A 144,179-nucleotide genomic window follows, 5' to 3' on the forward strand; every position below is an offset into this window, starting at 1 on the left:
ACTAAGTCTACATTTATGCTAATGAAATAAGCCAGTCAATTAAAAGACAAATACTGTATGATTCCACTTATGAGGTATCTAGAGTCATTAAGTTCATAGAGGTAGAAAGTAGAATGGTGGCTACCAGGGGATAAGGGGAGGGAAGAATGGGGAGTTATTGTTTAGGTTTTAGTTTGGGAAAATAAAAAAATTTCTGGAGCTGGAAGATGGTGATGGTTGCACAACAATGTGAATGTATGTAATGTCACTGAATTGTACATTGGTTAAAAATGGTTAAAATGGGCCAGGTGTGGTGGCTCATGCCTGTTAACCCAGCACTTTGGGAGGCTGAGGTGGGCAGATTACCTGAGGTCAAGAGTTTGAGACCAGTCTAACCAACATGGTGAAACCTAGTCTCTGCTAAAAAAAAAATAAAAAAAAAAAAAAAAAAAAAATATATATATATATATATATATAAAAATAAATAAATAAATTAGCCAGGAGTGGTGGTGGGCGCTGGTAATCCCAGCTACTCAGGAGATTGAGACAGGAGAATTGCTTGAAGCTGGGAGGCGGAAGTTGCAGTGAGCTGAGATTGCGTCACTGCACTCCAGCCTGGGCGACAGAATGAGACTCCATCTCAAAAAAGAAAAAAAAAGTTAAAATGGTAATTTTTATGTTACGTCTATTATGCGACAATAAAAAACAGCAACAGTAATCAAGACAGTGTGGAACTAACATAAAGATTGATCAGTGGAATTGAAAAAAGTCTAGAAACAGAGCATATGTATAAAGTTATTTGGTTTTCAACAAAGGGATCAATGAATTAAGTGGAAAAATATACATCTTTTCTACAAATACTGAAACAACCAGATACTATGGTTTCAAAATGTCCCTGCAAAGTTCATGTGTTGGAAACTTAATCCCTCTGCCTTCAGGAATGGATTAATGTCAACTCTGCCCTCATGAACAGATTAGTCCATTAATTATTATTAATTACCTTTTAATCTATTAATATTGCTATGGTGGGAGTGATTTTGTTTAAAAGTAAGGTCTCTCTGGCTCTTTTGCTCTTGCCCTCTAGTCACGTGATGCCCTTCGCCACGTTATAACACACTGAGAAGACCCTCACCAGATGCCAGCACCATACTCTTAGACTTCCCAGCCTCCAAAACTGTGAGCTAACTAAACATTGTTTCTTTATACATTACCCAACCTGTGGTATTGTTATAGCAACAGAAGACAGACTAGGACACCAAACAAACCTATGTCATAAAAGGAAAATGCTCTTTTATCCTTACTTTACACCATGTACTCAAAATAATTTCAGATAAATCACAGTTCTATGCATAAAACCTACATTATAGAGCATCAACAAGAAAACACAGGAGACTATATTTGCAACCTTGGAACAGAAAAGATTTCTTCAACAAAAAAATCACTATCAATAGAAGAAAAACTGATAGACTAAAGTTAAAATTAAAAACATAAACTCATCAAAAGATTACATAATGAAAATGAAAAGGCAAATCAAATACTGAGAAAATATTTGTAAATCATGTATCTGATGAAGGACTTATATCTTGAATAGATGAAGAACTCATGAAACTGAGTAAGAAAAGGACCTAATATTTTAAAGTGGGGAATTATACAAATGTTAACTCCATACATGAAAAGATGCTCAGTATCAATTTTTAAGAAAAAGCAAATAAAAACTGTAATGAGATACTACACACATATTTTAATGTCCAAAATTAAAAAGAATGCCCATGCAAAGTGTGGTGAGAATGTGCAGCAACTGAACTCGCACATGTTGCTGGTAGGAATGTAAAACAGACCAACCACTTTAGAAAAAGCTTGGGGATTTCTTCTATTATTATTATACTTTTAAGTTCTGGGCTACATGTGCAGAACAGGCAGGTTTGTTACATAGGTATACACATGCCATGGTGGTTTGCTGCACTCATCAACCCATCATCTACATTAGGTATTTTTCCTAATGCTATCCTTCCCCTAGCCCCCAACCCCCAACAGGCCCCAGTGTGTGATGTTACCCTCACTGTGTCCATGTGTTCTCATTGTTAAGCTCCCACTTATGAGTGAGAACATGAGGTGTTTGGTTTTCTGTTCTGTGTTAGTTTGCTGAGAATAATGGTTTCCAGCTTCGTCCATGTCCCTGCAAAGGACATGAACTCATTCTTTCTTATGGCTGCATAATATTCCATGGTGCATATGTGCCATATTTTCTTCATTCAGTCTATCACTGATGGGCATCTGGGTTGGTTCCAAGTCTTTGCTATTGTGAATAGTGCTGCAATAAACCTATGTGTGCATATGTCTGTAGGGGGGAGATCCTCTAAGTGCCGAAACGGAAGCCAACAGCCTCAGTTTATTTCCATATAAATAATGAAGAAGAAAGTAACTAGAAATATAACTGTAGTAGTTATTAGTTATTCATAGGTAATCTTAGTTATTCATAAGTGATCTTAATTCTTTTACTAATGCCTCTCAGGTCAGAAGTGTGAATCTGGGTCAACATTATGAAATGAATGACCCTAAGGCAAGATGCTTTAAGCCCTCTGTCGTGCCTGCATAAGGGCTGCTAGAGGGCACCTTGGCTGAGTGGCAGTGGCAGCACCAACGCCTGGGAAAGAGCCCACTGTCTAGCCAGCTAGGGAAGGAGACGTCCAAAATAGCTGAGATGTTTCCGACCTCGGAGGATTTAGGAGAAAACTCTGCTTCTCCAGGCTCTTGCAGTAGGCCTGACGCTGTCAGGTAGGCTGGTAGACATCCGGGGGCTTAATTGCCTCTATGTGATGCTGTGCTTCAGTGGTCACGTTCCATGTCAACCTCATGATCTGCTCCTGTGCCTGGTTCCTTTTTTCTTGTAAGAATTAATCAGTAAAAGTAATGTAGATCCTAATGTCTTTGTGACGAGTATGGAAAAAGTGCTGACACATTATGCCCCTTACCTCATCTTGGCTACAGAAAATTCCTGAGCTCTTACCTGCATGACACGTGATGTACTTGGGCCTATCCCTGCCATACTCTCTTTTACCCTGCCCCCAGTTGTGGACCACCAAAGCCACGCCCTACTTACGCCCTACCTTCCCTGCCCCCAGCTTTTGTACTCAATAAAAGTCAGAGTGTGCGGACACTCAAGGCCACTGCTGGTCTCTGCAATTTGGTTAGCAGTGGACCCCTGGGCCCAAACTCTTTTCTCCATCTCCGTTTCTTGTGTCTTTTACTTCTACAATTTCTTGTCTCTGCATCAGCAGGGAGGGGCTCATAGAACCCTGTAGGGCTGGACACTACATGTGTCTTTATAGTAGAATGATTTATAATCCTTTGGGTACATAACCAGTAATGGGATTGCTGGGTCAAATGCTATTTCTGGTTCTATACCCTTGAGGAATCACCACACTGTCTTCCACAATGGTTGAACTAATTTACACTCCCATCAACAGTGTAAAAGCGTTCCTATTTCTCTACATCCTCTCTAGCATCTGTTGTTTCCTTTTTTTAAAATTGCATTTTAGGTTTTGGGGTACATGTGAAGAACATGCAAGATTGTTGCATAGGTACACACATGGCAGTGTGATTTGCTGCCTTCCTCCCCTTCACCTATATCTGGCATTTCTCCCCATGCTATCTCTCCCTAACTCCCCAACCCCCCATCCCTCCCCTAGTTCCCCGCAACAGACCCCAGTGTGTGATGCTCCCCTCCCTGTGTCCATGTGTTCTCATTGTTCAACACTCGCCTATGAGTGAGAACATGTGGTGTTTGATTTTCTGTTCTTGTGTCAGTTTGCTGAGAATGATGGTTTCCAGGTTCATCCATGTCCCTACAAAGGACACGAACTCATCGTTTTTTTATGGCTGCATAGCATTCCAGGTGTATATGTGCCACATTTTCCCTGTCCAGTCTATCATCGATGGGCATTTGGTTTGGTTCCAAGTCTTCTCCCTGACTTTTTAATGACTGCCATTCTAACTGGCATGAGATAGTATCTCACTGTGGTTTTGATTTGCATTTCTCTAATGACCAGTGATGATGATTTTTTTTTCATGTATTTGTTGGCTGCATACATGTCTTCTTTTGAAAAATATCTGTTCATATCCTTTGCTTACTTTTTGATGACTTTCTTTTTCTTGTAAATTTGTTTAAGGTCCTTGTAGATTCTGGATATTAGCCCTTTGTCAGATGGATAGATTGCAAAACTTTTCTCCCATTCTGTAGGTTGCCTGTTCACTCTAATGATAGCTTTTTTTTGCTGTGCAGAAGCCCTTGAGTTCAATTAGATCCCATTTGTCAATTTTGGCTTTTGTTGCCATTGCTTTTGATGTTTTAGTCATGAAGTCTTTGCCCATGCCTATGTCCTGAATGGTACTGCCTAGGTTTTCTTCTAGGGTTTTTACAGTGTTAGGTCTTACATTTAAGTCTTTAATCCACCTTGAGTTAATTTTTTGTATAAGGTGTAAGCATGGGGTCCAGTTTCAGTTTTCTGCATATGGCTAGCCAGTTTTCCCAGCACCATTTATTAAATATGGATTCCTTTCCCCATTGCTTGTTTTTTGCAGGTTTGTCAAAGATCAGATGCTGTAGATGTGTGGCATTATTTCTGAGGCCTCTGTTCTGTTGCATTGGTCTATATATCTGTTTCGGTATCAGTATCATGCTGTTTTGGTTACTGTTGCCTTGTAGTATAGTTTGAAGGCAATTTCTTAAACATACACCTACCATATGACAAATCACTCCACTCCTAGATATCTGCCCAAGAGAAACAAAAGCATTTGTCCATACACTGACTTGTACATAAATGTTCGTAGCAGCTTTGTTACAGCTCAATACTGGAACAGCCCAAATTTCCACCAGCCCAAACTTCCATGTATCCAAGTGAATAAAACACATGAGTTGTGTTATATTCATATAATGGAACACTACTCAGCAATAAAAATAAGCCATTGATACACAAAATGACACCGATTAATCTCAAAATAATTATGCTGAGTGGAAGAACCCAGACCCTCAAAAAAGTACATTCTGTATGATTCCATTTATATAAAGTGTTTTAAAATATAAACTACCTGATAGTGACAGAAAGCAGACCAGTGGTTGCCTAAAGATGAGGAGGGTAAAGGGATTCCACCAAGGGGCACAAGTAGACTTTTGAGGGTGATAGGTATGTCCATTATCGTGATTGTAGTAATAATTTCACTGGTACATAAATATGCCAAACTTTTCAAATTATGTAATTTAAACACATGCAGTTTATTGTGTGTCATTTATACATCAGTAATGGTTGTGACAGAATTCTAGAGCATGAGAAGCTGTGGTCTCACACGAAGTCTACAGAAAAGGAACTGAGGAAGTCTATCACTCCTGTGCACTTTCTTCAAGGGAAATAAATTACCATGAAGACAGACTCTGACCACTGAAATTACTCATATAAAGACTCACAAATGAGGAGCCTGTCTTGTGAAAAATAAGCAGATACTCGATGCAAAGGAACTGTGGAAATAAGGTTAGAAAAGCAGAAAATAAATGTTGTTTTGGAAGTATAAGCCACAAAAGAAAACAATAACCACTTAACTGTAATAAGAATAAATATCTCAGAACATGCCAAGACAACCTTAAATGTTGAGAAAATAAGGAAGATCACAATAGACACTATTTTGTTTCTGAAGTAATTTGAGAAATAAAGGCTTAAACATATTTTACAAGTGTATCTGAAAATTGAGCCCCTATATCAAGAGATTAAAAACAAAACAAAAACTAATATTAATGCATAAAAAGTGAATGAAAAACATTAAACACATCTACAGTGAGAATAAGATAAACTCAACAGTTTAAATAAAAGACAATAAGATTGCATTAAACAACTGAAACCCAACTATAACGACTTCATACAAAATGCAGAAATGTCAAAAATGCAGAAATGTCAAAGGTCAAAGAATAAGCAAAAATAAACACTGAATAAGGATAAAAACGAGCAAATAACGGTTACAATATTAATAACTTCACAATATAAAGATATGATACGTAAAAATTGTTGTAAATCAACAGTGAAAAGGAAAAAAGGAAATGGGAAAACCAATGTTGTGACTGAAACGTAAGCAAAGGGCAAGAAGACAATTCACTAAAGAAAAATAAATGGCCAATAACCATATGAAAAAGATGACAACCTCACTGGACACTAAAGCAATCTCCAGAAGACAGGGAAATTCCATAGTTTGCCATTTGACTGGCAGGGACTTTTGAACTTCATTAATTCACATCCAGAGATAAGGATCTACTAAGAGTACTCGGAGCCCTAGAAAATGCCCATGTTGTACATTTTTTAACCTTCTATCAAACATGAGTCACTCCTACAATGTTTCAAAGGAAATTTCACTGAATCACAGAAACTTTACTAATTCTTAACTTGCTGCAAATTCTCTTCACATTTCTTTAGAACAGACAACCAGATATGAAAACAGGGGTGTTGTTTCACCTCAGGTGTGAAGGAAAATATGTTCATGCATGTGAATTTGGAGACACCTTTCCTATCTCCCCACCCTCAAATTCTTTGGTCTTTTAGTATCTTCCTATCCACAATTCAGACTCCATGCTTCTGTCATACTTCAGGACTTCGGTTTCAACCTCACTCCTCACTAGGCTGCAGATACCAGATAATCTGAGCACAGCTTCTCTCAGAATGTACTCTCAACTTCAAGTAGGATATGTGGGAGGAAAATGGACTCTTCTTCCAATCAAATACACCAGCCTTGGCAAAAATATAAGTGATATGCTTTCAAATATTGTTAAATTCTTTTATAAAAAGAACACATCTGATCATTTTACCCCTATAACTCAGTGGTTCTCAACTGAGGGCAATTTTGTTTCCCTGGAGGCATCTGGCAACATTCAGAGGCATTTTTCTGTGTGTGGGTTTTTATTAAGACGCAAAAACATGTTAGACAAATTCTGAAAGAGCTAAAAAACTTAGAGGCATTTTTGGTTGTCACAAATCAGAGGGCCACTAACATTAAGTGTGTAGAGTCAGGCCTGTTGCTAAATACCCGGTAATGCACAGGACACTCAATCTTCTACCCCACAACCAATTATCTGGTCCAAAATGTAAACTGGCCAAGATCGAACATTATATTTTAACCTCAATTTTACAGAAATATCAATAATTTAGATTTCCATTTGTAATAACATCTCCTTGCACTTTAATTCAAAGTGCATTACTGTCTTAACAACTGTGTTTGTATTTCCAGTGGTCCTTGTAGTTTTTAACACACTGGAGACAAATACAGAATTCATTTTACAGATAAAGAAACTAAGCCTCTAGATGGTTTCAATTAGCAGTCCAGGAGCAAATGGAAAGAGTTAGAATTCAAATCCTCTGATCTGGTCTAGTATCGCATTCATATTGTAACACATCCTTGACATGATTGTATATGCCTAAAACCAACTTTTAGCTTACATTAGCTGAAGGTGGCTATATTACTGCTAACAATTTTTAAGGTGGCCATACCTTTGTATGGCATTATTGTTAAACAGAAGATTTAACCTTGCTAGGAAAAAAATCAACTAAATGAAATTTACTTCAGAATTAGGTATGTGGCACTTGTGTACACAGCATGAATGCTTAGAAATAAGACAAGGTCTGCACCACCCTAGAATTTAAGCCTCTTGATGGTACAGGCAGCGCACACACACAAACCCGTGGCTCCAGGAAGCCACACCAGGTGCCATGCGAGCATTACTTACATACTGGGCAGCTTTCCCCAGGGATATGCCTGAGAACCAGTTTTCTTGTCAGTGATCCTACTATGTTTCTCTGTCACCTTTAGAGATAAAATTATATACTTCCTTCAGGACTGGGTTGGGGGAAGGTAGAGGATGAGGTCTGCTTTTGATTATGAAGATCTCAACATGTAATCCTACTTTTCATCAACCCAATCTCCCCCACAAAGTTCTCTGCAAATAATCTCAGTAACAATGGATATCTGTGAGGCAGTTTTAATAATTTGTAACTCACAAAAGGAGTCTTTCCTGACTTAATTGTTTTGCTTCCTGTATGTATTTTTAACATGAATTTTCACTGAGATAACTGTAGATTCATATGCAGTTGTAGCAAATAGTACAAAGAGCTATATTTTAACTCAATTTCCCCATTGTATCATTCTGCAAACATTATGGCATAATATCACAACCAGCACAACGACACTGGTACGATCCATCTGTCTTCTTCAGAAGTTCTCATTTTGCATGTCGTCATTTGTGTTTGTTCATGTATTTAGTTCTACACAATTTTCCACACTGTGTAGGTTCATGACTACCACAGTCACAACACAGAACAGTGTTAGCACTCTGAGGATCCAGTGTGTCGCTTTTATCCTCACACTCATTTTCCTCCTATCTTCCCCCCAGCCCTGGCGACCACTACTCTATTATTCATGACTAAAATTTTTTCATTTTAAAAATAAAATCATGTACACGTAACCTTTTGGAGTTGGGCTTTTTCACTCAGCCTAATTTTCCGGAGAATTATCCAGGTTGTTGAGTGCGCCAACACTTCATTCCTCTTTATTGCTGAGTTGTATTCCATGGTATGGGCATATCACCATTTGTTTAACAGTACATCTACTGAAATATATCTGGGTTGTTTCCAGTTTGGGGCTATTATAAACAGAGCTGCTATGAACATTTATATACGGGTTTTAGTGAAAATATAAATTTTCATTTCTCTGGGAGAACCCCCAAGAGTGCAGTTAGTAGGTCAATTATAGTAACCACAAGTTTAGATTTATAAGAAACTGCCAAACTGTTTTTCCAGCGTGGTTGTACCACTCATATACCCACTAGCAATGCATGAGTGATCCAGTTTCTCCACATCCTTGCTAGTATTTCGTGTTGTCACTGTTTTGTGTTTTAATTCGTATTTTCTGGTAGCTAATGATGTTGAACAGCTTTTCGTGTCCTTTTTACCATCTGTATTTCCCCTTCAAGGAAATGTGTGTTCATGTCTTTTGCCTGTTTCCTAAATGGATTTTTAAATTTTTACGCTATTGAGTTACAAGAGTTCTATATTCCAGGAACTAGGTCCATTGTCAGATATGTGGCTTGCAAATATTTTCCCCTAGTCTATGTTTATCTTTATGTCTTCACATGGTCTTTTGCAGAGAAAGGTTTTGTTTGTTTCTGAGAGACGGTCTGGCTCTGTCGCCCAGGCTGGAGAGCAGTGGTGTAATCACAGCTCACTGCAGCCTTGACATCCCACGCTCAAGCGATCCTCTGCTTCTGACTCCTGAGTAGCTCGGACTACAGGTGCACACCATCACACCTGGCCAATTATTTATTTATTTACTTTTTATTTTAGTATCGATGAGGTCTATGTTGCCTAAGCTAGTCTTAAACTCCTGGGCTCAAGCTATCCTCTTTCCTTGGCCTCCCAAAGTGCTGGAATTACAGGCATGAGCCACTGCGTCTGGCCCAGAGCAAGTTTTAAATTCATCTATCTTTCCTTTATGCATTGTACATCTGGTATCAATTCTCTGGTGTCAGGAACTCTTTGTCTAACTCTGTAAGCTGAAGGTTCTCTCCTAGTTTTTCCTCCGTAATGGTTTTATTATAGTTTTACATTAAGTCTATGATCCATTTTGAGTTTTTGTTTAATGTGTGAGGTCTGTCTATAGCAAGACTCTTTTTTTTTTTTTGAGATGGAGTCTTACTCTGTCATCTAGGCTGGAGTGCAGCGGCACAATCTCAGCTCACTGCAACCTCTACCTCCCAGGTTCAAGCAATTCTCCTGTCTCAGCCTCCCGAGTAGCTGGGATTACAGGCATGCATCACCACGCCCAGTTAATTTTTGTATTTTTTGTAGAGACGGGGTTTTACCATGTTGGCCAGGCTGGTCTCAAACTCCTGATCTCAGGTGATCCACCCAACTCGGCCTCCGAAAGTGCTGGGATTACAGGCATAAGCCACCATACCCAGCCTAGACAGACTTTCAATACCATTTTAAGTATTTTGTGGTGTTCTTTGTTCCTAGTTTTTAAAGCTGTTTCTTATTTTATTTTGAAATGGATTCTAGCTCTGTTGCTCAGGCTGGAATGCAATGGCACGATCTTGACTCAATGCAACCTCCGCCTCCCAGGTTCAAGCAATTCTCTTGCCTCAGCCTCCCTAGTAGCTAGGACTACAGGTATGTGCCAACATGCCCAGCTAATTTTTTTTTAAGTTTTAGTAGAGATAGGGTTTCACCATGTTGGTCAGGCTGGTCATGAACTCCTGACCTCAAATGATCTGCCCGCCTCGACCTCCCAAAGTGCTGGTATTACAGGCATGAGCCACTGAGCCCAGTCTTAAGGCTGTTTCTGAGCCCGCTGTTTATTCTTCTTTTGTGCCACTTACTGTACCACAACAGAGGGCAGGAAATAGTAGTGAACAGAGAATCAAAACAGGGATGAAATGGGGAGCAGATATTTCTGAGAAGACTCAAAATTTAAAGTAAAAAATAAAAACCTGTGTTCAAAGACCAGGTCTCCACTCACTAGCCAAATACCCTAGGGGCAAGTCATGTAGAAAGCAGCTTTCTGTCAACTACAAAGAACTGCAGAGCTGCTGGTCTCTGACGATGGCTTTCTCGTGTCCCACCCACTTCTCCCCTCAGCCACAAGTAATCAACTTGGCATGACAAGAAGTGCCTGTTTTGAGTATAAAATTAGTTGTCATTAGTAAAACTGATTATGTAGAATGAGAAAACCTAGCTTTGTTTGCAGAGAGAAAAATCACTGGAAAAAAAAAAAAAGTACTACCTTGTAGTACATTTGGGTAGTGGGATACAAGGGTATGACCTCTGCCCCTATGCTATTGCAGACCAGTTAAGAACTTAGGCTTTACAGTCAAATGCTTGGTTTTGAATTCTAGCTTTATCACTTACTAGTTATTTATTTGGTTAGGTTAAACTTTCTGCACTTTAAAATGCTCACTTGTAAAATGTTCATAAAGTTAATAACTTAAATATATAATAACATGTCATGTAGTTAAGAATTTAGGGCCAGGTACGGTGGCTCACGCCTGTAATCCCAGCACTGTAGGAGGCCAAAGTGGGCGGATCATGAGGTTGAGATCAAGACCATCCTTTGCCAACATGGTGAAACCCTGTCCCTACTAAAATACAAAAAATTATCTAGGCATGGTGGCCTGCACCTGTAGTCCCAGCTACTTGGGAGGCTGAGACAGGGGAATTGCTTGAACTGGAGAGGCGGAGGCTGCAGTGAGCCGAGATCAGGCTACCGCATTTCAGCCTGGTAACAGAGAAAGACTCCATCTCAAAAAAAAAAAAAGAATTTAGAGGAGTGCCTGGCACTTGGCAATACCCAACAAATACTACTTATATTAATTATTTTTTCACATTTTTCAAATTTTCTACAAGCATATATTTCTTTTGTAATACAAATCCTTTAATTTAATACAAAGGTGAGTACTTCTAGGCCTCCGTACAAGTCAAAATCACAGCTCCTTCTCCATTTCCCTTTCTCTTAGGAGAACATTAAAGCCCATTCCCAAGACAATTTAGAAAAGAAGCTGATAATCTATAGCCCATAAACCAAATCTAGTCTTCTACCAGCTTTTGCAAGCAAATAAAGTTTTATTTGCAAAAGAAAACATTTCTCCCATAATGTTATGGCAGCTTTCACACTATGATGACAAAAGTTGAATAGCTGTGATAAAGACCATTTGGCACACAAACCCTAAAAGTAGTTAATATCTGGCCCTTTACCAAAAAAGTTTGCCAACATTTGGCTTACATCAACAGAAATAATGCCACAATATCTTATTTCCAGAACCATTAAATCTCTACATAGGAAAACCTGTGACCTAAAAATCTAAGACAACCTGGCATAATGTCACCTCATCAAAAAACACAATCTACAGTTCCACTAGTGAACTGCAGTACAATTCTGATGCTAACCATCTGCATTAGTCTGGTCTCACACTAATAAAGATAGATCCAACTAGGTAATTCATAAAGAAAAGAGGTTTAATTGACTCACAGTTCTGCAGGGCTGGGGAAGCCTCAGAAAACTTACAATCATGGCAGAAGGGGAAGCAAACATGTCCTTCTTCACATGGCGGCAGCATGAAGTGCTGAGTAAAGGGGGAAAAGTCCCTTATAAAACCACCAGATCTCATGAAAACTCACTATCACGAGAACAGCAACATGGGAGTAATAAAACCACCAGATCTCATGAGAACTCACTATCACGAGAACAGCAACATGGGAGTAACTGCCCCCATGATTCAATTACCTCCCAGTGGGTCCCCTCCACAGCATGTGGAGATTATGAGAACTACAGTTCAAGATGAGATTTGGGTGTGGACACAGCCAAAACCCCTATTCAAATTTCAGATAAACAAGAGAGTCATGATTTAGTAGAAGTGCACCCTGAATACTGCATGGGCCATACTTATAGTAAACATGTATTATCCTTTACCTGCAATTCAAATGTAACTGGGCTGCTGTATTTTTGTGAGCTCCATCTGGCTGCCTCACACAGAATGGGCCTGCACTCTGACAGGGGCATCCCAGGGCAATGTGCTTCCCCCCGACCCCCTTTCCTGGGGCAGGCAGAGGCTGGCCCTAGCTGGGAAGCCCAGGCAGTGGGTCACAGGGGCTTGCCTCTGGGCCCTGCCCCTTGGCTGGATTTCTGAGGCACACAGGTTTGTCAAGGTGGGGCCTCATGTAGGATGCTGACAGCAGTTCCAGGGGCTGGGGTTGGGGCTCAGGCTCTCGGGGGATGGGGGAGGGAACTCACCGCTGTCCTGGGCCACTGTAGGTGGAGGAGCTGGCTGGGCAGGCACAGCCCCCCGGACAGAGCAGGGGCACCCCCGTCTGAGGCCCGCAGTAGGAGCTGGGTCTGCATGGGACCTCAGTCACAGCACCTGAGGAGACAGGGCCGGGATGCGGGAGAGCAGGCCACAATGTGGGCGTGGTTGGGAAAACACACCGAGCCCCCTCTTCACTCATCAGCAGCACTTGGAAGCCAGGGGAGGTCCAGAGCTGAAGGAGAACCCAAGAGGGTCCCTGGGCTCCCCAGGTGGGGCCTGGGCAGGGAGGACAGCAGTGGTGTAAGGCCTCTGAGGTGCTGGGGAGCAGTGTGGGAAGCAGGAAGGAGTGGGAAGTTGTGGGTGAAAGGAGTCTCATGTGGTCAGGGAAGGCAACGCCTGCGGGTGGTGACGTCACAAACAGTAATCAATGGCAGGCAGTTCCTACACCTGGTCCTTGTTGAGCCAGTGGCCGGGGCAGGAAGGAGGATATATTTCATGAGGTGGGGGTGGGAGCTCTGGTGAGGACGCATAGGGCAGGTGGCACTGAGGCCACAGCTCCCCTGAAGGCAGCCAACAGGAGGGTGACTTTGGTTGTGCCTTGAGTTGTGGCAGGCACTGGACACTCTGTACTGGGCATGCTATTTCTAGTTAAACCTCTGGCCAGCCTCCTCCTTGACTCAAATGAGGAGCAAGAGGGGGCTTGAAGGCACCTTGGTCTGGGGACATCCAGGTGATGTGGATGCCACCAGAGACTGTGTGGGCCTTGTGGGGGTTGGTCCATATCTGTGGCCTGAGCTCAATCAGGGCTTCTTGCTGAGCCCAGGCCTGAGTCTCAGGGATGAGGGGAGTGATGGCAAGGGGCTGGGGTCATCCTGCAGCCTCACCTGCTGGACACTCAGATCCGGCTCGGCAGGGGATGGAAAACACATTTGCATGGCCCTGAAGCTCAGGGTCTGGGCAGTGGTAGCCTGGAGGGCAGAGCTCACAGTCTTCCTGTGCTGATGCCCCTGGCTCTGACTGAAAGGTGCCAGGTGGGCAGAGAAGGGCACCCTGGTCACCTAGACACCAGTGGCCCAGAGGACCTGGGTGGTCTTCAAAGGAAGAGAGACCTGGGAGCAAAAGCATCAGGCTAAGAAGGCTGCCTGATGGGGCCCCCAATAGGCTCTTCCCTCTCCTCCCCAAGGCCCCCACACATCCAGCCTGCAGACAGGCTCTCACCTGGCCATGGGCAGTGGTACCCGGCAGGGCAGGGGAGGCACTCCGCCTGACTCTGGCCTCCTTCTCCTGCCAGGTAGGTATGCTCAGGGCAGGCCTGGGGGGCTCCTGGGTGGGTCTCACTCCCTCCAGGGCAGTAGTGGCCAGAGGGGCAGGCCTGAGTGGCTGGGGTACCTGCAGAGCAAGGGCTGCCCTCACTTCCCTCCCCAGATGTGGCTTCCCCAGGCTCCCCTCAGGAAGCAGCACATTCCAGGCTGTGACACAGGTCCCACTGCCCTCCGCCTCACCTGCTTTGCACCAGCGCCCAGGGGGGCAAGGCCCACAGTATTCTTTCTGCTTGGCTCCAGGGTCAGCCACTGGTGTGTGAGGTGGACAAGGAATGGGCTCTTCACTGCCCTCAGGGCAGTAAAATCCTAGAGAACAAAGGGGACATGCTGGTGCCTGTGAAGGCAGGCAGGGCACAGTGCCAGGACTGTGGGGGACCCTGTCCAGGGGCGGCCTGGAGCCGAGAGGGTTGGGCATTAGTCCTGCCCCAACTTGCTTTGTATGTTTGTCAAATCAGCCACCATCCAAATTGCATTGGGAGCAGATTTATGTTACGTGCACACACGTGTGCACACACGTTAAATGTAGGAAGACTGGGGTCACCTGCTTTTAGTCTGTCAGTGACAATTAAAGAACTCCCTGCACAGGTGGTCCTGGGCTTCTTTCACACCCACAGGTGAGATGCGAGGGTGGTCACCTGTCGGACACAGCTCTGTGCACCACTGTCTCTGGGGACACAGCATCTGGGGCTGCCTGGGTCCTGGCATCCTCACCTTAGAGGTCCCAGGTGGACAGAAGTAACCAGCAGGACATTTCCCCAACACCTGTCCAACTCTAATAGACCAGGAGAGGGCGAAGAGTGAGAAGCCAGGAAGGAGGGCCCCCTATGAGTCCTGGAGCCCGGGCCCTGGGCTGGGGGGAGCCTGCCCCGGGTCTTAGTTTTCTCCGTGCCCACAGGGTGACGTGCTTTTGCCTGTGCCCTAAGAGAACTTTGAATGGGCCCTGAGAAAAGAAAAGAATTTTATCTGAGGAATGTGAGTCCTTTTAGGTGATCAGGCCCAGAAAGGCATTAAAATGAGGCAGCAATCCCGTCCGCCCCCTCTGAGCTGTGTATTCATCTCTTGAAACTGTTTGCTATTGCCACAAGCAGCTGTAAATTAACCTATTAAAGTCTCACCGGATTTGGTAACCCATGCTCTATGGCTTAACAATGTCTAGCCAATCACTAATCAGTGTTTTTTTCTGTGAACCAGTGAGAATTCCTGACAAACAACTTTGTACCTGCCCTCTCCCAGCCTCCCCTTTTTTGCCTTAAACGCCTCCTTGTTACAAAGGCCAAATAGAGCTCAGATCCAAGGCTACTTGGGGCTGAGTCTTCTCGGCAGCTGTCCTCACTTTGGCTTAAGTAAACTCTTTATATTTTGTGGCTCGGCCTCTTTCCTTAGACGGATGGCCTGAATATACAACAGAGACAAGGTGATGTGTGCGCAGCACAGTGGGGCGGGAGGCTGACCCCTGGTCAGGCCCAGCACGAGGCTCACAGCCCCACTGTGTGCTTCCACCAGCAAGCAGTAGCTTCCTGCGCATTTTTCCTCTCTGGAGTATATGGAGCTCCATGGACCGGGAGCAGGACTCAGGGCTGCCAGCAGCGGACAGTGGCCTTGCTAGACCTGCGGTAAAAATGGGGACAGAGGGCACTGGCAGGCATTGCACCTGCATCCTGCATTGTTCCTGGAATGTCTGGGGCCTGCTGGGTCCCCAAGGGCTTAATCCTAGGCTTCAAGGCAACCTGAGTCTGATCTCCAGCTCTGCAGCAGGAGAGAGCAGGCTAGACCTAGGGACAGACTTCCTGAGCCGAGGGAGACCAACCTCCAGACAGAGCCTGAGGAATCCTCTGCGATCAGCTTTTAAGCAGAAAAAAATATGCTTTGCAGCAGGTCCACTTCTGCATGAAATATCAAGCAACTCTTCTGTGGATGAGCCCTACACCATCTATGGAGTTGCAGGTGTTTGCCTTCAGCCAGTGCTGGGGACTTTCCTAGACCAAGACCCCCGTGCTGTGGCTCCCTCTGGGTGTGAGCCCAGTGTCATTTTGAGAGTCAGGGAACTGCCCTGCCCCATCCATCCAGCCCTAGAGGCTGTCAGTTTCTGACCCAGGTCTAGAGTTCTCCAGTGACTTCTACTCCATGAGAATGTCCCTACCATCCAGATGCAGAAGCCAGGCCACACTGAGTGGGCATAGGGTGTTCAGGTGGAATTTGGGTGCCCTCAGGTCTAATGTCTGATCATCCTGTTTAAAGGTACCATTTATTGTTTCTCCCTGGCCAAGTAACCACAAGTGCTTTGCATATGGAAGAAAATTTGGAAGCAGGAGAAGGAAGAACTGTCCATCTGTCCCCTGAATGTGCATACAGTACACTGGTGTCCCCTGGAGGCCCAGACTTCTGCCTGCAAGGAGCTTCCCCATGTTAAGGCAGAAACTGGGCAGAGCTTTTCCACCTTATGCGGATCCTTTCTCAGTTTGAATGCATTTGTCTTTTTTTTTTCCCTGTGGTTTTTTTTTTTCAAACTTGTCCTGTGCTAATTGTCCTGTCTCTCTTTTACCTAATGGTCAGGTTTTCTCTCCCCACTCAGGCCTGGGTGGCCAGGCAGGGCTGTGGTCTCAACCCCCACCCCCTACACCTGAACTAGAGCATCGAGCCTGCTCTCCCACCCACACTCTAGTCTGACCCGGTGGCAGGAGGTGAATGGCTCTGGGCAGTGACTAACCTGCAGTAGTGACCCTGGGGACAGATGGAACAGTCACCCTCTTCCCAGAGACCTGATGCATCCTGGAGAGTGAAGGTCCCTGGAGGACACTGTGGTGGAGACCACGTCCCTGGAGAAGAGGGGGGACATTGAGTGAAGATGGCCTCCAGGGGTTCAGGTCACATCAGCGTGTGTGGACTGGCCACCTACACGCACAGTCTGACCCACGACGGGCCCCCACCGTCCCCAGCATCTCACTGCACCAGGAGGTGCTAGGTTTTTGTGCTGCTTTCTCAGGGCAAATGATATGAATGAAATCACTGCCAGGGGACTTCGATCTCTCCCCCTAGGATGACTGTCCTTTACAAGTGGAAGAGGACAAAACTGTGCCTGTCACAGAGAGGTAACTCTAGTGGAGGATTTTTAAACAGCAGCAAAACTGCTTTGGGGTGAGGGGCCCTGTATCTAGCCAGGCTCAGTGAGGAGCTCACTGTGCACTGGACCCCTGCGGGCTCTCTGGGACTGGGTGGAGCCTTGCTGGTAGGTCCTCAAGTAAGTGGGTCTCACTTGGGAGTTGCCTTTAGCCCTCCTCCCTCCTCCTTCGGGTCTGCCAAGGGACTTGGAGGGAGGGATGTGCCTGTGCTGCCCCTGCTCCTCCTGTCACATCTGTGGCTCTGCTCCCTGGGAGTGGGGCTTTGACAGCCTCAGCGTTGTCTCGGTGCCAGTGGATGGCTATGCACACTAACTACACATTGCCAGGAAAAGAAAGCCCCTGACAGGGAAAAAGTTTTAAAGGGCACAGCTCAATCTACTAAAAAAAAAAGTCTGACCAGGAAAGGAGGTAAGAAACTGGAAGGGGAATGTGGGGTTAGGGGAGGCTGAGAATGAGGAGTCCCCACTTCTTCAACAGGGCCACCCTCTTTTCCCAGCTGTTCATGGTGTCAGTAGTGGGGCCAACTAGTAAAACAGGGACTCCTGGGGACAATGAACCAGCTTCCTTGAACTTGGGATGTTCTAAGCATTCTGGGGTAAAAGCCCACTCCCTTGAAAGGGGCACACACACCTCTAACACCATGGTCATGGGGGGAGCACGCATGTACATCTCCCACAGATCAAATGCTCACAAAGGCTATGTACAACCAACAGGAGAATTTCCTCCTAGGTTTACCTAAGATGTGACAAGCATTATGAATTCTTGTGGACACCTATTTGTCTGTTCCGCTGCCTGGGGACAGCATCTGTGTGCATGAATGTGTGCATGTGCATAAAAATGTGTGTGGGTGCACATGTGCATGTGTGTGTGTGAGCGTGTGTGTCTGAGCATGTGTGTGTGAGCGTGTGTGTGTGAGTGTGGCTCATGCACAGTGTCCAAGTCCATGCAGGGCACTTGGACTCAAAGTCAGACGAAGAGAAGAAGAGAAACAGGGTTGGGGGAGTGGGAGACTTGGGCCAAAAGGAGGCTGGAGGCTGGTGTGCTTTACCTCTGATAGTCCTGGTGTGAGCTCAGTGTCTGACACACAGTAGGCAGTCCATAGGGTGTAAGTAAATGAATGAAAGGCAGGCAGGCAGGGGTGTTGGGAGGAGGAAGAGGGCCTGGGACATGTGTGGAGTTGAGGGCTCCTGACATACCAGCTGGGCAATAGGCATGTGCTGGGCAGAGTCTGGGCGTGCTGGTGCCGGGATGTAGGCAGTAAAAGCCTGGTGGACGTGGGAGGCAGGCATCCGAGCCCAGGGAGGGCTGGTAGTGCCCTCGGTGGCACAGGGCAGGCCAAGCAGCCCCTTGCTGGCAGAAGTGACCCTAAGCATTGGACACAAAGTGGCATCTCTGAGGTCCAAGATGGGTATGGTCAGGGTGCCTAGCCGCTGGGAGGGTCAATGCAGCATCCTTCCTTTCTGCTGGTTCAGGTCTTGGGGAACCGAGGGGCAGGTGGCCTGGAGGTACAGTGGGGCAGTGGGGAAAGGATGGGGAATGGGGGTTGGGGGCGTTGGAGTCCCTCCCTCAAGGCACTGAGGACTGGCCTGATGTCCACAGTTGAAATGCTGAGCTCCAGCCTCAAATCTGGGGTTGCTCCCAGCCTCTTAGGGCCCTGGGGACTGAGCTCCATCCTGAAGTTCCTGGGAGGTACCTGAGGGCAGGGGAGAGCCGTGGGGCTGTAGGTCCCGGGGTCCACGGGGCAGTCGGAGTCAGACTTGCAGGACCGCCGCCGCCGCCGCCGCCGCCGCCGCCGCCGCCTGCGCCGCCGCCACCGCCGCCGCCTGCGCCGCCGCCGCCGCCGCCTCCGCCGCCACCGCCGCCTCCGCCGCCGCCTCCGCCGCCGGCGCCGCCGCCTGAGCCGCCGGCGCCGCCGCCTGAGCCGCCGCCTGCGCCGCCGCCGCCGCCGCCTGCGCCGCCGCCGCCTGCGCCGCCTCCGCCGCCAGGGCCGCCGCCGCCGCCGCCGCCAGGGCCGCCGCCGCCGCCGCCAGGGCCGCCGCCGCCAGGGCCGCCAGGGCCGCCAGAGCCTGCGCCGCCGCGCCGCCGCGCCTGCGCCGCCGCGCCGCCGCGCCTGCGCCGCCGCGCCGCCGCGCCTGCGCCGCCGCGCCGCCGCGCCGCCGCGCCGCCGCGCCGCCGCGCCGCCGCGCCTGCGCCGCCGCGCCTGCGCCGCCGCGCCGCCGCGCCGCCGCGCCGCCGCGCCGCCGCGCCGCCGCGCCGCCGCGCCGCCGCGCCGCCGCGCCTGCGCCGCCGCCAGAGCCTGCACCGCCGCGCCGCCGCCGCCGCCGCCGCCGCCAGAGCCTGCGCCGCCGCGCCGCCGCGCCGCCGCCGCCGCCGCCAGAGCCTGCGCCGCCGCGCCGCCGCGCCGCCGCCGCCGCCAGAGCCGCCAGAGCCTGCGCCGCCGCGCCGCCGCCGCCGCCAGAGCCTGCAGAGGGCCCAGCCGCCACCAGCACATGGACCAGCGGTCGCCGCGGATTGGGAATCCCCCACCAGGACTGCGTGGACCCCGGAGCCAGCTGGGCAGCGAGCGGCATGTCAGGCAGTCAGCGGCAGGAGCGCAGGGCCTGGACTTCAGCCCCTGGTGCAGGAGGCAAACACCCTCGGCCGGGTGGGCCGCACGCTCAGCGACCAGGAGCCCCGCCGGCCCGCGACGGAGCCGGAGCTGCAGCCGCCACCTGCAAGTGGGGTGCAGGCTGCAGCGGTGGCAACCCCGGATCCCGCCCTCCAGCCGAGCGCCCATCAGCACGGACCCCGGGACAACGCAGCACAAAGTCGGGCTGTGGCCTGGGCGGCTGCACCACGCAAAAGCCACTCAGCCCCATCTCTGGGCTGCAGAGGGCCCAGCGAAGGGGGGTCCGCGTGTCGGGAGCCGGTGGAGGAAGGTAAGGGGGCGCGGGCGACAGTCAGACGGGCCCTGGGGCAGCGAGGAGCCTCGCGCTCCAAGGAGCCCAGCCAGCCTGAGGCGCCTCGGCAGCAACCGCCGCCTGCACGTGGCCCGCTAGAGAGCGGTTTTCACCGTTTCTCTGCCTCGGGCCTGTGACGCGGGACGCTGAGGTGCGCGCGCACGCTGGTCCTAACGGTTCTGTTGGGCCGTTTCAGTGGAGACGCGGAAGGCGCTGAGCGTCTGTGCGAAGGTCCGTGGTCCGAGAGCGTTGTTGTTGCGCTTTGGAGGCGGCGATCGAAGACATGGCTAAAGACAGACACTTTAACATAGGCGGTTTCATCATCCACAACTTGCTGCCGAGGAACCGCCTACAGACTGGTAATGACTGTTCTATCTGGCAGCGGAAGAACCATCCCTTGCGGCACTTGTGGGGCGACGGCCTCTCATGTGCTGAGTACAATGTTAAACGACGTGATCTGAAAAGGATCCACAGAGCTGCCGTCTATGGTAAGCTAGAGAAACTGGATACCCTTCTGATCACGGAAGATTGCATAGATATAAAAGACAAGAAGAACAGGTAAGGGGGCTGGGAGCTGGGGCTGCGGGAGGAGGCCTTCGGATGTGGGCCAAGTGCCCCTTCCAGGCTGAGGGCTGCGGGATGGATGATCTGGGGCTCGAGGTATGGATTTGGGGGAGAGGGGGTGCCTGACAGGGGTGGGAATGAGTGGAGTGGGACCTGGGGAGTGGGGGTAAATTGGGTGGCGGGGTGGGGAGTGAGTTGGGGAATGAGAGTGGGGAGTAGGGGATGAGATGGGGGGTTGAATGGACTTAGATGGATGGAATGAAGGCTTGGGGGTAGGGGCAAGGACGGTGTGGGGTGGGGAGATGGGGTGAGGGTTCATTGGGGTAGAGGACTGGGGCTGGGGGTGAAGGGTGGGGGTGGATGGGTTGGGGGGGTGTAGGGGTGAGGGTGGTGGCGAGTCCTCTCACCAAAGGGGCTGGACTTTCTTCCCTGGCCGGCTCAGCTGCACCTGGGATGTGGAAACCTCGGCAGGGGTGAGCACCCAGGCTCAAAGACTGTGTATATGTATAATCAAAAAAAATTGGTTTGATTATACATATACACAGTCTATGGTGTTTGTAAGCCAAGTATGTGTACAAAATATAACATTTTTTCTTTTCTGGCAGGTATATTGTGATTTTTTCTTGTTATGATGTATAAATGATGACCATGTATAAAACTTCTAGTAAATGTTTTTTTATTAAGGAAATTATCCTTGGGAAGAGAAGAAATATAAATCTTGCACAGAAGAAAATAATTCTCACTTTCTATTTTATTTTATTTTTATTTATTTATTTGTTTATTTACTTACTTTGAGGTGGAGTCTTGCCCTGTCACCCAGCCTGGAGTGCAGTGGCATGATCTCAGCTCACTACAACCTCCACCTCCCAGGTTCAAGCAATTTTCCCAGCTCTGCCTCCTGAGTAGTTGGGATTATAGGTGTGCACCCCCATGCCTGGCTAATTTTTGTATATTTTAGTAGAGACGGGGTTTCACCATGTTGGCCAGGCTGGTCTCAAACTCCTGACCTCAAGTGATTCCCCCCGCCTTGGCCTCCCAGAGGGCTGGGATTACAGGGGTGAGCCACCGTGCCTGGCCTCATTTTTATTTTTGTTTATTGGTATCTTTTGTGAACTTTTAGCCTCTTCAGAGGTAGAGAGAATATTTTTATTTGTGCTCATTTATTATGCATAGATTTTAGTATATAAATGTTTTTATTATAGTTTTATTACATATATGCAAACAATTTTAAGTTCATTTACCAGTGTCCTCATGAAAATGAGCAAATATAAGTGATTATTACTATTCCATAACCACTGCTTTAATTTATAGTTTTCTTTCATAATAAACTCCCCAACTGATGTGTGCATTCTTTCAATCCAGTTATTCATCAAACATAATCTGATACCTATTGTGTAGCAGACTCATTCTACTGTCTCTCAGGACTGTTCAACTTCTTGTTGAACAACTTCATGTTTACCTTCCCAGCCTGAGCAAGCTGAGAGATTTAAAATGGAAGTATTAGGACTGAATCCCAGCTGAATCTTTTATTCCTTTTTTTTTTTTTGAAACAAAAGCACTTCTGAAGTTAGAAAATAGTAAAAGGTAACTAACTGCCTTTTCAAAAACTATGACAGTCTCAACTATTAATCATTGCAAATACCTAATTTACGTAACAGTCTATAAATCTAAGTATTGAAAAAAATGAGCCACACCTATTCATTTGAATCCTGAGTTTTCTTTGGGTTAATTTTTTTTTTGAAAATTGAAGTAAGAATTACTTCGTTTTAAGAATTTGTTGTTTTGATTACATATCTAAGATGTGTTAATTTGTTGTTTTTATTTTGGTCTTCTTTTTCCATAGTACTTTATTGAGGTGCTAATTACATGAGTAGAACTGCCTGTTCTATGTACTGTATCCCATTTAATGTAAGGCACTATGAATTGGGTGATACCACATTATTTTATATATCATTAAGAGAATGTTTAAAATGTTGCCAGTTATAATTGTAATAAATAATGAATTGTAAATGGTATTCCAGTTTCAGGAGATGTTAATATATAAGAGAATAGTAGCTTATATAAGAGAATAATGAGAACATGAACATCTGAAAATGATTGAAATGCAGTGATACTTCTAATCTTTAATATGTACCTCAATGTAGTTATGATTGTATCATCTTACCTAAATAAAATGTCTTTGTAAGTAGTAATATCTAAAAATTATTGAGCTGTCATTTGTGTGAGGAACTGTTCTAAATGCCATACATAGATTCTCATGTAAGCATCACAGTGTTGTTCTGTGGGATAACTACTATTCTCTTATATATTTTCTTGATGAGGAAATTGAAGCAAAGAAAGGCTAAATTTTAGCTAAAATAAAGTAAAATTTATTAAAAAGAGCTTAAAGTAAAATTCAGGCCCCCAATTAAACTGAATCCAAAGGCCAAGCTTTTTGTGTTAAATAGCCTGCTCTTTTATTAATATGGTGAGTATTAAGGGCTAACAAAGACTGTACTTTCTTTACAAGAAAATTAAATATATTTTTTTGAAGACAGAGAAATAACACGTGAATTAAGTTCTGGGATACATGTGCAGGACATGCAGGCTTGTTACATAGGTATACACATGCAATGGTGGTTGGCTGCATCCATCACCCTGTCAATTACATGTTTTAAAAAGTCCTTTCATTCTCACAGGACTGCTCTACATTTGGCCTGTGCCACTGGCCAATATGAAGTGGTAGAACTCCTGGTGACCAACAATTGCCAGCTTAACCTCCTCGACAGTGAATGCAGGACACCTCTGATCAAGGTATATAGAAGCTAACTCTGAGCATGAGATGGATTTGGTTTAAGTACATAGAATAAAATGAATTTGTCTCATTGTAATACCACTATGTAACTAGTTGGTAAATCCTGTGGAGTGTTTATTTTTATTTTCCAGTATTTACAATCATTTTCTTGGTCTAATATTGACAGGCTATACAACTTAAGCAGGTGTTTTGTGCAACTATTCTGCTGGAAAAAGGCGCCAATCCAAATATTACAGATTACTATGGCAGGACTGCTCTACACTACGCTGTGTACAATGAAGATACAGACATGATAGAAAGACTACTTTCACATGGTACAGATATTGAAAGAAGCAGCAAGGTATAGATCAACCAATGTTATTTTCAGACTACCTGAAATGCATTTATTTTAGCATATAAGGGTCATTTTTTTCATATTTGGAATCTCAAATATTCCTTGAATGAAAATATTTTTGAATGCCTTAACTGTCTAAGATTTTACTTTAAATATTGGAACTTTTAAAGAAGCATTACAGGGTACAGCTTTCTTTCATGCACTTATGGTAAATAATTATAACAAAAAATGAATGGCAATAAATTTGTAATTCATGGTAACTGAATTTGGGAAAGGTAATAGTTAAGTTTTTTTCCACTAAATTACTCTTTTTTTCTGATTAGTGTGAAGTGACACAGGAAAGTAAAATTTACCCTTGTAAATATGCTTTATTTTAAATTTCAAAGAAAATTAAAGCATTTCACAATAAATGTAAATCTTGCTGCTGTTGACAAGTAAGGTATGTGAAGGTGATTTCATTTGAAAGTGCACTTTGAGGGGCCAAGGTGGGCAGATCACGAGGTCAGGAGTTCGAGACCAGCCTGACCAACATGGTGAAACCCCATCTCTACTAAAAATACAAAAATTAGCTGGGCGTGGTGCTGCATGCCTGTAATCCCAGCTACTCAGGAGGCTGAGGCAGGAGAATCACTTGAACCCAGGAGGCAGAGGTTGTAATGAGCCAAGATCACGCTACTGCACTCCAGCCTGGGTGACAGAGCAAGACTCCGTCTCAAAAAAAAAAAAAAAAAAGTGATTCCCCTGTGGAAAGGCAGCTTAAGAGGGAAAAATGAAAAGGAGAGCAATCAGAAATACACAAGCTAATTTGGAAATTAGGTGATGAGGGAAAATACTGAGAAGAGGTTTTTTGTGTGTTGTTTTCAATTTATATGTTTAGACAAGTTTCTTACTTTGGGAAAGAGTTTGTAAGTTGTAAAATTGCCTATGGATCAATTTTGGTAGGACTCTGAGGAAACCAGATTGGCAGTGAATAGTGGGGATGAAGTGGGACACAGTTCAGCAAAGAGAAGAACACATAAATAATGGACATTATTCAATTCTGGCAGAAACAGCCACCTAGATAAGCATCTAAACTGTACTCTCAAGTTCAGAATGTCTTTATGGGCCAATGGGAGATAAGGAGCTTATATATAGTAAAATCAAGTTGGATTTTGAGTTTACTATTCTCTTCTCTATCCCTACCCAGGAAAAGTAAATGGAGTTTTCAGTGAATGGCTCTATCTTTTGCTTTTTACTCTTTTTGGCCAAATCCCAAATGATAAAGGGGATTTGCTATGTGGATGAGAGATGAGACTGAAGTGATTATCAACTGCGCTAGTTCGAAGCTAGAATTGTGCATGACAGTAACCTGAGGAAATTAAAAGCAAATCTATAAGTCTAGAATATCCCCTGAAGATTTTAATATAGCAAATCTAATATAGCCAGGGCATGTATGTTTTAAAATATTTCCTTGAAGCTGGGCATGGAGGTACAACTAGCTAGAGCAACAGAATAAGAACCTGTCTCTAACAACAAAAACAACAAGTTTCTTGAGATACTGATACACTACTGGTTAAGAACCACTGTATAGATAAGTATAATATAAATTCCCCTATCTCAAAAACTTAAGAAATCTCCAGAAGAGTTGGAGTTTGATAAGTGCTGCTTCCTTTAAATCTCTCCTTCCTAATAATATTAGCCTAACTTTTATCTGTCTCTACCTCTGTGGTTGGGAAGTTAAAAGGACTATTATTTGCAGTATCTATCAGCTTAAGACTAACATCTTTTCTAACATCTTGCTATTGAGAAGTCTTTTAATAAGTAGAGACTGACTCAGGATTTTGAGTCTCTTTGTAATCATTCTGGTGATTAGGTCAATACATCATCATTAAAAGCAAGGTTCTCTCAATTATAATAGTAATAAATTCTAAACCTTTTTTTTTAAAGCTGAAGCTCTATTATGGACTGTCTCAGTATGTCAAGTACATAGAACAATGCATAATCAGGATAGCAGTTTTAAACACTGAAAACCATGAAGTTAGTAAGAATACGGAGAGGTATCCTTTTAATGATTTAGTTTCAGCAGTCTTATAAACTAATTATCCATTTGGTGAACAGTCTGGGTTTTTTTGTTTTTGTGGTAGAAGGAGTCTCGCTCTGTCTCACCCAGGCTGGAGTGCAGTGGCATGATCTCAGCTCACTGCAACCTCTGCTTCCCCAGGTTCGAGCAATTCTCTGCCTCAGCCTCCCAAGTAGCTGGGATTTTAGGCATCCACCACCATGCCTGGCTAATTTTTGTATTTTTAGTAGAGATGGGGTTTCACTGTGTTGCCCAGGCTGGTCTTGAACTCCTGACCTCGTGATCCACCCGCCTTGGCCTCTCAAAGTGCTGGGATTATAGGCGTGAGCCATCGCACCTGGCTAATCTGGGAAAAGTAAACATAAATTATAGATGAATGAATGTTGTAAAAGTGCTTGAAGTGGGTACTATGACTCTTAATAATAATTTTTATTGCATTTTTGAGCCTGTTTTAGAAAAAAAAAATCTGAAACAAAAGAAGTATTTTGCATGAAAATACTTGCTTTATGCACAACTGCTTAGAGATATATCCATAGCAAATATAAAAATACAAGGTCTATAGTCTAAATGTGGCCCATAGATGTGTTTGGTTTGCCTCTATAAATTGTGTCAACATGTAAGGTTTGGGAGACTGTACACAGATCTGGATTCCAGGCTTCTTTTAAAGGATCTAGTCTGGTGTCCCTTGAGCCCATCTCACTGTTAAGGATGCTGTCCAGAGGTTGCGCCTTTCTATGAGGCATGTGGTCTTCATTTTGCTATTGTACCTACTTAGGTACTTCACTTCCTCAGGTCATCTCCCTTGCCTCTGTAAGGATGATTTTACAAGCCCTGTTTTATAGTATATTTTAGTAAATATTTCAAGGTTTTCAAGATATTTTATATTTATTCAAATATGTAGTCTATATTTTATATAAATCCTTTAGTGATGGGGTTGAACTTTTGAATTTAGACAGTGTTTTATAAACTGTTTTTCTTTATATATACTATAAAGAATCATCTTCCTATTAGAATGCAGGTAAGCTTTTTCAGGTTTATCAGTTGGTATAGTTGCATAGGTTATGCATATTGCCAACAATATTATATCTTTCTCTTCAGCATTGTCTCCTAAAAATGCAGGTAATTTAGTGGCTTTTATTATGCTATAAATAATTCATATAGGTAATTATTAGAGCTTTAATTGATAAGCCATTGTATTTTTATTTCTGATTTATATTTTATCTAAAATAAAAAAATTTTAAGTAACAATATGAAAACTAGAATACAAATAAATTTTAAAACGAGTTATGTATCGGGGTCCTATGATTATAATTACATAATTATTTGCACCAGGGTCCTAGGATTGTAGTTGAGAATAACATTTCATATAGAGCTTTCTCACAGCTAAGATAAAAATGCTACTAGAGAAAACCCATGGACTATTTAATAATAAGGAGTGAAAGTTTATTTGAAGCCTATCTCTTTTAATTCAGAGCCCAGCTCTCCGAATTAAAAAGAGATAGGCTTCAAATGAACTGTCAATCATGTCAGAATCTCAGATGACAATGTCAGGTGCTCCCCAGGAGATTCTGACACCGTTGATAGAAACAAGCAAATGTGTATCACCCAGAGGAAACCTCCACCTTTACTGGTAAGCTCTCACAACTGTATCCCTGAAACTCTAATTCCTCAAATGTTAATGTTCTACATGAAAAGTATTGACAAATAGGGATTAGGTGAAGTTCAAAATATTTCTCAAATACTAGTTACATACTGCACAGTTTTGTAACATTTTTCAAACTTGGGTGATCATAGAGTCTTTCGTTTGGAGTCTTTCTTCAACTTCTGGTAAAGTAAATATTCTTTGGAATGTATTAATAGTTTAAGAAACACTGCTCATAGATAATAATTTAGATCATTAATAAAAATACCTGAAACGTTTATTACTGTGTCTTAGGGTTTGAGGACATAGAGAAAAAAATACAGCTCTTGCTCTGAAGAAGCTCTTGGTTCAGGTGGGAAACAATAAAATCCTTACAAAATACCATGCTAAATGCGGTGACAGAAGCAAAGATTCTTGGAACTGGTAGATGTTTGAAATGACTTTTGGAGATGACCAGAGTTCTTACAGTGAGGCAGAGTAGGGTTGTTTCCAGGGGAAGGAGCAGCACGTAGAAAAGCACCGAGGAGTAAAAAGAAAGAGACACCTCTTATGTTATTTCAATTGTATATATTTAAGCTTATAGGATCTTGTATAAGGTTTTCAATTCAGTTGATAAATATGTGATTTTGTGAATTATAAATTGTTGCTGTTGTTTTACAGGAAGAACCTCCACCACTTTTATTTGCTGTGAGTCAAGGAAAACTAGAGATGGTGGAATTTTTATTAAAGAAAAATGCAAATATAAATGCACTTGATTCTCTTAAAAGGTACAGACCTTAGTTCTTGTTGTGTTGTTTTAAAACCTGAGTTTCATTTTAGAGTGATAGCAGCCACTCAAGTCAGAAATATTACATTAATAAGAAGACTAACTTTTAATTATTGGGATATAGTGAGAAATATCAACACAGATTATAATTTAGGTAGAAAAACAATTATTTGGATGAGTAACATAAGAGTGTTGGTAGGATTTGTCTCTATATATAGACATTATACACATAGAAGGCTTCTATATATAGAAGTCTCTGTATATTGACAGATGTTTGTTATTTGTAATATGATGTGTTATTTATAATGTAATAATGTGATGTTTTTGATTGTATGATTTTATATTAGCTAAAGGAGTTTCATGTTTTTCATTTCTACTGTATTTTGATGTTGTTTTTAATTGATATGGGGAGACGGAGAAAAGATAGCTTTAAATGAGTAAAACTTTAATGAAGAAATGCTTTAGGTTCACACAGGACTGGGTTTAATCCCAAGCTTTCCCACTTGCTAGATGTGTGACCTTGGGAATATTACTTATCACCAAGTATGTTTTCTTACGTGAAAAGGAGGATAATAATATATTCTTCAAGGGTGGTTTTGTATAAGTCATTATATATATATAATGTTAGAATGTCCAGCTAACACAGCAAGGTGCTGGTGTTTTGGAAACAATGGCTAAGCATGTAAGTATGTGCTCATATATATGTGTGTGTGTGTGTGTGTGTGTGTGTGTGTGTATGGTTACACCCTTAAAGGATATATTATCCTCCATATATATGTGACATTTAATTAAATGCCTAGCACATGCTTATCAGTGTCATTAACTGAAGCTAAGGCTTTATTGTTTTAAGCCTACAGATAGCTCTTATCTGACCCCTTAGTTGATTTTGCATTATAATATATCAGACTAGGGAAGAAATGAATAATTCTTCACTTAAAATTGCCTACTTTAGATAGGTGGCCAGAGCATAGTTTCTTGCCCATCAAAGGACTTTAAGTCAACAACTTTAACTGTGTCATACCACAGTGGGACAAGAGGCTTCCTTTTTGTTCATTGCTTTTAACCTTTGTCATAATTTACAAAGATAAACCCTTGAGCACCCAAGATGCTTGTTTATTAGTACATGTAATTGTGTTAATTCTACATGGACAAGCAAGATATTAAGTTGATAAAGTATATATATTTAGCTTTTAAAAACATTATTAAAGTTCTTAATTATCTCTCTGTTATTTTAGATCAGCCCTCACACTTGCTGTTCGTCTTGAAAAAAGAGATATAGTCATTCTTCTTCTGCAGCACAATATTGATGTGTTTTCTCAAGATGTATATGGGGAGACCGCAGAAAACTATGCTGCTGCTGCTAAAAATGAAATGTAAGTCTTTACATAAAAAGGCTAGTGAACACTAAATTGAAGTTTAAAATAATTGTAACAATTGCATCTTATGTATCAGGTGAGACTTCATAGTTTGGTTCAGGTAGTTTTCAAGTGGCAAATTTTTAAGTTTTCAAGAGTTATGGAACTTCATCAGCCAGAAATCAAGCAAAAGGCCAGATAAGTGGTAGTAGGTACAGGATTCTTGATATTGAAACTTTTAAGACTTTTCTCATTAGGGATTCCAATGTTCTTTTTATTTCAAGTATAACCCCTATGCATAGGATAAAGTAGTTTCACATCTTTGATTTTTCTAATTAGTTATTTGGATCTTGAAATGTCCAGTTTATCAAAAAAATCTTGTGCTGTTTACTGGGGACCATCTACTATAGCCTGATCCTTGAATTCTTCAAGAACCTAAGGGGTTCCATAAGTTCAAGGAAGACAAATAGTTTCTATAAGTCAGAAAGGGAGGGGGAAAGGACATGTTAATCATTGTTTTGTTTTCATTGATTCTGTTGCTGCTTTCTTGCCATTGAAAGTGCTCCTACAGTCTGCTAATGATTAACCTTTGCCACCCAGGTTGCCCTGATGCCCTTTCTGTTTGAGATCACTCAATCTTCACATTGATCCATTAAAAAACTTCAAAGTTACAACTATTTTTTATTTCACATGCACATACTTATATGTTCAGCCATTGTTTCCAAAACACCAGAACCTTGCTCTGTTAGCTGAAATTCTAACTTTATGAATACACATAGTGAGCAAATTGACACTTTCACCCACACTCAAAACCTGATGTAGAGCCCACATTTTAAGCTGGACTTCAAGACCTTTGTGGTGAGTTATTTTTTGAGTCCCTTGGTTTTTTTGTTGTTTTCTTTTTCTCTTTAAAGCAAATATTAGTTGGGATAGTTCTAAACTGTCAGAGATATTCAAATAATGTTGTAGAAAGAAATTGCAGGTTTTTTTATTGCTACCAGATATGTACCCTGAGACTTTTAAAATAAACAGTGTGAGAGCTTTTCTCAGGTAGTGGAAGCTTCTGTGCCATCCTTCCTTAGAGCAGTAGGCATCAACTTGTGGTTGGCCCCTCAAGTGGTCTGTTTTCTATAATAATGAAGATCTCTCAAGCTGCTTGCATCGCTATCTCAAGTTTTTAAAATATTTTTAAATTCTGCTTTATAGGAAGTCATTCATCAGAATTATCTGAGTCTCAAGTTGGTTAGTTAGATTTAACAGAACTAAGTCTCATCCATGGCTCATCAGCGTTTATATGTAAAAGGTTTTGTGCTTGCTTTGGCAGCACAAATACTAAAATTGGAACAATACAAAGAAAATTAGCATGATGAAGCATTTCATATTTTGCAGTCACAGGAAGGTCATTTGGCTGCTGGCCAGCTAAGTAATAGTTTGAGTCAAAACAAAATGGGTGGCACCTTATATTAGAATTGTGATTTTCGTTACAAAGGTGATCTATAAACTGAGAATGGAGCTAATAACACATGGGGTGTTGTGTAAATATTTTGTTAGTATGTATCTTGGAAATGAGAAAATGTCAACTTTCATCTATTTTATGGAACTTAAAATAAATGAAAGTAGGGCTTTGTCTTCCATGTCAGTTGGAGATAACATGGAGATTAACTGTCACTCTAGCAAACATCTGCTGGTTCAGTTAGAATCTGTAGAGAAGTGATAGTGGTAGCCCAAGCCAGATCTTGACATCTGTTAGTTTTCTCTCCTTGGAATTGATGAGCTCAGTAATAGTGGACAATCATGTTACCTATTTTAATGAAATAATGTATTCATAAATAAATTGATTTACAAATTATGAAATAATTGAGATGCCCTGAATTATAAGCCACAAATAATAGAACAATAAACAAAATTAGGACAACATTTTTCTTAAACTGAAGCATTTGAATATTAGAACCTATGAAAAAACACACATTGGGTTTGATTTGGGATTTCAAAATAGTTCCAGCAATAAAATTTAAGAACAGATTCCACTACTTTACTATTTCTCTGTGAATGTTAAAAATGCTACTTCATTAAACCTGTAAAACAACCTCATGAAAGAAGGCAGTACAATCTAGAAGAAGACATTGCGCCTAAGAGAAGCAACCTGTTTAACAGGAAATACCTGTAGGCTATAGAGCCAGGACTTATCAGTAAGAGCCAGGAAGGTGACTTTCTATTATGTCAAGGTGATGTGAGTTAGTTTATGAGCTATACTGCCTTCACTTCATGAGTACTTCACCTGTCGTTATTATTTAATTAGAAAGGTACGAAGAAGTTTGTAGAGCTTACAGAAGAGAAGTGTATAGGATAATTAACATCCTGATACTGTTTAAAATACTCTAGTAATTTAGTATGTTTGGTAAATTTTTTTAATAATAGTATTAACATGTAAATTTCCTTTATTAATTTTATGCATAGCATTCTCAAACTAATTTCTGAATACAAAGAAGAAAAGAAATCTAAAGCGCTTTCTATAAATAGCAATCCAGGTAAGATTTCTAACAGTGAATTACTCTCGATGGTATTACCATAGATAAAAAAGAATAAGGATGTTTTGATTACAAAAAAGCACTGTTTAAATGAGCTGGGATGTGGAACTGTGGCGGTTGGAGAGGTGTGAATAAACCGTCTGTGTCACGTGAAGGAAAAAAAAAATCTCATGTAATGCAATTGTGTCAGGGTTTCCCAAGACTGCCTCTATGTTTGGTGATTCACTTAGAAGGATTCAGCAAACAGTCATACTCAGGGCTTTGATTTGTTACAGTGAAATAATACAAAATAAAATTAGCTCAGGGCAAAGGGACATGTGGCATATCTGGGGGAAGCCAGGCACAAGCTTCCAGGAGCCCTCCTGTGGAGTTACCAGGATGTGCTTAATTCCTGTAGCCTTGAATTTTGACAGCATATGTGCAATGTTGTTTATCACTATGAGTCTCATAGAGACTTACACAGTATCCAAAGATTTTATGGAAGCTAGTTACATAGGCATCCTCTCTCACACGTGCAAAAGTTCCAGACTTCCAGAAGAAAAGCAGCTGTTCAGAGTCAACTACATTGTTTATGCAAACAGTTTAGGTACAGTGATCTACTTTTCTCAGTTAGAAAATGGTGAGAAGCCTTTAAAATATAAATTTCCAAACACCAGTGAAGGGCCAGTTTTGCATGTAGGTCTTTCTAAAATGACAGTCTTATGACTGTCATGTGAATTATTTTCTTTACAGCAGTTATAGCCCCAACTTAATTTTAGGTATTGTCTTAAAAATTCTATTTTAATAGTGAATAGTATAGTGATATAGCATGCTGCTTATTTCATTTGCATGAGTTGCAATTTAATATGAAATATTAAGTTTCTGTGCTGTTAGATTTTTGACTTTTGGTGAATATTTAACAGATTTCTATACAGAAGTTACTATGGCAATATTGGGTAATTATAATCTGTTCTTATTTGATTAACCTTTCAGCAAAATTGTTAAACTAAGTAATAATTTCTGATTTAAAATTAAAATAAAAAATTTATTTCATTTTAATTATATAGCTGGTTCAGTTTTGTTTTATATTTTGTTAAATTTCTGTTTATAATTATGAAATTTAAAAAATCAATCATGTATTAGTTATTTTCTTGCCTACTAATACAATTAAGTTATTTCCTTTATGTATTTTTATATACTATAATTCTGCAGCAAATATTCCTATTCTGTTTCAAATTGAGTGTATCTTGCTATAATATATGGCAGTAGAAGATTTAGTGACAATCTTCTTTTTTTAAGTTATACTTTAAGTTGTGGGGTTCATGTGTAGAATGTGCAGGTTTGTTTCATAGCGTAATGGTGGTTTGCTGCATCCATCATCCTGTCATCTGCATTAGGTATTTCTCCCAATGCTATCCCTCTCCAGCCCTCCACCCACTGACAGGCTCTGGTGTGTAATATTCCCCTCCCTATGTCCACGTAACTCCCACTTATGAGTGAGAACATGCGGCATGTGGTTTTTTGTTCTCATGTTAGTTTGCTGAGAATGATCGTTTTCAGCTTCATCCATGTCTCTGCGGAGAACAAGAACACATTCTTTTTGATGGCTGCATAGTATTCCATGGTGTATATGTGCCACATTTTCTTTATCCAGTCTATCATTGATGGGCATTTGGGTTGCTTCCAAGTCTTTGCTATGTGAACAGTGCTTAGATAATCATATGTGTGCATGTGTCTTTGCAATAGAACAGTTTATAAATTTTGGGTATATACCCAGTAATGGGATTGCCAGGTCAAATAGTATTTCTGGTTCTAGATCCTTGAGGAATCACCACACTGTCTTCCACAATGGTTGAACTGATTGATACTCCCACCAACAGTGTAAAAGCATTCCTATTTCTCCACATGCTCTCCAGCATCTGTTGTATCCTGATTTTTTAATGATTGCCATTCTAACTGACGTGGGATGGTATCTCATTGTGGTTTTGTTTGCATTTCTCTAATGACCACTGATGATAAGCTTTTTTTCATATGTTTGTTGGCTGCATAAATGTCTTCCTTTGAGAATTGTCTGTTCATTTCCTTCACCCATTCTTTTGATGAGGTTGTTTGTTTTTTTCTTGTAAATTTAAGTTCTCCATAGATTCTGGATATTAGCCCTTTGTCAGATGGGTAGATTGCAAAACTTTTTTCCCATTCTGTTGGTCGCCGGTTCACTCTATTGATAGTTTTGCTGTGCAGAAGCTCTTAAGTTTAATTAGTTCCCATTTGTCTATTTTGGCTTTTGTTGCTATTGCTTTTAGTGTTTCAGTCATGAAGTCCTTGCCCATGCCTATGTCCCGAATGATATTGCCTAAGTTTTCTTCAAGAGTTTTTATGGTGTTAGGCCTCATGTTTAAATTTTTATATCCATTTGAAGTTAATTTGTGTATAAGGTGTGGGGAAGGGATCTAGTTTTGTCTTTCTGCACATGGCTAGCCAGTTTTCCCAATACCATTTATTAAATAGGGAATCCTTTCCCCATTGCTTTTCTCTGGTTTGTCAAAGATCAGATGGTTATAGTTGTGTGGTGTTCTTTCAGAGGCCTCTATTTATTCCATTGGTCTATATCTCTGTTTTGGTACCAGTACCATGCTGTTTTGAGTACAGTAGCCTTGTGATATAGTTTGAAGTCAGTAACATGATGACTCCAGCTTTGTTTTGTTGTTGTTGTTGTTGTTTTGCTTCAGATTCTCTTGGCTATGCAAGCTCTTTTTTGGTTCCATATGAAGTTTAAGGTGTTTTTTTCAAATTCTGTGAAGAGGGTCACAGGTAGCTTGATGGAGATAGCATTGAATCTATAAATTCTTTTGGGCAGTATGGCCATTTTCACAATATTGATTCTTCCTAACCATGAGCATGGAATGATTTTTCATCTGTTTGTGTCCTCTCTTATTTCCTTGAGCAGTGGATTGTAGTTCTTCTTGAAGAGGTCCTTCACATCCATTGTTAGTTGTATTCCTAGGAAACATTATTTGTTGACGTGTATGTTTTTGCAAAACTGGACAAACAGATGGCAAGAGTGCTGAACTGCTGAACTCAGAAAATGTAGGTATATCAGGAGACTTGAGGAGTATAAAGAAAATGATTTTTAAAATTATGACTCAAGTATAAATGAACTCACTTCAGATGTATTTAGAATATTTGCATAAAAGGTGATTTGACTTTGGCTGCTCCAGGAACTACTGGAAGCAGTAAAGAGTGCTAGAATTAGGATAAACCACAGTAACTGATTACTACTCTTATTTACTATTGGGCATCAGAGATACATGTTTTGTTGATATTAGTTATTCAAATGAGATAAACATGAATATATATACATTAACTTTGTTTCTCCAGAAGCTAACTTTTGGATGAAATAGCAATTTAATAAAAATTTTTAAGAGAATAGTATACTTCAAGCTAGACTATTTTGGAAACAAAAATAATGTTGAATTCATTAATTGACTCCTAAAAGGTTTGTTTTCAATGAATATTAGAGTGAGTTTCAAATGTAAAAGCTTATTCATATCTATCCTTGTAGCAACTTTATTTTGTATAAGTATGTTAAATTTGATCATTTATTATACTTTTTGAAGAGGTTTATATATTGTATATTCTTGCCATGAGTGAAATGAAGAAAGTTTCTGAAGATTAAACTAGAGGATACAAGAAATGTAGGCACATTGTTATACCACATGTAAGGTTTGTTCTTCAGTTCTTGCCAAGTTTAAAAAGAAGAAACTGAGGCCAACACAAGAAGATCCAATATGAAGGAATTTATTCAGGCTCCCGGGTGAGGTTCTGTGGTCCAACAGGAGGGGCCAGAGAAGTCGCACGGACTCCTCTCAGATGTGGGATTTTATAGGGAGTGAAGGAGCTCGATTGGTTGTGGGACAGCAGGACTGCTATTGGTTAAGGTTACAAGCCTTTGTTTGCATACAGGACTTGGCTGCTATTGGTTAGAATTACTCGGCTGCTATTGCTAGAAAGACTCAGCTGCTATTGGCTAGAAAGACTCGGCTGCTATTGGCTAGAAAGACTTGACTGCTGTTGGCTAGAATCACAAGACTCTGCTTGCATACTGGGTTCTTTAACGGAAGGCCAGGCTGTGTGAGAAAGGGAGAAGGGAACATGCCTGAGCAGGTCCAAGCTTTCAGACAAAAGGGGGAGGCGTGTGCGTCTGAGCTCGTGGCGAGGCAACCGACCTTACACCACATGGGTATGAGGAATAAAGAATATTATATACTAGGATTCACCAAACCTATATCCAAGCTGATCATTCTGGGACACGTCCACTGAGGAGTTGTGAAGTGTACATTCAACTAAAGCATCATACTCATTGCGCACCTGCTCAATTATCAGGCAAGTAGAAGAGCGCAATGAATATTTGTAGTATAATGGTACAAATCCTTCTGATGTCTTGCATGAAAGACATGACATGCAGGAGCATTTACCACCTGCTTTGACATTGATTCCCAGATGTATAAGTTGCTCCTCTGATTTTAGATCACATTTATTCCTAATCACTCAGCATATCCACATGCACAATGACACTATTTTATTGTGGTAATAGACATATAAAGAGTAATATCACATTTGAAATTATAAGTGTGTGTTTCATGACACCTGTATTTCTGTTCTCTTCGGTGTATTTCTGTCATGTTCCTGTTCCAAGACACAAAGTATGAAACATCAAAGCCTATGCTAATACAGGCAGGGGGATAAAGCTTGATGCTAACACTACATGAATGTATGGTTAACTTTATCATATTTACATATGATTGATTATGTATCCCTTTTTCTTTTCAGTATCTTCTCTGAAACAACTAGCCTTCAGGGTAATTACACTCTCATTTATATTTCTAATTATTAACTCCATAGTCTATGAAATATACTTAATGTATTGATTATTTTGTTTCAAATCCCATTCAGGCTCCAAGTGACAAGAAAACATCTGTTTCAGTTATAGCCAGAGAAATAAAGGATGGAGACCAATCTGGGACAGGTAATTTTGCAATACACATTTAATGTCATGTTCCCTCAAGATTGAAGAGAACTTCTATTTTTTGAATAAATCAGTGGAAGGCTCAGTGAAGCTGCACATTCTGATTGAACAGGCCTGGGCTTCTGCATTAATAATAATTTCTTGGTTGACACTGGTACTGCTAGTCCTTGGCCTTGATCTGAGTAGTAAGATTATAGACTTCCCTACATTGAAATTGGGAAGAAGAAGCATTAAAGAGCAGTTGAAGACATACCAGACTCAGGGACAGCATAATTTTGCTTTAGTTCTACAGCATGTTTTCATCAAGGGGGAAAGAGAAGGAGATGAAGTAATAGAAATTATAGGCCTCAGACGATATTGCCAAAACCAGAAGGAAGAAGTGATCGTAATAACCCGTAAACACTGTAGAACAACAACTAAGGACACCACTGATGGAGTAATTACTTTCCTTAAGGAAGAGAGATTGTGAGGCAGGAAGGAGGGAAAAGAAGAAGTTAGTCATGTAATTTTGGGGATTCTGCTGAGGAAACCTGAGTGAACTCCCTTCAGATGCATTTAGAATATTTGCATAAAAGAAGATTTGACTGTGGCTGCTCCAGGAATTACTGGAAGCAGAAAGAGTGCTGTAATTGAGATAAACCACACTGACTCATTGCTCCTCTTTGTTACTGTTAGGCCACAGAGATACCTTTTTTTTCTTTTTTGTTATCAAAATGAGATAAACTTGAATATGAATACATTGTCTTTATTGTTTAAGGAGCTAACTCTTCGATAAAATAGCTATTTAATGAAAATTCTTTAGAAAATAATATGGTACTTCAAACAAGACTTTTAGAAATAAAAGTATTGTTGAATTCATTAATATACTCTAAAATGAGTTTTTCAATGCATTTTGGAGTAATTTTTGAATGTAAAAGCATATTAATATCTAATGTGGTTTTGTTTTGTAGAAGTATGTCAAAATTGATAATTGATGATACTTTTTATTGAGGTTTTTATATAATATCTTGTTGTCATGAGTGGATCATGAAACTTTCGGAAAGCTAAACAACAGGATATGAGAAACGTGGGCTAATTATTACACCACATGGACGTGAGAAATAATGAATGCTATTTACTGGGATTCACCAAACATATCCAAGCTGATCAATTAGGGACACTTCCACTGAAGAGATGTGAAGTGTACATTCAACTGAAGTGTCCTTGTAATTGTGTACCTTCTCAGTTATTGGGCAAGTGAAAGAGCATGATGAATGTTTGTAGTATAATGGTATAAATCCTTCTGATGTCTTGCATGAAAGACATGCGGGAATAGTACCACCTGCTTTGACATTGATTCCCAGGTTTATGAGTTGCTCCTCTGATTTTAGATCACATTGGTTCTCATCACTAAGGATATCCACATTGCTATTGAAACTCTCTTATTTTAGGAGTAGATATATGACAAATTATATTATGTTGGAATTTGTGAAGCCTATATTCCTGTTTTCTTCAGTGTGTTTCTGTCATGTTGCTGTCCCAAGACACAAAGTATAAAACATCAAAGCCTACACTAATACAGGCAGGAAAATACAGGTTGATGCTAACACTGCATCAATGTATGGATGTCTTTATCATATTTACATATGATTTATTATGTATCCCTTTCTCTTTTCAGTGTCTTCTCAGAAAGAACGGGCCCCAAAGGTAATTACACTCTCATTTTTATTTTGAACTATTAACTGTATAGTCTGTGTAATATACTTTATGTGCTGATTATTTTTCTTCAAATCCCATTCAGGCTACACATGATGAGAAAGATCCTGTTTCAAATACAGCCACAGAAAAAAAGGATGAATCAAAATCTGGGACAGGTAATTCTGCAAAACGCATTTAATGTCAAGTTCACTCAGGATAAAAGGGAACTTCCCTTCCCAAATAAATCAGCAGGGGGCTCATTGAAAGAGTACGTTGTGATTCAGGAAGCCTGAGATTCTGCATTTGTAATAAGTTATTTAGCACCAGTGATGCTGCTGGTCCTTGTCCGTGATCTGAGTAGTACGATTATAAACTTTTCTACATTGAAATTAAATAGAAGAACCTCTGAAGAGCAATTCAAGACATAGCAAGCTCAAGGGACAGCGTAATTTTGCTTTAATTCTACAGCATGTTTTCTTCAGGAAGGAAAGGAAAAAGAGATGTAGTAATAGGGATGATAGACACTAGCTTGTTTTGCTGAAACCAGAGGGAAGAAGTGATTGTAATAAACCATAAACACTGTAGAATGAGAGAACTAATGAGACCATTGATGTAGTAATTATTTTCTCCAAGGAAGAGGGATTGTGAGGCAGCAAGGAGGGAAAAGAAGAGGTTATGTATGTAATTTAGGGGTTTCTGCTGCGGAAACGCGAGTGAACTCACTTTGGATTTATTTAGAATATTTGCGTAAAACAAGATTTGATTTTGGCTGCTCCAGAAACTACCAGAAACAGGAAAGAGTGCTAGAACTGGGATAAACCACGGTGACTCATTACTCTTCTTTGTTGCTATTAGGCATCAGAGATAGATGTTTTGTTGATTTTAATTATTAAAAGTAAGATAAACTAGAATATGAATACATTGGCCCCCTTGGTCAAGGAGCTAACTCTTGGATAAAATAACTATTTAATGAAATTTCTTTAGAGGATAACATGATACCTCAAAGAAGACTATTTTAGAAACAAAAATTATGTTGAATTCATTTACTGCCTCAAAAATGGTTATTTTCAATGAATATTGGAGTGATATCTGAATGTAAAAGCTTATTAATATCCAATGCTTGTAGTAGTTTTTTTTAGTAGAAGTATGTCAAAACCGATAAAGGCTGATACTGTTTATTGAGGCTTATGTGTCATATCGTGTTGCATGAGTGTGTGAAGAAACTTCCAGAAAGCTAAACTAGGGGATACCAGAAATGTTGAAAATTATTACACCACATGGGTGTGAGTAATAATGAATATTATGTACGAGTATTCAGCAAACATATATCCAAGCTGATCTATTCAGGACCTTTCCCCTGCAGAGACATGAAGTATACATTCAACTGAAGTGTCATTGTAATTGTGTACCTTCTCAGTTGTCGGGCAAGTTACAGAGCCTGATGAATATTTGTAGTACAATGGTATAAATTCTTCTGATGTGTTGCATGAAAGACATGCGGGAATAGTACCACCTGCTTTGACATTGATTCCCAGGTGTATGAGTTGCTCCTCTGATTTTAGATCGGTGAGTGTATGTTTCATGAAGCCTGTATTTCTGTTCTCCTCAGTGTATTTCTGTCATGTTCCTGTTCCAAAACACAAAGTATGAAACATCAAAGCCTACGCTAATACAGGCAGGGGGATAAAGCTTGATGCTAACACTGCATGAAGGTATGGTTAACTTTATCGTATTTACATATGATTGATTATATATCCCTTTTTCTTTTCAGTGTCTTCTGTGAAACAACCAGCCTCAAAGGTAATTACACTCTTATTTATATTTTTAATTATTAACTCTATATATAGTCTATGAAATATACTTAATGTATCGATTATTTTGTTTCAAATCCCATTCAGGCTCCAAGTGACAAGAAAACATCTGTTGCAGTTATAGCCAGCGAAGTAAAGGATGGAGACCAATCTGGGACAGGTAGTTTTGCAATACACATTTAATGTCGTGTTCCCTCAAGACTGAGGAGAACTTCTATTTTTTGAACAAATCAGCGGAAGGCTCAGTGAAGCCGCACATTCTGATTGAGGAGGCCTGGGATTCTGCATTAGTAATAATTCCTTGGTTGACGCTGATGCTGCTGGTCCTTGGCCTTGATCTGAGTAGTAAGATTATAGTCTTACCTACATTGAAATTGGGAAGAAGAACCATTAAAGAGCAGTTGAAGACATACCAGACTCAGGGGACAGCATAATTTTGCTTTAGTTCTACAGCATGTTTTCATCAAGAGGGGAAAGAGAAGGAGACGAAATAATAGAAATTATAGGCCTCAGACGATATTGCCAAAACAGAGGGAAGAAGTGATCGTAATAACCCATAAACAGTGTAGAACAACAACTAAGGACACTACTGATTTAGTAATTACTTTCCTTATGGAAGAGAGATTGTGAGGCAGGAAAGAGTGAAACGGAGAAGTTATTCATGTAATTTTGAGGATTCTGCTGAGGAAACCTGAGTGAACTCCCTTCAGATGCATTTAGAATATTTGCATTAAAGAAGATTGGATTTTGGCTTCTCTGGGAACTACTGGAGGCAGGAAAGTGTGTTAGAAATGAGATAAACCACCCTGACTCATTACTTTTCTACGTTACTATTAGGCATCAGAGATATATGTTTTGTTGATATTATTCAAATGGGATAAACATGAATATGCATACTTAGTCTTCTTTTTTCAAAGAGCTAACTTTTGGATAAAAAAGTAATTTATGAAAATGCTTTAGAGAACAACATTATACTTCAAACCAGAACTTTTTAGAAATAATAATGTTGAATTCATTAATTGACTCTTAAAGTAGTTATTTCAATGAATATGGGAGTGATTTCTAAATGTAAAGCTTCCTCACATCTAATGCTTGTAGTAACTTTATTTTGTATATGTATGTCAAATTTAATAATTTATCATACTTTTTTGTGAGGTTTATGTATTATGTCTTCTTGCCACGAGTGGATTAAGAAACTTTCTGAAGGCTATACTAGAGGATGCCAGAAATGTAGTCACATTATTACACCACATGGATATGAGAAATAAAGAATATTATATAGTAGAATTCACCAAACATATATGTAAGTTGATCAATTCAGGATACTTCCACTGAGAAGTTATGAAGTGTACATTCAACTAAAGTGTCATTGTCATTTTGTACCTGCTTAATTATCAGGCAGGTCAAAAAGCATGATGAATATTTGTTGTATAATGGTATAAATCCTTCCAATGTCTTGCATGAAAAACATACGAGAGCCTTTATCATCTGCTTTGACATTGACTCCCAGGTGTATGAGTTGCCTCTCTGATATTACATCACATTGGTCCTCATTACTCAGCATATCCACATTGATAATAACAAGTTTTTATTGTAGTAATAGACATATGAAAATATTATTACTTTTGAAATTGGAAGTTTATATTTTGTGAAACCTTTATATCTATTTTCTTCTATGTATTTCTGTCATGATCCTGTTTCAACACACAAAGTGTAAAACATCTAAGCATCCAGTAATACAGGCAGGAGGATACAGCTTGGTGCTAATACTACATGAATACATGGACACCTTTATTATATTTACATATGATTGATTACATATCCCTTTTGATTTCAATGTATTCTCAGAAACAGCTGGACTTAAAGGTAATTACACTCTCATTTATATTTTGAATTATTAACTGTATAGTCTATGAAATATATTTTATGTATTGATTATTTTGTTTTACATCCCATTCAGGCTACAATTGACAAGAAAGATTCTGTTTTGAATATAGCCACAGAAATAAAGGATGGGCAAAAATCTGAGACAGGTAATTTTGCAATTCACAATTAATGTCATGTTTACTCAAGATAGAAGAGAATGCCTTTTCCCCAAAATAAATGAGTGGGTGGCTCGTTGAAGCTGTACATTCTGATTCAGCAGGGCTGAGATTCTTGGGAGATGTTGGTGCTGCTGTTCCTTGGCCATGATCTAAATAGTAAGATTATAGACCTTTCTTCATTGTAATTGGAAAGAAGAGCCATCAGAGAGCAGTTCAAGATGTAACAGTCTCAGTGGCAGCATAATTTGCTTTACATCTACAGCTATGTTTTCATAAACAGAAAAAGGAGAAAGAGATGAAGTAAAAGAAATTGTAGGCACCAGAAAGTATTGCTAGAATTAGAGGGAAGAAGTGATCATAATGACACATGAACATTGTGAATGAGAACTAAGGAAATCACTGATGTAGTAATTATTTTCCTCAAGAAAGAGGAAATGTGAGTCAGGAAGGAGGGAAAAAAAGAAGTTATTTATTTAATTTTGGGATATCTGCTGAGGAAACCTGAATGAACTCATTTCACATTCATTTTGAGTATTTACATATAAGAAGATTTGATTTTGGCTGCTCCAGGAATGACTTGAAGCAAGAAAAAGTGCTATAATTGGCATTAACCACCCTGACTTATTACTCTTCTATATTACTCTTAGGCATCAGAAATACATGTTTTGTTGATTTTAGTTATACAAATTAGATAAATTTGAATATGAATATATTGTCTTCGTTGTTCAGGGAGCTAACTCTTGGATAAAATAGCTATTTAATGAAAATTCCTTAGAGAATAACATGATACTTTAAACAAGACTATTTTAGAAACAACAATAATGTTGAATTTATTAATTGACTTTTAAAATTTTTTTTTCAATGAATATTAGAATGATTTTCGAATGTAAAAGCTTGTTAATAACTAATCTGTGTAGGAGTTTTATTTTGTAGAAATATGTCAAAATCGTTAATTAACGATACTTTTTCTTGAGGCTTTTATATTATACCTGGTTGTCATGAGTGGATGAAGAAACTTTCAGAAAGGCTAAACTACAGGATATAAGAAATGTAGGCACATTATTACACCACATGGGTATGAAAAATAATGAATATTATCTGCTAAGATTCACTAAACATATATCCAGGCTGATCAATTGAGGACATTTCCACTGAAGAGTCATGAAATGTACATTCAATCGAAGTGTCATTGTGATTGTGTATCTTTTCAGTTATCAGGCAAGTTAAAGAGCATGATGAATGTTTGTAGCATAATGGTATAAATTCTTCTGATATCTTTCATGAAAGACATTCGGGAGTATGTACCACCTGCTTTGACATTGATTCCCAGGTGTATGAGTTGCTCCTCTGATTTTAGATCACATTAGTCCTCATCACTCAGCATATCCACATTGATATTGATACTTTTTATTTTGGTAATATACATATGATGCATATCTCTTTGTAATTTTATAACTGTATATTTTGTGGAAGCCTGTATTCCTATTTTCTTCAGTATATTTCCTCATGTTCCTGTCCCAAAGACATAATCTATAAAACATCAAATTCTACACTAGTACTGTTACGGGAATCAGGAGACCAGAGAGACCAATTGGTGGAACAGGAGGATTTCATTAAGGTGTGCACCAGTTCAACAGATTTGCATTCAAAGGCTGAGCTCTGAACAAAGACAAGGCTTGACTTTTTTTTTTTTTTTTTTTGAGTTGGAGTTTCACTCTTGTTACCCAGGTTGGAGTGCAATGGCTTGATCTCGGCTCACCGCAACCTCTGCCTCCTGGGTTCAGGCAATTCTCCCTGCCTCAGCCTCCTGAGTAGCTGGGATTACAGGCACGTGCCACCATGCCCAGCTAATTTTTTGTATTTTTAGTAGAGACGGGGTTTCACCATGTTGACTAGGATGGTCTCGATCTCTTGACCTCGTGATCCACCTGCCTCGGCCTTCCAAAGTGCTGGGATTACAGGCGTGAGCCACCACGCCTGGCCCAGGGCTTGACTTTTATACACAAAATACAAGAGCAGAACAAAGGCAGTTTATCAAGCAATGACGGGCCTATAACTCAGGCTTACATACGACTTTTGCTATGTGACCTAGATGGCCGTTATCTAGGTTGCTGAAGAGCCTCACACAAGCTTATCTTGCATCCTTTGCTATGGCACCTAGATGGTTGCAATCCAGACTTGCTCAGACGTATCTCATGACCTTCACTGTGCTGCTTAGATGAAAAACAAAACTTGCAGTTATTAGCTATAGAGAACAAGAATACAAGAATCTATAAACTCATAAAACTTGCAGAGCAGGGTACAGTTCCACAGGAGGGGGAAGGACTCAGGGAAGTTTGCTTATACCAAAGGCAAGGAGGAAAATTTGTTTTTCTGCCCTCATCTCCTGCTTCAGTACAGGCAGGAGGATACAGCTTGATGCTAACACTGCATTAATGTATGGTTGGCTTTATCATAGTTACATATGATTGATTATATATCCATTTTGCTTTTCAGTGTCTTCTCAGAAACAACCGGCCTGGAAGGTAATGACTCATTTATATGTTGAATTACTAATTATATAATCTATGAAGTATATATTATTTATTGATTATTTTGTTTCTCATTCCATTCAGGCTATAAGTAAAAAGAAAGTTTCTCTTTCAAATATTGCCACAGGAATAACGGTTGTTGAAAAATCTGGAGCAGGTAATTTAGCAATAGATATTTAATGTCATGTGCACTAAAGATAGAAGAGGGCTTCCCACCCCTGAATAAATCAGCACGGGGCTCTTTGAAAATGCACATTCTGATTCAGCAGACCTGAGATTCTGCATTTCTAGTACGCTCTCAGGTGATGCTGATGCTGCTGGTCCTTGGCCATGATCTGAATAGCCAGGTTATAGACTTCTGTACATTGAAATCAGGAAGAAGAACTATTGGAAAGCAGTTCAAGACATAAAAGGATCAGGGGACAGCATAATTTTGCTCTTATTTCATAGCATGTTTCATTGGAGAGGGGAAGGAGAAAGAGACGAAGTAATAGAAATTATAGATGTCTGATGGTACTGCTAAAACCAGAGGGAAGAAGTTGTCATAATAATCCATAAACTCTGTAGAATGAGAAGCAATGTGACCACTGATGTAATTATTTTCATCAAGAAAGAGGGATTACAAGGCAGGAAAGAGGGGAAGGAATAAGTTTTTTAGGTAATTTTGGGGCTTCTGCTGAGGAAACCTGGGTGAACTCACTTCAGATGTATTTAGAATATTTGCCTACCAGATTTGATTTCTGGCTTCTCCAATGACTACTGGAATCTGGAAGGAGTGTAGAATTGGGATAAACCACAGTGACTCATTATTCCTGTTTATTAGTATCAGACATCAGAGATATATTTTTTATTAGTTATTCAGATGAGTTAAAATTTAATATGAAAGCATTAGGTTTTTTGCTAGCTTTTTTATTAGAATAGCTATTTAATGAAAATTCTTTATAGATTAAAGTGATACTCCAAACTAGACTAATTTTAGAAAAAAGTAATGTTGAATGCATTAACTGAATCCTAACATGGTTACTTTCAATGAATATTGTACTGATTTCCAAATATAAAAGGTTATTAATATCTAATGCCTATAGCAATTCCATTTTGTATAAGTATGTATAATTTATTGTACTTTTTGATGGGGTTTATATATTTTATCTTCTTGCCATGAGTGGATGAAGAAACTTTCAGAAGGCTAAACTAGAGGATACAAGAAATGTAGGCACATTATTACACCACATGGTTATGATAAATAAGGAATATTATCTACTAGGATTCACCAAACATATATCCAAACGGCTCAATTCAGGACACTTCCACTGAAGAGATGTGAAGTATACACTCAACTGAAGTGTCATTGTTATTGTGTATCTTCTTAGTTATTGGGCAAGTGGAAGAGCATGATGAATGTTTGTAGCATAATGGTATAAATCCTTCTGATGTCTTGCATGAAAGATGTGCAGGAGTATGTACCACCTGCTTTGACATTGATTTCCAGGTGTATGAGTTGCTCCTCTGATTTTAGATCACATTTCTCTTATTAGCTTATCCACATTGATAGCAATACTTTCTTTTATTGATAGACATGGTGCATAATCTCACTTTTTAACTTGTAAGTATATGTTTTTTGAAGGCGGTATTCTCATTTTCTTCAGTGTATTTCTGTCATGTTACTGTCTCAAAGAAATAAACTAGAAAAACATGAAATCCTACACTAACACAAGCAAGAGTATTTAGTTTGATGCTAACACTCCATGAATGTATGGTTGGCCTTACCGTATTCACATATGATTGATTATATATATATTTTTTTGCTTGTTAGAATATCCTGAAAATCTTCCCACCTTGAAGGTAATTACTCTTATATTTATATATTTAATTATTAACATCATATCCTATACAACATACATCATGTGCTAATCATTTTATTTTAAAACCATTCAGGTTACAACTGAAAATAACGATTCTGTTCTGAATATAGCCATCAAAATGAAGGATGTACAAACATCCTTGCCAGGTAAACTTTGCAATGCAAATTTAACTCTGGAAAGGAGTACATTAATCTATTTGTAATGCTCATAGTCTTTTCATTCTCAATTATTTTTTTTTTATGTTTTATTTCAGGATTTCTTATAAATAATATAGCTGTTATCTTTTTTATGTTTTTAAAAATCAGATTTACACACATAAGGAAAGTATATTTTTAAAATATAAGGTTTTGTGTTGTTTTTTGAAAGGGAATTTCGCTCTTGTTTTCCAGGCTGGAGTGCAATGGCATAATTTGCAACCTCTGCCTCCTGGGTTCAAGGGATTCTCCTGCCTCAGCCTCCTGAGTAGCTGGGATTAGAGGCATGCACAACCATGCCTGGCTAATTTTGTATTTTTAGTAAAGATGGGGTTTCTCCATGTTGGTCAGGCTGGTCTTGAACTCCTGACCTCAGGCGATCCGTCTGCCTTGGCTTCCCAAAGTGCTGGGATTACAGGAGTTAGCCACCACACATGACCTGAAAAATAAGGGTGTATTCAGATGTTTCTACTTTTACATTTGGATACTCTGAAGTTTTTGATTTGGAATTTCAATAGTTTTTAGCAATTTAAAGAGATCAATTTTGATACTCTAAAATATTTGTTTTGCTTTAAAAGTCAATTCGAAGTATAGTTTTTATCTAATGAAATATTTTACTTGGTAACATATTTAACTTTTATAGGTTCTGGTCTGTTTTGTTACCCTTATTATATTAAGCCAATCAGATGTTTTGATTAGCACAGTGTGTGTCTGTGTATGTGTGTGTGTTACTTTATATATATATTTTTGTTTTTAATTTTAATGTGTAAATTGTATGTGCTTATGTTTATGGAATAAATGGGATATTTTGATAGAGGCATACAATGTGTAATAATCACATCATGGTTAATGGGTTATCCATCACCTCAAGCATTCACAATTTCTTTGTGCTGTCTTTTAATTTTTACTCCCTCAGTAATGCTAAAATGTACAAGTTATTGCTGACTGTAGTCATGTTTTTGTACTATAAAATGCTACATTTTATTTATTGTATCTAACTATAGTTCATACTTATTATGCATCCTCATTTCCTACCACCCTCAAACCCTTCCTATACTGTGGTAACATTGATTTTATTCTCCATCTCCATGAGTTCTTTTTTTTTTTTTTTAAATGTTGCAAATTCCTTTACTGTTATCTTCCCCACCACTAGGATCACGTAGGGTCCAGTCTTTTTACTCCCTAACCCCTTTCCTGAAAAAGGTGCTACCTCCTTCCCAGATAGATGAGAGAGGGCAGGACTTCAGGCTGGATTCACCATTAGGCTCTCCCTCCCGCAGCCTGGAGCAAGGGAGGGAGGGGAGGTGATGGCCAGAGACGGATGGATGGGTGGTGGGCTGAGAAGAGGAAACTAGGAAGGGCAATTCCAGGCTCAGCCCTGTCCCTCCAGCTTTGCCTCTGGGTGTAGGGAAACAGACATGACTGACCGGGGCGAGGGCTGTGCCCAGGTGGGCCATGGCCACGCATCAGGTAGTCCAATAAACACCGTGGACTCCCAGCAAGGCTGCTGCCTGCTGTTTTGAGGCTGCTGTGGTTGCAGACTCCCCACTAGCCTTGGCTCCCTGTCAACAAGCCGAGGGTGGGAGCAGGAGGGAGGAGCAGCCCCTGCCTTAGAGGCCTCACAGGCTGCACCAAGAGAGCAGTCAGCCTGGGGCTGGGGCTGCCAGGGCTGGATCAGCCAGGGTGGCTGATCCAAACGTCATAGATGCTTTTATTGGGTGGCACCCCCTGGAAGAGGGTATCTAGATCCCAGAGCAGCCCTGGGGGCCCTCGGGTTTCAGAGATCACACCTCAGTAGGCAGGGCTGGTTGACGGTGGACACGGGACAGGAGGTGGGCGGTGGTGCCAAGGGCATTACATTGGGAGTGTAGATAGGCAAATAGGAGGTAGGCAGCTGCCCCCAGAGGGAGGCCCTGTGTCCCCCCCTGGACAGCCCCCCAGGAACTGAGGTGCCCTGTAGTAAGTGGAGAGGCCAGGCCCTAGGCTCTGGGGAGACGGTGGAGGGCCCGATGGCTCCCCCCTGGGAAGCCTCCCCCTCCACTCTTGTGGGGCCCGGAAGGGGGCAGAGGGGCCACAGAGGCCTCTCAGAGGAGGGCAGGAGTGGGGTGGGCACGGCCTCTTCCCCACTATTCTCCATGCCTGTAGGAACTGGGCTGCTCTGTGGATCTAGCCCCGGCCAGGGTGCCCCCTCCCGGGAGACCCCTAGCGGGGACTTGATGCTGAAGCCCTCGCTGGGTGGCGGCAGGGGACTGGGAGGCTGATAGGGCCGGCCGTGCAGCACGTAGGGGCCCAGGTCCTTGGCGAAGGCTCCTCTCGCACCCCCGTTCTGCCAGCGCCTGCACAGGGCCGTGTTCTGCAGCCGTAGTGCCTCGGCTGGGATCAGACACGTCGACTACCCAAAAGTTGCCCTTGGCCTGGGGCTTTGCAGGGTCCTTGGGCACCTTGCGGAAGCATCGGTTGGAGGAAAGGTTGTGGCGAATGGAGTCTTTCCAGCCCTCGTATTCTTCCCTGAACAGAGGGAACACCGCCTGGACCTGACGGATGATGTGGGCCAGCTTCAGCCTGCGGGAGGGTGCGGCCTGACTCACCAAGGCAATCACGGCCAAGTAGGTGTAGGGGGCTTGTCATGTCGCAGTTACCTCTTCTTCCTCCTCTTAGGGGGCTGGGAGGGCGACTCTGCCTCTGGGGGCCGCAGACGGGAGCCGCTGCAGGGCCCCACACAGGACCGTAGACAGGGTGGGCAGGGGCCTGGCCCCACTCGGTCAGCAAGGCGTCGTTCTTTCCCACAAGTCTTTGTTGTTGTTTTGAGACAAGGTCTCGCTCTGTTGCCCAGGCTGGAGTACAGTAGTGTCATCTGGGCTCAGTGCAGCCTCCACCTCCTGGGCTCAAGCAATCCTCCCGCCTAAGCGTCTCGGAACTACAGGTGTGCTCCATAGCGCCCGGCTAATTTCTCACTTTTTGGTAGGGACAAGGCCTCTCTATGTTGCCCAGGTTGGTCTCCTGGGCTCAAGCGACCCACCGGCCTCAGCCTTCTCCCAAAGTGCTGGGATCACAGACGTGAGCCACCACGCTGGGCCTTTCCCTTAAGTCTTAAGGCACCCCTCTCCACTGGGGTCTCCTTGGTGGGGCGCTGGAGGCTCCCCGAGTTCTAACCGCTCCTCTCCGACCGCAGTGTCCCGGGCCAAAACCACCCCCAAAAGCTGCCACTCATTCCGCCGGCGTCCATCCGGTTGCCCACGATGACTCGGTTTTTTCCACCACCGTCCCAGGAGCCTTTGAGCACTCGCCGTCTCACCCAAGGCCCGAGGAGATTGCAGCCGCAGAGGGATCGCCTGGCCGCCCGCAGCCGACCCGATGAATTCTATTTTTTAAATTTCTCACAACCACAAAGGAGTGAGAACATGTGAAGCTTTTCTTTCTTTGCCTGGATTATTTTACTTGACATAATGCCCTCCAGTTCCATCCATGTTATTCCGAATGAGAGGATTTCATTTTTTCATATGGCTGAGCAGTATATGTTTCATATTTTTTAAATCCATTTGTCTGTTGATGTATACTTAGAGTGATTCCAAATTATGGCTATTGTGAGAAGTGCTGCAATAAACATGTCAGGGCAGATTTCTCTTTTATAATACTGATTTCCTTGCTTTTGAGTAGTTACCTAGCAATGGGATTGTTGGATCAAGTGGGTAGTTGTATTTTTAATTTTTTGATGACTCTCTATACTGTCCTCCATAGTGGCTGTACTAATTCACAATGCCACCTATGGTGTACAGGGGTTCCGCTTTCTCCACATCTTCACCAGCATTTCTTAATGCCTGTCATTTGGATAAAAGCCATTTTAAGTGAGGTGAGAAGATACCTCATTGTAGCTTTGATTTGCATTTCTGTGATGATTAGAGATGCTGAGAACCTTTCCATATACCTGTTTGTCATCTGATAGCAGTTCAAAACATGACAGAGTCAAAGCAGAAGTATCATTTTGCTATTATTTCTGAGCATCATTCTAGCCAGAGGGGAAGGAATAAAAATTTAGGAAATAGAAATTATACATGTAAGATACTACTGTTAAATAAAGAGGAAAGAAGGGGTGGGAATAATTCATGAAAGTTATATAGAAGTTTTGATATTAATCAAAGTAAATGTATTTGAACTAAGAAACTTTGATTTTAATAAGAAACCTAATTTTTTATAAGATCGCAATTCCATGAAAGTACCTTAGAGATAAGCATGATATATCAAATCAAATTAATTTTAGAAACAAAAAGTTATAGCATTCATTATTTGAATAACAAAACTGATATATTCAATGAATATTGCACTGATTTTGAAGTATAAAAAGTTATTAATAAGTCTGAAAATTAAAATTTTCATTTTTGGCTATTATTTACACATTGAAACTTATTATACACTATTTTGATGTTTTTAAAAATCTTCTTGCATAAGTGGATCAAGAAACTTTTTGACAGGGCCAAACTGTAGGATATGAGCAATGTAGACATAGTAGTAGCCCACCTGAGAATGAAAAAAAAATGAATAGTTCTTTTGTTATTCTGTCTATCTAAGCTGAGTAATTTTAAACAGTTTCTTTGATGAGAAATAAATTAGATATTTATTGGAAGTGTCCTCACAACTTTGTGCTTCCTAAATAATAGGAAAAATAGTTGAAAATAATAAGTACTTGTAGCATAATGGTGTAATTGAACCTGATGGATTGCATTAAAGACAGACCATAGCTTCCTCCCATCAGCTTTGACACTTATTCTCTCAGGATCATGATTTGCTATTTTTCTCATTATCAGTCAGCATGTTTACATTGGAATAGATACAGTGTTCTATTTTAATTATAGTTAGTTGAGACATAATCTCACTTTTGAAATCTTAACTATATATATTTTTAAAACCTATATTAAATAAAACTGTTTATCTGAGGAAAGATAGCCAGAATCAAGGAAGACTTCACGTAGCTGAGTCTTTCATCTTTTAAGAAAGATGAGAGAAATTCATCAGAATAGTTGAGGAAAATATTTAGGATATAAAGAAGAGACTGCACATTGATGAAAGTGTAAACAGTAGCAGTCATTTTGGAAATCATTAATAATGAACAGCAGGCTCAGTGTGTTGTTATAAAGCTACTATTAAGAAGTAAAGAACAGTGTACTGTTACTTTTATCTGTTTCTACTGGATTTTTACCTTTTGTTTTATTTCTGATGGTTTTGTTCATTGATGTTGGATGGATGAATTTCTGAGTGAATCTTTGACAATGTTTGTATGGCTCGAACCTGTTGACATCTAGTGCCTCCCCAAGTGGTTTGCTGAAGTTGTGGAGGATTAAAAGCATTTCTTAAAGAAGTAAATATTATACTAAAGATTAACCTTCATTTAAACTCTCAATTTATAAAATAATTTTATTTTTTTTTTTTAGAAAGACTATGGCTTTTATCTAAATGTTCTGTGTAGCTCATTTTAACTAAATATATAATTTTTTTTTTTAGCAGAACAAGACTTAAAAATGGCATCAGAGGGAGAGCAAAAGAGGTTTGAAGAATATGAAAATAACCAGCCATGGGTATGTAAAAATTTAAAATCAATAGATTAGACCAAATATCTGGTTTAATCTTGTTTTCCTTGCTTTGGTAATATAGCATATTCCAAGTGAATTTACCTTTGGATTAGCCTTTTAGTATCAGTTGATTATAATTTAATATTCCATTTAAAAAACATTTTAACTAGTCATAGAACTCAAAATAGTGTTGGAATCTATAGTAACTTATATCTAATCTTTACTCTTGGAATTGAGTTAAAAGTTCCTGATATTGTTTGCACTTCTATTTTTATAACTTCCTATTATAATAAAGAAGGTACATCAAATATTGAATTGCAATTTGAAGCAATAGAAATTATGAACAATTTAACACTGATGACCGCTTTATTGGATTCTAAAGGAGTAATTCTTGCTAGTGGTTCAAACTTTGCAGTTTTTTCTTTTATTGCCAGTCATACCAAAGTTAAGAATTTATTTTCCCTTGTGATCTCCGACTTTAGCTACTATGTTCAGGAAGAGAATGGATCATAAAGTCAACTCAGCTGTCTATCAAGAGAATCATATCTTGCAGAACGGCATCTTTGGCATTAGTGTACAAACAATAACTTCCTGCTGTATTTCAATATAGGAAATCTGTAACTATTATTAAATGTATTAAATCCACTGTCATTAGTGGACCTTAGAACTTAAGCCTATAATCTATATAAATATATAACACTGTCAATCATATTACAATACATAATTAGCATTAAAATGTAAGAATTTGCTTTTCTTACTGGTGTTGATTTTGGCTCCTAATAATTTAAAGTTTGCCTAATCATTTAGTAATGTTTGGAAAAACACTCAAGTGTACACTGTAGGTATAGTGATAAAATCTTTTTAAGTGGTGGTGCCTTTGTAGTACCACAGGTCATCTCATAATTCATTTTTGGTAAATTTAACACATAATGAATTAGTCAAGTTTAGTCCAAACAAACAGTGACAAATGAAAGTTTCATGGTTTATGTTTTTCACCTATTTTAGGCTATTCCAAATTATTTTTCACTTCTTAGTTACAATCCAGTGATGTGGGAGTAGGTAAACATAGATTAAGAAGTTTAATATTAAATTCTAATTATTTTTTAATTTTTCTCGTTTTACACTTGATTATTTAAAGTTATTTTGAAAACACACACTCAGAAAAGTCATCTGAGAAACAAAACTAGCAAATTACTCTTCCACTGTTGCATGTGCAAAAATTGTCTCAACAACTAGTAGTGAAAAAGTGTTGTGATAGAAAGGACTTCTTTATATATGCAGAACTTTCTTGTATGCAGAAGTATGAGAGAATGTGGATCAAACAAGACAAATTAGGGTGAAAAAAGCTTTAAAATTCATCACAAATAAAGCAGAGTTTGGTGAAAATTACAAAACTGCTTGTATTGAGGAAGAGCGACTACATAGTAACTCTACAGGAAGAACAAACTTAAGTAAATACCCTCAGATTTGACAAATGATTCACCTGATTGTCAGAAAAGTGATGTGTCTGGCATGTCTGTCTCTGTAGTAGTCCAGGTATTTCCTGAACAAAAATAACCCAGTCTCAAAAATGCCTTTCTATCTCATTCATACTCTGGGTCCCCAGAATATGCTTGCCAGTCACCTTCTAAGCTTTATTTAAATGGAAATTAAAGTAGACTGTGAAAATGACCACAAACCAGATACTGAACATGTTTTTAACCCAGACCAGGAAAATTGTTATAATAATACGAAAAGTACAAAAGCAAGAAATCAAGAAGTAGTTATGGTTGAAATAAAAGAAGACTAATAGGTTGTTAGGCAAATGACAAAAAAATAAGAACCAAAGTACCGCTAATTGGAAATTAAACATCAGACATATACCTCAGTTTAGTGATTTCAAAAGCCTTTTAGATATGTGACTTACCTGCTTCAAAAAAATGAAGCGTGTGATAATAATAATAAAAAAAAAGATCATAGTCTTTTTGTTGTTACAAACACAATGATACAAAACCAATACAGAATTTGTTCCAGAAGCCATTATATGACAACTGTAGTGCAAGAAAAGTATAAAGGCATACAACTTTAATTAGAAAATGTGCATTAGTCTCCACCACATGATGACAGAACATCAACAGTATGTCTAGAAGTGGAATTAAGTGATACATGCGTAGATTTAAGAATGAGGTAAGCATATTACAAGTAAAGTAGAGTTCCTGGCTTTGGAGAAAGTTCAACTTCAAAAAGAATTAGAGGGTCACTTGATGCTGCTCTTTTTTCTCTTCACCAATTATTTGATCCATTTGAATTTTTTATTTATGAAAATTTTATTTATGAAAATCTCCTGTGTAGAATGAGGTTATCTAAATACTTATTGTATGTAGAAATAGATTGTTTATGCAGTTGAAATGATACAAGCTCAGGAAGACATTATCCTAATCCTGGTTCCTTAATTAACTCAAGTCTCTCTGTCAGTTTTCTAAATGGCATAGGGACTGGGAAACTAATTTATCCATATACCATGTGACTTTCTGAACAAGTGTCAACATAAAGGAAATTGCTAAAAAAAAAAATACTGTGTTTGTGCTAGTCGAATAATTCCCACTTCTCTACATTTAGTATATGTTATAACTATTTTGGGGACATTTTGAAACAGTGTTATTTATTTTGCAGATGAAAAACCAAATACATTTTAGGGATGACCTTGATGGCATAATTCAGTCATCTCAAATAGCCTCAGAGGATGATGACTCTCTTTCCTCTAATTGTAAGAAAGTTATATTACTCATTGATCAACGTGGAATGCAGTGTAAAGGTAGGATAATGCATAAATATAAGGCTTTTTTCTATTCTATAGCCGTGTATGTACACACTGCTTACCCCTGTACCATAGAGTGCTGATATGTTATAAGAATGTTCATTTCAGAAATATGCCTTAAGAATGAGAACTACTGTATCTTGTACACTCTCAGCTAAAGAGCTATGATCATTTCACTGTACCTTTATCAGTGTGAATGGCACTCCCAATGTGTTTGTTTACTCTGCTTCTCTTTTGTGCCTTTACCCATTTACCCATGGTCAGGTTACCATTTCCTCCCACCTGAAATACTGTGGTAACCTTATAACTGTCCTTCCTACTATTCCACCTTCCAAAACCATGGCCTGTTCTGCAATCATAATTATATAGTTGTAAAAAATCAATACTGATCATGTTACCTGCTTGCTGAAAACTCAGCTGCCACTTATTGCAGTAAGGTACAAATCTCAATCCTCTAGCTTTGCACTGCATCATTGCATTCCTTTCTCGATATCACAGCCAGTGCCTTAGGTGTTTGCTCCCATAATCAGTAGCTTTAGTGTGAAATAATTGATATATGATAAAGTGCACACATGTAAAATGTACCATTTGATAAGTTTTAACAGATGTATACACTTGTGAAACTTATTACCATCAAGATAGTTAACATATATCCATCACCCACTAAAGTCTCCTCACGCCCCTTTATATTCCTGTTTTTAAAAACTGCAAAATGGTTTTCCAAAATATTTGTACTATTTTCCCTTCTCATCAGCAGCAAATGACAATTCTGCTTGCCATGTTGTCACACTACTGCTGTATTTATTTATTTTTTTAATTTTAGCCATTCTGATGAGTGTGTATTATGTATATTAATATGGGTTTAATGTACATAATCCTCATGACTAAAAATGTTGAGCATCTTTCCATGCGTTTATTTGCCATCTATATATCTTCTTTGGCGAACTGTCTTTTCAAATCTTTTGCCATTTAAAAAATAGGTTGATGTTTACTTACTTGTTGAATTTTAGTAATTCTGTATGTATTTGGATGCTGTTACTTTTTAGCTACTTTTTTATAAGGATATTTTTCCAGTTTTGGGGTTCACCTTTCACTCACTTTGTAGTATCTTTTGAAGAGCAGAAGTTTTAATCGTGATGAAGTCCAATTTAATTGTTGAATTACAGATTTTGCATTTTGTGTCAGATGTAAAAAGTGTTTGCCTAGCGCAAGGTAACAAAGATTTTTTCCTATGCTTTATTCTAGAAATTTTATAGACTTGGGTCTTATATGTAAATCTATGCTCCATTTTCAGTTTCCTTTTGCAGATGGAGTAAGGTATGGATTCAAGTTCACTTTTTGGATATGAACATCCAATTGTTCTAGCACCATATGTTGAAAAGGCTACCCTTTCTCCACTGCATTGCCATCCTGCCTTTGTCAAACATAAGCTGGTTGCATATGTGTTATCTATTTCTGAACTCTCTGTTGAGTTTTATTAATTTCCAGGTGCTCCTCAAATTGTGGTAAACCCATTGTAAAGTCAATAGTCAAACCACCTTAAGTTGGGGATTGTCTGTGTTTGACTTTCTTTTTACAAGTTGAGCATCACTAATTTAAATATCCCAAATCTGAAATACTCTAAAACCCAAAACTTTTTGATTGCCAACATGGATGCCACAGTGGAAAAATTCCACATCTGACCTCATGTATACAAATGTTGTTTCATGCCCCTAATCATTAAGAGTCATGTTTTGCGTGTGTGTGTGTGTGTGTGTGTGTGTGTGTGTGTTTCTTCATGGTTCTTGTATGAATTCTAATTAAGAGACATTACATTCAGAATTATAGCACTCATAGTGATAATTTTCAGAAGACTATAACAGCTTCTTTGCCACTTAAGGAATACAGAGGGTGCAGCTGTTGGTACCTGAATGAATTCTTAAATAAGTGACTACTACCACTCTAATTTTCCTAGTTGTAACTCTGTTACAGGTTACTGACCACAAGTCCATGTTCCAGACATTCTTTGCCAACACAGATTAATTACAAGACAGCCACCCCCAAAGTCTTAGGGTGAATTGGGAAAGGGCCGGTTAAATGAGGAAACAGGCCATTCCTTGGCAAAAGTTTGCAGTTTTCTTTCCCAATACATCTTCTTTTTATTGAGAACTTCCATTTTTATCCTGTGTTCCTCCTCTGCCATCTCACACTCTCGCTCTATCTGCTGGATTTTGGCCACATGCACCTCATTCATTTGTATCAGCTGCAGTTGTAAGATGGACATTTGTTGATGGTGTTCTTCCTCATGCATCTTTTTTAAAGCACCTTCTTGAGAGGTTTTGCTCCTGTAGTTTTTATTGGCTGTTATTCTGACACGAGAGGGTTCAGGTTGAGAGGTCTCCTCACATACTGGAAAATGTATGAACTCTTTCTCATCATCGCACAGTTCTCTATTTGAAACAGCAAATGATTCTTGGGACACCGCGTCGGGGTGGTATTCGGGCTCCTCCTCGGGGGGCTCTGCAGGAAGTAGAGCTGCTCCTGAAGCATGCTGGCGATCTTCTCCTTCCCTAGGACGTGAGTACTCAGCATCCGGCTGACGCTCCGTTTCACCTTCTCTCTCCTTTCATGGGCCGTAATTATTTTGGTCCGAGCTTTTATGTTCTCCCAGCACTTCTTCAGCTGTTTGAAATCCCGCAGGGACACGCTCAGCTGAGAGTTGTATTCGTGGGCCAGCGCCTGCCAGGTACGCTGCTTAAGGGCAATAGTTCGCGCATCACTTTTCTTACATTGCAGCACATATTTGTACTTTTCTACTAAAGCCAGCAGGATGCTCTTTTCCAATTCTGATAAGTATTTGGCAGGCTTTATAATTTCGTTGTTTTGCATTTTCCACTATATTTCTCATGGCCGCTAACTATCCGAGTCCCATTGCGGCGCGCGGAGGCGGCCGCCCGGCACCCGGCTTGCAGAGCAGGGGTCGCAGTGGCGCGGCCCGAAAGCCCGCCATGCCGGTCCCCCGCCCGCGGCCCCCGCGCGCCCGGCCCGCACTCCCCACCCACGACCCCGCCCCGCTGCGGCCCGCCGGAAGGGGAGCCTCCTACCTGCAGCGGCGGCGCGGCGGCTGCAGCGACCGGGGGAGGGGCCGGCGAGGCGCGAGCGCGGGCGGCCTGGGCTCCTCTCTCCAAAAGTCATGTTTAAAATTACCTTCAGTCTTTGTGTATAAGGTACATATGAATAATAAGTGTATTTTGTGTTTAGATTTGGGTCCTATCCACAAGATATCTCACCATGCTTATGCAAATATTCCAAAATCCAAAATCTGAAAAACTTCTAGTCCAAAACATTTTGAATAAGGGATACTCAACCTGTACCTGTGGCATACTGTTTTGGTTAATGTTGATTTATAGTAATTCCTGAAATGATTCCTCTAATTTTGTTCTGTTTTGACAATGCTAGATCCTTTGCATTTTCACATGAACTTTAAAATCAGCTTATCAATAAAATAAAGACTGCTTGCTTGTTGGAAATTAGGTTGGGATTGTGTCATATTTGTAGATTAATTTGGGGAGAATTGACATCTTAACAATAGTGAATCTACTCCTCAATAAAGTGTGTGTCTGCTTTTATAGAGGTAATATTAAATTTTCTCAGTAATTTTTTTAGTTTTTATAGGTCTTCCCATATTTTATCAGATTTATGTGTATTTCATTTTTAATGACGTTGTAAATTATAGTTTAGTTAGTGTAGATGTATTTGACTTTATACAGGTTGAGCAACGCTAATCTAAACATACATTTTTATAAAACTAAAAATGTTTAAAATTTTTAATTTGATGGTTTATTGCTAGCATATAGAAATACAGTTGATTTTTCTATGTTGAATTTGTATCCTTCAATCTTGTTAAACTCACTTATTAGTTCTGGCACGTTCTTGGTAGATTTGATCAGGTTTTCTACGTAGACAAAAGGTTGTCAAACCTTTCTTTCTCAAACTACCCTTTTACTAAGGATGGTAAATATTTTAGACGTGTCAAAGGGGTCTCTTTTGCAGCTGATAAACTCTGGCATTGTGGTATGAGAGCAGCCATAGACCATCTATAAATTAATGAATACAGCTGGGTTCCAATAAAAGACAAGAAGCTGGCCCACAGGTTGGGGTTTACCCATACCTATTGTATGGCCATGGTTATGTATAAAGACTATTTTCTTTCTTTTTTTTTTTAAGCGTGGATGCCTCTTATTTCTTTTTCTTTTCTGACTGTATTAACTAGAATCTTCAGAACAATGCTACCTACAAGTGGTGACAGCAGACATTCCCTTGTTGTTCCTCATCTGACGGGAAATGCATTCCATTTTTCACTATGCTGCATGTTAGCTGTAGATCCATCATAGGTGTTTCTTATCATGCTGAGGAAGTTCCCTTGGATTCTTATGTTCTTGAGTTTTTCTGCTTTAAAACATCAGGAGTGAATTTTATCAGATGCCTCTATCTGTTGGAGTGATCCTATGGGTCTTTTACTTTGTTATATGGTAAATAATTATGATGTTTTGAGGTTAAGCTAACGCTGCATTTCTAGGATAAACCTCATTTGTTTATGATATATTATCTTTTTATTATACTGTTGGATTCAATTTACTAAAGTCTCATTTAAAATTTATTATAAAGGTTTTTATTTTTTAGGTACCATTTTTATGTTCCCAGCAAAATTGAGAGGGAAGTTCAGACATTTTTTTGTATACCCCCACCCCAGCACATATGTAGCCTCCCTCATTACCAATATCCTTCACCATAGTGGTAGTTGCTATGATAGATGAGCCTAAATTGACATATCACAATTACTCAAAGCCCATAATTTGCATTGGGGTTCATACTTGGTACTGTACATATGTGGGTTTGGACAAAGGTACAATCCTCTGCACTCTGCCTATGTATCCTTTCCTGCCATCCCTAACCCTTTGGCACCTTTTTACTTTATCCATAGTTTTGCCTTTTCCTGAGTTTCATACAGTTGGAATCATACATTAAGTAGCCTTTCCAGATTAGCTTATGTCAATAGGTAATATGCATTTAAGGTTCCTTCACATATTGTCATAGATTGATTGCTCATTTCTTTTTCACATAAAGTGATATTCCACTGTATGACTGTTTAACCACAGTTTATTCACTCAGCTATTGGAGGATGTCTTATTTGCATCACAAATTGGTTGAAGTTTTACATTCATGTTCATGACGGAATTTGCTTGTTGGTAATACTATTTTCTGGTTTTGGTTCAGAGTAAAGCTAACATTACAAACTGAGTTAAGATATACTTCTGTTTTGTTTGTTTGTTTGTTTGTTTTTTTGGTGGGGGTAGTTTTTGTACAGTTGTATTATTCCAGAAATGTTTTGAGAATTCACCAGCATAGTTAGCTAGGTCCGAAGTTTTCTTTTAGGAAGGTTTTCAGTTATAACTTAACTTTCTTTTATAGATATGGGAAATTCAGGTTATCTACTGCTTCTTGTTTGAGATTTGCTAATTTTCATTTTTAAAGGAATTTATTAATTTTATCTAAGTTGTCATGTTTATTTACATAGAAATTATAATATTGTTATATTTTTATTATCTATAGAATCTGTAATAATGTCTCATTATTTCTGAAATTAGTCATTTGTTTTATTTCTTTTTTCTGAGCAGCCAGGCTAAATGGAGTTTTATCACATTTATTGATCTCCTCAAAGTGTTTTGTGTTGTTGACTTTCTCTATTGTTTCTTCTGAAGCCAACAGTATAACAAAATACCATAGATTGAGTCAAACAATGGAAGTTGATTTCTCGCAGTTGTGGAGTCTGCAAAGTCCAAGATCAAGATGCATTGGATTTGGTGTATGGTTAGGGACCACATCCTGGTTCACAGATGCATTCTTTTTCTCTGTCTTCACTTGGCAGAAGGCGTGAAGGAGCTCTGGGGTCTGTTGTATAGGAGCCCTAATCCCATTCATGAGGGCTTGGCTCTCATGACCTAACTACCTATAAAAATCCCACCTCCTAATACCATCGCCTCTGTGATTGGCTTTCAGGATATAAATTTTGGGGAACACAAACATTCAGACCACAGCCGATGTTTATTATTTCCTTTCCTCTGCTTGCTTTGGGTTTAATTCACTCTTCTTTTACCTAGCTGCTTAAGGTAGAAGTCAGGGTCATTGATTTGAGACTCTTCTAATATAGACATTCAGCAGTGCTAACATTTGTATTCAAGTACGGTTGTAGCTGCATTCCACAAATTCTGACACATTGTATTTTCATTTTTATTCAGTTCAGAATATTTTCTAATTTCTATTTTTCATTACTTCTTTGACCCAGGATTATTTAGATGTGTGTTACTTAGTTTCAAATATTTGAGTATTTCTCAGAGTTATTTTTCTTATTGGTCTTTAATCTGATTGATTTGTGGTCAGGGCATATACTTTGTATGACTTCAATCCTTCTGACTCAGTCCTTTAATTGAGAATTATGGTATGGCCTAAAATATAGTCTATTTTGGTAAGTGTTCCATTGGTACTTGAAAAGCATAGTGTTGTTCAAGTCTGTTTATTCTTGCTGATTTTCTGCCTTCTTGTTCTATCACTTATTGAGTAAAGGGTATTGAAACCTCAGGTTACTTAGAAATTGTCTATTTCTTTTTGTAGTTCTATCCACTTTGGCCTCATATATTTTGAAGCTGGCTTGTTTTTAGGGGTATAAACACTTAAGATTGTTATGTTTTCCTCATTAACTGATCATTTTACTATTGTGACATGACCTTTTGTTATTTATTGCTGGATTTTTTTTTTTTTGCTATAAAATCTACTTGGTATTAATACAGCCACTCCCACTCAGCTGCCTCTGGCAAGTGTTAACATGTATCTTTTTCCTACCTTCTAACTAATTTGTGTCTTTACATTTAAAGTGCATTTCTTATAGGCAGCATGTAGTTGGGTCTTGCTTTCTTACTGAGTCTGGCAGTCTGCATTTGAGTTGAGGTTTTTAGACAAGTGTCATTTATAATGTGATTATTGATATAGTCATGTTTTTCTGTCATCATGCTGTTTGATTGCTATTAGTCCCAGCTGTTATTTGTTCCCCTTCTTTTTCTCCTTTCTTTTAGATCAGTCAGCTATATTTTATGATTCAATTTTATATATTTTTGGGTTTATTAGAGATAACTGTTTTGCTATCTTAATGTTTACTTTAGGATTTTTAGTATATAATTTTAACTTATCACAGTCCACCTTCAAGTAATATTATACATCGTAGATGGTATAAAAGATGACAATGATACACTTTCATTTTTTTCTGTCCCAGACACTTCTTTCCTGAATCTGTGGGATTATGGTTTATATTAAGGTTGGAACATGTTTGTCCATTTTTTCTTTAATTTTTTTTTCTGTCCCCTCTTTTTTATTTGCGGAGTTATCTATATTAGCTGCTTGAAAGTTTCTCACAGTTTATTGTGTCAAATTTAGGAATCTTTTCCTTTGTTATCCCTAATTTGTCTTTTTTCCATCCACTGTAGTTTTTACCTCTGAAAATGTAATTTGCATCTTTGCAAATATGGTTTCGGTTTTTTGTTTTTGTTTTTGTTTTTTTTTTTTTGAGACGGAGTTTCGCTCTTGTTACCCAGGCTGGAGTGCAATGGCGCGATCTCGGCTCACCGCAACCTCCGCCTCCTGGGTTCAGGCAATTCTCCTGCCTCAGCCTTCTGAGTAGCTGGGATTACAGGCACGCGCCACCATGCCCAGCTAATTTTTTGTATTTTCAGTAGAGATGGGGTTTCACCATGTTGACCAGGATGGTCTCGATCTCTTGACCTCGTGATCCCCCCACCTCGGCCTCCCAAAGTGCTGAGATTACAGGCGTGAGCCACCACGCCTGGCCCGGTTTTTTTTTTTTTTTTTTTTAATAGCTTCCATGCCTTCCCTTACTCTCTTGAGTTTTATTTGGAATACAGCGATTTACTTATAATCTTTCCGTTTTTGCTGTTAGATTTAGGGTAATTCCTCACTCCTGAGGCAAGACCTTTCTGATTATTCATTGTCCTGTGAAGTATGAGGGTTTTTTAGCCTGGCTCATGGGAATAGACCCTCTTCCAGGCATGGTGTGAACCCCAGAAATAATTTCTGATAATCTTAAGTGGTTTTTTTTATTTTCCATTGTTCTGAGGAAGTTTCCTAGCACACAAGGACTTTTCATTACTCTCCTGAATACTCAAATGGGAATCTCTGCACATCTTCAGGATTTGTTTCCTGTACTGCTTTCTTCTCTCCAGTGTTCTGTCCTGTCATCTCTATCTGCTTTAGTTTTACTAGCCTCTCAGCTTCATCACCCCAGCTCTGTGTCAGATTTTCTCCCGTTGTCATGGCCTGGAACCTCTGTCAAAACTCTGTTAAAAGAGCTGGGACATTTATAAGGCCTGCTGTATTTGTTTTCTGCCTTTCAGTGATCACCTACCATCTTCATTGCCTGAAGTCCACTGTGTTGAAAATCATTGTTTAATGTATTTTGTCTGTTTTGTTTTTATATTTTTTTAGGTAAGAAGAAAAATCAGTACCTGTTCTCCATCAGGGCTAGTAGCAGATTGCAGCAGAGCTTCATCACCTGCTGCAAACTGGCCAGAATGCTTTGCTTTCCTCTTTGCCTATTTCCTTCTCATCCTTCATTTCTCCGTGTAGCCATCTCTTCCTCAGGGAAATCTTCCCTGGGTGAAGTATAGATCAAATTATCTTATGCAATCATATAACTATGTTTTTTTTCACAGTACCTATCTGAGTTTATAATTGTCACCTTTTATCTTGGTTCTTCACTATACTTTAAGCTAAAACAAGAGCAGAGGTGTTCTCTTATCTGCAGAGCTTACTATAATATCTTCCACCTTGTAGGCATTCAATATGTACATATTTGTTCAGTGTATGAATCAATGCTTGTTAAAATGCACAGTCCTTTATATCAAAAAATCTACTCATGTATTTTATCTCTACTTTGTTTTTTCCTGTTTACAGATTGTGTTCACCTATTAAAAATTAAAAATGCAATTTATTTACGTGAAAGATCAATAGAAAATCACTGTGAGCGACTTACAGGAAAAATTCAAAAAATGAAAAATAAGAGTAGTATACTACAAAAGAGACTATCTGAAGAAAAAGAAATAATATCACAGTTAGAGCATGAAAAACATGAATGGGAAAAAGCACTCTGCAGTTTGAGGTATGACATTCTAGTTTTTAAGAAATGTTTGAGTTATTTATTTATTACTAAGGATGTATAAGGAGAATTTTTGTAATCGCTGATTTTCTTTCTAGGATTTAACAGGAAAGAAAGCTTCTTAATCATGTGGAGTGCGAAATTCTTCAATATAGTATCACAAGTTCTTTTTTTTTTTTTTCTTTTTTTGAGACGGAGTTTCGCTCTTGTTACCCAGGCTGAAGTGCAACGGCGGGATCTCGGCTCACCGCAACCTCCGCCTCCTGAGTTCAGGCAATTCTCCTGCCTCAGCCTCCTGAGTAGCTGGGATTACAGGCACGCGCCACCATGCCCAGCTAATTTTTGTATTTTTAGTAGAGACGGGGTTTCACCATGTTGACCAGGATTGTCTCGATCTCTTGACCTCGTGATCCACCCGCCTCGGCCTCCCAAAGTGCTGGGATTACAGGCTTGAGCCACCGTGCCCGGCCAATATCACAAGTTCTTAATTGTGAATACTTCCCTAATAACTAAATGCATATTCTTTTAAATCGTAGTTTTAATGAGTGTATAGAATTTTACCCTATGGAAATGTCATTATTTAATTGACAAATTGAATTTTAGGTTTTAAAAAGTTTTTGTATTAATGCTGCAAAGAACATTTTTTACATATACATGGTTTTCTACATTTCTAATTATTTACTTTGAGTAAATTATTCTGGTTAAAGCATAGAAACTTTTTAAAAAAGATCTTTGATCAAAGTTTCTAAATTGTTCTTAAGAATGTTTATATTAATTTATAATTGAATCAACAGAGCATGAAATAGATATTTTTCTCTTCCCAGAACAATTATTTAAAAAATTATCGGCCAGGTGTGGTGGTTCATGCCTTTAATCCCAACACTTTGGGAGGCTGAGGCAGGTTTATCACAAGGTCAGGAGTTTGAGATCAGTCTGGCCAACATAGTGAAACCCCATCTCTACTAAAAATACAAAAAATTAGCTTTGTGTGGTGGTGTTTGCCTGTAATCCGAGCTACTTGGGAGACTGATGCAGTAAAATCACATGAATCCAGGAGGTGGAGGTTGCAGTGAGCTGAGATCATGCCATTGCAGACTCCCTCTCAAAAAATAAACAAACAAAAATTATCATTTTATTCTTAATATGCGGGGAATAAAAAGTAAAATGGAAAGTGATTACTGATTAGCTTATTCATCATCTCTCTCTGCTACATAGATAAAATTAATTCAAAGTTCTATGCTGAAGACACAGATTATTCTTTATTGTTTAAATATTAGATCTTGTGTTGTTTTAAAACAGATTTTAAAATTGTTTATAAAATATATACTAATCAACAGGATAGGTTGAAAATGTTACCCAAAAAGCAATCTTATAAAGTGTAGGGTAACATATTAGATTCTTAATCTAGTCTTGGATTACAGCAATCTGCTGATACATATTTCATAAAGACATCTGAAAGTGCTGTCGTACAATGTAAATTATGCTAAGGGATACCTGCAATGTTTCATGAAGATGAAAATTTATTTCTAGTGAATGTATTGACTTATTTATAAAAAGTAACTTCATTTTAATTAGTTAACTGTAAATGATCCATTCTAATTGAGGAGCAATTACTGTGTGAAAAAAGATAATTTTTATCTTGCAACTTTACTGAATAATTTTCAACATCCCTTTTAATAGTATTTACTAGAGTTACTAGTAACAGAAATTTACAGATTAGCAGGATGTTCTTTTATCAATACTCTTCAATTTATACATGTCCTTTGGATGAGATCGAGGTGAGAAATTAAAAACATGAGAACTAGAAAGAAAAATAATATTTAAGAACATAGAAACTTTGTGAGGATAATAAACCAACATATGAATGTTTTATTTTCTGATATCAACAAAAAGTGTCAAACTCTGTAAAATATTTGAAGAGATTTATTCTGAGCCAAATATGAGTGACCATGGCCCGTGAGGAGGTCCCAAGAACATGTGCCCAATGTGGTCGGGGCACAGCTTGGTTTTATACATTTTATACATTGGTTTGGTTCAGAAAGGTGGGACAACTCAAAGCAGGGACTTCCAGGCTATAGGTAAATTTAAACATTTTCTGGTTGACAATTGGTTGAGTTTATTTGAAGACCTGGGATTAATGGAAAAGAATGTTCAGGTTGAGATAAATGATTGTGGGGATGAAGTTTTATTTTGCAGAGGAATCTCTCAGCAGATTTCAGAGAGAGAGAAAGCAGATCATAAAATGTTTCTCATGGGACCCAAAAGGGTGCCTGGCTCTTTGTTGATTATCTCCTGAATCTGCAAAGAAAGGAAGGTATAGAATGTGACTTTTTCCCACAAGAGACTTTGCAGGGCAATTTCAAGGCATGACAAAGAAGTATATTTTGATTAAATATTTTCTTCCTTTTCTCATAATGTTATGCCAGAGTCAGATTGAAAAGCAAGTCACAATGTACAGGGTCAAATAAAACCAATCCGATAAGAATCCATGGTTTGTAGAACGTGACTCCCTGGACCCCTTAGGTAGGAATTGGGCAAGATAAAAAATCAGAGAGCTTAATCTTCACTGATAAAATAAATTCTAAGTTAAGTATATTTACAGGTATGCCACACAACAAGAAAAAGAGAAAGGAAGAAATTCTGAAGAGTTGCACGAAAAAGTTAGGGAAAAGATAATAATAGAAGAGCAATATGTGATAGACGCCAAAGAGATAAAACAACTTAAACTGGCTATCAAATCACTGGAGGTGGAATTGGAGACTGTGAGAAATGATTCAAATCAGGTAAATTAATGTTTGGTGAAACTTCATGTTTCTACTTTTATTAATATTAGTTATAATATCTCTTTAATTTAGTATATATTATTTAGGCATAAAACAAACCAAAAATTTTATTTTATCTTAAAAAATGAATCATGGCACTTATAGCTACAATTATTTATAATAAATCTTGACATCAATATTTTGTTGTAGTTCAAAGACCTTTTGAAAACAATGATATTCAATAATATATACGTAATGGTATTGTAAGAATGTTGTTCCTAGTGACATAGTTCAGCATATTTTTCCCTATTTCATGTTAATTACTGTTTCAAATGTTATGGAAAGGAAATAAAAGTTATCATAATAGTAAATAATCTCGTATTTTCTACGAGGAGCTCAATAAATTTAATTTTCTTGACTTTTGGTGTTTGGAAATTAAAGACTATTTTTGTATGTGTATATCTACCTAACAGAAGTAACTGATTTGGTGGAAGAGCACTAGAAGTAGAGTCAGAAAACCTGGGGAAAATCCTGCAGCTTGCTTATATTTTTAAACTTTCACTATAGAATTATAAGTAAATGAGTTCATTGATTTGTGCATGTAGAAGTACTTAGTACAGTGCCTAGATATATCATTTATCAGTAAATGTCATTCTTAAAACTGACCATGACAATATTAGAAAAGTAGAATATCTATACAGTATTTTAGGAAAAAGGAACTTAAAGAATTTGGAAAATTTCATTCATCTGTCCAAATATCTGCCAAGCTAACAACTCTTACTCTAGGGAGAAGCATAGATTAGGTGTTAGAGTGCTAACCCAGTTTTATAAAATAGTCGCAGTTATTACTCCTTTATGCCTTGGGGTTTGTTGTAATTCAGTAAAAGCCTTTTTTTTAATTCTGAGATTTAAAAAAATTATTTAGTGGTTTCTTTTTTGCCTTCATAGACTCACTGTCTTCAAATTTTTAAACTTTGGGGAATTCAAACCTCTATGAGGTTTGAGGTTTTGACTCAACTTTTTTTTCCAGTTAGATATCCAGTTATGGCAACCCTCTCATTGTATAAATGTACAGGTTATTATTTAATTTCAGAAGCAATCATAATATGTTATCCTAATACTAGTTAAAAGTTTTCTTTGTTTTGCTTAGATTTCTGATAGTCATGGAAAAGAAGAAGACCTGTTGCATAAAAACCACTTGATGCAAGATGCAATTGCCAGGCTTAGGATGGAAAGAGACACAATTAAAAATCAAAACCTGGAAAAGAAATATTTAAAAGACATTGAAATTATAAAAGGGAGGAATGAAGACCTTCAAAAGACTCTAAAATGGATTGGGGAAACATTAACAAAAATGATAGCCCGTTCTAGTGGACGGCTTACTGCTCTGACAGATGAGAACACAGTGCTCCATTCCAAACTGGAGAAGGAAAAGGAAAGCAACCAAAGACTGGAAAGAGAAATTGAATCATACCGTTGTAGACTGAATGCTGTTGTACGTGATCATGATCAAAGTCAGTCATCAGAAAGAGACCAAGAGCTTGCTTTCCAGGGCACAGTAGATAAATGTTGTCATTTACAGGAAAATTTGAATTCTCATGTTCTGATTCTTTCTCAGCAACTTTATAAAGCTGAGAGTAAGTCCAGTGGCCTCGAAACTGAGCTCTGTTACACAAGAGAGGCTCTGAAAGCCAAGACTTTGGTTTTTGAATGCATGCAAAGAGACCTAAATCAAACACAGTGTCAAATGAAGGACATTGAAAAAATGTACAAAAATGGCCAAGATAAAGTAGAAAAATGCTTAGAAAAGCAGGAAAGATTATGTCAACTACATAGACAAAGTATGTTGCTTCAACAGGAACTGAATGATGCTCACAACAAAGCTGACAATCAAGAAAAAACATTAATGAATATTCAAGCCAAATGTGATGCTAGAGTACAAAATGTTCAAGCTGAGTGCAGAAAGCTCTGTATTTTGCTAGAAGAAGAGAATCAGAGGTTGATCAATGAAGTTAATCAATTGAAAGAAAAACAATGTCAGTATGAAAGAGAGAAAGCAGAAAGAGAAGTGAGTATCAAGAAAAATATAAGTAAAATTTAAAGTAATATTTGGTTACAGCTAAATGTTGAATCTAGTTGAATATAAAAAAGGATATATATGATAAATATATCTGCTATATCAGCTTAGAAACATTCCTTGTTTCCAGCAAATCAGTTAGAACTGAGAGATGCTTTCCTCTGATTAAAGTCAATGTGTCACTTATGAAATTTTGTTATTATAGACTAATATTAATGTAGTCTTATACTGCTGAAATAATAATTTTAATGTATTTGTGTTGCCACATTTTAAGACCATGATAAATCAGATATATGGAAATGCATATACCTAAAATGGTATTTTGAAATTTATTCAATTAAGTGGGGTACTTTGACAGTTAATATCAGATTTTCCAGATGAACCGAAGTGTACTCCCTGTGTCATAATTATTTTTCTTCAGTAGCTTTAAATATATCTTAGTCAGTACAGTTTTGTTTTTCTTCATGTCAATTTGACTTAAATCTGAAACTGTTCGTCTTAAATCTGAAACTATTTCAATCTCAAATTATATATAGATATGATCATTCCACCCTTTAAAGGCATCTAACTTTACTTATAGTATGAGGAAAATGTGGTAAATTTTAGCCAAACTGTATTTGATTTAATCTTCCTACTGGCATTTATAATTCACTTTGTTGTTTTTATGAAAAATTTGCTTATAATTTTTACATCAAGGCTTAATTACTATCATTTGGATATAACTTTGTCTAGGACAAATAGAGGCATAGCCATCTGTGATGCTATGCCCCAATTTTCAGACTAAGGAGGATTTCAGACTAATGAGGAGTGGCAGGATTCATGTAGAGTAGGAATGGAGTAGTCAGACACAGCAGCTGAGGTCAGGTCGGGAGGTGGAGGGCAGGTTACTTAGATCATCTAAAACCATTGGAATTTTACTTTTGTTCTGTGATAGAAATCTATTGGAAGGATTTAAGCAGATGATTTAATGTGAGGAACTCTGAGGTTGATTTGAGTTTCTAATAAAAAAAAAAAAAAGAGGGAAATCATTCCACAATGTGTAATTTACTACCATCAGTCCCACCCACATACTCATTTCTTTTTGAGACTTCAGAAGGTTTTTAAGCACTACAAATTCAACAGGGGAGGAATGACTAGTGAGCTGAATATGTTGCGTGAGTAACAATACTAGTTTGATAGGAAGATAACACCTTCTGTATCCTTAATGGGATTCAGTAATAAACAGGAATGTGTACATATGAGGAAAAGAAGGTGAATCTGTCTGTGTGGTGATATTTTTCAAAGTGTATACTTTAGAGTTAAATATTATTAACGGTTCAATAATAAGGTGATTTGTAAAACCAGTAACAAAAATAACATCTTATCAGGTACTTGTGAGACAACTTCAACAAAAACGGGATGATGCCCTACACAAAGCATCAACATCAAAAACTTTGGTGGATGCATCATTGCATCACTCCGTCCATTTAGAAAGTAAGCTGGAGGATTCAAAGAAGAAAGCAGGCCAGATGAGAAGTCAAGTATGTATGAAACTTCACATGCCAACAACAGTTAATCTGTAGGTGGTTAACTAATATAAAGTTTTTGGGGTACTAATTTTAGTGGCTGGCTTTCTTTTGTATTTTCATTCTAAGTAATTTTATTAAAATTTTATAGTGGATGCCTTTCTTTTGTATTTTCATTCTAAGTAATTTTATAAAAATTTTATTATCTTTATAATACACCTATTTGTTAATCTCTGGCTTTCATTCTGCCATTTTTATACAAATATTTTTTCCTTAAATATTTAACCTTAGGAAAGTTGAGAATCATGCATCCTTTCTCACATAAGTTCAGAGAGGTTTTTTTTTTTCCTGTTAGTCTGTTTTTAGTGGTTTCTCTATTGCCATGATGAGAAAAGCCAGATTAATTCAGAGGATAATGTCTAATGGAATGTTTCAGAAAATTATCTTATTTTTAATCTCTACTTTTCTGAATGAATAAAGAACCTGTGTATACTTATTTCATAGATTTCAGGTTAATTTTGTACAGAAAGGCCATTCTACTGAATAAATTTTTATTTTGGTGAAAATCCTTACTCTGTATTGGGCTCAGAGAGTACACTCTGTTTCTACATGAACATGGACAGTTAGCATTTGCCAACATGTATCTATTTTCTCTTGTTTATTAAAAAAAACTAAAAAGGGGATTATAGAAGATCAGCAAAGGGTGGGTTTGAGATGTGTGGGTGGGTTAAGTGGGCATTTAGACAACAGGGCTTCTCCTTTAGCATGTTTAATGGACACCTTGCAGTTTAGGATGATGCTTTTTAATGACTTCTCTTTTAATGATGCCTTGAGTCCTGCTACTCAATGGGAGAGTCAGTATGATCTTGTAAGATCTTACTTGGAATGGACTTTGTTTTAATTTTGTTCCTGCTTATTTTTAAAATTTCTTGAACTTTTCCTTCAAAGGAAAGATGATGCTTAGTTTTAAATATTAAAAATGTGCAAGTTGCTTTGCTACAATAAAACTAAATGCATACATACAAAAAACTAAAATTATAGTTGATGTGGTAGTGTTTGGAATTCAAAAATATAAATGTTTACCATAAGGTAATCCTTTATCTTTCCACATTTTACCAGTTTGTAAATTTGAGTATTTATCTAATAAAATATCATTCAAAAGCAGGAAGAATATTGTGTTTTAGTCCTAGAGAATGGATCAGTCAACTTTTCTGTACAGGGCCAGATAGTATTATTTAAGGCTTTGTGAGCCGTAAGATCCCTCTTAAATAACTCAACCCTGCAGTTATAGCCTGAAAGTAGCCATAAACAATATGTGGATTGAAGGGGTATAGCAGTGTTCCAGTAAAATTAGTTACAAAAAAACAGGTAATGGGATGATTTTTCCTGGATTATGACCTTTTTTAAATAAAAAAGACTGTGATAGTCTAAAACAATATTTTATATATATTATATTTTGTTGATTTATTCATCTACTGATGGACATTTAGGTCATTTCCAAATGTAAATGGTTTGTTTTTAATTCTTTGTTTTAGTTTCAGGAAATGCAGGATCAACTTACAGCGACTTTAAGATGTGCTGAGAATATAGAAGGCTATGTACAAAAGTACGGTTTGAGCACTTAATAACTTGAGTATTTATAAAGCAAAAGAGCACTGTAGTATGAGAATTGTTATCAGTTATGATAATAAGTATGCCTTTGTGAAGCCAAGGAAAAGTTTGATTTGTAAACTATATTGACTCACAGCATTTTTCTACATTATTCCTAGGTAGAAAAATGACACAGTTGCCCAAACATCTTTTTAAAATCTCTAAGAATTTGTGTAACTATACCTTCAGAAGTTTGTTTAGAATTTACATGATTTTAAAACATTTGTATATGAGAGTAATTATTTTTAAATGCACATTTTAGGCTTCACATAGAAAATTCCACGATAAGAAATATAATTAAAAAGCAAGACGACCAAATTGAGCAGCTTCAGAAAATCATGCAAAGTTCAACTTTGGTAAGCCAATCTCTTAATTTCTATCATACTGAAAAGGAATTTTATTTTTCCAGTAGGACAGGCTGAATATCCCTTGTCCAAAATGCTTGGGACCAGAAGCAGATTTTTTTCAGACTTTGGAATATTTGCATATACCTAATGAAATATCTTGGGGATGGTACCTGAACCTAAACATGAAATTCACTTATGTTTCTTATACATCTTATACACATAGCTGGAAGGTAATTCTCTACAATGTTTTACAGTAATTTTTTGCAGGTAACAGTTTTCACTGTTTTCACTGCAGCCTGTCATGAGGTAAGGTGTGGAATGTTGCAGTTGTGGTGTCGTGTCTATGCTCAAAAAGTTTCAGATTTTGGAGCATTTTGAATTTCAGATTTTTAGATTAGGAATGATCAATCTACAGTACAGTTGCTCCTTGACTTACAACAGGTTTACATGGTAATGTCTTTTGTTTGACTGAAACATTATAAGTAATATTTGATTTATTTCAGATGCAACATGTGTTGCAAGAAAATGAAACTACAGAAGTAGATGAAGGTATGTTGCCAAAATTTATGAATTAAATTCAAATCATTGATTTCTGAAATAAAATGTAAGTAGTGTACTGTATTCCTCTCCATTGCTTGGTTAATAAAAACTGCATTAAATATTTTTTCTGATATCCCTTTAGTGAAAAATGTGAAAACATAATCATAAGAAAGAGTATACTTATGCCTTGTTAACCACTCACCATACTCTGCCCCTTTGTTCTAGCATCCAGCCACACTAGACTACATGGAGCTCCACAGTGATCGTCCTCATCTCCAGCTCTTTGCATTTACTTCTTCCCTCTAGCCTACGTATGTTTTCTTTATCCTTCAGTTATCAACCTATGAATCACCTCCACCAAAAAGCCTACAATGTTGACACAAACCTGGGCTAGTATCCCTTCTGTGTCTTCTGATAAATGCCTGTCATTGTATCTATGACTCTCTATGGGAATTGCCTGTTTGTTTTTCAGATTATAGCATACAGTTGTTGAGTGGTGGACTGTATCATCTTCATCTTGTAATTCCAGTGCTTGTCCTAGTACCTCAGCACATGGTTGGTAAATACATGAATGAAGAGTGAGAAAACCAGAAGCTCTGATACTTAACTACCATGATAAGGAATTCAGTGTGCAACTATGGGCAAATTATATTTAAAAGTAATTGCATATTGTGCATATTTTTCATTCTTATTAATGCTGGTAAACTTTTCAACTTTTACTGACTTTATCTTAGCTAACTATGAAATCATTTAGATAAAGAATACAATTCTTTCTTTTTCATTCTATCTTCCTCTAAATTTCAATCTGGGTCCTCTATTGCTGGAGTCCTCAACCCGCAGGCTACAGAGGGGTCCAAGACCTGTTGGGAGCCACGCTGCACAGCAGGAGGTGAGTGGCAGTCAAGCCAGTGAAGCTTCATCTGTATTTACAGTCACTCTTCCTTGCTCACATTACCACCTGAGCACTGCCTCCTGTCAGATAAGTGAAGGCATTAGATTCTCAGAGGAGTGAAAACCCTATCATGAACTGCATGTTCAAGGGATCTAGGTTGCATGCTCCTTATGAGACTCTAATGCCTGATGATATATCATTGTCTCCCATCTCCCCAAGATGAGACCATCTAGTTGCAGAAAAACAAGCTTAGGACACCCACTGATTCTATATTATGATGAGTTGTATGATTATTTCATTATGTGTTGTGATGTAATAATAATGGAAATAAAGTGCACAATAACTGTAATGTGCTTGAGTCATCCTGAAACCATTCCCCAAACCCCCATCTGTGGAAAAATTTTGTCTTCCACAAAACTGGTCCCTGGTGCCAAAAAAGTTGGGGACTGCGGCTCTATAGCTTCTGCACTAGAATCTACTAATGAGTAAAATCTAAATCAATAACTAGTTGTTGTTTTTTTCTCTCTCTCTCTCTTTATTTATTTATTTATTTATTTATTTTTTATCCTGATTCTGTATGACAAAAAAAAGCCCCAAAAAGCCAATTTAAATAATCTTGACCTTTAGGTTCTAAAGAAAAAATTTTTTTCAGATTCGTTTATTTTTATTTTTATTTTTTTGGAGGAAAGAAAGAAAGAAAGAATGAAGAAGAGGAAGAAAAAGGAAGAGAAAGAGAGAGAGAGAATGGGAGTATTGCTTTCTTGCCCAGGCTAGAATGCAGTTTAGTAATGGGTATTGAAAACCTCTTTTATACCAATAATTATACTTAATGATGTAGACAGGAAGGAATAAGGGAAGAAAATAAACAAGCAGCCAACCAATATTTCATTTAAACCTACGAAATGCTATGCAATTACTGAGGAGTGATTTACTTCCAATTATGTAGTCACTTTTGGAATAGGTGTGAGGTGGCAATGTATGTTTTGTATATTTGAAGTGGAGAGTTCTATAAATGTTTATTAAGTTTACTTGTTCTGGGTCTGAGTTCAAGTCCTGGATGTCCTTGTTAATTTTCTGTCTCGTTGATCTATAGAATCGTTAGCTCTTCTTGTTACATTGATCCTTTTGCCATTATGTAATGTCCTTCTTTGCCTCTTTTGACCTTTGTTGCTTTAAAGTCTACTTTATCAGAGGCGAGAATTGCATCTCCTGCTTTTTGTTTATTTGTTCATTTTTACTCTCTGGTTGGTTGGTAAATCTTCCTCCTCTTTGTTTTGAATCTTTGTGTATCGTTGCATGTGAGATGGGTCTGGATGCAGCATACCGATGGGTTTTGGCTTTTTATCCAATTAGAATATATATAAGTTTAATACTGGCATTTGATGCTAGCTGGCTATTTTGCCCATTAGTTGGTGTAAATTTTTCATTGTGTTAATGCTCTTTGCTTTTTGATATATTTTTGGAAAGGCTGATATTGGTTGTTCCTTTATATGTATAGTGCTTCTTTCAGAAGCTCTTGTAAAGCTGGCCTGGTGGTGGTGAAGTCTCTAAGTACTTGTTTGTTGGCAAAAGATTTAATTTTTCCTTCACTTATAAAGGTTAGTTTGGCTGGATATGAAATTCTGGGTTGAAAGTTCTTTTCTTTAAGGATGTTAAATATTGGTCCCCACTCTTTTCTGGCTAGTAGGGTTTCTCCTGAGAGATCTGCTGTAAGTCTGATAGGTTTCCCTTTATGGGTAACCTGACCTTTCTCTCTGGCTGCCCTTAGTATTTTCTCCTTCATTTCAACCCTACTAAATCTGGCGATTATGTGCCTTGGGGTTGGTCTTCTTGAAGAATATCTTTGTGGTGTTCTCTGTATTACCTGGAGTTGAATATTACCCTGCCTTGCTAGGTTGGGAAAGTTTTCCTGAATGATATCCTGAAGAGTATTTTCCAACTTGGATTCATTCTCTTCGTCACATTCAGGTACACCTATCAACCGTAAATTAGGTCTTTTCACATAGTCCCATATTTCCTGGAGACTGCTCATTCCTTTTTATCCTTTTTTCTCCAATCTTGTCTTCTCGTTTCATTTCACTGAGCTGGTCCTCAACTTCTGATATCCTTTCTTCTGCTTGATCAATTCGACTATTTAAACTTGTGCATACTTCACGAAGTTCTCGTGTTGTGTTTTTCAGCTCCATCAATTCACTTATATTCCTCTCTAAATTGTCCATTCTCGTTAACATTTCATCAAACCTTTTTTCAAGGTTCTTAGTTTGCATTGGGTTAGAACAAGTTCTTTGAATTCACAGAAGTTTCTTATCACCCACCTTTTGAAACCTGCTTCTGTTATTGGAACACACTCGTTCTCCATTAAGCCTTGTTCCATTACTGATGAGGAATTGCAATCCCCTGCAGAGGGAGAGGCATTCTGATTTTAAGTATTCTCTGCCTTTTTAGGCTGGTTTCTTCCCTTCATTATATATTTATCCCTCTGTCATCTTTGTAATTACCAACTTTCTAACTAGGTCTCTGAGCAGACGTCCAACTTGTCGATTCCCAGCGCCGAAATCTGAGCAATCCACTGCGCCGGCCAAAACAGCGGTGTTAAGATTGATGGTGCTTTTCTGCCCGGGAATATCTGGACTCTGCACCAAGAACTGCCGCACTAAGGTGCCAGCAAAACTGCTGTGCCAGCCACAAGAGTCGCCCTGGCGACCCATGGGCCTCCTCCGCTGGGAATCTCTTGGTCCGTGAGCAACAAATATTCACCTGAAAGTGTGGCGTCCTCTCGTTCTCTGTGCTTTCACTGGGAGCTACGAGCCTGAGCTGCTAGTGATCAGCCATCTTGGATCTCTCTCCTCTTTTTTTTTTTTTTTAATTGAATTTTAGGTTTTGGGGCATTACAAGAATATGTGCTGACCGGGTGCAGTGGCTCATGCCTGTAATCCCAGCACTTTGGGAGGCTGAGGCGGGCAGATCACTTGAGGTCAGTTCAAGACCAGTCTGGCCAATATTGTGAAACCCTGTCACTACTAAAAATACAAAAATTAACTGGGCATGGTGTTGAATACCTGTAGTCTCAGCTACACAGGAGGCTGAGGTGGGAGAATCACAGAACTCAGGAGGCAGAGGTTTCAGTGAGCTAAGATCAGGACAGTGCATTCCAGCCTGAGCAACAGGGTGACTCCATCTCAAAAACAAAACAAGAATGTATGCTGACAAATGAAAAAAAAATCTGAAAGGTAACAAAATTGTATTACTAGGCTGTTAACATATTTTGTTTCTCATTAAACAGGTCTCTACTAACTGATGAAATCATTAGAAAAGACAGGTGAGGCAAAGCGTGGAGGGGATGATATTTGTTCACTGACTCAAAGGCAAATCAATCATATTAATGCTTCTTTATTGGCTTTTGTTTCTTGAACACATTGTTAACTGACTTTCCTGCCTCCCATGTTGTGTGCGCATGGCACTGCCCTGAACACAAACACCCTAGCTAGAAATTGGAAGCAATGAAAATATAGGAAGAGAGTGAATGATCCTCATGATCGCTATCTGAGGGTAGGAGAATGAAAGTGGAGATTTACAGTTGTAAAAAGAAGTCAACAACAAAACAGGAAATTCTGACATAAAGTACACGAATAGCCAATTAAACATGTTTTAATAAAAATTTCTTTTGTCCAACCCATGATCCTCAGAGTTGTTGGAGATCCAATGGCACATAGTTCCAGGGTTGTGGATCTTGGATTCAGTTTTCTTCAAAAGATTTGCCTGCCTGCTGCCTGACTTCTTTCAGCCCCAGCCTAATGTCATTTGGCTTATAGGTTATTGGCTGTTGGCACTTGAATCATCTGCATTGTGTGTGTAAATCAGTGACTAGTTAGAGGAAGCAGTTCAAAGTCTGGAAGTAATGACTCATGTTGCTGGGAGCCATTTGTCCCAACTTTCTCGTGTGCTCCAAACTCTAGTTTTACCTGGCCAGAGTCTTCAAGAGTGCTCAGTGAGAAACTGGAATTAGAAATCAGTTCTCCTCTTTGAAATGCAAGCCCGATGACAGTATAATGATGGAAGAGACAGAAAGCACTATCCGAGCACAAAACCAAGGCTTGCCCTCTGATTATTTTTTCTTAAAGCACTTTTTTAAATCTTTATTCTCTTCGATTATAAAAATACATACTCACTATAAAAGTGTTACATTATAGAAAACAGAAAAGCCAAAAATTCCCCCAGAATCCCACCATCACCCCTCCTCACACCCACCACAGTCCACCCTCTGCAGTGGCTGGAGTGTCCTATCACCAATGAAGCTAGACCACATCACTCCTCGGTTTAAAATCCATCAATGGCTCCCTCTTCACCTTGGGATAAAGTCCAGATGCCCTTCCATGACGTACAAGGGTGTGTGCAGAGTCATAGGCTGTAAAATCAATAACCAGCACTTAAAAAGCAGAATAGAATAGAAATACTTTAGAGTGGTTTGCGCATGATGAGGGCAAGTGTTGTTTGTGACTGTGGATTCATGCCTAGGTGTGTGCCCTGAGTTTGATTGTAAGATGTATTGTTTTTAACCTGTGAATTACGGTCAAGACAAGTTTGAAAAATACTAGCAGACAAGACCTTTTGGGATCTGGCCCAACACTCTAGAATCCTCTCTTACTTCTCCCATTTTGCAACATTCTCTGGTTACAATGTAGAATCTGCAATATCCGGACACCTGCAGTATCTCAACCATGCAGCGTCCACCACCTCCAGCCCTTTGTGTGTGCTGTTCTCTTTTCTTACAGTTCCTTGCTTGCCCTGCATCTACTGAGCCCTGCCACAGCCTTCCGTGAGCCTCAGGCAGGGGTAGGTCACTGCCGTATGTCACATTCACACTGTCTTGCTTCCCCTGATTTGTGTCTATCTTTTCAGGGCAGAAATCATGTCTATCTTTTCACCTGTGTCCCCAGCACATTGCAGAGTGGCCAACATACCAGAGATACTCAATCACCTTGTTTTGGATGAGCAACCAAATGAGCCTATTCATTAACTCGAGAGTTGCTCACCGAGGATTTCTTGGGCCTCTCTGATGTGCCAGACCCTGTGGGCACATAGAAATAAATGAGACTGCATTCCTGCCTCAAATTCAGAGAATATGTCCCTGACCTCTTCCAAAGAGAGGCTCTCAGGCAAGCTTATGAGCAAAACATGGTACAGGGTGATGCCTCCTAGAGGAGGAAGGAAGTTTCTTTTGTGTTCCCACAAATAGAAATTAAACAAAACCTCCCCTAGCCACATGCCCTTACACCAAATTTCATTACTAGATACGAACCCACTGGTTCATGCAGAACTGTAATGTTTTGGGGTGATGAGAAGGTGTCACTCCTTGGGCCTCAGGCAGAGATAAACAGTTTGCCAAGCTCCCGTACTACCCCAGGGAGAAGGAATACATTATCAACCTCAGTTATTCACACCTCATCATGGATAACTTTATTAATCTGATCTGAAATAAAGCAATGTTGGGCAGAAGGGGAGGAGCTGGAGAGTTTCAGCTCTTGAGATCAGGTGTCTTATAGAGAAGAAGGAGAGAGAAAGAGGAACTGGAAGGACACTCTCCACTTCTGCCTCAGCATGCCAGGGACCACAGGGCTTTGGGATCGGCCAACCTGAGTCCTGATCTTGCCTTGGCCCTGTCTGCTTGGGTAGCTGTGGCCGAGGTACCTAAGCTTTCAGAATCAGTTTACTTATCTATAAGAGGGGAGGAAATATCTGTGGCCAAGCTTGTTGCAAGGATGAAAACAAAATTTGGAGGCTGACTCTCCATATGGGCTTTCCATACATGGCGCCCACGGTTATGAGGCCAGCTGGGGCAACACTCAAAATGGTCATGAGGGAGGAAATGTGGGCTCTTAAAACAGAGAGGGGGGCCCTGGGTGGGAAACAGGCTCAGGCAACTGTCACACACCCTGGAGCAAAGAGTGGGTTGTAGGACAGTTGTAAGAAGGAAAAGTACCACGGCCCATGATTAAGAAAGTAAGGAGGGACTTTTGCAAACCATTAAGCCACGAGGCACTTTTTGCATTTGTTTCATTTGATCTTTCCTTTACATATGTTATGAGCTTCTGAGTCCGGCAAACCCGCCACCAGCAATGGAAAGCTTTCTGCAGTGACCACGTGGATTGGAGGAGATAAAGGAGTGAATACGCCTGCTTGTTCTCACTCTGGGCTTTGCAGTCCTTCTGCTTATCTGATGTGAACGTGCCTCGGGAACATCCCAGGACGGCCTGTTTCCCGACCTGCTGGAAGAAAAGGAGTGAATACGCCTGCTTGTTCTCCCTCTGGGCTTTGCAGTCCTTCTGCTTATCTGATGTGAATGTGCCTCGGGAGCATCCCAGGACGGCCTGTTTCCCGACCTGCTGGAAGACCGGCAGGAAATGAGAGGGTAGGCGAAGCCAGCTGGGCCCAGGGAAATGGAATACCCGATATCTCTGTTCAAAATAACTTCCACCGATACCTTTGAGAAGCTAATATAAACCATGTGAGGGCGTCTTTGTGTTCCTGAAAACATTTAATGTAAAACATGCACAAAACAGTCGTTGGACTTTGAGGGAAAGGTGGTTTGTGTTCCCCAGAGAAAGTCAGAGTCATATTTTCATGGAGTTTCTATAAGAAATTTGTAAAAATGAGGACAATGAGGGGCCCACTTGGCTCTTCCCACATTGGAATTAAGTGTAGTGAAAAGTAGGGTGCACTTTACAGGCAGGACTAGCTGGAGGCTCACCATGGTGGATGTGTTGGTAAAGCTGGTAAATTTATGTGCCAACTTGGTGAGGCCACAATACCTACTTGGTCCAACATCAATCAGAATGTTGCTGTGAAGGTATATTTTGGATGAGATGAACATTGAATTCAGTAAACTTTGAGTAAAGCAGATGACCCTCCATAATGTGAGAGGATCTCATCTAGTCAGCGAGTGGGAAAAAGATTGAACTTCCCTGAGAAAGAGAGAAGAGAGAATTCTGCTTTTTCAGATCACCTTCCACTTAGCGCAACATCCACCCTTCCTGGGAGCTGCATGCTGCTGGCCTGCCCTACAGATTTCAGACTTGCAGCCTTGACAATTTCACAAGTCAAACCTTAAAATAAATGTATCTTTGTCTATTCAGACGTGCAGCCTTGACAATTTCACATGCCAAACCTTAAAATAAATGTATCTCTTTGTCTACACAACCCACTGGTCCTGTTTCCCTGGAGAACCTTGACTAATACGGGGCTGAACACCCCACTCCCACTTCAGGTAGGAAACAGGTGGTCAGGGTGAGAAGGGGCCGGGGAATGAGGGTATTTATTGGTGAGGGCTAGTGGAGTCAGGTTAACATCGGGGTAGTAGGAATCATAAATGGTTCTTGTGTCCCCCCCACCAAGCTAGGAAATAGCAAGCTGGTTCTAAAAGGTTCATGGTCACACATCCATCCGTTCATTCCTTCTTTCGTGTAACAAATTCGTGATTCGAAGGCCCTCTCTAGGTGCTGAGGGGCAGCAGTGAGCTAGCCCTGCCGTCCTAGCAGGGAAGTGACCATACACTGGTAAGTCAGGATTTGAAGAGGAGGAAAAGGAAAGAATAGAGATATAGACTACTTAAGGCCCCTTTTTTGGTGGCACACACTGGGCTAGGTCAATAAGAAAGACACAATCCCTCCTTCAAGGAGGTTTTCTGAGGGAGGCCAGTGAGTTACTAGGCCGCTAAAATGCAAGTTCTGTGCAGGAGGCACACAGCATCCTGTGAGGCCATTGCGTTCTTAGGAATCACCAGCACCGAAGGCAAAGGCCCAAGCCAGGGTCCCAGCCTTCCTTCTCCAGGCACCAACACAGTCCATATGATGCAGGCGGCTGACGCTGCTCCAAGCTCTCTGACAGTGAGATGCATGCCTCTGTCAACTGGGGCCCACTACACGTCTCAACCCCCCTTCCAGCCGCATACTCAGGCAGAATTTTAGCCATAGTGCCTCCCATGTTGCATCTTTTAACAGATTGGCTTATGCTCCCAAAATGGTGTTGAACACATAAAGAAATAGAGTAAGGGCCGGGCGCGGTGGCTCACTCCTGTAATCCCAGCACTTTGGGAGGCCAAGGCGGGTGGATCACGAGGTCGAGAGATCGAGACCATCCTGGTCAACATGGTGAAACCCCGTCTCTAGTAAAAATACAAAAAATTAGCTGGGCATGGTGGCGCGTGCCTGTAATCCCAGCTACTCAGAAGGCTGAGGCAGGAGAATTGCCCGAACCCAGGAGGCGGAGGTTGCGGTGAGCCGAGATCGCGCCATTGCACTCCAGCCTGGGTAACGAACGAAACTCCGTCTCAAAAAAAAAAAAAAGATGTATGTTGTTATTGCTTATTTTATTGCATTTAGTGGCCTATGAAGTGGTCTGTTGTGGGGTTTTTTTATGTTTCTCTAATAAGTCGCCCCCCCCCTTTTTTTTTTAATAGTACAACACAGGAAGCTTTATTCATCTGCTGCTGCTCCAAAGAGAGGTTGGGAGGGTCACTCATTTAAATACGGTGTCCTCTTGGGCTTCTGCCAATTCTTTGGCAATCCGTTTCAGTTCATCCTGCTTCTTCTCCTCCTCTGCCGCTATCCTCCTCTCCTCTTCTGCCCGAGGTTTTAGGTAACTGTAGCGCGTGGCTCCGTAGGCCATGCCGAGGAACAAGAAGGAGTAGCGGCCGAGCTGTGGGAGAGGACGGTCAGAGGCGGCGGGGGACGAGGCTCACGGGGCAGGGGTCACGGGAAGAGATGGGGTAGGGTCGCGGGGTAGAGATCGCAGGAACTGTGCGGGTCAGAGGTCGCCAGGCGGGGATCATGGGAGGGGAGGGGGTCGAGGGTCGCAGCCCACAGGTTCGGAGCTGCGGGGAGGGACACGAGGGGGCCAAGGCACTGGACGGCGGCTGCGAAGCCTGAATCACCTTGATGAGTGGAGAGACCTGCACCGGCGGCACCATCTTGTCATAAGTCCCCTTTTAAAATGTAAATAAATGTAAAGAATTTCCAATTTTTTTTCCAGAATTATATGTTGGGGATTTTGATCTCTAAGGATTGAAATTTTAGGGATTTAAACTTTAGGGATTTGGGTCTTTTGGGAATTCAGCATTCAGGATTATGGCTTTTGGGACTGTATCTTTCCAGATTATGGCCCTAACTCCTTAACATCATGCTGAGATTATTACTGGGTCAGTTCCCTGATGGGGTAATATGGTTCATTTCAACACGCAAACTATGTCAGCATAAGCCAAGTTTAAAAAGAAGAGGTGCCTGGATTCTGTACACCAGCAAATGATGGTGCTGTTTTTCAGGTTGAGACTTCCCAGAGCTGATCATAGAAGTATTTACACTTACTGGACATTTATACAGCCGTTCCTGACTGTTTATTGTTCTGGGAAGTGCAGAATGAATTTTATGTAGAGGTTTCAGGAATAACAAATGCAGGGGTTAGGCAATGAAAGGTATTCACTTGAAAACGAGGCTGGGCTTGTCCTCACAGATTCTGCAGACAGATGCTTGATAGGCAATGTGGTTCACAAACCACTCATCCTCTGTACCCCAACACATACTGGTTCTGCATCTGAGGACTTTCCAGTCCAGAAAAACAAGGCTTTCCTTGGTCTACACTCTTCTCAGCTTACAAAAAGTGATACCATTCCATGCACTCCCTCCTAAAACCCTATTCTCTCTGCCCCAACACTAAGTGCTTCCCTCTTACCTCTCTGCTATCCTTCTCTGGCTCCTTGGCTAGCTGTCTTCCTCTGACATGCAAACCATCAGGCCAGCAGGGAAAAGGCTGTCCATGGTGAAAGAGACCCAGATCCCTACAGCCAGAGGCCAGGTGTGTTACCCCCAACCCCAGGCCTTTTCAGCTCAGGGAGGGAGAAGAAAAGGCTGTCCCAGCAGCAGTCAAGCTGGATGAAATTTTAAAAAGGGCCTGGCTGGCCCTTGTGACAGATGAGAAGCACAAACAACCCATGGTAGGCTCAGCAACACTAGGCTTACCTCAGTGGGCCTATGCTGCACACAGGTGGCTGACTGGACAATGCACCCCATCCCACGTACAAAGCTCAGCTCTGGCAGGCTCCAGGAGGTACAGAAGTAGGTTCACAGAAAGATTAAGGCTGCCCACCCCAGAGCAAGAAGCTGTAGTGTTAGTGACTCCCTCAAAGATGATGGTGGCATGGCACCATTGGTAGGTTAATGACCATAAGGGAAAGGTGCTCCAGGTTCAAGGTGAGAGCCTCAGGCTGTGACAACAGTGCACAGTTAGTTCACTGCAAGCTCCTTGAGCTGAGGTTCTTCTGTTATGTTCAGGGCTGAGTCTCCAAGACCCAGCAAAATGCTTGGCACATGGAGGAAGTTCCATGGACGGTTCTTGAAAAAAAAGTGAATGAACAGTACCGGTGGATGAACAAGATTTTATGTCCCACGGGCAAAATGCCTGAGTGTATGGGCCTGGGGGTGCTGAGATTTTGCAGGAGACACTGCCCGTGGTGGGGGTGCCCTCACCCAGGCTGGCAGCTGGGGATAAAATGCCAGAGCTCACGGCCATCTGTGAGTCTCTGTCCTCTGTCCATCCTTGTGTCTGCCTCCTAGTGGAGGCTCAGTACATATTTCCCAAATTGAATAAAGCATGCTTGTTTCAGATCTATCTGTCTTGTGGTTTTGCTCTCCAAGCTTTTGAAAACATGACCAAGAAGTATCTGTCCACCTTTCCTCTATGATCCCATGAAAGACAGGCAAGTGCCACATTCATGGTCAGTTCCTCTCCTTGGCATGCCCAGTCCTGACCACAGCCCCGAGTCCTGGCCATGGCGCCCCCTGCAGATGTGGCTCCTTCCCACAGTGTCTACTGTGGGTAGTGAATGTCAGGCAGGCACCCGCCCTCACACCTCATCCATCCCCAGGACTGTGAGAGTGAGTCGGTGTAGAGCAGGAAGAATGTCAACCAGGGCTGCATAGGGGCAGAAACATACAATACCTTTCCTCCCCTTCAGCAGGGCCACAGCCAATACTTCTCTAACAAAAGACAGGCCAACAAGAGAAAAGCATAATAAGCTTGGTGTAGTGGCTCACATCTATAATCTCAGCACTTTGGGAGGCTGAGGCAAGAGGATCACTTGAGCCCAGGAGTTTGAGGCCAGCCTGGGCAAACATAGCAAGACCCCTGTCTCTATGAAAAAAAAATTAAAATAGCCGGGCGCGGTGGCTCACGCCTGTAATCCCAGCACTTTGGGAGGCCGAGACGGGTGGATCACGAAGTCAAGAGATCGAGACCATCCTGGTCAACATGGTGAAACCCCGTCTCTACTAAAAATACAAAAAATTAGCTGGGTGTGGTGGTGCATGCCTGTAATCCCAGCTACTCAGGAGGCTGAGGCAGGAGAATTGCCTGAACCCGGGAGGCGGAGGTTGCGGTGAGCCGAGATCGTGCCATTGCACTCCAGCCTGGGTAATAAGAGTGAAACTCCGTCTCAAAAAAAAAAAAAAAGAAAGAAAAAAAAAGAAAAAGAAAAAATTACCCAGGCATGCTGGTGCATGCCTGTGGTTACAGCTGCTTGGGACGCTAAGGCAGGAGGATTGCTTGAGTTCAGGAGCTTGAGATAGCAGTTCATAAGGTATGATCACCCCACTGCACTCCAGCCTGAATGACAGAAAGAGACCTGTCTAAAAAAAAAAAATGATTTCATCAAAGCTTTATGTGACATGGAAACCTTGAGAATGAAGACTCAAAAGGCCCAAGGAAAGCTGCCCATTGGTATGCTTAGATCTGATGAGGGATGGACAGTTCCAGGGAAATATGATGAAAAGGGAATTTCTAATGCTAATAGGCTGAGTGAGAAAACCCAGCAAGGCCTGTCTGCTCAGATTCTTCTTGGCCTCTCTGTGTGGCAATCCTTCCTCCCAGCTATAGAGCAGGGCCCTTCTGGAATGAAGATCTTATGATCAACTTTCAGATATGGCAGCACAGAGAATTTCTTTACAGCCAGCTCTTGTCCAGAAAGGCAGGAGAAGGTTAGAGTAATACTTTCAGGTTTTATGGCTGGCTTTGTGGGAGAGTTCTGATTTCTATAACCCACTTTGGGAGGAGGATTCTGGTTTCTTTGAAAGCTGCAGAGGAAGAAAAGAGGTGGGAGGTAGGAGGACAGAAAATGGTCACAGAGGCTTGCTGCTGAGGCTGCTTCTGAGGCCTTCTGAGTAGTCAATTTGCCGAAGCACCTTATTTAGGAATACTGATTCCTGAGTCCCAACAGAAGCCGTTGTTGGAGACCAAAATACACCACCTCTAAATGTGCTGGAAAAGTTACCCTTTTGCAAGAGAATTCACATCTATAAAGGAGATCTCCATTCCTGCTCCAGGAAGAGAAGGATGACTGAATCCCTCGAGATGTTTCTGTGGAGAAGGTGCCAAGTTAACATGACCCATTTTGTTCATTTCCTGTGCTTTTCCTAGGCATTCCTCTCCCCCATAACAGTTTTTCCCACACCGTTCTTTCTGTGATTCAGAAAATGATGATACTTCAGCCCAAAGTTTCAACTCCCTCTTGGATCTACTCTAGAGACGCTCAGCTCTCTGTGTAATTCCCATGGATATAGAAGGGATCCACACTATTCAGTATTTAACTTGTTGATTTTTCTCCTGTTGATCTGTCTTGTGTTCCAGGGCATCCCAGCCAAGAACTCATGAAGGGTTCACTGTTTTTCCTCTTCTTCATTTTGGGGGGCTGTTCCTAGAGATCAAAGATGAGCCCTGCAAACTGGGAGCTCTCTCAAAAAGTCCTTTGTTATTTGGGCATCCCAATTTCTAGTCCTCCGACCAAGCTTCCTCCAAGGGAGGTCCTCCCTTAGGACTCTCAGTGCTGTATCTTCCTGATCTTATCGTATCTTGAGATACTCTGCCCTACTCCAGAGGCTGATCTAAGACTGGAAGTCCCTGCTCCTTCCCGGACACCTACAGGATGCATTCCACGGTTCAGATGGCTAGTCTCTGTGGGCAGTCAGCGCTTATTCCAGAGGGACTTTGGATGGTCCAAGCAGAGCTTTGGCACAGCAAATTCAAACTAACAGTCCAGAGGATGGGGCTCAACCTGCACACTCTGCCCTGGGTCTGTCTAGAGTCTCCCCTGGCAATAAGACCCAACACAAAAGCATTGAAACTACCTCATGCTGTGTCTTAGGCCAGGTCCTATTCGTGGGTAGGTAACCCCATGCTGATCTCTGTAGACAGAAGAGATAATTAAAGGATTTCGGGCCTTCTGCACCTCAGGAGCCAGGTTGGGAGAGGAGCCCCCTCTTCCATCATACATATCACTGAAAATGAGTTCTGGTAAAAGAAGAATTCCTCTGTATCACATAGTCAGATGGGGAGGTCATTACTTCAGTTAAAAACAATTTTTTAAAAACAAAGTAATCATCAGAACACACACCTCCTTTAAATAAAAGGCTCACTAAATGCCTTTCTAATGTCCTGTTCGGAGCATAACTTGAGGCATGTTAGGTCAAATAAAAGTGACTCGGCATGATAAGAATATGTATTATGATCACATATATTACATAAAGTTTATTTTCCTTTTCCTTCTTTTTTTTAGTTCTCTTTTATTTCCTTTTCTTTCTGTTTTTCTTGCCTTGCCTTTGCCGTGACAGGGGCACTCAGAGGATTCGGCAGGTCCAGCTGCATCAGATCACTGGACCTGGCATGAAAAAAAGCTTCAGGCCTTACATAGGCTTCCCAAAGACTGAGGAAACCCCAAGGACTACTGTAATCTTAAAATAAACTCAGATTCTTTCATGCAGAAACATAGAAAGTTATCTTCTGATTCTCAGAAACTAAGATTTTAGATGAAGTTAATTTTCTTATAAAAGGAAGACATTATTGTAAATAATTTAGAGATTGCATATAAGACAAAGGAGAAAATAAATCAGCCATATCCATTCCTCCAGCCATCACCACCTTCCACATTTGTGGCATATCCTTTCAAGATGTTTGTGTGGGGTGGGGGGAGGGGGGTGCTTACCTGCGTGTAATAACTTCATATTACACCTACACCCTTTTTTCCTCAAGGGCGACCACTGTCGTCGTCCAAGCTGGAGTGCAGTACTGCGATCTTGGCTCACTGCAACCTCTGCCTCCTGGGGTTAAACAATTCTGCTGTCTCAGTTTCCCAAGTAGCTGGGATTACAGGCGCTTGCCACCACGCCCAGCTAATTGTTTTCGTATTTTCTGTAGGAACAGGGTTTCACCATGTTGGCCAGGCTGGTCCCAAACTCCTGACCTTAGGTGACCTGCCCGCCTCAGTCTCCCAAAGTGTTGGGATTACAGGCGTAAGCCATGACCTGCTTTTTATTATCAACACAGTATACGTACTGTTCCTATATTATTAAATATTCTCCTTTGACATTTCTAAAGGTTGCAGCATGTTTTGCTTCATTTTTTATTTTATTTTTAGAGACAGGATCTTGCTCTGTTGCCCAGACTGGAGTGCACTGATGCAATCATAACTTGCTGCAGCTGCGAACTCCCGGGCTCAAGTGATCCTCCTGACACGGCCTCCTATAATGCTGGGATTACAGGCATAAAGCACTGCGACTGGCGTGTTTTGCTTCTTCATACACTATTTCTCTTTTTTTTTTTTTTTTTTTGAGACAAAGTTTCGCTCTTGTTACCCAGGCTGGAGTGCAATGGCGCGATCTCGGCTCACCGCAATCTCCACCTCCCGAACAGCTGGGACTACAGGCATGCACCACCATGCCCAGCTAATTTTTGTATTTTTCGTAGAGACGGGGTTTCACCATGTTGACCAGGATGGTCTCGATCTCTTGACCTCGTGAGCCACCTGCCTCGGCCTCCCAAAGTGTTGGGATTACAGGCGTGAGCCACCCCGCCCAGACCATACACAATTTCTCATTTAATCAGTCCCCTCTTGTGAGCTATTTACGTTGTTTCCAACTTTTCCTGATTTTGAGGAAAAAAAGAGCTTCAGGAAATGTCCTTGCAGCTCTATCTCTGCCCACATACACTATTCTTTCCTCGGGATAAATCTGCAGGCCTAGAATTGTTTTGGTGATGCAGACAGCTGTCACCAAATAATCATCGGAAGAAGTTGGCCCTCGCCGTGGGCGAGTGCCTTTTCAGCATACTCGTAAGTAAGAAATTTAAAAAGAATCAGGAGCTGTTGGTCTTCCAAATTAGTTTTCTCCTTCCTCTCCCAGCATATGGCTTTTAAAAGGCTCTGGGAAGATTTCACTGTTTTAATTCCATAGAGAAAACAATGTGTGGCTCAAGAAACCCTTATAGGCCGGGCGCGGTGGCTCAAGCCTGTAATCCCAGCACTTTGGGAGGCCGAGGTGGGTGGATCACGAGGTCAAGAGATCGAGACCATCCCGGTCAACATGGTGAAACCCCGTCTCTACTAACACAAAAAATTAGCTGGGCATGGTGGCGCGTGCCTGTAATCCCAGCTACTCAGGAGGCTGAGGCAGGAGAATTGCCTGAACCCAGGAGGCGGAGGTTCCGGTGAGCCGAGATCGCGCCATTGCACTCCAGCCTGGGTAACAAGCGAAACTCCGTCTCAAAAAAAAAAAAGAAACCCTTATAATCATGCATGAGCAGGGAGGAAGGGAGGGAGAGACCTTTCTGCAAATGTATTTCACGCCATGGCTTCCCACATGCCTGCCATTTATTAAGCCGATTGTTCGGTCTTCCCTAACATCCTCTCAGCAAAGCAAATGACCTCATAAGCCAAAGAGAAGGTCAGTGAGCTCTTTCCAAAAGGCAGAACTAGGAATCCACATTTCCTAGCTCACAAAGGGGCTGTGTGGGGGAAGTGTGCTTCCACTCCTGGGCCTCCATGCCAGGCATCTAATCTGAGGGGTGCACAGAAGTGCAGCTGGGCAGCCTGTTGGAGGCTTTGCCTCTTGTTTGCCAAAGTAAGGTCCCTTTCTGGCACTGGTGGCCTTTCCACTTCAGCTACCCTTTGGATTACTGGAAAATGTCAGGCCTGAGGTGTCCTTGAGGCAGGCAGAACAAATGAGGACATGGCAGCCCTTTCCCATCTGGGAGCTGAGGCTCCTTTAATGTGAAGACCTTAAATGGCATGTAGGAGCCAGGGGCTGGGTTCTTATCTCCTGAGCCTGGCCAATGTCCAGACTTACCTTATTTATAGTGCCACTGACAAGGGCAGCGCAACTGGCCGGCAGCTGCACAGAACGTTGGGGCCATCTAACCAGGCCGTCTGCCTGCACAGCCGCTGTCCCTGCTCAACAGGCTGGAGGACAGAAGACAGAACCCTGACACTGCAGGTAAGGACCACTGGTTCCCCGTGCCCTTCTCTCACTCTTGCCATCCTTCCCAGCCTGACTCTGCAGCAGGCTTGGACAGCAGCCATGTAGGCATCTTGCTCCATGCACAGGGAGTGTCCCAGGCCTGGGAGAAGGCTCTCAGGCACTGGGAGCTCACTGACCCCAGCAGAGATGCAGGTGGTGCTGGCTGCTGGCTCCTACCAATGGCAAAGCCCAGGAAGAGAAGCCACCCTGCCCAGAGATACAGGGGTGTCGGCTTGAAGATAGAGAACCCTGCTCATTGGGAATAAGGAGAGGTTTAAATGAAATTGAACCCCTGCCCCCACTCAGTGCGAATCAGATTTGAACACCGGAAAACATTTTTTAAGGGGAAAGCAAAAGAAGAAATATTATAAACATTGGAAAGGGGGAAAACCACAGTGCACTTGAATTTTTTCTCCCTGACAGAATTTCCGGAAAGCCTGGGCTGAAATGGCAAATTACTGATGAGTCTGATTACCCTGGGAAAGTGTGTTTATACAACATGACTCTTCGTGGCTGATGGTTTGAAAGTCCAGAGAGCTGTTGCGTGCTTTAAAAAGGAAATGCATGAATATTTTACAATTTCCAGAGCAGGGCAAACTCCAGGATGCACAGTCCTGAGTAATGCCCTGGCCAATTGTGTAATAATCTCAATACTGATAGGATGCCATATATATGATAATAGACATCATCTATATAAATATCCTCTAGCCAGACTCCATGCAAGACACTTTATCAAGTCTAATCTATAAAGAAAAGAAAGAGTTGTCAGTCCGGTTTTTGTTTCTAAATTATTCTGGAGTACGAAGAGTGTTAATAAACACCTGCATTACAGGTTAATGCTATTGTAGCTCACATTTGCTGTATGTAAGTTTATTTTCATCGTTTTATTTGTTTCTTGAAGAATATTATTTGAATTTTATTTTATTGCTAGGCTTTTACAATTTTATTGATACGTGATATTTTACATATTTATGGGGTACCTGTGAGTGTTCAGTACATACACAGAATGTGTAATGATCAAATCAGGGTTTTGGGGTATCCAGGATGGGCTGGAATAAGGTTTATTATATGTTGAGATCCATCCGACCCAAGTTTTTATATTTAATTGAATAGCTGACTAATCCACTCAAATGATTACATTTTGGAGGCTCTTTCTTATATTAAAAAATATTTTAATATATTACTTCCATGAAAAGTTGCATATTTTCCAACATAGGTTTCCCTGACTGCTCACCCACCACCTTGTCTTTTAGAACATCTCATACTTTTAAGTTTCATTGTTCTATTTAGAGCTTCCAGAGTTCTCCATTGATTTCAAATCCCCAAGGTCAGGCCAAGCCATGCCTCTCACTGCATTCCCATGACCTGAAGCACAGGGACCTACACACTTTCCACTGATCTCTAAAATATTTCATGTTTACAATACATGGCCCAGAGACTGATTTTAATTCATTCTCTCCCCACCAAAGGATGAGGTAAAATTATATTGAGTGTTTACATTTTCTTTTTTTTTTACTCTACAAATAATCTGTGTTTACTATAGAAAATACAGGCCAGCAACAAGAAGAAAATGGAAAATTATATATACTCTTATTACTCAAAGGTAACTATTCTTGCAATTTATTGTTCATTTTAATTATTTATTGATTCTTAGGTATCTTTGATTGAAAGACTAACCATTCACTTCATAGTACGAGATATTTTAAGGTGAATCCAAAAACATTAAGTTATTTGGGAAACTGTAAATTACAATTAGCAGAAACATATATATCAATCAAGTTATTTGGTAATCTGCTTTCTCTCCAATTTATGGTCAATGTCTTTTACCGCTGATTCAAAATCTAATTCCTTGAAAATCAGTTATCTCTATACATCATTATGACCCATTTTGGTTAGTCAATATATTAAAATAGCCACAATAGTTGGATAGATGAAGAGTCAAAGGGCATAAAGATTTAGATAAGATATTTTATTAGAATATAGCGATATAACATCAGTTTGAAGTATGATCTGGTAATTGATTCCTACCCTAGTACTGGTCCCTTTTGAATCAGGAAAAACTCAACCATCTTGTGCCTTGATCTGCATGCCCGCCATGCCTTACAAAATCTGGTTTACTGATTTTTTTTTTTATTACCATTGATTTGTCAGCACCTCCTCACTTAGTCTCTAATACACTAAAATATGGATGAAAAATAGAGAAGAACCAACATAAGTGCTGAGTAATTTAATGTGTTACAATTTGGGACTTTATTTGAATTTAATGGATACATTTTAGATAGGGAAAAGAGGAATAAAAATCCATTTTAACACAGGACTTTTGTTGCAGTTAAAGAGTAATACTGAAAAATTAAACTGAACTAAAACCATCTGAAGCCAACAATTCATAAAACATACTTGATGTGTTTTATTAAGGGGGAGCATACAATTAGATATGAAGAGGAAAGTGCAAGAATTTCATTCTGCTCTTTTATTATTATTATTATTACTATTTTTTTTTTTTTTTTGAGACAGAGTTTTGCTCTGTTGCCCAGACTGGAGTGCAGTGGTGCAATCTCAGCTCACTGCAACCTCTGCCTCCCAGGTTCAAGTGATTCTCCTGCCTCAGCCTCCCAAGTAGCTGGAACTACAGGCATGTACTACCACACCCTGCTAATTTTCATAGTTTTAGCAGAGACAGTGTTTCACCATGTTGGCCAGGCTGATCACGAACTCCTGACTCCAGGTGATCTGCCTGCCTCTGCCTGCCAAAGTGCTGTTATTCTGGTGTTTAAAGAGTAAGCATGTCTAGATGGTATCTGAAGTGGCTGTGGGGACCACCTATTTTCATATTAAGTAAAAGCCATCATAGTGCTTTTTGCCTGGGCTTAGTTCTGTTCAGCTAAATCTAAACTAATTTCAAAATATCAGCCCGTGGTTTCATATGAACACAAAATAGAAAATGACATGATTTGAATATTCTACTTCAAGTCGTATCCTTTATAAAGAAGATGAAATGGTTAAGATGAAGGCACAATGGGTTACATAAAAACATTGTGTGTGTGTGTGTGTGTATATATATGTAATAATATGTAATAACTAATAAACAGTGCAATAGCTCAAAAGTGGAGTATGGTTAAATAAAATATAATATAGCCATAGCATGGAATATAGGCAACCATCAAAAATAAAGTTTACATAGAACTTTCAATTTTTAAAGCTCTAAATACAAAGCAATATTCATAATATATGAACTGAAAAAATACACCAAAATATATACAATTATCATTTCTGAAGGATAAGATTAGTAGTAATTTTATATTTTTCTTTACATTTTAAATGGTTTACTAAATGTTCTACATGAAAACTAATGATAAAAGTTTTAGTAATGCAAAATTCTATGCAAACATAAAACACTCTAATTATTACCACCAATTATAAAAATTGTAAATAACCAATCAGAATGATTTAGCCTATTAAGAATAATGGCTAGTTTGGGAGGCCGAAGGGAGAAGATTGCTTGAGCCTAGAGTTAGAAAACAGCCTGGGCAAGAAAACAAGACCCGAACTGGAAAAAAAAAGGTTAAAATTTATTAAATGATCGTTATATTCAGGAACTATGTTTTAGCTCATTTAACACAACAGCCCTATAGGCAAATGTTATTATTAATTTTATTATTAGTCCTATTTTCAGAGGAGGAAACTGAAGCTTAGGACCATGCTATTCATTGCTGAGGGTGCAACCAAGTTAAAGATAATGTCTTTTTTGTTGTTGTTGGGATTTTTTGCTTGTTTGTTTGTTTTGAGATGGAATCTCACTCTGTTGCCCAGACTGGAGTGCAGTGGTGCAATCTGGCTCATGGCAACCTCCATCTCTTGGGTTCAAGCGATTCTTGTGCCTCAGCCTCCTGAGTAGCTGGGATTACAGGCATGCACCACCACACCCAGCTAATTTTTGTATTTTTAGTAGAGACGAGGTTTCACCATGTTGGCCAGGCTGGTCTTGACTTCCTGACCTCAGGTGATCTGCTCACCTTGGCCTCCCAATGTGTTGGGATTACAGGCATGAGCCACCGCACCTGGCCTATGTCTTTCTTTCTGGTACTTTCCAATCCAGTTGGCTTTAGACTTGAATGGCAAAAAAGCAACCCTCTTACCATATGCAATGGGCAGCATGGTTTGAATGACATAAATGAATGCTGCAGGCATTGAGGGCAAAAATCTATGGATGTTTTTAAATACCTGGCATAAAGTTTACAGAGCAAGGGACATGGCACCTGGACAAAAGGAGGAATTAGCAGAGGCTGAGAACATTACAGGTGGGAAGGAATGTGAACAATACGGAGATGGAAAGTGATAAGATTCCTTCCAAGGTACCAGAAAACGTGCTAAATGTGTTGAGGACTGGGTAATGACTTAAGGACAAGGGCTGCCTCACTTCTCTTTGTTCTTTTTGGGATATTTCTAAAACCCAACATTTTGTAAGACGAAATAAGGAAGTTTCTTGGCTCCCCAAAATAAAAGGGGAAAAAAGAAAAACATGGTTTTCATTAAGTATCTGGAATAAGACTAATTTGGATTCCAGATTTAAAATAAAATGAAGCTCTGAATTAGAGAGATAATATTTGTTCGCGTTCAAGTGCTCATGGCGAGTGCAGCAGCGTTGTGAGTGCTACACACACACACACACACACACTCAGGATGTGCAGGGTGGGTGGCTCCACAAGGAATGCTAACAGTTTCCTTGTTTATAGATGAGGACGCTGAGGCACTGAGAAGCAAAGGGGCACAGAGGCAGTACAGGGGAAGCTGAATTTGAATGCAGGCAGTGCAATACCAGCTTCACACTAATCCCACTAGACACTTGGAAAAGCCCCCACAATGGAGAAAGGACCTCATCTTAAAAATGAAGCCAGACACGGTGGCTCACGCCTGTCATCCCAGCACTTTGGGAGGCCAAGGTGGGTGAATCACCTGAGGTCAGGTGTTTAAGACCAGCCTGGCCAACATGGCGAAACCCCATCTCTACTAAAAAATACAAAAATTAACTGGGTGTGATGGCATGTGCCTGTAATCCCAGTTACCTGGGAGGCTGAGGCAGGAGAATTGCTTAAACTCGAGAGGCAGAGGTTGCAGTGAGCCGAGATCATGCCACTGCACTCCAACCTGGGCAACAGAGAGAGACTCCATCTCAAAAAAAAAAAAGAAAAATGAGGACTTTGACCTTATTTTTATTTTTCATTTTTAATTCTCCCTTTAGTTCCAGCACCTTCTCAAGAGGTTGGGAAGGGTATTCATCACCCTACTCAAGCCCTGAGAGCTAGCACTGTAACTTGCACACAGTGTACAGCTGCCTAATAAATATTTGCTGAACCAAACTGTTGTGTGTAATTCAGTTGAGTTCTAGGAGTGTCGAAATCCAAAGGAAGGAGCTACAAGTTTTTCTTCTTGCCCAGTACTTTTCCCTTCTGCAATCCTGGCTGGGAACCAGGTTTCATATTCACTCCCTACCTTTGGATACATAGCACAAGGACGTGGTTTTTAAATGGAATTTTTTGGATGCAATAAGTACTAACATTTGATGATAATCTACTTAAAGAGTAGATTCTTTGATTTGGAATCTTCCATTTACTAATGTATCAGTCTGTGTGGGTGTGTCTATGTGCACATGTGTCTCTGTGTATATATGTCTCTGCGTGTGTCTGTGTGTGTCTCCGTATGAGTCTGTCTGTGTTGGAGGAAGAGAATAGGATGAAAATGCTAAAATATTCTAAACTCTGCAAAATTCTTTTTGAAAAGCTGTCCAATTTTCTTCAGAATCTTTTAATTAACTTACTAGGAAACAGTAATATTTTGCTCTCTTTAAATATAATTTAGGAACCAAAAAAGCAGGTGAGAGAGAATAGTCTCTTTACTTCAACTTTATTTATATCGAATAGAGGACCAGTGGTTAAATGTTATGCTCTTCCAATCCCAAAATCAAAAGACAGAGGTCAAACAAGACATTCAGATCAGTTAGGTTCAGTGAAAAAATAATAGCGTGTGTAAGACATAAAGCTGAGATCTGGAAAGTGCATGAGACAAACTCCTTTTGGGTCCCTGTCTCTCTACTCCTGCAAACTGAAAATGCAAAAACCTATGAGCAGGTGCAAATGTGTTGGCACTCAAATTAACGAGCATGGGCAATCATCCAAGTGAGGGGAGGAATCTGCACACCCACGGTTCCATGTCTACAAACACTCTCAGGAAGAAAAGCTCTGCAGGCAGCAAGGAAGAGCGGGATAAGGACCTTCTAATTAAGACAGGGCTCTCCACAAGTCAGACAGTTTGGAAATGAATAGTGGCAAGTTCAACTTTGTTTAAATCATGAAAGTTGGGTAGAAGGATTGATAAACCCTTCAGCTGCCATTATTAAGCAGCAGTGGCAGCATATCCTCCACCCAGTGGCAGCATATCCTCCACCGTGGCTGCTGATGAGCTCTGGCAGGATCCTGGCACGCTGCCCTGAGCTGCTTCTACTTTTGTCTGCTGTGCTTCACTCTTTCCTGGGACGTGTCAGCAAACCTCCACCGGCCTCGGGCAGGAGCAGCCAAGCAACCCCAGAGGCCAATGTGAGCTCAATTTAACTGCAGGCCTCTGTTTAAAATTTGCGATCGCATTTGTAACTTAAATTAGATAGTGTGTCTCCTTTCCCCAAAATTTTCCAATGGCTTCCCGAGTCAAAATAAAATCCTAACTCTAACCATAGCTGACAGAGCCCTACATAATCAGGGCCCCAGGAATCTGGGGCCTCATCTCTTCTGTCTTTCCCTGTCCATCTAGAGGGGATCCAGCCACACTGCCCTGATCCAGTTATGCCAAGTACTGCCCTGCCTGCCCCAGGGCTTTCACAATTGCTGGCATCTCTGCCAGATTCTTCCCTAAGACAATCATTAGCCTTCATTCATTCACGCCCAGCATGAGAACTACCCCTAAATACTTCATCTAAAATGACACTCCTTATCAATCTCTAGCTCTGTAATGCTGATTTACTTGTCTTCTCACACATATACACACCTGCATATCTGTATATGTTTATCTCTCTTCCAACAAAATGTGCACTCCAATGAATGCAGAGACTCTATTTTGTTCAGCGAGGTATCCCCAATACCTGCAACAGTGAGTGCTGCCTACTAGGTACTAAATAAATGTCTCTTGAAGGATGAAGGTGTGAATAATCTATTTTTATACATTTAATTTGAGATCTTAGAAACTTTTTGACTGTAATTCATATTGTAGAGTCGGAATGGTACAAAACTCTTCCTCCTCATCATAAGGGTCATGGCTGGCATTCTTATTACAAAATCTAGATTAACAAGAGAATAGCCAACTAATTTATTTCATGACATGGGAGGCTTCAGAAATGAAGACCCAAAGATCCAACAGAAAACTGGTCATTTTTATGGTTAGATTTGATTAAGAGTGTATAGTTGTGTAAAAATGTGATTGGACATGATCGGTATGACCTAATGGTAACAGACTGAGTGGGGAACCCCAGCAAGGCCTCTCTGCTCTCATTCAAATTGGCCTTTCTATGGGGCAGTCTTTCCTCCCAGACACAGGGCAGGACCTCTCTGGAATGAGGTCTTAGGATCTCCTTTCAGACAAGGTAGGTCCGGGAATTTCTTTATGGCCAACTCCTACACAAAAAGGCAGGGGAAAGCTTAGAGTAATATTTCTAGGGTTTTTTTTTTAAAACGAGTTTCACTCTTGTTGCCCAGGATGGGGTGCAAAGGCGCAAAGTCGGCTCACTGCAACCTCCACCTTCTGAGTTCAAGCGATTCTCCTGCCTCAGCCTTCTGAGTAGCTGGGACTACAGGCATGTGCCACCACGTCCAGCTAATTTTTTGTATTTTTAGTAGAGATGGGGTTTCACCATGTTGGCCAGGCTGGTCTCGATCTCCTGACCTCAGGTGATCCGCCTTCCTTGGCCTACCAAAGTTGTGGGATTACAGGCATGAGCCACCGCACCTGGCCTATTTCTAGGTTTTATTTTGGGGAAAGAGTGGTTCTGGTTTCTCTGACCTGCCTTAAGGGAGGCAACAAAACAGAAGGAGGACAGAAGAAGATCAGAGAGAGACTTTGCTTCAGAGGCCTTTCCAGTGTGCTTCGGTTCCAAGCACTCAGCGAGCCACAGCGCCACACTTTGGGGTGTTGTTTGCTGAGCCCCAACAATGCCTATCACTGGACACAGAGGTCTTGTTAGGATCCAAGTCTAATGTCCCTTGTTCACCACTTAAAATTCATTTTAAAAACTTCCACTACACTCGCATTTTGTCAAGGAAGGAGGGTGGGAGTTGATGAGTCAGGCTGCCAGGGCGCAAGGTCCTAGTTCTGCCACTCACACGGGCCACAGGCAAGATTTTAACTTCCCAGAACCATATTTGTAAAATGGGAATAATATAGTAACTTTGTCAGCCACTTGTAGGGATTCAAGGAGGCGCTAATAACCATGGCTACCATCAACTGAGCCCACGCCATGTGGAAGAAAGTACATGGTGCGCTTGACTTGCATTGCACTGTCCCGTCTTCACAGCAGCCACCTGGTGCAGGGACAATTACAATTCCTAGGTTGCAGATGAGGAAACAAATCCAAAAAAGTATCTGAACTAAGAAGCTATAGTTGCTTTACTAGTTTCCTATGGCTGCCGTAGCAAATTACCATAAACTTACTGTCTTAAAGCAACACAAATTTACTATCTTACAGTTTTGGAGGACAGAAATCTGAAACAGATCTTACTCGGCCAGAATCGAGGTATCAGCAGGGCTGCATTCTGGAGGCTCTAGGGAAGAAATGTTTCCCTACCCTGCCCAGCTTATGGAAAATGCCTGCATTCCTTGGCTCATGGTCTTCCATCTTCAAAGTCCAGAGCACAGTATCTTCACATGTCTCTTTCACTCTGCTTCTCCTGACTCCATCTTTCATATATAAGGACGCTGGTGATTACATTGGAGGCTGCCCAGATAATGTAGAATAATCTCCCTATCTCATGATCCTTAATCACATTTGCAAAGCCACTCTTGTCAAGTAAGGTGTCACATTCATGGGTCCAGGAATTCAGACGTGCATATCTTGGGAGACCATCATTTTGCTACCAATTACTAAGAGGCAGAACTGTGATTTGAATCCTGGCCTATTTCTTGAAGTAAAGTCTTTGGTGTTTATGAAGTGCTTTTCCTCCCTTGTGGCAGTGGAGGGAGTATGGTAAGCTGTGGATCCCAGATTCGGGTTTTGCATGCCACGTTAAACAAGACAGGTCATCCCCTTCTGTCCTTCTCCTCGGCAGTATAGGATGCCAAAGTCTCACAGTTAACTTTCAATATTGTTTTATCTCATCAAGGTAGGGTTTAAAACAATCCATTTCACCTCATCTCCAAATATATTATTGACTCTTAAGCAACCACAGATGTTCGGTAAAAGTAGTTTACAAAGTAGAAATGAAAGCTCAGTGTGGGGACAGGCCATGACATCCGTCTTGTCCAACAGAGTGTCTGTGCAGAGTGTAGCGCAGCCACCAAGCGCAGACCTGGAAGCAGGATCCCCACAGAAAGAGGAGCAGGTGAGGAAAAGCTGGGGCAACCTAGCTCAGGATGCTCCAGTGAAGGACACAAGGTCTGGCCACACAGGTGACCAGGGAGAAGGTGATGACCCAGGTCACAACAGATAGAAGCTCCAGGAACCAGCCCAGTAAGGTGGCGAACAAGCTGATGCATACAGAGCCAAGGGACAGGACAAGTGTGGTCATGTGGCAGCCATGGGTGGACCTGCCCACAGGAGGGGGCAGTGGGCGGGCGGGCTCCAAGTCAGGCTGGCGGCCTTTGAGGAGCCTAACCTCTCAGGGCTGGAAAGATCCCAAACGTGGTTCCAAGGCCCAGCAAAAGAGCCAGCTCTGATCCACCAGGGAGGGGGCAAGCCAACAGGACACGAGCCTTATTTGGGTACAAAAGAAGTGGGGTTGCAGGGAAAGTAGAAGCTGGAGATGAGCTGCAGTTTGGGGAAGATGGGGTGTTCACAGCTCGGGAAGCCCCTGGCTCCCAAAGCTATGTCAGCTGAACTATGTCCAGGCCTCTACTCTACCTGTGAGTGGCACAGGCCGCCCCTACATGTATACACAAACCTCCACCCAGTCAGGGATGGCTCAGGGCCTCAAGGGCTGGAATCGTAAAGGGCCTTTATTCCTCGAGGTGGGAAGGACTAGGGAACACCCTAAGCAGCCTTCTAGCCGCCTGGGACCTGTTACGACCGTGAGTTCTGGGGACAGGATGACTTGGTATCCAGTTGCATTACTTTGATCCTTTCCTGAATGTGAGCAACATGGTGTTAGAAATCAGAGGTGAATTCGCATGGGCTGTGTACTTATGTGACAAAGCAGTAAGAATAAAGTAGATTGCATACTCTAGATACACTTTCCTCAGCTATTCATACTTAGGGTAACCTTTGAATTTATGGTCCAAACTGAGGTGCTTTTGAGAGCACTTTTAATAAGTATGTCAGGTCCACAGGTGTAACTGCAGGTTCTCAGGGTCCAAAGCCTCACACCCAAGCACCCAGGCTGTCGTGACGCTGCCTTAGCTGTAAGCATAATGTTTTAGAGGGATTATTCAACATCTAAGTACTTGCCTGCAACCTCAAACACTCTTATTCCTTTCACATGATAGACAAGAAATGCCAAAGTACAATTTCTTAGAAGGCAGATCGACAAAGTAATTCCCTCACAAGGGCCTCCTTTTGAAAGTCAGGCACACGTTTCTCCTATTGATTATTGACATTTGAGAGTTGCATCTCCAACCCCAACCCCCAGAGCTCTTTGTGTGTGTGTGTGTGACATTGTTCTAAATTGGGGTGCTTTTCTGCCACCCTCTCCACAAGTTCACAAGGCACTCTCTCTTGTCCAGGCTTCACTGAAACAAAAGTGTTTCAAGCTCAGGGTCAGTTTCATAGTGCATGTTATGGGTTATGAAATCAGTTCATTGGATTGAGGGCAGTATATTTTTAACAACAAAATGACATTAACTAGAGTAGGAAAAAATAGAATGAAAGGGGATAGAATGCTTTTCACATAGTAAGAAATTCCATAATTTTTTCATGACAGTATATTTTTGTAGCACTGAATGTGAGGGTCTTTGAAGTGGTTGTGATGTAAAAATGCACTTCCTGGTGTGGGCTGCCACCAAAGTTTGCAGTCCTGCTATAAACCATCTTTGCAGGTTTTCTTTTTCCTTTCCTGGATTCTTACAGTGCCAGAGACAGCTCTCTTACTCCCACGCACCCCTCTCAGTCATCCTCCATTCGCTGCAGATGGCTTAGTTTGATCCTTTAGGCTAGAGTCAATGAAATGCCTTCCTATGTGATCAGTTCTAGAAACATAAATCTTTTTTTTTTTTTTTTTGAGACGGAGTTTCGCTCTCGTTACCCAGACTGGAGTGCAATGGCGCGATCTCGGCTCACCGCAACCTCCGCCTCCTGGGTTCAGGCAATTCTCCTGCCTCAGCCTCCCGAGTAGCTGGGACTACAGGCGTGCGCCACCATGCCCAGCTAATTTTTTGTATTTTTAGTAGAGACGGGGCTTCACCATGTTGACCAGGATGGTCTCGATCTCTTGACCTCGTGATCCACCCGCCTCGGCCTCCCGAAGTGCTGGGATTACAGGCGTGAGCCACCGCGCCCGAAACATAAATCTTTATCAAAAAAAGAAAAGAGGCCGGGCGCTGTGGCTCACGCCTGTAATCCCAGCACTTCGGGAGGCCGAGGCGGGTGGATCACGAGGTCAAGAGATCGAGACCATCCTGGTCAACATGGTGAAGCCCCGTCTCTACTAAAAATACAAAAAATTAGCTGGGCATGGTGGCGCACGCCTGTAGTCCCAGCTACTCGGGAGGCTGAGGCAGGAGAATTGCCTGAACCCAGGAGGCGGAGGTTGCGGTGAGTCGAGATCGCGCCATTGCACTCCAGTCTGGGTAACGAGAGCGAAACTCCGTCTCAAAAAAAAAAAAAAAAAGGGAAAAGAAAGAAACAGCCAAAACCTCGCACCATTCACAAAAGACGGATCGGGCCATGTGAGGAGAGATCTCTGAGAAGCTTCAAAGCAACTCGGCTAATTCTCAGCAACCCCACACCTCCTCGGCAGCATCTGCACCCCAGCACTATTTGTGCCTAAGTGTGGGAGTGCGTGTTTTCTCATGCACCTCCCTTCTGTGCCACAAAATAAGAGGAAATATCCCTGCCTGAGTGCCTGGCCCCACTTCTGCATTCTTTCAGGATCTCTGCAGCAGTGCTGGGGCTTCCAGCCTCTTCCTGTAATTTTGCAGAAGGTAGATGCAGGAGTGGGGAGCCCTCACGTCAAAGGCTGCCTTCCAGGACTGCTGGCTCAGGGAAGGGAGGAGGGGGAACATAGTGCAGAGCAGAAGACAGCGACCCTAGGCAGGATGTCTGGAAGGAGAGATAAAAGCAAACTGCAAAGGTGTTTTAATAGACGTGCTGTTTCCGTTCTTTACCATGTGTTTTTCATTCCGCTTTTGGTTACTTTTGACTTGAATTATGGAGTCTGGTTAAGGTAACTTAGTTGCAATTACTTTTAGACATCTAAAATGAATACTGGCTTTTCCTGGTGGGGCTAGGGGTGATGGGAAGTGGCTAAGACAGAACGCACATTGCCTTTTAGAAAGCTGGAAAATTCTTTTATTCTCACTTCCTTATGGGAGCAGAGAACCTGTTTTTCCAAGAGCTAAGAGCAGTTTGACAAATGCACAGGGTAAAATCTTGCATCCAAGATAGAAAGACAGCCCCAGTGATGACATAGTGTGGTCATTACATTGCCAAAGAGGAAGCAAATACCCTTTAACCAGAAGGACAAGACACAGAGATAAACATTCTTCCTATTACAGAAATATGGTGGATTCCTTAATGACTGTGATCTTAAAAAAGTGATGCAATTGTTTTCCACTGAATAGCTAAAAATACTGTTAGGAGTATCAGTATGTCCCCCGATATTGTCAGAAGCTTCATGGGACCCTCAGGCAAGTATAGTGTATCCTCTCTTTGTACCTCAATCTCTACTCTTGTAAAATGCAGATAATTATACCAGTAAGGGCTATTGTTCGAATTGATGAAATTAGTTTTTGAAATCTTCAAGTGGCTTGCAAATAATTCAAAATTCAACTGTAATTTCCAATCATTCTAAAAGCTGCATCTTGCCTTTTTTGGAAACATCATTGCTCTGTTGGCTTTTTCTTTTTCTTTTTCTTTTTTTTTTTTTGAGACAGAGTCACTCTCTGTCACCCAGGCTGGAATGCAATGGCCTGCTCTCAGCTCACCACAACCTCCGCCTCCCTGGTTAAAGCAATTCTCCTGCCTCAGCCTCCCAAGTAGCTGGGATGACAGATGCACGCCACCACACCAGGCTAATTTTTGTATTTTTAAGTAGAGATGGGGTTTCAAAAGAATCAAAAAGCAACCTGGGCTTCTAGGAGTGGAAGAGTACACATATAGGGGAATCCAATGAAAGGTAGGGGTGATATGTTTATGCAGAACTGTCTTGGTCCAGACTTTCTGCCTCTAGTGACAAGAGTTGTTCTCCTCTTAGTATGGAAGAGGAGAGGAGAAACACCTTCACAAAGGGAAATCTATGTCCTGCTTTTTCTGCATTTGCTGCTTCTTAATTGCCTTCACTTCAAAGCAATCCTTATGAGAATGATACAATGGACTTTGGAGACTCTGGGAGAAAGGGTGGGAAGGGAGTGAGGGATAAAAGACTACAGATTGGGTTCAGTGTGTACTGCTTGGGTGATGAGTGCACCAAAATCTCACAAATCACCACTAAAGAACTCACTTATGTAACCAACCACCAGCTATTCCCCCAAAAACCTATGAAAAAAAAAATTTAAATCTTTATGCCAAAGTGGCATATTTTGGTGTGACATATTTTGGTGTGGCATATTCTGATCCTCCAGTGGCCTTCTATAGATCTGCATGTCTGGCTTTCTGATGTATGGGTACAGGAAAGCCTACTTTGTAGACTGACATATACTAAATAAAATATTCGTATACAAATACTACACAGTAGTCCCGCCTTATCTGCTGGGGATATTTTCCAAGACTCACAGTGGATGCCTGAAACTGTGGGTAGTCCCAAAACCCGCATATACTATGTTTTTTCCTATGTATACATACCCATGATACATTTTAACTTATAAACTAGTCACAGCAAGAGATTAACAGTACTAGTAAAATAGAATAATTATAACAATATACTGTAATAAAACACATGTGAATGTGGCCGCTCTCTGTCAAAATATTTTATTGTATTGTACTTAATCTATTTTCAGCCCCACTGTGGACCATGAGTAACTGAAAGCATGGAAAGAGAAACTGCAGATAAGGTGGGGTGGCAGGGTCAGCTACTGTATGAATAAATACATTTTATAGACAGATATAACCTTAAAGAAGAAATAGAACACTCTATGTCTGCACATACTTTATCCACAGCTGTATTCATAAAAATGTAAAGTGCAGAACAGAAGCTGCTCGCTAAATCAGCTCAACTGAAATATCTGGAGAATTAGTGGTACCTGGTCTTTTGGATCCAATTCTCATGAAATGTGCAACTCTGACCTACTTAAGAGATTAAAGTGTGTTTTTTGTTTGTTTTTGTTGATGTTGTTTGACCCTCTGGGTCTCTGTGGCTTATTTCCAATAGGAATAAAATAAATAATTTCTGTTGGAGAGAGTGTATCCCTGTGACTCAGGTGGCTCGCCCTGGTGCTTACCTGTCTGGCTACCCCACATCTTTCAGACCAGAAGGTCCAGGTGTTAGGATATCCAGCTCAATAAGCCCACCACCATCTCAATGATGAGCCCTTGGCAGCCTTGGGTGACCATTTGCAGAGTCAAGAATGGGAACAGATATGAGACACTAGCTTTCCAGACTGTCTGAATCCCCACCATTTACCCATATGATGGAAAATATACTACTTCCACTTCTATTACAAAGCATAATGACTTTCCCAGACTAAAGTGTTTTAATTCAATGTTTCTCAATATGTGGTTCTTACACCCTGAGTCCCTTTCAAAGAGTTTGTGTGGTCAAAGCTGTTTTAATACTAGTAGGATATATTACTTGTCTTTTCACTGTGTTGACATTTATGCTGGTACTAAAGTCACGGTGGGAAAACTCCTAGTGCCTTAGCAAGAATCAAGGTGGTGGTTCCAAACCAAACCAGTATTCATAATATTCTTCATCACCAAGCACTAAGAGGGAAAAGAAAAGCCCCGTTGCATTCCAGAACGACCTTGATGAAACAGTAACAATTTTTTTTTTTTGAGATGTATTCTTACTCTTGTTGCCCAGGCTGGAGTGCAATGACATGATCTCGGCTCACCGCAACCTCCGCCTCCCAGGTTCAAGGGATTCTCCTGCCTCAGCCTCCCAAGTAGCTGAGATTACAGGTGCCCACCAACACGCCCAGCTAATTTTTTTTTGTATTTTTAGTAGAGACGGGGTTTCACTATGTTGGCCAGGCTGGTCTTGAACTCCTGACCTCAGGCAATCCACCCACCTCGGCCTCCCAAAGTGCTGGGATTACAGATGTGAGCCACCACGCCTGGCCACAGTAAAATTATTGTTATTAAATCTGGACCCTTAAACACATTATTTTCTTTTTTGGACACAGTCTCACTCTGTTGCCCAGGCTGTAGTACAGTGGCACAATCTCAACTCACTGCAACTTCCACCTCCCAGGTTCAAGCAATTCTCCTGCCTCAGTCTCCCTAGTAGCTGGGACTACAGGTGCACACTGCCACGCCTGGCCAATTTTTTGTATTTTACTGGAGACAGGATTTCACCATGTTGCCCAGGCTGGTTTCAAACACCTGAGCTCAGACAATCCACTCCCTCGGCCTCCCAAAGTGCTAGGATTATAGGCATGAGCCACTGCACCCAGCAACACCCATCTTTTTGATATTCTGAGCGACGAAAGAGAAGATGCATCAAGCACTTCTGCTCATATCAAAGAACTGTGGCTGTCTTGAGGAAAGGCAGTTGTGCAATGGCCCAAGTTGTAAGTTCAACAAGACATTTCTTCCATTTTCACTGGAAACAACAACTGACAAACAAATACTTAGATTTTGGTAGTAGATATTTTCTCAAAAATGAAGAGTAGCCTGTCATTCTAAGGGAAACAATGGACAGTATTTGTTTTTGTTTTCAAGGATAAAATTTGAGTTTTCAGGTGAAAATCAGTATTTTGGGAAACTGTGAGCCCGGCAGTTTCCCAGTGTTTAAAAACCTCTGATTAGATGGATGGTGATATTAATTATTGTAATCTGTTGGCCGGGCGCGGTGGCTCACGCCTATAATCCCAGTACTTTGGGAGGCCAAGGTGGGTGGATCACGAGGTCAAGAGATCGAGACCATCCTGGTCAACATGGTGAAACCCCGTCTCTACTAAAAATACAAAAATTAGCTGGGCATGGTGGCACGTGCCTGTAATCCCAGCTACTCAGGAGGCTGAGGCAGGAGAATTGCCTGAACCCAGGAGGCGGAGGTTGCAGTGAGCCGAGATCGCACCATTGCACTCCAGCCTGGGTAACAGGAGTGAAACTCCGTCTCAAAAAAAAAAAAAAAAATTATTGTAATCTGTTAATATTGTATAGTGAAATGTATCAGCATTTGAAAGATCTGTAGAAGCACTGTTTTCTATATCTAACAAAATAATGTGTATGTTAAAGATCTCATATCAAAGAACTGTGGCTTGATGTGGTTTCTTGATGTGGTTTCAGATTCCATGTTGCAATCTTTAAAAAGTAGTTAAGAAACAACTACTTGTCAAATTTTGGTGTAAAATCTATCTATTCACCAGGCCCTCAGCTTGGGGCGCCTTCCTTCCCCATGGCGGGACACCTGGCTTCAGATTTCGCCTTCTCGCCCCCTCCACGTGGTGGAGGTGATGGGCCAGGGGGGCCGGAGACGGGCTGGGTTGATCTTCGGACCTGGCTAAGCTTCCAGGGCCCTTCTGGAGGGCCAGGAATCGGGCCAGGGGTTGGGCCAGGCTCTGAGGTGTGGGGGATACTCCCGTGCCCCCCACCGTATGAGTTCTGTGGGGGGATGGCATACTGTGGGCCCCAGGTTGGACTGGGGCGAGTGCCCCAAGGCGGCTTGGAGACCTCTCAGCCTGAGGGTGAAGCAGGAGCCGGGGTGGAGAGCAACTCCGAGGGGGCCTCCCCGGAGCCCTGCACCGTCCCCGCTGGTGCCGTGAAGCTGCAGAAGGAGAAGCTGGAACAAACCCCGGAGGAGTCCCAAGACATCAAAGCTCTGCAGAAAGAACTCGAGCAATTTGCCAAGCTCCTGAAGCAGAAGAGGATCACCCTGGGATATACACAGGCTGATGTGGGGCTCACCCTGGGGGTTCTGTTTGGAAACGTGTTCAGCCAAACAATCGTCTGCCGCTTTGAGGCTCTGCAGCTTAGCTTCAAGAACATGTGTAAGCTGTGGCCTTTACTGCAGAAGTGGATGGAGGAAGCTGACAACAATGAAAATCTTCAGGAGATATGCAAAGCAGAAGCCCTCGTGCAGGCCCGAAAGAGAAATCGAACCAGTATCGAGAACCGAGTGAGAGGCAACCTGGAGAATTTGTTCCTGCAGTGCCCGAAACCCACACTTCAGCAGATCAGCCACATCGCCCAGCAGCTTGGGCTCGAGAAGAATGTGGTCCGTGTGTGGTTCTGTAACCGGCGCCAGAAGGGCAAGCGATCAAGCAGTGACTATGCACAATGAGAGGATTTTGAGGCTGCTGGGTCTCCTTTCTCAGGGGGACCAGTGTCCTTTCCTCTGGCCCCAGGGCCCCGTTTTGGTACCCCAGGCTATGGGAGCCCTCACTTCACTGCACTGTACTCCTCGGTCCCTTTCCCTGAGGGGGAAGCCTTCCTCCGTCTCTGTCCCCACTCTGGGCTCTCCCATGCATTTCAACTGAGGTGCCTGTCCTTCTAGGAATGGGGGACAGGGAGAGAGGAGAAGCTAGGGAAAGAGAACCTGGGGTTTGTGCCAGGGCTTTTAGGATTAAGTTCTTCGTTCACTAAGGAAGGGATTGGGAACACAACGGGTGAGGGCAGGGGAGTCTGGGGCAACTGGTTAGAGGGAAGGTGAAGTTCAATGATGCTCTTGATTTTAATCCCCACATGTATCACTTTTTTCTTAAATAAAGAAGCATGGAACACAGTAGGTAGACAACACACACACACACACAAACAAACAAAATCTATCTATCTATAGAGACAGAGAGATGATGATCTGAGATGGCTATCAAAATGTTTCTCTTTTCCAACGACATTTCTGCATAACATTGCATTTCCTTCTTAAATTTCAACCAAAACCACATATTCAACAGATCAAATGCAGAAGCAGACATGAGAATTGAGCTTTCCAGCTGTCTTCTATTAAGCTCAATGTTAAAGAGATTTGCAAAAACGTAAAACCACACCACTCTTCTTACTAGTTGTTTTGTTTTGGAAAATATAGTTATTTTTCATGAAAATATTCTGTGTTACATGTTACAGACTTAATGTTGTTAAATTTAAGTGAATTAATTTGTTAGCTCCTAAGTTTTAATTTCTAATGCCATAAATATAATAGATACAACCCAAATAAACAAAAGCCCTTTGGGATTCTTAATAGTATTAAAGAATATATAGGGTTGTGCTACTTGAGGCACTCTTTGAGAATAGGGGCTGAGAGTAGCTGGTTTAATTAAACTTGAAATTGATTGAATATGTTTCCACACACAGTTTCAATTCTTGTTAATATTCCCCACATATTTCCATTATATACAACACTGAGTTATAGATGTATTCTTTGCTAAAAGCATCTAGATAATTGTACCCTCTGGGCTCTGCTCCCACCATGTTGTACCATTCGGTTCCAAGGAGTCCCTGCTGCTTAACTTGGGGTTAGGGCCACAAAGAAGTAATTTAGAGATGCAGAATCTCTGTGCTTTTAAGGAATTTGCATTGCTTACTTTGTTTATTTATTTATTGTTGGTTCTATTTTAGGAACAGCTTTTCTTCGGGCTGTTTCCCAACACATTTTAATGTTATTTTTACAGACACACGTTTTTTTTCTTGCAAATAGTGTCACATATTTCCCTGCCCATTGTGAAGCCACCTTCAATCTCTGTTTAAAAGTGTTATTGAATTTAGTTGTTTAAAGGCATTATTTAAACCGCCTTTGCTGTGGTAAGAGATGTGAATTATTTATTTGTTTTATATTATTTTAGTTATTAACCAGATAATCAATGCACATGGTGCAAAATTCAGAAGGTACCAGAAGAGAGTAATTAAAAGTGATTTTCCCCTTCCCTTCACATTGAAGTCTTCCTTAGTTCTCCTCAGAAGCAACTACTATTGCCAACTCCTTGTGCATCCTTTCAGAGATATTCCAAACGTGTAATGGCCACGCACCCTTTTCTAACAAATGGTAGGATACTCCACACAATGACTTGAACTTTCTTCTTTCACTTAGCACCCTGTCTTGGAGATTGGCCCGGAGAGAGAGAGTTTGCCTCACTATTTATAGCGGTGTAGTGCTTGTCCATTGTATGGACGAATGACTTGACTCTTCCCCCTACCTATAAACATTTAGATTGCTTCCCAACTTTTGCTACCTTAAACAACGTTCTAGTGTCTGCATACATCTGTGTTTGTGTACAACAAACATATACAAATATAACTTCAGGATCAAAAGGTATGTAAGCCAACATCACTTACACTACAGTTGTGTTAGAGAAAATTGTAAGTCCTAGGTTACTGAGAAATTTTAAAGAAGCTGGTGATATTGTGCAATAGATAGTTTGTCTTCTTTCAGTTTCCTGATGTACATCTCCTAAAATCCTTTAAATCTGGCCAGGTGCAGTGGCTCACACTTGTAATCCCAGCATTTTGAGAGGCCAAAGCAGGTGCATCACTTGAGGCCAGAAGTTTGAGACCAGCCTGGCCAACACGGCGAAACCCTGTCACTACTAAAAATACAAAATGAGCCCGGCATGGTAGTGTGCACCTGTAATCTCAACTACTGGAGAGGCTGAGGCAGGAGAATTGCTTGAATTTGGGAGGTGAAGGTTGCAGTGAGCTGAGTGAGATCCTGCCACTATACTCCAGCTTGGGCAACAGAGCGAGACTCTATCTCAAAAACAAAACAAAACAAAAAGGCTTTAAATCTCTTGAGTGATAAGAGTACTTTTGTATGCTAATGAAATACTGGTGGCTGGGGAGTCCTAGGCAGCTTCAGGATGGGGGCTGATCACTGGAAAAACCAAGGCGTGACTAGAGGGTTGGGACTTTCAGCCCCAACCACAACCTCCCAGGAGGACAGAGGCACTCAAGGTTAAGTTGATCACTAGTGGCCAATGGTCTAATCAATCAGGCCTATGCAATGAAGCCTCCATGAAAACCCAAAGGACAGGGTTCAGATGGGCATCCAGATGGTTGAACATGTGGAGGTTCCTGGAGGGTGGTGACCGCATGCCTTCCCCCTGCCTTGTTCTGTATCCCACAAATCTTTATAATACATGGGTAAACATAAATAAAGTGCTTCCCTCAGTTCTGTGAGTTGCTCTAGCAAATTAATGGAATCCAAAGAGGGGTTCTAGGACTCCCCTCCCCAATTAATAGCCTGTTGGTCAGAAGTATAAGTGACAACCTACTACTTGGATGTGGCATCTGATGTTTGGGGCAGCAGTCTTGTGGGACTGCACCCTCAACCTGTGGGATCTAACTCTGGGCATATAGTGTCAGAATTGAATTGAATTTGAGGACACCCAGCTGGTGTCTCCTGGAGAATCACTTGCAGAATTGCTTGGTATGTGGGGGAGAAATCACACTCATCTGGGGTTACAGAAGTGTTCTGTTTTGTGAGCATCCAATAGGAAAAAAACAGCTTGGGGTTGGGCATGGTGGTTCACATCTGTAATTCCACGGCTTTAGGAAGCCAGAGTGAGAAAACTGCTTGGGCAGGAGTTCAAGACTAGCCTGGACAACATAGCAAGACCTTGTCTCTACAAAAACAAAAATAAAAGTAAATTAGTTGGGTGTGGTGGCGCACCTGTGGTCCCAGCTTCTCAGGAGGCTGAGGTAGGAGAATCACCTGAGTCCAGGAGTTTAAGGTTACAGTGGGCTGTGATTGTGCCACTGCACTCCAGCCTGGGTGACAGAGCAAGACCCCGCCTGTAAAAATATTTTTGTAAACTGTTTTTCTCTGATATCTTACAAAGTTATATGGTAAGTAGCACTTAGCTTGGTTGTTAACTGCCAGAATAGCTCCATGGAGAGGTGTTGTTCCTCTTTTCTTTAAAAGAAAGTGGAAAGAAAATAGTTTCCTTAGCCTGACTAGAAAAAGAAATCAGGCTTTATGCTTCTTGATCTTGGAAAATGTTCAGTCCATTTTTGTCAGGAGGGTGAAGAAATAAGGAAGAGGGTTGAGGAGAGGCTTTGCTTTTCTGTTTTGACTATTTTGTTTTTTTTTTTTTTTGAGACGGAGTTTCGCTCTTGTTACCCAGGCTGGAGTGCAATGGCACAATCTCGGCTCACCGCAACCTCCGCCTCCTGGATTCAAGCAATTCTCCTGCCTCAGCCTCCTGAGTAGCTGGGATTACAGGCACGTGCCACCATGCCCAGCTTATTTTTTGTATTTTTAGTAGAGACGGGGTTTCACCATGTTGACCAGGATGGTCTCGATCTCTTGACCTCGTGATCCCCCCACCTCGGCCTCCCAAAGTGCTGGGATTACAGGCGTGAGGCACTGCGCCTGGCTGTTTTGACTATTTTATTTCTTGTGCTAGTTGAGAAGGAGAAGCTTTAAGGATGGGTCATGAGAGCTCAGAAACTGATCACTGCCTTGCTCCGTGAGGCAGCCTGGTGGAAGGGACAGAACCAGGAAATGTGAGCAGTCACACCATCACACACTGTCCTGATTTGCATCCTGTCCTTCTGCACCATTAACTCTGACTTTGAACACATTATTTGCCCTCTCTGGGCCTCAGTTTCCTTACCTGTAGAACTGAGCTATGTAGAATTTCTTCCTTTTTTCCCATTAGACCTCTTATACCACCATCTCCACACCCTCCATTGCCACTGACCCTCAGCCCACTGCAATGTGCTTCTGTCCCCATGATGCCACTGAGCACATCCAGATGTCACCAACAGCCACTGTGCTGCCACATGCAACACACTCCCAGCAGCCCCTGGCCACCACTCCTTGGCTATGTCAGTCACTGACTTCACTGTACTGGCTCCTGGCTCTTTCTCCCTATCCTTCCTTGATGCTTCCTTCTCAGTCACCTCTGTGGATACTGCCCCCTAAACCTTAGGCTGCCCTGGAACTTGACCTTCGACCCACTCTTAACCATTCACATTCTTTCTTGCATGACCTCACTCACTTTCCTGGTTTATTTATTTGCTCTTTTGCTTTACTGATTTTTACCTACCATTTGGCTAATGACCCCTATGTTCATACCACCAGCTCCAACCTTCCCCCTGAATCTCACGTTTCTACAAGTTTAGGAAATTTTTCTATTTGGATGGCTGTCCCCAAACTGCTTCTGCTTCAATTGGTCAAATTTGAATTCATCTCCACCACCAGCCTGTTTTTTCTATTTTCCTGATGATTATACCTTTTGGTTATCTAAGATACCTTTGCCTTCTGGGTTCAAGCAATTCTCGTTCAAGCTTAGCATAATGATCTCAAGGCTCATCTGTGTTGGAGCGTGTGTCAGAATTTCCTTCCTTTTTCAGTGTGAATAAGAGCCCATTGTATGGATGTACTACATGTTGCTCAGGCATTCACCTATCTACGGAAGCTTGGGTTGCATCCACCTGTTGACTATTGTGAATAATGCTGCTGTGAACATGAGTGTCCAAGTATTTCTTCCAAACCCTGCTTTCGATTCTATTAGGGAGTATACTTTCCATATCTTAACCTTGACCAGAACTAAATGGAATTTCATCGTTACCCAACTGGCTCCCTCCCTTCCAGTCACACTGGACTTTAAGCCTTAGAAGCGATGGTTGAGATTTATTCACCTTGGTGGCATTGTGAGGATGAGTCACTTAGCAAACAACTTCCTGCTGAATAGTTTTCTCCTGGCACTCTACTCAATCCAAGTACTAGGAGAAGGACACCCTGTGAACTTTTTTTTTGTTTTTTTGAAATGGAGTCTTGCTCTGTCACCCAGGCTGGAGTGCAATGACGCAATCTCAGCTCACCGCAACCTCCGCCTCCCTTGAACGCCTCCGGGTTCAAGCCATTATCCTGCCTCAGCTTTCTGAGAAGCTGGGATTACAGATACCCACCACCATGCCCAGCTAATTTTCGTACTTTGAGTAGAGACAGGATTTTATCATGTTGGTCAGGCTGATCTTGAACTTCTGACCTCAAATGATCCGCCCGCCTCGGCTTCCCAAAGTGCTGGGAACCATGAGAACTTTTAAAGTCAAAAAGGTCCTAAGTTCAGGACCATTTACAAATTCTTCATTTCTAAGGTGAGGATTCTAGGTAAGTAGAAAAAAAGAATTTATCTAAAACCAGGAGTAAGAGACAAGGTTTATCAAGCTGTGCTTGAAAAAGAATGAGGGAAAAAACATTGTACATTATACTTTGTTTTTTTTAAAAAAAAAAAACTCGGTATATGACAGCATTGACAGTTTTTATCTTAAAAAGTTACATTTTAAATCAAACTCAAAGACAATACTAGGAAATTGTGCTGATAACCTTTAATGTGTCTACAGTTTAGGACATAGTGGGTGTCAGTCTGCCTTAATTTTAGAATCTGTTTTTTGGCTGAAACAAGAAATAATGGATCTAGAGATTAGCATGATGATGGTTATATACACACCTGTGTCCACAGAAGCTCACTGGTACTTCTTTTCTGTTGGGTCTCATTACTGTTTCCCTCTCCCTTTTAAATTTCACGAAGATTCAGTTAGCAAGCTGTAGGTTCAGGGTCAAAACGGCGGACATTTTGTAAATGATGAAATGGAATGTAGAATCTTAAAAACCTTCTATGTACTGGCCCCATGACGTCTCCCCTGAGGTTGGCTCAACGTGCAGCACTTGGCTTCCTAGAATAACTAAGTCCATTTTCGAATGTTGGCAGCTGTGACTGCCACCCCCAGGGTCCGGCACTGCTAACTTCTCTCTGGAAGGATTACTCATTCCATTGCTCCTCACCTTAAATCTGGCAGCATTTTTGTCCACCAGTGAGGACACCTCAGGTTTCCAGCACAACACACAAGCTGATACAGGAAGACGCACATACCACACACTTCCCTCTGCTTGCCTGTGCCAAGAATCCTTCTCGTCTGAGAAAGACCAAAGTGTTGGTTTTGGACGCCACCACCAAATAATAGCATAGGATGCAACACATTTCCCAGAGATGAGCAGTCAAAACTTTAGACTTCAAAAGGCATCACCCTGCTAAATCTGCTAACAGGTGGCTTAGCACCATTCAGGTGATATCTACTGAGAGACTGGTGCTGTCAGAGACCCTCCATTAAAATAGGTCATGGCCCCTGACACAGACTCCCATTCAGTTTAACCCTCACCTCTCCAACTGCCAAGAGACTGGTCATGGACCCTCCAGAAGAAGAGAAAACAATTCATTTTGCAGCTGTGTGGGGTTATCTGCTCAGGGAAAGCAGGCGTGCAAGTTATGACTGGGAATTTCCAAGTCATGTAATCCTAATGTTGCCACGAGAAGGTGAAGCAACTCCCAATAACCTGCCTGGGTTTAAGATTGCCCAGGGGTTCTCCCAGCTGGCAAGCTGCCTCTCTGGCCTCTGCCTGATTCCTTTTGGGAAACAAAACTGTCTCGCTGCCCTTCTGCTCTGAATCTGATTCTAGGTTGGACTTAAGTTAGCAAACTTCTCCTGTGTCTTGATTCTGGTGTGACTCCTGAACTCTGTCTGGGTCCTGCCTTCTGGATGGTAGACTCAGTTTTCAGCTCTGTCTGAGTTTGCAAAGTCGTCTCAGCATCCCCAGCCCAGCCTGGTAACTGGGCTGAGCTCCTGGTATTCCTGATCCTCAGCAGTGTCCCTTCATTCCGGTGAACTTGGCACAGGGCTCCTGTGGGAGCCCAGGCATGAGTCGGCTTGCTCTCCTGGCGGAGATGCTAGGGCAGGTTTCCCAGGCAGGAACTGTGGCTTTGTTACCTGCTTCGTGGAAAAGTGCAGCCACGTGTTTTTCCAGTCTGATTCACACAGGCAGCTCCAGGTCTTCAGGGGAATCAAGAACAACTAGCACTAAGATGGCTCCAAGGTGGATTTTATGTCACCCCTTTGTGTTATTTTTCTGGGACAAAGAGGCTAGATGGGCATGTGAACGATAATATCACATTATTTACTAGCACATCAGAAATGGGGCTCTCTCAAACTATGAACAAAATGGTATTATTGTTCCTAAGCACACACGCATATTTAAACTGGCACCAAGCTGTTAATTATGTTAATGCCTTTATTGCACAAAAATGTAAAATCTACCATTAACTTGGAGGCTGACATGAAGAGCTGGCAAATCTCCCCTCTCCTTCCCTATCTGGCTATCTTGCTGGGCTTATAATGCCAGGGCCTACTTGGAATGGCCACAGCCACACATGGGCATCACGGGAGACCATCGGGGGCAACTTCACCTTCTTCTTCTGAAACGATTGTCGACTTTCAGAAATCAGCAGGTGAATTATACCCAGCGCCGTGTTTGCACATATAAATTGCACACCTGCCAAGTACAGAATCCTTGAATATTTCCCCAACAAAAACTTCCTTTGGCTTGCTTTCCCCATAGTCTTTCTTTCCCTCACTTGCCCATTTTTCCTGCAGAGGGTCTCCTGTTGTTCTCACTGGGCCTGCTCTTCCCAGGTGGACTCTGAGGCTCCTTCTCTGTGAGCTACAACCTCGTAGCCTGAAGGCATTCTCCTCCACTGGGCCACAGCCCCTCCCCTCAGCCATTCCTACCGCCACCTCCTGCTGCTTTCTTGCACCCACAGAGAGGGTACCATGGCCTGGTGCTTCCTCAGCTCAGCCTGGTCTCCCCTCTGCTCAGCCTGGTCTCACGTTGGATGTAGGGTCCCTCTGAAACTGCTGCCTCTCTTCTGAGAGCTTCAGATGGAAAGGGAAAGAAAGTAATCTTTCAAGACTCTGAGTCTAAACCCACTCCAGGTCTCAGCTTCCTACACCAAAAATGCCACCCTATCAGCAGTTGAAATATACTGATAAGATGAACATCATGGTCGTAGTAGTGATGATGAATGATTGCTCCCCCAAACTCCACATCTAGGATCCGGGCCATCAGCAGTACTCGCTAACTGTCTGCCCCATTAGTTCTGCTCCAGCCAGGACCTGCTGTCCTTTCTCTGCATCCGTGTGCCAGTTGTAAATGAGGAAGAAAGACCTGTCCAAAATAAATGAATTCTAGATACAAAGCCAACTGGCTGGGTGAAGGTGTTCTTCTCGTAAAGGAAGGCTGTGATTCTGCAAGTGCCAAAGTGCTGGTTCCAGCGTTGGCCAGACAGTGTTCTAAGGCAGCCTGCGCATGCTCACGTCAACATTAGGATTACATGACTTGGAAATTCCCAGTCATCCCTGTGGGTTCGGATGCTGACGGTCGAGGAAGGTGTGCATGTATTAGTCTAATCTATCTTTTGAAAATATTTACACACCCAAAATATGTGCAAGTGAGGGGAAAATACCAGTTTCTCAATCCAAGTGAATCCACCTTAAAATAGGTAGGGTTGAAAGGCAATGGTCCTATGTGGGCCATCCCTGCCGGCTGCCTAGCAAAAGCACACCCCGACTGTGGAGGGTGCCTCTGCAAAGCCACAGAAGAGTTGTTGTCATGGCAAGTAGGCCTGCTTCCACAAATGACACATACTCATGCTGGTAGAGATGAAAGAAACTTTATGCAATTTCTCTGGGAGAGAGAATTTTTGTTTAACTTTGTATGTGACATTTGTACAGAAAATTTTTTTTAAGCATTTGTTAGAAAATCAACACACCCCAAGCAGAAACTAAAGACATGAATTCCCCAGATAGACTCCTAAAAATGAAGATGGTGGCTTCAGTTTGCAGAATGCAGACTTCAAGGAAGTCCCTCCATGAGTGATCTTCTCTGTGATTAAGGCCTAGGCTGATGGTGGTGCTGGTGGTGGTGGAGAAGGATTGGGGAAGGAGAAGCAGCCCCTCACTAGTGAAGAAAAGCTGGACTCTGAGACAGAAGCACCACCCTCAGAACGTCCACATGCACACTTCCCTGCAGCCTCATTTTCAGCTCTTCATTGTACCTGTGGATGCTATAACCTGGGGGTTACTTCCATTAATTCAGGCAGAGATTCCCACTTTGCATCTGCTGACATCTGGAAGGCCAGACTCTTGGCTTTGCTTTAATTCAGGTTAATTGCCAACTGGATCTCAGAGCAAAGCCCAAATAATTCAACTGCCTAAATGGGAAATGGGCCTGATGTGTTTGATCTGAGCAGGGCCATATAGAGCCAATGGATAGCAGCCTTTTATTGGCTTAGGCATTTTCAAGGAAACTGAATTAAATTCAGTGATACTGATAAAGTTACAAAGTGCTGTGAACACAGATACAAATGTCTCAGTTCTTGCTCACAGTCTTTCCTCTGTTATTATAAATATGGGAAAGACGGTGTGGACTGGTCAAAAATGAGGCTATGATGGCTACCCATTCAGCCTTCCTAGTGGGAATACTTTATTTGATCTAAGGATAAACAGGAGTCTGCCAGGTGGAAGAGAGTGAGGAAGGGAGTTCCAGGAGTCACAGGATGAAAGGTGTCTCCCCTCACTGGCCAAAGGTGGAAGGTGTGAGGTGCAAAGGGAATGAGCGGGGAGGGTTCTCAAAGACTCTCCTGCACAGGATCGCAGTATCTGCTTCCGTGTCCTCATCATTTTCCAAATGTATTCTTAGAAAAAGAAAACCTCTCAAGCATTCTCTCCATTTGCTTCTGGCCTGACCTGGAAACTCAAGGGACCAGAAGCAATACAGCAATACAGATAGACCCTCCATGCCAAGAGGGTGGGAAACAGAACTGAGTCCAGAAAATGTTAGCTAGATTACATTACAGCCATGTGCCAAATGGAAATCAAATTTCAAGTTATTAAAAGGAAGGCAAAAAAAGAAAAGAAAAGAAAAAGCCCTCAAGTTTAAAGACGGCTACATGAATAGTTGAGATATCTGATACTGATTCACCGCTGGACCCCCTCTAGCCCCCGTGGAGACAGTGACTTTTCTGGTCTTACTGAGGAGTAATTGCTCAGAATCTCTGACTCTGCATATGATTTCAGGGATATTTATAGAGTTGGGATGACCCAGAATTTTTGAAGGTTTTTTATTTTTGGCAAATAGTCTTGCCAGGAGATGCTGAAGGTCAGGTATTTTAGAAAATCTGTTTCTGGTATTTCGGCAGTCAACTACTATGCAATGAGGGAGAAAGAAGCTTGGTTGTTCCAGGAAGCTCTGTTATGACTTCCAGGTCCAATTTTAAAGCACCTTCTGAAATACATGAAGGATATTCCTAAACTTGCTCTCTAGAAGAACTTAAAGCATAGCTTTTCATCACACACAAATCTGTACCATGGGGCAGAATTAGCCACAGGAGACATTCTCAATTGTCAATCAGCCATAAAAATGGCTTGAAGAAAAAATAGATAATGGGAAGTGACTCTTTAAAGTAAGAAGAGAGGTGGTACATTGTTTGTTTCACAGGTAAGGTAAAGAAGACACAAAAAGTGAAGGGTGTTACCTGTGGCCACACACACTGCTCCATAGGAGCTCCTGCGCCTGGAGTTCGCCCCTCCCTCCTAGAGCTTGGCCAGTCCAGGTTCTTTCTGGCCAGACCATTTGGATTTTCTGTTAATGACCCTAATCAAAGCTGAAATAGCACAAAATGACTGGTGGCAGTGGAGAGAGAACCTGGGATTTCAAATTTTTAATGTTGACTCATAAAGTTAATTCACAAAGACTAACAGATTTCAGTGTGGTTTAAAATAAACATTCTTGCTGGGCATGGTGGCTCATGCCTGTAATCCCAGCGCTTTCGGAGGCCAAGGCAGGAGAATCGTTTGAACCAGGGTGAGCAGAGATTGCCCCACTGCATTCCAGCCTGGGTAACAGTGAGATTCCATCTCAAAAATAATAGTAATAAATAAAATAAACTTTCTGAAAAATAAGTGAGGCATAAAACTCCCATTTCAGAAATTCCTGGTATTTCAGGTATTTTAGGGAAGCAAATAGTTCATTCAAAAGAGAATTTTGCTAGGTTTGCACAGACTTTGGACATTAATACTTCCTTTAAATGGATTTCGGAATCATTGACAGAGGAAAAACAGAAGTAAAACTGCAAGAGAAGGCAAGCAGACACATGAATAGATTGCTGCTGAAAAGGACTGAAATTAGAGACAAAGAGATCTCAAACAAGAAGCAAAATTTTTTAGAGTCTACCTTAGAAATACTTTTCGTCTGAAACCATCCAGCAACATTTACTAGCCCAAATGAACTGTGAGTGTGAACACTTTCATTTTATTGGTCACTGATGCACCAAACATAGCCTTTCTTAATGCGGTATCAAAGCCACACTGGAAACTTGTATCCAGTGCTCCAAATAAACTCTAACCACGGATGGGAAACTCGGAATCATGGAGTTGTTTGTGGATTTGGCTCAAAGTCAGGCATGTTTTGAGGCTTTAAACACTATTTACATCCAATAAATCAGTTTGTGAAAAAGGAGAGAGGGAAGAAACGGGATGTGGAAATTTTCTATCTCGAGAGAGAGCCAAGCATGTTCCCTCCTAACCAGAGCAGGGCAGAAGCCGAAAGGGAAGGAAAAAAGCCTGCCCTTTGTGGAAAGCTGAGCTTTTCCTGAAAGTCTGACAGGCAAAGGAACAAAGTTTGAATCCTGCAAGATCATCGCTGTAACCAGATCAAGTTTCTCCTGTTTGCTGGAGGCCCTTGGGTCTGCCATCACAACTGCACCCAGCCCACGGGCACAGGCAGGTGCAGACCCTGCCTGTAGAGTCATCTTCCATAGACTTTCCTGTTGGATCTGGGCAAATAGTGTTTTCAGAAAAAGCGAATCCAGCTTTCTGAGCCACCGCCCTGGGATCTGCTACTGTGTCATAAGAAGACATGCAGGGTCCTACCTCCTGACCCCGCTGCCAGGAGGGGAGCTGGTTTGATCATTCCTGACCCCTTCCCGCCAGCCTTTATGATCTTAGACACTTTCTCACCTTCCAACCATGTGAGGCAATTAAGAACGACTACCTCTGAATCAAGCGCAAATCATCCACCAGTTTCTTGGCCAAGGTTTGAGTGGGAGGAACAGCTTGTGTGAAATCCTTTAACGGTGACAAAATGCTTAAAAATCTTAATGGCAGTGGTCAGTCAGGGTAACAAACTTAGGGAGGTCTGACCCTCCCAGCTCATATTTTCATGTGTTCACTTTCTTCCTGGCAATGATGAGGTCATCCTAATCCCCCTGGGGTAGCCCTCATCCAGGTAGGAGGCTACTGTTTGTCCCTGCACAGATGGATCTAGCCCACCAGCAGCCCCCTCACAACTCCACCACAGGGTGGCAGTTTCAAGCACACTCCTAGAAGCTCTGCCTTTGGCCTCTCCCAGAGAATGAAATTTCAGCATTTGTACAGCTCAGACCCACTGGCTGCAATTTTTCTACCTCCTGTTTACCTAGGTGAAGTAACTGACAGAGGAAGTAATACTTTCAACTGTTTAGAGTTCCTGAGTCTAGTCTATGTTTAGTCTACCTCTACTCCACTCTCCCTCCCCCACTCCAGAAACTGACATTTCGTAGTTTTCTGGTAAATTACTGAGTCCAGAGTTGGAAGCCCTAAGAGGTGTTTTTTGTTTTGTTTTGTTTTTTTGTGACGGAGTTTCGCTCTTGTTACCCAGGCTGGAGTGCAATGGCGCGATCTCAGCTCACCGCAACCTCCGCCTCCTGGGTTCAAGCAATTCTGCCTCTGCCTCCTGAGTAGCTGGGATTACAGGCACACGCCACCATGCCCAGCTAATTTTTTGTACTTTTAGTAGAGACGTGATTTCACCATGTTGACCAGGATGGTCTCGATCTCTTGACCTCGTGATCCACCTGCCTCGGCCTCCCAAAGTGCTGGGATTACAGGCGTGAGCCACCGCGCCCGGCACAAAGGATTCTTTACGGTCATCTGTGGGGTTCATTTCACGAAGAAGCATCTTCAGGGTAAGAAAGAAAAAAGTCCAAGATGCAAATATATGCCAGGCACAGGCCTCCTGAGAAGTGGCCCTATCCTTCCTCCCTCCGCCGCCCCCCGCCCCTCCTCGGGTTTCGCCAGCTCCCCCTCCACGGCCCCCCACTACCCGCCGCTCCTGGGAGCAGGCAGAGGTCCCGGCGTGAGCAGACCCCTGCCACTGCGCCCCGGCCTCGTCCGAAACTCACGCCCGAGAGCCCACGCCCGAGGCGACGCTCGGGATAACCACGGTGCTCCAAGGACCCGGAGGGCACGAAGAAAGAGCCCTGGCGAACAAAGGGGACGGGCCGGGAGCGCCGCAGCCTGGGGCGGGGGCCCGGCGACCGCGAGGCCTGGGGGCGCCCGTCCCCCGCGCCCCACGCCCGGTGCCAGCGAGCGCAGGTGTGCGTCTCCTTATATGGTCAAATGACACGGCGGGGGTTCTCGAGGGCGGGAGCCGCGCTGGGCTGCACTCGGCCGGCCCCGGAGCTGCAGTCACCAGCCGCCCGCCCGCCCGGTCCGGAGTCTCCGGCCCGCTGCGGCGCCGTGAGTACCTCCAACCCCCGGCGCCCCGGAGGGAGGGCGAGGGGCTTAGGCACCGGGGCTCGGAAGAGGCGGCCGAATCCCCGTGCGAGACCGGGCGAGAGGGGAGCAGAGCCGGAGTTGGGGAGCTGGGGAGAGGAGAGCAGAGCTGGGGTCGGGGAGACCACGGGGAGAGGGGAGCCGAACCGTGCGGGAAGAAGCCGGGAGAAAGGAGCTGAGCTGTGAGGTACACCCGGGAGAGGGGCGCCGATCCCTGGGGGTGCGGGGTGGAAAGACCTTGGGGAGAGGGGAGAGGAGCAGTGGGAGGGGGGTAGACTCTGGGGGCGCCGGAGCTCAGAGGAGCCCACCGACCCATCCCCAGAGGGAGGACTGCAGTCCACGTCCTCACCAGGTGGGGCACCGCCATGCGGGCAGGGGCCGGGCGAGCCTGGGCAAAGGCTGGCCGCGGGTCCCAGCCGGCGGCTGCAGGGAGGCGATGCTGTCCCCCTGCTTCCAGGCCCGACTCCCGAGCGGGTTGTCCTGGCATGGTGGTCTGCGCGGGGGTGTCCGGGCTATTTTTCTTTAGTAGAAATAAGTGGAGTTTGCAGTGTGACCTCGCTCCTTGACTCGGATAGACGTTTAGTAACTGAACCATTTGGTTTTTAAAAAATGGCTTATTTTAAATGAAAAAGATTAAGTTTTTCTTAAGTCACACTCATGTGATATCTTTGCCTACCAGAAATTGAGGGAAGAAAATATTGAGTGTTTTTCTGATTTTAAATGAATCAGTCATATTTACTTTCATATCTCCAATGGGGTTTTCAATGGAACTAGGCTAACCCTGTTAGCTGAAATGTGTGGCTGGCCTCCACGCAGTAGTGAACTTAGCGCTGAACTTAAGTCCCGCACTCCCTTCCACATATTTTGGAAGGTAATAAATCAAAATTTGGGCTTGGAATCAGGAGAACTGTCTTTAAAACAACTCCAAATACATCTCACATATTTGGTGCTGACTCTACTAATGAGTGTCTTATAATAATAAAGGAAAGTAAAAAATACTAAAAACACTATCCTGAAGGTGTTTTAGACAAAACAAACAAACAAAACAAAACAAAACAAAAAACCAAAAAACCAAAAAACATTTGCAGGAAGTCTTAGTAGTACAGGAATTCCTATCAATTAAAGTCTACCAATTAAACTTTAACAAAACCAAACTCAAAGAACGTTTTATTGTGCATTTATATAAATTTTTTTCAAGTGTTACTAGATTTAGATCACCCCACAATTTAGAAGACCATCAATGAATGCATAGAATTGTGTTTTCCATGGTGTTTATTAGCCTGCCGTAGTTTAAAATGCATTTCCACGGTCACAAGTCAATGAAGGCTGTTGATGGGCATACTACAGAGCAGGAACTGTTCTGGGTACATAGGTTCCTCCTCATTTTAGTTTACCGTCTCACAAACAGCCACAGGGAGATGCGGTAGGCTAGAGGATGCTGGGGACTGCATCTAGGCGGCCTGAATTCACATCTGGGTTTCTCAGCCTGTGCAGTGTGGGCCAAGTCACTTAATCTTGTGGTGTCTCCATTTCCTCCACTGGGAAACGGGGACAATGCTGTTGTCTTTTTGGCAGGTTGTTTAAAAGCCTGCACATCATAGACAGTGTATACATATTTGATAGCCTCATTTTTACAGGTAAAGACACTGAAAACAAAGATCAAAGCAACTTTAACTCAGGGTTTTTCAGCCTCTAAATGGTAGCCCTGAGATCTGACCCCAGGCAGCTTAACTTAATAACCTGAGTTCTAACCACTAAACACACCAAGGGAGGAACATTTGAACATTTCTTTTTTTAAAAAACATTTGAATATTTCTGTGAGGCCTTATGCTGAATACTTTGACCCAAGATTGCTTGTTAAACCACTTCCAGTACTGAAAGCTGTTTAAATTGCAGTCAAAAACACCCAGTAGAATATTGCCAAAAAAAAAAAATCAGACTGGCTAATTAGGAGGAGTTTACTCCTGTCTTGTGCCGAGGGCCAGTTACTCAGTCTCTGTGACTCAGTCTGCCTCCTCCGTCAGCGTAGGGCTTGAGTTGGTAAGCTGTTCTCTTGACTCAGATGCCATGAGGTACAAAGTTCCTTGAGCTTGGGTGAATGGAAACATGAGACGTTGAGTTCTTCTGTGTAGTTTTATCATGAGAATTTTATCAAAGCCACATTTATTAAGTGTTCATCTCAGGTTGCATTATACTGAGGTCACTTCCTCAAGATGACCATCTGAAGCAAAATGCATGTGCTCTCACTAGTGGCTGAGAACTGAGTCTTCCTGGAGACTAGGCTGGCATTTTGACTTTGGGGTGAGTCAAGTGAATTTCCTCTGTCATCCTGAATTGTGGATTTCAGTTTTAGCTCCTGTGATGGTTACTTTCATGTGTCAGCTTGACTGGCCATGTGGTGCCCAAACATTTGGTCATGTGTTCTGGGTGTGTCTGGGAGGGTGTTTTGGATGAGATGTACATCTGAGTGGGTACACTGAGTTAAAGCAGGTTGCTCTCCATAATGTGAGGGGCCTTGTCAAAACAGTTGAAGGCCTGAATAGAACAGGAAGACTGAGGAAGAGGGAACTCCTCCAACTGGACTGCTTGAGCTGGGACATTTGTCCTTTCTGCCTTTGGACTCAGACTGAAACATTGGCTCTTCTTGGGTCTATAGAGTCTGCTGTTTTCAGACTGCAGCTTGCACCATTGGCTCTCCTGGGTCTCCAGCCTGCTGACTGCAGGTCTTGGAACTTTTTTACCTTTGTAATTGCATGAGCTATATCATTGCAATAAATCAATGTATATCTCTTATTGGTTCTACTTCTCTAGAAAACCCTACTACTATAGCTCTCTTGTAACATCTACTTAAAAATTCTCCCCACCAGCTGTCATTCTCCCTTTTCTAAGATTTGATCACTGCTTTGCTCCTGGGAGTCTTGGCTTTCCTCTTGCAGTTAAACATGCCCCCTGCATGGGGATGTCACGAGGGGTCTGGAGAAGCATCTGGTCTCCCAGGTCCAACCCAGTGCTCATGGGTAGTGTCACACCTGGTGTGAACTCAAGACTTCACACTCGTACTCAGACTTCATGACCCAAGCCTTTACTGCCCCGATTCTGTCTGCAGCCTCAAGATCCTCCAGGCATATGGTCCTGAGTGAGGTGAGGGACATCTGTGGCAGAAGCAGTGGCCTTCTTTTCATGGCTAAACAGAATTAATGTCAGAATGTCCTTGTAGTATGTAAATATGGAGCTTGTCAGTCAACAAGGAAATAGACCTGTCTGTTTGGGTTAATACAACTTTTGGAACCAGTAAGAAGCCAGCAGTCAATGAATGAAGCAGAAGGAAGTGTGCAAGCCTCTTGGGACAGAGTCCTCTTGCAGTGCACCAGAGAAACCCCACAGAGCGGCAGGACTGAAGTGAGAAGGAGGTGGCCAGTCATTCATGGAAGTTGCTGGACGCCAAGGGAAAGGCCAGCATGGGGGTGGGGGGTCATAGGCACCTCAGATATCCAAAAGAGTCAACAACGATCGGCACTTGGGAGGAGAGAGAAGAACCCTGCCATGAGCGAAAGTGGGTGTTTTCATTTTGTAGGTGTAGAAGTGTTCAGAACTCCCTCAGGGAAGGCATGGTGGAGCAGTAGCACGCAGGATGCGGTCTCCCTCTGTCCCCACACTGGTGTGATTGATGGGCGTGAGGCCATCAGCCATTCTAGCCTGTGCATCTGTGGTTGTCCTGCAGTGCTGCAGTTGACGTGTTTTGGGATTAAACGACAAGATGGGATCTTAAAGGTGATTTAAATTATTTGGAACTAAGGCCGGGCATGGTGGCTCACACCTGTAATCCCAGCACTTTGGGAGGGCAAGGCTGGCAGATCACAAGGTCAAGAGATCGAGACCATTCTGGCCAACATAGTGAAACCCCGTCTCTACTAAAAATACAAAAATTAGCTGGGCATGGTGGAGTGTGCCTGGAGTTGCATCTACTTGGGAGGCTGAGGCAGGAGAATCACTTGAACCCAGGAGGTGGAGGTTGCAGTGAGCTGAGATCGCACCACTGCACTCCAGCCTGGTGACAGAGCAAGACTTCATCTCAAAAAAAAAAAAAAATTATTTGGAGCTAGAACTAGACTGGAACTCCTTGATAGACTGTTTTATCTTGCTTCCCAGTGCCTCACAGAGCACATGGGAAACGGTGGTTACTCAACACATTCTTGTCTGCTGGGTTCAAAAGGCTGAAGGACATCAAAACGCATGTAACTCTCTTGTAGGCATGGACTTTGGATCAGAAACTTGATATTTATTGTTTTCCCATTTCTTTTTTTATTCAATATTCAAAGAATAATTCAGAAGACAGCAGTTTACCTTATTCAAGCATTGTCTCACACAGAACTATCAGAGATGAAGATTTTTATTTACTTATTTTTATTTTTAGTTGGAAGTTACCAGTTTATGTAAACTACAGTACACCTCTGACACCTGCCTGTACATGCGTATAGTAAAGGCTCATTAAATTAATCCATAAATATATTATACAGTAGGAAGCACAGTCAGTTTTACATCTTACAAACTAAGATTGTTTAAAAATCCAACAATTTAAAATAGATTTCAAGTGGATGCTAGATACACCTTTTTCGTTCTTTTTCTCTTTTCTTTCTTTCTTTCTTTCTTTCTTTTTCTTTCTTTCTTTCCTCTCCTTCCTTCCTTCCTTCCTTCCTTCTTTCCTTCTTCTGAGACAGGGTGCACTGTGTTGCTCAGGCTGGAGTGTAGTGGCTATTCACAGGTGCCATCATAACTCACTATAGTCTCAAACTCCTGGGCTCAAGCAGTTCTCCTGCCTCAGCCTCCCAGGTAGCTAGGACTGCAGGCACACACCACCATTTCCAACTGATACAATTTTTTTTTTTCTTTTGTAGAGACTGGGTCTTATACTATGGCCCAGGCTGGAGCATAGTGGCAGCCCTGCAGCTCACTGCAGCCTTGAACTCTTGGGCTCAAGTGATTCTCCCACTTTAGGAAGTCCAAGGCTTGATCCATTATTCTAGTTTATAAAACAGCAACTTTCCTTGACCTGATGGCCCTCTCCATTTCATCAGAATTTCTATTTAAAACAGACCATTTAGCTACATGAATGAAGAGTGTTGGGAGTGAGCTGTTTTTGTGTGTAGATACTCCCATCCATAGGAAAACAAAATGGTGCGGGATGTTCTTGGAGCACATTTCCAGGTGTGAGAGTCCTGTGCCTTTGGATGGAGGATCTTTGATTTAGGCACCGCATGTCTGTAGAACATCAGGGCCTTCTGCTGACACCTGGAGCCTGTGTTGGAGATCTCTGTGTTCTTCCTAAAGCAGGCATGACTCGCAGCTGGCTTTTTGCTTCTTGACCTGGCCAGGCCTCATCCTGGACTGTGCAGCTGTGTGTTCACATGGGATTGGAGTCCAAACATAATAACAAGAGTTCTATACACTGTGAAAGCAGCAGCTTATCTGGAAGGAGGGATGAGGGCAGCGATGGAACCTCATGATGTCATATGCCAAAGCACAGTACATGTTGGGTTTGCTTTGCAGAGTGGATTGCTCACATATGTTCCTCATTTTTCATGCTTAATTTTTGCCTGTTTGTTTGTACTCTGACATGTTTGTATTCATCCACCCATCCATTCATTTATTCATCCATTCCACAAGTATTCTTAAAGACCCTGGTCCTGTGTGTGTTCTCTGCTGGCAAGGTCTCAGCAATAGGTGGTGGGCACCCTTCCCAGTGCTTACAGTTGGTAGAGAACAGGGAGATTGCATGAAAACGTTGCACTTTTCGAATATATTTTTTAAAAGAGCCCACATAGACAGTTTTCCTGATTGGAAAGCTCTGATTGATTGTTCATAAGCAATTGAATGTCCCATGCAGATCCCTGGTGGCATCTAAAGATCCAGGGACTGACTTACCAAAGCTGCTTTTGCACGTGTTGAAAGACATTCACAGATTTCTCCTTAGGAAATGACTATGTTAGAGGAGTCTCCTACAGCAGGGTTGATAAGGAGAAGCACTTTGGGGTTCCAAGGGGGAGGAGAACATGGGCCCATTGAGGTCAGATCAAAGTAGATAGTCAGTAAAGGGCGCATGGAAAAGGATGCTTGAAGGAGACTTCTTTTGCAAATCTGACCTCTTCAGGCTTTGCCTGTAGGGATCAGTCAGGCTCCTGGAACTCCAAGGCCTGAGCTAGCAAGCCAAGGGAGACTGTCTATCATGGCAGCCTTTCCTTTGATTGAAATCTTCCTGTTGTTAAAAAAAACAATTAGCCGAGCATGGTGGCTCACGCCTGTAATCCCAGCTACTTGGTAGGCTGAGACAGGAAAATCGCTTGAACCCGGGAAGTGGAGGTTGAAGTAAGCCAAGATAGGGCCACTGCACTCCAGCCTGGGTGACAGAGTGACATTCCGTCTCAAAAAAAGTGAGCTTCCTGGTGCGCAGGGTCTTTGCCTCCCTTCTGCCTCATTTCATTTACCCACCTCCTTCCTTTCATTATCCTGTCACCACCCCTCACCTCTTCCCTTTACTCTTTCTGTTTTCCTTTTCCCTTTATGTTCCTCCAGCTTTGACATCTTCCCCGCCCATACTTTGTTTTACAGTTTTTGAGTCTGAAGATTTAAAGATGAATCACATTGATAAGCTTGTGAACTTTTAAAATCAGTATGAATTGTTAGTAGTAGCTGTGCGTTGTTGCTCCCTGGCCCTCTGAGCCTTTATTCTTACATCTTTCTTTTCTTTTCTTTTCTTTTTTTTCTTTACAGACATGGTGTCTGTCACCCAGGTTGAAGAGCAGTGGTGCTATCACGGCTCCCTTCAGCCTCAACCTCCTGGACTCAAGGGATCCTCCCACCCCAGCCTCCTGAGTTTCAGGGACTACAGGTGCATGCCACCTGCCACCACACCTGGCAAAATTTTTGTGCTTTTTGTAGAGTTGGGGTTTCTCCATGTTGCTCAGGCTGGTCTTGAATTCCTCGGCTCAAATGATAATGCCTACTTCAGTCTCCCAAAGTACTGAGACTACAGGCAAGAGCCCCTGCAGCCGACCTATTCTAATATCTGGTCAAAGCTGGGATGGTGAGAGACTCAGAGATCAAAGCCTTCTCTGGGCCATCCCCAGATCTGTGAGTTGCACCTAGCACCTGTCTCACCAATTTAGTTCCCTTGGCCTGGAGTCAAGCCTGTACCCTAAGATCCAGCTTTTTCAAATATCCTGGCTATTCAGGACCGAAGCGGGAATGACATCAGGGAAGGATTTTGCTTGGTGAGGAATAAGAACTCCAGGAAACTGTGATTTGGAATTTGATTCAATGAAATAAGGAGGGGTTGCGCCTTATATTTGGGTAACTCCCTGCAAGCTGTTGCCTGATGCTTTCAGCATTCCTGTGTAACAGCTAAGGGGTAGGAATTATTGATAACCTGTCACGAGGGATGTGGAGTTCAGAGAGAGTAAATGGATTGTGCACAATTAGGTTAATACGTTTTTATAGAACCAAGATGTCCTACTTTCATTTGAAGAAATGATTCAGAAATGGACTCTGATACCCTGATATTAGGAGTCACTGCCCCCAGTTTTGCATAGTAAAGGCAGACTTCCATGCAGTAAACTTTCACTGGACTGTCTGTCTCCCCGCTGCCTGCGAGGCACATCCAAGTCCATGAACAAGGCACCCAGGCCCTCATTGCCTTGGCTGTTGACTGGGTCTTCCATCTTCCTGGGCTCTCTGCCTACCCTACTCTGCCATTTCTCTGGATTTGCCTACCCTTCCCCTTGACCTAACCTGCCATATCACCTGGCTGACCTTTTCCCAGCATAGTGTCTTCTCTGGAACACCTGCCTACTCTCTCAGGGGCTCTTCCTCTGTGTGCCCATCATACCTGTGCACCTCCAGCACGCCTTAAGTACGGGGTTTGGTAATCTGTTTGGTATATATTTCTTTTCCTCACTAGATAACAAGTTCCTTGAGGGGAGGGGCCTGCATCTTATTAATCTTTGCATCTTCACTTTTCATGACATTAGATACATAGTTCCAGCTCAACCAATGTTTCTTCAATGAAAGAATGAGCAATCAGGTATTCATGGGACTTAAAAAATGCAAGTGGCTTGTGCCTGTAATCCTAGCACTTTGAGAGGCCAAGGCAGGTGGATCACTTAAGGTCAGGAGTTGGAGATCAGCTTGGCCAACATGGTGAAACTCCATCTCTACTAAAAAAAATTTTCAAAAATTAGCTGGGCGTGGTGGTGCCTGCCTGTAATCCTAGCTAACCTGGAGGCTAAGAGAATCAGTGAAACCTGGGAGGCGAAGGCTGCAGTGAGCTGAGATCATGCCACTGCACTCCAGCCTGGGCGACAGAGCAAGACTCTGTCTCAAAAAAAAAAAAATGCAAGTTATAGGAGATTTCTAATGTAGGACAATAGGCATACTTTTAAACACATTGTAATAGAAGGGAAACTCTGAGCTTGCTTTTTAGCTTACGGACTGTTATTCTGATGCTTGGAGTTTGTGCTGTATGTAACTGTGTAGAATTCCTTCAGGGGCCTGCTTTGACACGGTGGGTCCTGCTGTGCTCCTAGGTAGCAGCGGGTGCTCATTTTATGCCCTGCCCTGTTGGTTTGAGTAGAAATGCTCTCTGTTCATTATAGAACTCTAATGAGTTATTAGAAGATGAGCAACACGGTAGAAGAGGGATCCACCACTCTCAGAAATAGTTCTGTAGAATTGGGAGCTGAACCACAGGGCCAAGTGCCTCCTCCCAGATGGACCCACTGAGCAGATAGCAGCTGCTACTGTTCCTGCTGGGAGCTGGTATCACATTCATCACATCACTAATGATGACATTCATCATGATGACATTCATAATTTCAGTTATACTTTGAGCAAATGTGGAACCCTACTTATTTTCAGAGTTTACTCCCTTAGATTTTTTTTTTCTGTCCTGGTCCTGTAGAATCAGAGGAGGTGGAAAACACACACCGGGTATATGAGTATCATGATCATGATTCTTACCTCGGAGGAAAACAGATGTACCCCTTTCACCAGCTGCCAACAGAAACAGAGCTCTGCCGAGATTGACAGAGGGTGTAGACCGTCTCCCTTCCCCAGCTGGGCTGGTGCTTGTCCTGACCCACACAGATGGCCTTTTGAGTTAGATTGGGAGTTCATTTTCTCTAAGTCAGATGGCTATTTGAGAAAGCTCATGGGACCCTCTTTTTCATAAATATGCCTGGGCTTCAGTTTTTCCATCCATAGAATGAGGAAGTTGTCATAGATAATCTGGGGATTTGTTTCCAGCTTTTACAATTCCACAATTCATAGTTCTCTGTCCTTTCATAGTTCTTATTTCAAATTCCCAAATTATTATTCTTATGTTTGTGGGTGCAGAATGAGCAGTGAGCCTCTTGTCTCACAGCTGAACGGCACCCTTTATTGAAAAAATATATATGTTGGAAAAACAGCTCTCAATTGCGATGAAATAAATGACAGCCACTTTCAAGGCCAATAACTGAACAATTACAGGAAAGCATTGAATCTTATGCCAGCATGGCTGCTGCAATCCAAGGTGGCCTCGGTACAAAGAATATTTATATGTTGGGTTTCAGAATAAGTGCTCAAGAGCCTCATCTTGTGATGTTATCACAAGAATGTCCAGACAATGTTTTCTTTAACTCCAGGAAGAGTGATTTAGAAGGTCAGATCTTGCCATATGTGTCCAGCTGCATATTCATTGCTCTTGGAAGAGAATTATTCTGTAAACACAGAAATATCCAAGAATGGTTACTTGAAAGATGATCCTTTCTTTGCTTACGGTTGTCAGGACCATGTATGCTCAATAGTACAAAAATAATAAACACTATCAAATTTACTATAACCATAAACCAGGCAACAATATTTTATTTGCATCAGAAGGTCTGATTCTGGGATTTCACTCTCCTATCGTTTGAAAACTGCAGATTGAATCAAGTTTTCTTAGAGTCTGTGAAACCTTGCTCAGAGTTACATAGCCAACCAGTGTACGTATTTCCTTTTTTAAAGACAGAGTTTCACTCTGTTGCCCAGGCTGGAGTGTAGTGGTGCAATCTCAGCTCACTACAACCTCTACCTCCTGGGTTCAAGTGATTCTCCTGCCTCACCCTCCCAAGTAGCTGGGACTACAGGCGTGTGCCACCACGCCTGGCTCATTTATTTTTCTTTTGTATTTTTAGTGCAGATGGGGTTTCACCATGTTGGCCAGGCTGGTCTCGTACTCCTGATCTGAGGTGATCCACCCTTCTTGGCCTCCCCAAGTGCTGAGATTACAGGCATGAATGACCATGCCCAGCCCAGTGTGCCTATTTAACAGCAGAGAAAACTTTCCACTTTTAGCAAATGGAATATTGCCGTTTATTCCTGAAGATAATTGTCTGTGTTTTTAATGCCCTAAGGACGTTTCTCCACCGCAGCTATTCCTGTGGTAGGCTTTTTCTCTCCAGGATTGTTCTAACATGATTTTATAGGAATGGTCATAGAGGAGGGGCCCGTCCCTTGCTGCTTATGCAGGCCATGTATTCATCCTAGAAAAACGCATTGTGCCAGGCGTGGAGATGCATTTTTTTAAACTTTTATTTTAGGTTCAGGGTACCTGGGCAGGTTTGTTATACAGGTAAACTCGTGTCACAGGGGTTTGTTATACGTGTTATTTCATCACCCAGGTATTAAGCCTAGTACCCAATTGTTATCTTTTTTGCCCCTCTCTCTCCTCCCATCCTCCCTCCCTGCTCAAGTAGACCCCAGTGTTGGTTCCCCTCTTTGTGTCCATGTGTTCTCATCATTTGGTCCCCACTTCCAAGTGAGAACGTGCAGTGTTTGGTTTTCTGTGTCTGCATTAGTTTGCTAAGGATAATATCCTCCAGCTCCATCCATGTTCCCACAAAAGACATGATCCCATTCTTTTTTGTGACTGCATAGTATTCCATGGTGTATCTGTACCACATTTTCTTTATCCAATCTGTCATTAATGGGCATTTAGGTTGATTCCATGTCTTCCATATTGTGAAGAGTGCTGCCATGAGCATTCATGTACATGTGTCTTCATGATAGAATGATTTGTATTTCTATAAATGGGATTGCCGAATCAAATGGTAGCTCTGTTTTTAGCTCTTTGAGGAATCACCGTACTGCTTTCCAGAATGGTTGAACAGATTTACACTCCTACCCACAGAGTATAAGTGTTCCCTTTTCTCTGCAACCTTGCCAGTGTCTTGTTCCTATTGGAAGAGCTCTTTTCTGTTGCCCAGAGAGCCATTAACTGCAGCCACTGCGTTTCTAACTGTTTGATATTGTTGCTCTGGGAAGTGAGCATTTCCCTTTATCCTGCTCTCAGGGTACCTGGGCAGCTGCAGGGTAATCTTTCCCACAGGGAGCAATGATTCATCCTCAGGGACTTTGGCAGTTTTTCTTGTGCAAGGTCAGATTGCACTTCCCAATGCAATACCGAGGCCAAGGTAAGAGTGCCCTCATAGGATATAATCTCAGGTTTCCAAGTCAGATCTCCCTCCCTTTTGCCACTGTGGTTTCTTCCTATTCAAATCATGAATCATAAAGAGGAGCTCATGGAAAATCTTTTTATAGAAATGGACATATTATTTCTATGCTTGCCTTTCTATTTTGGGGGCAGAGAGAAGGAGAGAAGATGCAAGGCTGGGTCACAGCTAGACAGGATGGGGGCTCTAGCACCAGCTCTTACCTGTGTTTAAAACTGAGATAGCTTTTTCTGACACAGTCAAAAATAATTTGTGCTTTTCAAGAAATGGAATGTGGCTGGGTGCGGTGGCTCATGCCTGTAATCCCAGCACTTTGGGAGGCCGAGGCAGGCAGGCGGATCACCTGAGGTCAGGAGTTTGAGACCAGTCTGGCCAACATGGTGAAACCCTGTCTCTACTAAAAATACAAAAATTATCTGGGCATGGTGGTGTGCGCCTGTAATCTCAACTACTCAGGAGGCTGAGGCAGGAGAATGGCTTGAACCCAGGAGGCGAAGGTTGCAGTGAGCTGACATTGCGGCCACTGCACTCCAGCCTGGGCAAAAGAACGAGACTCCATCTCCAAAAAAAAAAGAAGTGGAATGCATTCAAACACAAAACTACCCCAACTAATTAAAAAAAAAACAGGGGTATTGTCACTGAAAATTATGACCTTTTAAAGGGTGAGTTTTAATTATTCTCCCAGAGGAATTAGTCACATTTCAGCTAAAGATGACAGACGGCAGGACAGTTAATGCCTTTGCGTGCACCCCCTTCAGAGAGTGCTCAATGGGACCTGGATTTTCTCTTCTTTTTGATAGGTTGCTGAAAAGCCAAGGGTCAAAATGACCGAGCGCTTTGACTGCCACCATTGCAGCGAATCTCTCTTTGGCAAGAAGTACATCCTGCGGGAGGACAGTCCTTACTGCGTGGCATGCTTCGAGACCCAATACGCCAACACCTGCGAGGAGTGTGGGAAGCCCATCGGCTGTGACTGCAAGGTACCTCCTTCAGGCCTCTGAGGGTCCCCTGTGCTCCCCCAAGAAACCTGGGCTTCTCTGTGGTTTGTGCTGAAGCCCTGATCCACCATTGAAGTCTGTCTGTTGAGCCCCCTCCCATGGGTGTGGACCCTGCACGTATCCTTTCGGAGCTTCTTCCCTCTACCTGATGTGATCTGTGTCCACAAGCACCGAGTGAGGGCCTTGCCAGGACTTCTGTGTTTAGTGTCTTAAGGACACTTTCTGTATTCTAGTTATTAGTGCCCTTATCTAACCACCCACCTGCCTACCAGTACTGGACCTTTCTTAAGGGCGGTGCTCTCTTTCTCCTGTCGGTTTGCCCCACGGTGAGTAACGCGGAGCAGGTGCTGTGCTCAGTCAATATTTGATGAATGAATGTGTACATTAGAGAACGAGAGTTGGTTCCTAGATAAATGAGCACGTAGAAGCACAAAGTCCTTGGAAGATTGTGGGCTCTTTTCCTTTAATGAGAGGAGGACAGGATTGGTATTGTTTCCTTCCAGTGGGGAATGTGTTCACCACATGGAATAGTGGGATGACACAGCGTGGTTCGGCAGAGGCCACTGGTCAGTTGTGCCGACTGCCCCATGGTTAAGGGTGGTGAACCCTGGCCTGCACTTCTCAGCAGACCCTTCTTTCATCCTGGACCGCTGAAGGACACGCTGGGAGCCCATCCATAGCTCTGAGCTCTCTGATCCCTTCACCTGCAAACAGTTGCTAAAACAGGCCAGAGAAACCCCTCATGTGGCTGTCATTATGAGTGCCATGGAACTGGGTACAAAATGAGGTCCCTTTGGCATCTCTAAAGGGATTCCCACCTGAATGGGCACCAAGTCAGATCATGGCGTTTTCCTATCTCTTTTCTGCTCCCATTGCTTTGTGCTCTGTGGGGATTTTTTGCCGCTCTCCTCTCTAGTTAATATCAGCATATTGCTGCCGACTGATTGACTTAGGCCATGCCTGCCGTTGGATCATTCTAGCACATCCGACATGTGTTCTTTCTCTTTCTTTCTCTGATCACATCATTCTTAGGAAAGACAGGAATCAGAAGTCTGCACTATCACTTTCTGTTCCTAGGGATTTAGTGACAGTTGAGGGATGGTTTCCATCTTGTGGCGAAAGAGACCTCTGCCCTGAGCAGAGACAAAAGATGTACAGCACCAGCCCCTGAAACCATGCAGCAGTCCTGTGTCTTTAGGCGTCAGGGCAGATGCTGTGCCGAATGTAAAAGAAACAAAACTCAGCAGTGGTATTGTGCCAAACCTTTGAAATACCATAAGCAAAAATAGCTGATCTGGCTGTTCTAAAAGTTGCGTGTCTTCCTCTGTCCCTTCTGCCTGCTGCATGTCTCACTGTACCTGGTGACCATTCTCAGTCCCTTTTCATGTATTTAACAGGCCAAGCAGGAGAGCTCAGCCACCAGCCTGCCCAGTTCCAGCCCGGGCTCTGTGTCTCATTTGCTCTGTGGCCTTGGGTCAGTTATTTGAACCTTCCATGAACAGTTCCACACCTACAAAATGGGGAGAACCAGGCCAGGCGCAAAGGCTCAATGCCTGTAATCCCAGCACTTTGGGAGGCCGAAGTGGGCGGATCACTTGAGGCCAGGAGTGCAAGACTAACCTGGCCAACATGGCGAAACCCTATCTCTACTGAAAATACAAAAATTAGCTGGGTGTGGTGGTGCGTATCTGTAATCCCAGCTACTTGGGAGGCTGAGGCATGAGAACCACTTGAACCTGGGAGGCAGAGGTTGCAGTGAGCTGAGATCATGCCACTGCACTCCAGCCTGAGAGACAGAGTGAGACTCTGTCTCAAAAAAATAAATGGGGGAGAACCAGGGATCTGCTTTATAAGATGGTTCCAATATGTAGATACAAGCCCTCGCACTCTACTAGCAGCTGACAGGGTGAGCTCCAGACTGCCACCTTTCTGCTGACTGTTTCCTTATTCTTCTTGTGACACATCCCTTCCACACACCTTTCAGAAGCTTCACCCTCTCTCTTTGTTGCCTTGCATTTTGGAAACATCAATAAAAATGTCCAGTTTGAGGAAGAACTAGATAGCCAGAGAAAAATACAATTATTTCATAAAAGCTTTACCTGGAAAAGAAAGAAATACTTAAGTGGGTGAGAGGTTCAGTATCATCTGGCAAAAAGTAACTCTTTCAGTGACAGATTTTGGATATTTGGGGCTAATCATCCCTGATCAGTGGCTGAAATAAAAACAAAACAAAAATCATTTGCCATTTCTCCAGTGATTTAGTGGAAAAAACCCTTAAAAACCAGTCGTCCTTCCATGTGTGTTTTATGAGCAAATAAACAAGAGTCTCCCAAGTGGAGCCAAAACAATCAAGGCTGCTGTCATTCCAGGAGGGAATCATACTGAACTTTTCAACCCGGATTAATGCTTAGAGATACATGGGATTACACTGTGTGATGTTCTACATTTTGGAACAAAAAGAGACATTGATTTGAAGCAAGACCTTGGCATTCAGGACTTTTTTTTTGAGACGGAGTTTCGCTCTTGTTACCCAGGCTGGAGTGCAATGGCACGATCTCAGCTCACCGCAACCTCCGCCTCCTGGGTTCAGGCAATTCTCCTGCCTCGGCCTCCTGAGTAGCTGGGATTACAGGAGCACGCCACCACGCCCAGCTAATTTTTTGTATTAGTAGAGACGAGGTTTCACCATGTTGACCAAGATGGTCTCGATCTCTTGACCACCCGCCTCGGCCTCCCAAAGTGCTGAGATTACAGGCTTGAGCCACCGCGCCTGGCCTGGCATTCAGGACTTTTGATGCTTTAGGCGTGATTTTCTTGACCATCAAAAATAATCAGGTAGTAGGGTTTGCAGTGGAAGCAATGACAGAAAAACTTCCTGTTTTTTTCTGGAAGTAAAGCCTATAATCCTGGCAGGTGGGGAGATACTTGATAGAGGAACTGTGCTTTTAGGTCTGGTGGCCAGTCTCTTCTCTTAAAATAGCACAGCCACAATGGGCCTCAGCTGCTTCTCTCTGAAGGACGTGTTCATGTGTGTACATTTTAAATGCTGGCATGCCTGTGAGAGTTAGGCTAATTTTGAGAGTCCTGACCGACTTAAAGGAGACAGACCAGACGTCAGAGCCTGTTCTATAGGTTGAACGTCCTCTCTATGTAGCCACTGAATTGTAATCTTTATTTCTGTCAAGTTACTCTGGGAAAATGCTGTCATCTCAAAGGGTAAAGATTATTGATTTGTATGGCCAGTGTAACTAACAGTGGAGAGCAGGCAATACTAATACAATTTTATGATACTACACTCTTCCTGAACGTTTTCCTGGACACCTGTTAATATCAACAAAATATTTTTGTAGACTGATTACAGATTTTTTTGGGGGATCTAACTACATTCTAGCCTCCAAAAATTCAACGAACTAAAGAAAAAATAAGGCTGGGCATGGTGGCTTATGCCTGTAATTCTAGCACTTTGGGAAGCCAAGGCGGGTGGACCACTTGAGGCCAGGGAGTTGGAGACCAGCCTGCATCTTATTCATCTTTGTATCTTCAGCATTTTTCATGACATTAGACACATAGTTCCAGCTCAACCAATATTTTTTCAATGAATGAATGAGCAATCAGGTATTTATGGGATTTAAAAAATGCAAGTGGCTCATGCTTGTAATCCCAGCACTTTGGGAGGCCAAGGTGGGTGGGTTATCTGAGGTCAGGAGTTTGAGACCAGCCTGGCCAACATGGTGAAACCCTGTCTCTACTAAAAATACAAAAATTAGCTGGGTGTGGTGGCTCATGCCTGTAATCTCAGCTACCTAGGAGGCTGAGGCAGGAGAATTGCTTGAACCTGAGAAGCAGAGATTGCAGTGAGCTGAGATCGCACCACTGCATTCCAGTCTGGGTGACAATGAAGACTCCATCTTAAAAAAGAAAAAAATAGGCTAACCAATAACTCCAGAGATGGTTATTAATACTGTGCATTTAACAAATTGGTGATTTTCAGCCCTGGGCGACACACCTAACTCAGACTTTGAATATTCCATGGCTTTGCCAGCAATCCCATGAAATCGGACAGACTGCCACACCTACCCTTGTACTTAGAGGGTGCTACGAAGAGAAAAAAATAATAATGAACAAAAACGAAAGATCTGCAGATCAAAAACTTGCATTCAGGGTTTCGTTTCCAGTGGTAGTCATTGGAACCACTGTGTATCACATGATGACTTGTTCCAGGCATATTGTAAATGCCTAAACTGCATGATCTAAATTCCTCCTAACACCCTTTAGGTAGGAACTTTTTTCATTCCATTTTAAGGTGAAGCTGCTGAGGCCTAGAGAGGATGAGGATCTTGCCAAGGGTTAACGGAATTAGGAAGTAGCTGAGATACAATTGGAGCCCAGACCCAGCAGGTCCTCTCCCAGCATGCAATGCTGCCTGTCACCTGCAGCCTCGGGCAGGGCCCTGTCTATGCAACTCTCGGGCCAGATTTGGTCAGTCCTTAAGAGTAAGAGGTGATGACCACCTGGCCTCTATCAAGTGACTTTCATTCAAAGGCCCCTACTCTTCTCCCGGGCCCCTTTAGACGGTGATGATTACATTGCAGAATTGAGGCTCAAGTCGTTTCTCAAACTCTGTTTCCAGCTTTTGTAGTTAATTAAATAGGAGACATTGAAGTGATGATCAAATTGACACAAGTTTATCCATCATGCTGTAAAAGTATCAGTTAATGTTTGGTAATGGACAGAAAAGTTCATTGGTATTTTGGCAGAAAGCAACCTGGTGGAGCTCTGAAATAGGAGACGAAGGTTTCCACACATTCAGGTTAAATCTAGATGTCCCTGGTATATTTTGGAAGGTTTCTGACCAAAGCTAGTGAAAGGTGTAAGGTCAGGTCTGAAAAATTCCTCCTTCTGTCCTTGGTGTGACAGAGGCCTCTCCCGCTGGTCTTTCTGGACCTTTTTCTGGGAAGAGCGCCTACTCCAGTCACATTCTCACAGTCCAGCCTGCCAACCTGGTGCTTTTTTATTTATTGGGATGGTTTTTAAGTTCTCAATGAGCAAATTACCTTTTTAAATCTTCCATGTAGAATTTGTTCACAGAGTTTGTAACGTGCACTTAAAACGTGTATTTATTTGGATTTCCTCCTACAAGACAAAAATCTGTTTCTGAAGGGAATTTAATCAAGCAGGGTCCTAGGATCAGGAGCAAAGCTGTCTGGATGAAGTCCATAAGAAGGACCTGTCAGCGCATGAAACCAAAAGTTCAGCCACAAGGCACAGCAGCAGAGTGCACAGCGCCCAGCAGTGACGCCTCATGCACCAAGGCCGGACCCCGGAGCCAAATCTGCCTGGCTCCACCTTCAACGAGCTGCACCAGGGGACAAGGCCTGCCATCTATAAGTCTCAGTTTCCACGTCTATAAACTGGGGTTCCTAGCTCAAGGGACTGTCAGGGGAACTGAGTGAGTTAACGTCTAGGGAACACCTGTGAAGGGCCAACACAGAGCTGTCATTTCTGCTGTTCATTTTTCCACATCTTCATTTGTAAGGATTTGAAAGAATGTACAGTTGGAAGCCTGATGAGCTTAAAGCATAGAATATCTTTTCATAATGCTGAGCATGGATGACACAAGAGTCCATTTCCGAAGTGAAATTGTGTGGATTTGAAGAATGGTTGGTCCCAGCCCAGGTGGATTGGGGTGTGAAGGAGGGAGGATGAGAGCCAGCTGCTTCAGTCTGGGTGACCTGCCACCCAGAGCCACCTTCCATTAGCTGAGGGGTCCAGGGCTCCCTCCAGGCCACTTGCCGCTAAGGCTCAACCAAAGTTTCAAAAAGGACACATTTGGAGCTAAACAACAAGCACAGCCCATGTTAGGAATGTTTCTGAAATGGAAAAATATCAAATCAGAAAGGAAGTGTGTGGGCCTAATCTTGCATGTTTATCAACATTTTACTGCAATGTATGACATTTCTGTGTGCACAAGATTAGCCTTGGTATTTTTTTCTGGGAAGTATAAAAGACTTTTTTTTTTCCTTCTTTTTGTTTTCAATTTCTCTCTAGGGGAATTTAAAACCAGATATTTTCATCATAAAATTCTTGAGCAAGTCTGCCAAGGTGTCCTTATTTCTTACCCTGTTGCCTCTCAGCGTCTAACTGCTGTCTCTGTTACACTCACTTTTGCTATTCACAATGGAGTGCTAAGGAAATAGTAAAATTAAGCTAGACAAGACTGGCATGGTGCTAATAACTGAAACTAAAAATCGGTTTGGAGCTTTTCTGTTTGAAAAGGGTCACTTGAGCCGGGCATAGTGGCTCACGCCTCTAATCCAGCACTTTGGGAGGCTGAGGCAGAAGGATCACTTGAGGCCAAGAGTTGGAGACCAACCTGGGCAATATAGCAAGATTCCTATCTCTAAACAGATAGATACAGGTAGACAGAACAGATAGATTGAAGAAAAGAAAGGGTCACTTGGCACTAGGTCTTCACAGGTAAGGATTCAGAGTGTGGTAGGAAGCACAGGCTTGGGCACCTGGGTCTAATCAATGATCATCTCGCTTCTAGGCCTTTTGGTGGCATTTTCCAGTCCACCTCTAAGCTCCAGGGAATCGTGTGAGTAAAATCCTCCCTCCTGCTGAGACTGAGAGACTGCCATGTTGGCCAAGATCTCTAAAAAATCAAAGCGAGCAGTATTGATACCTTCCTCTTACCATTAAAGTCTTTCCTCACTTCCTCCTTATTGTGAACTTTCTTAAGAAGTGAGTCCAGGAGGAAGCAGTGACGTGAATTTACTAACTTGACTCAGACTTCTAAAGAGAACACAAATGGGGAGCCCCATTCAGAGAGTGACAAGGAATCCCCATGACATGATTAGTTACCTATGAGTTTCCAAATAGGATTTGGAAAGAGGCTTACAACTAGGTAGCCAGCGTAGCACATGGCTTCTCTGCAGCCAGCACTGCCCTGGCCGAGGAAGCTTTGTAGAACAGATGAGATTTGAGCTAGGCCTTGCAGCCAAGTAGGATTTGGCCTTTTGGGGAGGAGGGAAAGGGCATTCCAAGGCTAGGGACAGAGTATGGTCAAAGGCATAGAGATGAGGAAGAGGGGACCAGAGCAGAGGGTCAGGTTGGAAAGCGAGTTGGGGTCAACTTGCAAAGGGGCTGACATGCCAGGTGAAAAAAACAGGAGCACAGTTTAGTTCTGTGGATCATTTCAGGTGGAAGGGCAGCGGGAATGTTGGAGAAAACAGCTTTTTGGTGTCATTACATTGAATTGGCTCACCTAGAAGAATAAAACTTTATTTCTTAGAGTTATTGCATGGCTCCAAATAGGTACAAAGAATTAAGAAAAAATTTTAGATTTAAAAGGGCTGAGAAAATGAAAAACAGCACATACAAAAGTAGAGTGGTAGAGTTACCAATGTGTCACTTTAAGATGGCAGCAATTCTAATCGATAGGACTATCTTCACAAGGACATGTAGGTTCAGCAAGTGACACATTGAGGCAACTCTTCTCATTATTAGCTGTGATCCAAATAATGGCTTATACTAACATCCATTGAGCAATTGCAGTACACACCAGCAACTATTATACATGCTTGTCACAATATGCAGTGGCTATATTATTCCTGCTGTACAGGTCAGAAATCTGGTGAGAGAGGTTAAGTTACTTGCCCATGGTGACGTAGCTGGCATAGGGCAGAGCCAGGATTTAAGTTTAGTCAGTCTCGCATTTGGGCCCTTGAATTGAACCCCTAGGATGAAGTAACTGAGCAATTTAATCACGTGCTCCTGGGATCCCAGAGGGGCACTTGGCCCACAGTGGTACAAGAGACGTGGACTGTGGGATCCGAGGCTCTCCTATCCTGCTTGCATGCGGCAGGCGTTCAGGTATTGCTGGCCCAGGAAGTCCATCGCCCTGTATGGCAGCAGGGAGGTGGGCCAGTTCTGTTCCTACTGAGGACCCACCAACAACAGTGATGCAAGCTTGTTTATGGAGTATTTTCAGTTATTGTGCATTGCAAAACTTAAGAACATGAGCATAGGTTAATATTTATCTTCGGGGAAAAGAGTTTCCTGTAGAAGATTTTAGAATTAGGAACTGCTGCATGCATATTCACTCAGGAATGCGTGTGTGTGCAATTCATAGAGGTAGCTAAGAGAAACATTGTGCAGCTAAGTGCAGACGGCCCCAGGGAATGATGCCGAGATAACGCAGCCCTGGGCAGGAAAAGGCGCTTTGGGGAAGGCACTCCGTCTTCTGTTTCTTACGACAAAACCTGGATCTCTGCATGCCCCAACCCTATTGGGATGGGGAGCACTTTCAGGTAACCACTCTACACCAGCCTGAAGGGAAAGGGCAGCTTCTGGCAGGAGCCAAGGCAAAATGGTTCCCAGGGAATACAGCAGAGCAGGTTGTCCTGGGAGAACACAGCCTGCACCTTGTGAGGTGGGATTCGAGAGAGCAGGTGGAAGGGACCGGCTGGGCCTGCGGAAAGTCTCCCAAGTCTTGGCTGGATGCTTAGTCCAGTAACATGTGGACAGTATCCACATTTAGAGGGACAATTTCAAGTGTCACATGTCTCTGTCAGTGAATCAGTCTTAAACTGTAGCTACTGCATTTTTGTGACATAAATATTAACCGTAGGAAAATGGAATTCTGCAATGTCCTGGATCCGTGTGCATGTCTTAGCCAGCTTTCCCATGTCTGTGCAGGCACTCTTTGCTCTGTCTGGGGACTCAGTGACCAGAGCGCAGGCTGTGGTGACATCTGGTGGCTTCA

At 42.0% G+C, this 144,179-nt stretch overlaps 3 protein-coding genes, 1 long non-coding RNA gene, 1 other non-coding gene and 2 pseudogenes across 9 annotated transcripts in view; 4 read left to right on the forward strand and 3 right to left on the reverse strand.

The window, feature by feature from the left end:
• Positions 1-6,906: 6,906 nt before the first annotated feature.
• Positions 6,907-6,966, reverse strand: LOC135273179 (U7 small nuclear RNA). The gene has a single exon (XR_010341000.1). It is a non-coding gene; the product is annotated as a U7 small nuclear RNA (small nuclear RNA).
• Positions 6,967-20,386: 13,420 nt separating this feature from the next.
• On the forward strand, positions 20,387-74,437 carry LOC135273176 (ankyrin repeat domain-containing protein 36C-like). The gene is made up of 28 exons (XM_064372092.1): positions 20,387-20,743; positions 23,428-23,542; positions 23,710-23,883; positions 28,239-28,345; positions 29,580-29,717; positions 32,157-32,227; positions 37,037-37,065; positions 37,160-37,232; positions 38,890-38,918; positions 39,013-39,085; positions 40,681-40,709; positions 40,808-40,880; positions 42,486-42,586; positions 42,681-42,753; positions 45,262-45,290; positions 45,381-45,453; positions 47,110-47,138; positions 47,232-47,304; positions 52,849-52,922; positions 55,569-55,710; positions 64,714-64,918; positions 67,518-67,698; positions 68,828-69,745; positions 71,122-71,274; positions 72,795-72,865; positions 73,172-73,265; positions 73,760-73,805; positions 74,269-74,437. The coding sequence occupies exons 1-28, from the start codon at positions 20,469-20,471 to the stop codon at positions 74,376-74,378; spliced, it is 3,558 nt and encodes a 1,185-aa protein (XP_064228162.1). The 5' UTR covers positions 20,387-20,468; the 3' UTR covers positions 74,379-74,437.
• LOC135273172 (forkhead box protein H1-like) lies at positions 49,207-50,206 on the reverse strand (annotated as a pseudogene).
• On the reverse strand, positions 57,583-58,592 carry LOC135273174 (myb/SANT-like DNA-binding domain-containing protein 3; annotated as a pseudogene).
• A 24-nt stretch (positions 74,438-74,461) lies between the features above and the next one.
• On the forward strand, positions 74,462-81,885 carry LOC135273175 (uncharacterized). The gene is made up of 3 exons (XR_010340999.1): positions 74,462-74,685; positions 77,972-78,007; positions 79,461-81,885. It is a non-coding gene; the product is annotated as an uncharacterized LOC135273175 (long non-coding RNA).
• An 8,841-nt stretch (positions 81,886-90,726) lies between these two features.
• Positions 90,727-144,179, forward strand: part of LOC135273177 (tyrosine-protein kinase ZAP-70-like) — a 68,116-nt gene continuing 14,663 nt past the window's right edge. For 3 of the 5 annotated variants that reach the window (XM_064372094.1, XM_064372095.1, XM_064372096.1), the window contains exons 1-2: positions 90,727-90,995; positions 135,215-135,394. In XM_064372094.1, coding sequence (XP_064228164.1) covers positions 90,786-90,995; positions 135,215-135,394 — 390 coding nt within the window. In that variant the 5' untranslated portion in view covers positions 90,727-90,785. Of the gene's footprint in view, positions 90,996-122,835; positions 122,854-122,978; positions 123,077-135,214; positions 135,395-144,179 lie in introns of those variants that run through there. The other 2 variants (XM_064372098.1, XM_064372097.1) reach the window with 2 other exon arrangements.
• LOC135273178 (POU domain, class 5, transcription factor 1-like) lies at positions 107,924-109,682 on the forward strand. Its single transcript, XM_064372100.1, is given in 2 exon segments — positions 107,924-108,957; positions 108,959-109,682. Coding segments are annotated over 2 exon segments (1,080 nt in total). The 3' UTR covers positions 109,005-109,682.

This window comes from Aotus nancymaae, unplaced genomic scaffold, assembly GCF_030222135.1.
Source record: "Aotus nancymaae isolate 86718 unplaced genomic scaffold, 86718_ANA_hifiasm-v0.15.2.pri h1tg000341c, whole genome shotgun sequence".
NCBI lineage: Eukaryota > Metazoa > Chordata > Mammalia > Primates > Aotidae > Aotus > Aotus nancymaae.

What these genes read in the sequence shown, in the direction of transcription:
- LOC135273176 (XM_064372092.1), top strand. Translation starts at nt 20,469, where the DNA reads ATGGCTAAAGACAGACACTTTAACATAGGCGGTTTCATCATCCACAAC. An exon ending in AGAAACAACCGGCCTGGAAG is followed by an intron (nt 45,291 to 45,380) that starts GTAATGACTCAT and finishes CATTCCATTCAG; the next exon opens with GCTATAAGTAAAAAGAAAGT. An exon ending in TCATGCAAAGTTCAACTTTG is followed by an intron (nt 73,266 to 73,759) that starts GTAAGCCAATCT and finishes GATTTATTTCAG; the next exon opens with ATGCAACATGTGTTGCAAGA.